At 40.9% G+C, this 125,649-nt stretch overlaps 1 protein-coding gene, 1 long non-coding RNA gene and 1 other non-coding gene across 9 annotated transcripts; all 3 read left to right on the top strand.

Annotated features, from left to right (window-relative positions):
- Window positions 1–37,993: 37,993 nt before the first annotated feature.
- LOC111180292 (uncharacterized) lies at window positions 37,994–47,572 on the top strand. The gene is made up of 3 exons (XR_002646173.2): window positions 37,994–38,580; window positions 38,852–38,953; window positions 46,633–47,572. It is a non-coding gene; the product is annotated as an uncharacterized LOC111180292 (long non-coding RNA).
- An 18,489-nt stretch (window positions 47,573–66,061) lies between these two features.
- NDUFAF6 (NADH:ubiquinone oxidoreductase complex assembly factor 6) lies at window positions 66,062–102,364 on the top strand. Of its 7 annotated transcripts, none has more exons than XM_089898889.1 (9): window positions 66,062–66,114; window positions 71,491–71,590; window positions 83,817–83,939; window positions 88,719–88,775; window positions 91,791–91,893; window positions 93,789–93,922; window positions 94,976–95,077; window positions 97,580–97,636; window positions 102,221–102,364. In XM_089898889.1, exons 3-9 carry the CDS (start codon window positions 83,853–83,855, stop codon window positions 102,347–102,349), a joined length of 669 nt encoding a protein of 222 aa, XP_089755015.1. In that variant the 5' UTR covers window positions 66,062–66,114; window positions 71,491–71,590; window positions 83,817–83,852; the 3' UTR covers window positions 102,350–102,364. The 7 variants fall into 7 exon arrangements, with proteins under 7 accessions (XP_089755015.1, XP_089755013.1, XP_022440469.1 ...); XM_022584760.3 differs by lacking the exon at window positions 66,062–66,114 and adding an exon at window positions 66,174–66,412; XM_022584765.3 differs by lacking the exon at window positions 66,062–66,114 and adding an exon at window positions 66,181–66,491.
- On the top strand, window positions 95,682–95,822 carry LOC115801948 (small nucleolar RNA SNORA14). Its single transcript, XR_004022326.1, has one exon. It is a non-coding gene; the product is annotated as a small nucleolar RNA SNORA14 (small nucleolar RNA).
- Window positions 102,365–125,649: the final 23,285 nt, after the last annotated feature.

The following is a 125,649-nucleotide window of genomic DNA, read 5'->3' as shown; positions in this document are numbered from 1 at the left end:
GACTTACAGCTCTCAAGATGTTTTCATCTACGATATTTAAACTGGTCCTTACAACAACTCAGTGATCAGAAAACCAACATTTCCTGGCTGGCCAGTAGCAAAATTTATAGTAAAAAATGGGTGATTTGAATTCTAGTCTAGGATTTTTCCCTGTGAGAACACTGGCCACCATATATGACTATGGTTCTCCAACTTCAGCTGAATCAGAATTGTTTAGGGGGCTTGATACAACACAGACTGTGAGCTCCACCCCCAACATTTCTGCTTCAGTAGGTCTGGGCTGGGGCCCAAGAATGTGCTCATTCACACCCAGGCTCCTCCACTTTCTCCTTCGCCTTCCCCTTCTCAGCTTCCCTTGCAGCTACGGGTGGTCATGTGACATATTATGGCCAGTGAGATGTGAGCAGAAATCTGGGAAAACCTGTGCTTTCCTGATGAAAAGGGACATAGTTGGCTCTTCACCCTTCCCACTCCTTCTTGTTTAGAACTTATATGTAATGCTTGGAGGTACAACAGCATCTATGACCAACATATTGAAACTAGCAGGATAGGAAGATAGGAAGAGGCTGGGTCTCTGACAGCCCTAGGTTGCTTACCTCCAGACTTCTTTTCGAGTGAGAAAAGTAAATCTTTATTTAAGCCAGTGTAGTTGGGTTCTCTGTTACTTGCAGCCAAATACATGCCTACCTGATACAGAGAAAAAAGGAGGATAGAAAGGTGCATGAGAAATGGCACTTAACAAGCATTTGTGAGACCCTATTCTGTAGCTGACATTGTGCCGGGTGAATGAGACATGGTTCCCGCCCCTAGGGTGTTCATAGTCAAGGTGAAAAGGCCACCATGTAGATACACAAATAATAATACATGTGACAAGGACAAAGGTAGAAGCAAAATACTGTGGAAACCCAGAGAAGGAAATGCTACCTAGGGAGGTCAGGGAAGGTTCCCAGGAGGTGACATTTTAGCAAAGTCCTGAAGAATGAATAAAGTTGCCAGATAGAGAAGAGGAAAAAAGAAGCTTTCTTCACTGTGTCCCTTCTCACTCCTACCCTTGGAGGGCCAGAGGCTGGGCTGGCTGGGGGCATGTTGGGACAAGCAGCCAGCAGAGTCAACAGCTATGCAGGAAACTCTAAGTCCAAAGAACCAGGAGGGAAGTTGTGAGGATTGGCAAGAACTCCCTGTAGCGGTCCAGGGAGCCAGAAATCTGGGGCTGAAAGACAAGAGCAAGAGATCAGAGGGCACATGGGAAGGAGCAGGGCAGGAGCCCAAGAAGATGGGTGGAGACTTGTTTCTCAAGCAGGTAAGGAACTCAGGGCGCTATATACCCCATTTCATGATTTCTTGTTATTCAACTTCATTTTCACTCTCAGCCCCCATTCTGTTAGGCTTGCAGGAAATTCAGTCTTAGTCCTTCCTGGGGCTTCCGGCTGCCCCCAAGGCCGTGCTAATATCCTGGTGTGTTAGCCTGCAGGGCCTTGCAGTCCCCTGTGCTGCTTTCTCTGACACAGGAACCCTGGCTGGAGGATCCCATCACCCTGACGTATCATGGCTATTTCCACCAACTGCCTGATATATCTTCTGGTGCTTCTAGAAAGCAGGGCTCAAGTCCCTGCTTCTGGTGGGCCCCAGAGGCCTCTCTTTCCTCTCCCCAGACCCAGACATCTCTTCTTGGTTTGGGGGAAATATCTCTCTCTGGTCCTGTTTCCACCAGAGATATACTCCCTCACCTCAATCCCTAGTCAGCTCAACGAGCTTAGGGCTGGGGAAATACAAGCCAGGGAGGGAAGTGTCTCCAATCCAACGCTGCTGTCCACCTCCCCTGAGATTAGGAACAGATCCTTTTAGAATGGGTGAAGGCAAAAGGGGAAATGCAGGGAGAAAAGTTTAAACTACTGGGCCACGTATTGATGATGATGGTATGGTCTAAGGGACGGGGGGCAGCACACACACATCCCGAGAGGTGTGAAGTGAGAGTCAGGGAAGGCCTGATATGTTTGGAGAATGGTGAGTACCTGGGGAGGGAGGAGCAAGGCGTTGGAGGGGACAGCCTGGATGATCATCTGTAGAATTTGGATTTTATTCTGTAGGCAACAGAATTCAGGAAAGTTTGATATGATATGTTTAGACAAGATCCTGTTTTTTTTTTTTAAAGGGGCAACTCTGATAGAGGGTAAGTTGTGAAGAGCCTGGGGTTGACCATAGGAATAAGCTGGACAAGGGCTAGTAAGAGTTAAACCAGGGGGCTTCCCTGGTGGCGCAGTGGTTGAGTCCTCCTGCCGATCCAGGTGACGTGGGTTCGTGCCCCAGCCTGGGAAGATCCCACATGCCGCGGAGCGGCTGGGCCCGTGAGCCATGGCCGCTGAGCCTGCGCGTCCGGAGACTGTGCTCCGCAACGGGAGAGGCCACAGAAGTGAGAAAAGAGTTTAAACCAGGAAGTAATAATGGAGATAGATAGAAAAGCACAGTCACAGTTCTGGGATAAAAGCAACAGAATTTGGTCATTGATTGGCTATGAGGGAATAATGGGGAACGACAGAGAGAGAAGCTGAGAGTCCAAGATTGCTAGCTTGAGAGATGTGGTAGTTGGTAAAGCCATTTACCTGAAGGTGAGAGAACAAAAGGCAGAGGAGAGGGTGGAGGGGGTGATGGGAGGAGAGAACTAAACATATTTAGCACTGGTTATATGCCAGGCACTCTTTCACATATATTTTTGTCATAAAAACCCTATGAAGCACAAGAGGGAAGGGATATGGGGATATATGTATACATATAGCTGATTCACTTTGCTATACAGTAGAAACTAACACAACATTGTAAAGCAATTATACTCCAATAAAGATGATGAAAAAAAGATAAATTACAAAAAGAGAAAATAAATCTCTAAAAAAAATCCCTATGAAGTATTATTATTATTATTATTATTATTATTTTTTTACTATACGCGGGCCTCTCACTGTTGTGGCCTCTCCCATTGCAGAGCACAGGCTCCGGATGTGCAGGCTCAGCGGCCATGGCTCACGGGCCCAGCCGCTCTGCAGCATGTGGGGTCTTCCCAGACCGGGGCACGAACCCATGTCACCTGTATCGGCAGGCGGACTCTCAACCACTGTGCCACCAGGGAAGGCCTATGAAGTAGTATTATTATGTTCATTTCACAGATAAGGCTCAGAGGTGCTGTTGCTCACCCCAGGTTTCTTGGAGGGTAACAGAGTCAGGGTTGGAAACTATATCTACCTGACTCCACAGTCCATGCTGTCCCCTAACGTGCTTTTAAGTGCCACCCAGTGGGGATATCTAGGAGTCACTTTGGGAGCTTGGGAGACAGGCAGGAGGTGCAGGCATCTGTCTGGGCGTCTTTATTATGTAGATGGTTCCTGAAGTTGTGGGAGCAGATGAGATCAGCCGGGAGAAGTGCGTGGCATGAAAAGAGAAGACAAGGACAGACTCTGGGTTTAAGGGTTACATCAGTTACACTACAGGTAACAGAAAAAACAAGGAATAAGCTTAGGACTTGTCATTCTCTCATCACAGAAGTTTTGAGGTAGGGTTCTCAGGGTTAGTATGTTGGCTTCATTAGAGAGCCAGGCTCTTTTCCTCACCATATTTAGTGTATGTATTTCCTCCTCAAATTTACTTCAATCACAGAATGGTCACTTTAGGTCCCACCATCCCATTTCAGGCAGAGGGAAAACGGAAGAGGCCAAGAGAAAAGTGTATCTGCCCGCCAAGTGAGCCTGCTTTGAAGGAAGTCTTTCCAGAAGACCCACTCCATAGTTTCTGCTTACATTGGCCAGAATTTAGTCACATGACTGACCTTCAAGGGTGGCTGGGAGATGTAGTTCTTTAGCTAGGCTCCTTACTGCTCCAACTAAATCGTGGTTCTTCTGATAGAGAATAAGGGAGAATGGAACCTGGTTGACAGCTGTAATCTCTGCCATAACAGGGTAGGCAGAGGAAAGAAAAAGGTAAAGCAGAACATATGGGGGCAGGGGAGAAAAAGATGCCATAAAAAATGTAATAGTTAGTATGCTTTTAGTTTCAAGTTATTGAAAATTCAGCCCAAGCTAGCTTAAACTTTGCTCAGATGACCAAAAAACTTTGCAGGTAGGGCAGGTGTGTTAGTTGGGGCTCCGGTTTTGCAACTTTGCTATTTTCCTGGCTCTGCCCCCTCTGTGTTGGCCTTGCCTTCAGGTTGGCTTCACAAATGGTAGTAAAATGGCTGAAGTAGTTCTGGGACTCATATATGCAAGCCACATTGTCCAGAGCAAGCAATTTCAGGACTTAGCACAAGTCCTGAAATTCATTCATTCATTCATTCACTCACTCACTCAGAAACATCGCTGGGTAATACTATGTGCACTTTTCTAGATTTTGGGGATAATGTGAATAAAACAAACAGGGATTCTTCCCCATTGGGCCTTGTTTTAGTCATCTATTGCTGTGTAACATATTACTCCAAAACTGAGCAGCTTAAGGCAACTAACCTTTATTATTTCCCAGTTTCTGTGGGTCAGGAATTTGGAAATGGCCTGACTTGGGGACTCTCCTGAGGCTGTAATTAAGATATCAACTGGGGCTGCCATCATCCCAAGGCCTTCTGGGGAGGATCTGTGTCCCGCTCACTCAGGTGGCTGTTAGCCTCAGGTCCTCACTGGCTGTTGGCCGGAGACATCAATTCATGGCCATGTGGGCCTTACCGTTTGGCTGGAGGTTACGGGGAGGTAGGATAGAAATTAGTCTTTCTGTAACCTAATCTTGGAAGTGGCATTCGATCACCTTTTCCAGGTTGCATTTGTTTTGAAGTAAGCTGCCAGGTCAAGCTCACACCCAAGGGGAGGCCATTACATCAGGGCATGTATACCAGGAGGCGGGGGCCATGGGGAACCACTTTGAGGCGCTCTACCCCAGAGCTATATTCTAGTCAGTGGAAACAGACGACAGACATATCATATGTTAAGGGACAATAAGTGCTATGAAGAAAGATAAAGCAGAGTGAGGGAAGGTGTCTCTCATGAGAGGACATTTGAGTAGCATCTGAGGCAGTAAGCCATGGGTATGTGTGGAGGAGCATTTTAGGTGGCGCGAAGAGCAGGTGCAAACTCCCTGAGGCAGGAGCTCGCTTGATGTCTTTAAGGAAACACTCAACCAAAATGGCTGGAGCAGAGTAAGCAAGGGAGGAGATAGGGAGGTGGGGTGGGAATCAGATATGTACAGACTTATAGGACACAGTAAAGTCTTTATTGGAAGGTTCTGAGCCACGGTGTGACATGACCTACCTTACTCTTATTTTTATTTATTTATTTTTTATTTATTTATTTTTTTTGTGGTACGCGGGCCTCTCACTGTTGTGGCCTCTCCCATTGCGGAGCACAGGCTCCAGATGCGCAGGCTCAGCGGCCATGGCTCATGGGCCCAGCCACTCTGCGGCATGTGGGATCTTCCCGGACCGGGGCACGAACCCGTGTCCCCTGCATCGGCAGGCGGACTCCAAACCACTGTGCCACCAGGGAAGCCCCGACCTACCTTACTTTTAAAAGGCTGTGGTGTGGGAAACGGATGATACAAGGGCCAAGAGTGAAAGCAGGAAGACCAGTTGGGATTCTACAGCAGTAGCCCAGGTGAGAGATGATGGAGTCTTGGATTGGGTGGAAGTGAAGGGATTGGATTCCAGACATATTTAATAAAACTTGCTGATAGACTGGATTTAGGGTATGACAGAGAGGAGTCAAAGACGACTCAGGCTTCTAGTGTGAGCACCTGAGAGGCTGAGGTCGCCATTTGTTGGGATGTGGAGGACAAATCTGGGAGAGTAAATCAAGGATTTGACTCTGGTCTTGTGGCCACATTAAGTTTGAGATGCCTGTAAGATATCCAAGTGGAGATGTTGCAGAGGAAGCTGGAGTCTGGAGTTCAGGGGCAAGGTTCAGGTTAGCAACAGAAATTTGGGAGTCATCAGCGTCAAGTTGACATTTAAAGCCAAAGGACTAGATGAGATTACTCACCTGGGGAATATGTCTTAATGGACAAGAGAAGACATCTCTCAGAACTTTTGGAAATGGGAGGATGAGGAAGATCTGGTGAAGGGGACTGAGAAGGAACAGCCAACAAGAAACAGTGGATGGTGCCGGCGAGGCAGGCAACAGGCTCTACCTTTGAGGCCGTGGGGAGAGGTGCTCTCCACATCCCAGATGCCTCCAGAGGGTCCAGTGGGGCTATGGGACTTGAAAGGTGGTAGAAGGTCATTGGTGACGCTAGAAAGGGCAGTTTGCAAAGCGTCCTGGAGTCAAGAGCTGGATGATGGTGAATTTTGGAGAGAATGAAGTTTAGAAAGAGACCTAGTGGGTATGGGCCTCTCTTTTAAGAATTTCAATGTTAGAAACAATAAAAGCATGAGGGAAAACACTTATTAAGTTATAAAAAAATTGGTAAATGTCTGTATCAATAAACAAACACTCTAACATTAAAACCCTTACTACAGAAAGAGGGAAACTGTTCTTAGTAAATATAGCACGAGTTAGAATCTTCATAATGGAAAAAAAACTCATGCAAATTGATAAGAAAAATACGAAGACCCGAATAGCAAAGGACAAAGGACATGAGCAGGCAATTCACAAAGGAGGAAGTACAACTAGTAAACAAAGATAAAGAAAAATGTTTGGTGCCATTATCCAGGAAAGAAATACAGATTAAAACAGCAAGATGACATGTTTTAAACTATCAATTTAGCAAAAAGCTGTTCGTACCCTTTAACCCAGTAATTCCAGTTCAGGGAATCCTAAGAAACTAAGCCAAAATGCAGATGAAAGAGCTGGCCATAGATTTATTTATAATAGTTAATAAGAGGAAATAATCCAAATGCTGAACACCAAAAGAATGGCTTAGAAAATTTTGGTTTGAAAATTTTTGGTTTGAAAATTCCATTCATAAATGGAATATTAATCAACCACATATAAATACGAAAAATGAGAAGAATTTACGGTAACAGTGTCTTAGTCCATTTGGGCTGTTAACACAAAATACTGGAGACTAAGTAGTTATTTAAATCTTACATTTCTGGAGGCTGGAAGCTTGAGATCAGGGTGCCAGCATGGTTGGGTGAGGGCCCTCTATGGTCGCAGACTTCTCATAGTATCCTCACATGGTGAAGGGGGCAAGAGAGCTCTTCAGGGCCTCTTTTATAAGAGCACTAAGCCTTTTCATGAAGGCTTTACCCTCAGGGCCTAATCACCTCCCAAAGGACCCACCTCCTAATGCCATCATTTTGGGCATAGGTTTTCAACATATGGATTTTGGGGAGAGGGGACACAAACATTCAGACTGTAGCACACATGAAAATGCCTATCATATTAACTGAAAAAAAAAGTAGGATTGTAAATGGTGTCTTATATTCTCACCTAAGGGAAAAATATTTATAGTCAAAAGGAAACCCATCACAGTGTTCCCTGCAGGTCACAGAGGAAGACTGGCTACCTTCTTTCCTGCAGCACACCTTTGTTGAGTTCCGTGCTGATCTCTCTGTGCCAAATCCTGGGACTACAAAGATAATTCCAAAAATTCTGCCCTTGAAGAATTTGCATCTAACTAAAATTTGAAAAACTGTTTTAAAAATCTCAAAAGATATAAAAATAATTGAGTGAATTCCCTGGCGGTCCAGTGGTTAGGACTCTGTGCTTCTGCTGACAAGGGCCTGGGTTTGATCCCTGGCCTGGTCAGGGAACTAAGATCTCACAAGATGCGTGGCTTAGCCAAAAAAAAAAAAAAAAATCACAGCAAAACTGAGCCCAGCCACAAATTGAACCTCAGCCACACAGCTGGGCCTTTGATGGCCCTGTCCACACCTGCAGTCCCAGGGTCAAAGGTGACAGGGCATTGGGTGGTCAGTTGATGGAGACCCCAGTGCTGGAGTTGATGTGGCCTTGACCCCAAAGGAACGAAAGTCAAGGAATAGCTAATGGAATTGGAAAATGAAGCTGGTGTTTCTTAACAGGACTTGTGATCTAACTTCCTGCTGTAAGAGGTTTGGTGCCCAGGAGCACCTGAAACCAAAGGTGAGTCATTCTTCTTCTTCTCTCTGGGGTTGCTTCTCCATCCCACCTATTTGGCAAAGATTGGCTTGGAGGTTCCTGCTGTGTTGTCAAGGTCATTCCTGCTGGGAATGCTTCTGTTTTCAAGTTTCTCATGAATGGAGAAGACAGAGAACCATACCTTCTATTTCTAGAGTCCTTTACATATATTTCAAAGAAATTCTAACTCACCAGCAAATTGAAGAATGGTGTCATTGGCTGTGAAACCAACCGTGTTATTTATTTTCTGGCAGGGCCACCTCAACCTTGAGTCCTTCACCTATCAAATTGCAACTATTTGACAAATGCTAAAGAAGAAAAATAATGGCTCTGATAGCATCAGGGAGAAAACTCTCCTGGAAAGCTGTTTTCTGAAAAGGTGAAAGAGGTTATTTTCAAATGGTTAGGTGTTTTGGTCAATGGCATAGCAAGACTGATTTAGAGAGCAAAGGCATGATCTTTAAAAGAGATCCTAAAGGTCAACCTAAAGGAAAATGAGTTTTTGATTGTAAAAATAAGTTACAGTTAAAACATTCAATTCTCAAAAGGAACTCTCAGTAATTACCATGTAAGTAGGACTGCAATCTCTAAAGACAAACTGCCTGGGTTCAAATCCTGGCTCTTCCACTTACTAGCTGTGTGACCTTGAGCAAGTTACTTAATTTCTCTGTGTCTCAGTTTTTTCCTGTAAAATGGGGACAATGATAGGACCTACCTCGTAAGGTTGTAATGAGAATCAGATGAGTTCGTATTTTGTAAACAGCTCTCAGCAGTACCTGGTATGTGACACCCGCTAAGTGCTTGTTAAATAAAACCATTAATAAACTAAAAGTAAATGCTATTTTTTCTTGCTATCACTTGTTAAAAAAAAGCAGTCACCACCAGTAAAAACAAGCGCATGAAATAGTTCGATAGTGACAATGTATTGAAGTATTCATCTAGGTTTCTTCTTCCTCTAGTTGTCCTGTTTTCCCCCTTTCAAGCAGGTAGCCATGCTGTCTTGTGTCAGTGTCTTGAGGGATTCCTTTGGAGCAGGAAGCCCATGGGAGGAGCAGGTGCCTGAAGCCAGGGGCTCTTCTAGTCTTTAAGGAAAGCCTAAGCCCGTTGAAGTGATGCTGAGTGTCCCAGGAGAGGTGGAGGTGGGTGAGGCCCACGAGTATAAGAAGAGAGGAGAGACGGGGAGCGTTCCTGAGAAAGGCTTAGGGCTGGGAGCCCGTGCAGGGCCCCAAGTGGTGGCAGCCCCTCAGAGGGATGGCTGTGCTGTGTGCTAAGGAAGGTAGCACCCATCTTCCCATTGCCTTGTGGCCCAGAAGCAAGGAGCTCCAGATGGACTAAGACACGGTCAGCCTTGACTATGAGAATGCAATGGATAGAGCAGCACTGACCAATAGAAGTACAATTTGAGGGCTTCCCTGGTGGCGCAGTGGTTGAGAGTCCACCTGCCGATGCAGGGGACACGGGTTCGTGCCCCGGTCCGGGAAGATCCCACATGCCGCAGAGCGGCTGGGCCCGTGAGCCATGGCCGCTGGGCCTGCACGTCCGGAGCCTGTTGCTCTGCAACAGGAAAGGCCACAACAGTGAGAGGCCTGCGTACTGCAAAAAAAAAAAAAAAAAAAGAAGTATAATTTGAGCCATATTTGGAATTCCAAAATTTCTAGCTGCTATACTCTAGTAGCCACAAAAAAAAACCATAAAAGGACACAGGTGAAATTAATTTTAATAATATATTTTGTCTAACATATTATCCTTTCAACAAGTAATCAATATAAGAACTTACTGAGGTATTTTACTTTTTTTCTGTATCAAGTCTATGAAAGCTTGTATGTAGTTCACACTTAACAGTGTATCTCCATTCGGACTGGCCCCATTTCCAAGAGCTCAATAGCCACACGTGGCCGGTGGCTACCATATTGGACAGGCCAGGCTAGAGGCTCTTCTCTTGTTTTCCTGGTTGTACATAGCCTTCCTGGATTCTAGTGTGACTCTGACTGGGAAAGGGGACTCCAAATTTTTTACCCAACAAATATTTATGGAACGCCTACCATGTGCTAGGGCTGTCATTCTCAAAATATGTGTCAAGGCATCCTAGCAAGATGCAGTGAACTCACAGAGGCTTCAAGGAGTGTTCTACATTTTTGAGGGAAGCATGTGTTGAACACCAGGCACTGCTAACTCAAGGAGGATCAATTTCAATATTAGGCCAAGCTACATTCCTCTTTAGATGCTGTTCATCTTTGCACAGCTGGGTTTCCAGCAGCTGCTATGATAAAAGCTCAAGTACTACAGGAAAATCAATGTGGAACGGAAAGGAGGGTGGCAACATCCTATCTACCTCCGAAGTTGGAGGAGTTTGCAGTGCCTGGTTGGTACGCATGTCCTATTGGTAAGTAATGGTGGTTATAAAAAGAATGAAATAATGCCATTTGTAGCAACGTGGATGGACCTAGAGAATATTATACTTAGTGAAGTAAGTCAGACAGAGAAATATTAATAGTGTATGATATCACTTATATGTGGAATCTAAAAAAATGATACAAATGAACTTATTTACAAAACAGAAACAGATGCACAGACTTAGAGAATGAATTTGTGGTTACCAGGGGGAAAGTGTGGGTGGGAAGGATAGATTGGGAGTTTGGGATTGACATGTGTACCTTGCAGTATTTAAAATAGATAGCCAACAGGGACCTACTGTATAGCACAGGGAACTCTGCTCAATATTCTGTAATAATCTAAATGGGAAAAGAACCTGAAAAAGAATAGATACATGTATATGTATAACTGAATCACTTTGCTGTACACCTGAAATAACACAACATTGTAAATCAACTATTTTCCAATACAAATTTTAAAAAGAATGAATTAAAAATATTTTTCATTTAGTTTGTGTGATGGTTTCTTTCAAACAACTGCTGAGTTTTTAGAATACAATACTTATAGTTTGGACCTAACTACTTAATAAAACAGAACTTTTAGGTATTTCTTTTGGCCTAGGAACTCCATGAAAAATCTGCTGAAACACCAGGGGTGCTGAGAAGGTCAGGAAACACTGTACCAGGTGCTCATGTCGACTCCCGGGATGCCTGGTGCACAAAACCAAAGATCCTCCTTTGTGGAGCTTACGTGGTGGGTGCGCTGGCAGGACAGACAGTAAAAAACTCGATGACAAGCAAAGCTTGAGTTGGGATTTCCTCTCAACCCAGCAGGACAGGGTTTGAGAATCAGATTTAGATTGATTTAAAGGGGATGTAGAAGGTGATATTTCTTATACACTAGACTTTGTAGACGTTGATTTATTTCTTATACACCTGGGCTGGGCTGTGTGCAGTTATTTTTTTAATATTTATTTATTTTTTGGCCGCATCCTGTCTTAGTTGCGGTGCATGGGCTTCTCTCTAGTTGTGGCGTGCGGGTTCCAGAGCTCGTGGGCTTTGTAGTTGTGGCACTCAGGCTCTCTAGTTGTGGCACGTGGACCTATTTGCCCCACAGCATATGAGATCTTAGTTTCCTGACCAGGGATCGAACTGACATCTCCTGCACTGCAAGACAAATTCTTAACCACTGGACCACCAGGGAAGTCCTATGTGTGCAGTTATTTTAATAGAAGATTTATTTTAAGGGTGTTCATTGAAGTGAGGAAAGCAAATATCTTCATGGGAACTCTGGAAAGCCCTTCCATCAGTCCTCAGGGTTAGAACAGGAACACTGGTGGCTCTGTACCCCGTGGAGGCTGGTCATTGGTCAGGAACTGGAAGGTCACTTGGGACAATGCTCAGCTCTCTTGACTGGGTCACCTCCTCACCCCTTTGCACCAGGAGTTGTTGGTGCCCACCTGGAGCCAAATGCATTTCTTTTCTGCATGTCCTTTGGGTTCTGTTCCCAAGACCAACTGCTCTTTCCTATGTGTGCCTCCTAGCTTCTGTTTTCTTTCTTTGTGTGTTTCTTCACTTCTGCTTCTACTATAGCCTGGTAACTCTTTCCACGTATCTCCGGTTTAACTTTCAGAGAGAAATCTAAAAGGTTCTAAAGGTTCATTTAGTAACTTGTCCCTACTGGGCAAGGCTCTCATTGGTGCCGACCTCATCAGCCATTGGTTGCCTGGGGATCAGTAGTTCTCGTGCCTTCCTTGGCCCAGTCCTCTGTGGTCACAATTGTAAGCAACGTGTGAGGAACCATCTAAGGATTCTTCTCAATAGAACTGTGGATAGAACATTGCAGACATGCTGAGCCTTACATTCTCAGAACAGTAAGATCTTACCCTCTTCTGGTTTTATTTCTTTTTTAAGGATTACTCAAATTATTCACCAAAATTAAAAATACAATATATCATTTACAAATGCTCAAGAAAAAAAGAGAGAAATACTTAGAAATAAACTAACAAAACACGTGTAGGACTTATATCTTGAAAACTACACAATGCTGATGGAAGAACTCAAAGATCTAAATAAATGGAGACACGTCATGGTCATAGATTGGATGACTCAACCTAGTAAAGATGTCAATTCTTCCCAAGTTGACATACAGGTTTAATGCAACTCCTGTCAAAATACCAGCAAGATGTTTTATAGATATAAATAAGATTATTCAAACATTTATATGTGAAGGCAAAAGGAACTAGAATAACTACAACAATTTTGAAAAAGAAGAGTCATGTAGGAGGACTCAGTCTAACCAACTTCAAGGCTTATATATGGGTACAGTAATCAAAATTGTATGGTACAGGTGGAGGGACAGACACAGAGATCAGTGAAACAGAACAGAGAATGCAGAAACAGATCGAGACAAGTTGGTCTAGCTGATTTTTGTGACGAAGATGAGAAAGCAATTCAATTGCTGAAAGATAACCTTTTCAACAAAGGATGCTGGAACAATTGGACATCATGAGAAAAAAACAAAACACCTGGGTCTATGCCTCGTACCTTGTACAGAAATTAACTCAAAATAGATTATGGGCTTAAATGTAAAACGACAAAACTTTTAGAAAAGAACATAGGAGAAAAATCTCAGACTCTAGGGTTAGACAAAAAGTTCTTAGACTTAACACCAAAAGTAAGATCCATAAAGGGAAAAATAGATAAATCAGACTTCATCAAAATTACAAACTTGCTCTGAGAAAGACTGTGTTAAAACAATGAAAAGGGCTTCCCTGGTGGCACAGTGGTTGAGAGTCTGCCTGCCGATGCAGGGGACACAGGTTCGTGCCCCGGTCCGGGAAGATCCCACATGCCGTGGAGTGGCTGGGCCCGTGAGCCATGGCCACTGAGCCTGCGCGTCCAGGGCCTGTGCTCCGCAATGGGAGAGGCCACAACAGTGAGAGGCCCGCGTACCGCAAAAAAAAAAAAAAAAAAAAAAAAACAATGAAAAGAGAAGCTACAAAATCAAAGCAAGTATTTGCAAACTGCATATTGTATAAAGGACTAGTATCTAGAACATAAAAAGAACTCTCAAAACTCAACAGTAAAAAAAAAAATCTAATTAAAAAATGAGAAAAACACATGAAGATATACCAAAGAGGATATACAGATGGCAAATAAACACATGAAAAGATGTTCAACCTCATTAGTTATTAGGGAAATGCAAATTAAAACCACAGTGAGATATTACTTACTGCACACCTTTCAGAATAGCTAAAATAAAAAATAGTGACAATACCAAATTCTGGTGAGAATGCAGAGAAACTGGGTCACTCATACATTGCTGGTGAGAACGTAAAATGGTACAACCACTCTGGAAAACAGTTTGGCTATTTCTTTTAAAATTAAACATACAGCTGGGACTTCCCTGGTGGCACAGTGGTTAAGAATTCGCCTGCCAATACAGGGGACACAGGTCCGGGAAGATCCCACATGCCACGGAGCAACTAAGCCCGTGCACCACAACAACTGAGCCTGCGTGCTACAACTACTGAAGCTTGCGCGCCTAGAGCCCATGCTCTGCAACAAGAGAAGCCACCACGATGAGAAGCCTGTGCACCGGAGAGTAGCCCCCACTCGCCGCAACTAGAGAAAAGCCCGCGCACAGCAACGAAGACCCAATGCAGCCAAAAATTTAAAAAAAAACAAAAAAACAAAAACCATACAACTACCATATGACACAGCAATTGCACTCCCGGGCATTTATCCCAGAGAAAGGGAGACTTATGTTCACACAAAAACTTGGACACGATCCTTTATAGCAGCTTTTTTCTTAATAGCGCAGAACTGGAAACTATGAATATGTCTTTCGATGAGTGAACTGTTAAACAAACTGTGGTGCATTCATACCATGGATACTACTTAGCAGTAAAAGGGAATAAACTATTGAAACAGGCAATGACCTGGATGACTCTCCAGAGAATTATGCTGAGTAAAAAAAGCCAACCCCAGAAGATTACATATGGTATCCCTCCATTTATATAACATTCCTTTTTAAAAATGGAAGTATAGTTGATTTACAATATTGTGTTAGTTTCAGGTGTACAGCAAAGTGATTCAATTATATATCAATATATTTCAGAGTCTTTTCCATTATAGGTTATTACAAGATATTGAATATAATTCCCTGTGCTATACAATAAATCCTTGTTGCTTATCTATTTTCTGCCTAGTAGTTTGTATCTAATAATCCCATACTCCTAATTTGTCCCTCCTTCCCAACTTTGGTGACCATAAATTTGTTTCTGTTTTGTATATTGACTCATTTGCATTATTTTTTAGATTCCAAATATAAGTGATATCATATACTATTAATATTTCTCTTACTTCACTAAGTATAATATTCTCTAGGTCCATCCATGTTGCTGCAAATGGCAATATTTCATTCTTTTTTATGGCTGAGTGATATTCCATTGTGTATATGTATATATACACACACCTATATATATATACTACATATACTACATGTTCTTAAGCCAGTTGTCTGTTGATGGGCACTGGGGTTGATTCCATGTCTCAGCTATTGTAAATAGTGCTGCTATGAACATTGTGGTACATGTATCTTTTCAAATTAGAGTTTTCATCTTTTTTGGATATATGCCCAGAAGTGGGATCGCTGTATTATATGGTAACTCTTAGTTTTTTAAGGAACCTCCATACTGTTTTCCATAATGGTTATACCAATTTACATTCCCACCAACAGTGTAGGAGAGTTCTCTTTTCTCAACACCCTCTCTAGCATTTATTATTTGTAATTTTTTGATGATGTTTGTAAAACATTCCTGAAATGATGAGAATGAAATTATAGATATGGAGAACCGATAAGTGGTTGCCAGGGGTTAAGGAGGGGATGGAGGTGGGTATGGATTTAAAAGGACAACAAGAGGGACCCTTACTTATGGTGATGGAAATGTTCTGTATTTGACTGTCTCAATGTCACTATCCCAGTTCTGATATAGTACTATAGTTTTGTAAGATGTAACCATTGGGGGAAACTGGTAAAGGGTACCTGAGATCTCTCTGTATTATTCCTTAAAGCTGTCTGTGATCTCAAAATTTAAAAGTTTAAGTAAAAAAAATTATTGCGAGGAATGTCTGCTATGCTTTCAGATAGAAGTCTCATGCAGCTCAATAGGTTATCAGTGAGGTCCCGGCCCAGGATCCCCCAGATGCAAGTTTACTGGTGGATGGAACTATCTTTTTCAGAAGGTCTCGGTAGATTGAAAGTGCTAATGGCCTTCCAAAACTAAATTTACTCCTTTTATCATTGGCAAAATTAAATCCAAAAATATCTGGAGAAAGTTGAATAAATCCAGATGATTTTACAGCCCTAAAAGTGGGTATCAACAAGGTAGTGTAAATATGCAAAGTATATGTATGTAGCAAGAGTGCATGTTTATAAAATAGCTTGGAGAATATATCACCTGTGAGTTTCAGCTCTCAGTTCCTAGAGAGAGAAAGAGCAGCTTCCGGTTAGTAACTGAGACTTGGTTTTAGTGGCTGGTTCCTTTAGGAGGGCAGATTGAGTGACCGACCATCTGTCGAGCACCTCCCCTGCACTAGGGGCTTTACATTATCCAGTTTAATCTTTAGCCCTATACTAGGAGGTGGGCAATATTACCCTGCCTGGCCTACCAAGATCACCACTTGTGGTGTTTGCCAGCCCCAGCTGTGTCATCCAAATGCTGAATTGCCCCTAGGAGAGGGCAAGTCTTTCTCTGTCCTCCCATAGCTGCTGGGGTCAGGCAGAGACAGGAAGCTGGGTGGGATGGAGGGCCCCTTTCATTCACACTCTGCAGGTGGCTTTCTTGAGTCTACTTTTCCTTTGAAAGCTGTCCGAATTGATCGTTTCAGCCAGATTTTACCTCCCTAGGGGGGAGTTGGGGAAGGAAAAGAGAGAAGAAGAAGGCACAGTGAGATGTCTACTGAACTATTCCTTCTTCCAAGGTCTCCCTCTCCAGGTGTACCCTCATAGAAAGTTCCAGGTGTGCCTCCCAGGCCCTGAGTTCAAACCTTGCCAAGGCTCAGGCAGAGATGAGCCAGGGCAGTCAGAAAGAGGACATTCACAGAACTCCCGTGACCTGCAACTGCTGGTCTCCTGGAAAGTTTCTTTGTTGATCTTTTCTGTAGACTTTTGTACGGTGCTCTTTGACTACATTTACAGGTGATAGGGCTGGGAATAGAGAAAGTGAGGGAGAGAGGGCATGTGGGAGGAAAGAAGCTGAATGAATTCTGGGAAGTGACACATCTGAAGAGACTGCCTTCAAGGTCATGTCCAGTCTGATATTCAGGCCATTATCAATTTTTTTCTGTCAACAATGATTTATATTTTATTTTCATCATCTTTAGCTGATTCTTTCTTATGATCATGTATTGTGTTATATCCTCTTGTTTTCATTTCATGGAAATGATTCCCGACTGAAGAGCTGAAATCAATCTTGGCTGCACACTGAAATCACCTGGGAACATTAAAAATACCGATGCTTGGATCCTATCCCAAGAAATTCTGACTTAACTGGGGCTAGCGAAACCTGGGGAGTAGTCTGTTCTGGGGATCAGAGGGCACCTGACTTGTGAAAGCTCCTTGGTGATTCCAGCATGCAGCTAGGACTGAGAACCATTGCCTATGAGGATCTGAAATCCCTAATTTTCAAGTTCTCATTGATCTGGTAAATGTTTTCTCAGGTGCAAATTCCTCCTTGTGTTGGCCTTTTTCAGAGGCTGAGTGAGCTCACCTTCTGCCACCTGGGCTACACCTCTACCTACACCCCGGGCTTTTCCTGTAGCCTGGTTGCACTTACTCCCATGTGGATGTTATGAGACGGGTGTCTCGGCTTACCACGTGGTTTCCATCTCCAGCCATTATGGAGAGTGCCCCCTTTCTCACTTTCAAGAGTGACTATATTATCTTTCAGTTTTCTCCCTTCTCTTCCCTCCCTCCCTTCCTTCCTTACCTCCTTCTTTCCTTCCTTTTCATATCTTTAAAAATCTCTTCTCAGGGTCTTATGAGGAAGTGGATTTCAGCATGAGTTTAGTCCACATTCTTAAAATCTGGTGATTTTACTTTTTAAACGTATACACTTCTGTGTTATTTGAATTATTTCCCCACATAGGTATTACTTTTGTAATATCTTTTAAAATATTTTTATGGGGCTTCCCTGGTGGCGCAGTGGTTAAGAATCCTCCTGCCAATGCAGGGGACATGGGTTCGAGCCCTGGTCTGGGAAGATTCTGCATGCCGCAGAGCAACTAAGCTCATGTGCCACAACTGCTGAGCCTGTGCTCTACAGCCCGTGCGCCACAACTACTGAAGCCCATGTGCCTAGAGCCCGTGCTCCACAACAAGAGAAGCCACCGAAATGAGAAGCCTGCACACCACAGTGAAGAGTAGCCCCCCACTCGCCGCAACTAGAGAAAGTCTGCATGCAATAACGAAAACCCAATGCAGCCAAAAATAAATAAATAAAATAAATAAATTTTTAAAAAATTATGAAAATTTATTATATTCATAAAGTCTAGGTAATAATCTGGAAAAAAGTTTATGATAAAATGCTAAGGAAAAAAGTAGAAATATGGGCAGGAGGACGACAACAGTGTAAAATAAGACAATGACAAAAACCAAACTTTATTCGTGGAAGAGAGACTGGGATGAAATACATAAAAATAGTGGTTTTATTTACATGGTGAGACTGTATAATTACTTTTTTGTTCTTCATATATTTATATAGTATATATATATATATATTAAAGAGCATACTTTTTTCATAATGGGTGGGAAAATTGAACCACTCATGTTAAAGGACTTTAGTCAACTGCAGAAGATGCCCACATTAAGAAATTGTTTGTGGGAGACACCCAGGCTCAAAGAAGCTGACTGGGGTGTGCCTAGAAGAAGAAGAAGGAAGAAGAAGATGCGCCTGGAATGTGGTTATTGTTAGAAGAAAACGAACACTGTCAACAGTACTGTAATATATCAGGCATGAAGCCCTGGTTTAGATATTTGTTTACCTCTATTCCCTGTTTTTCCAGCAAGAGTGACTTTTATTTGTTTGGGCATCCAACCCCTCAGCAACCCATGAAGTGTCTGGGCTACAACTTTGCCTCAAGAGCCACAGCATATGATCTAGGCCTACAGCAGTCAGCACGTTACATTCCTTTTGCCTCATGATTGGCCAAAAGTGAGCAAGTAATTAAGACAGTTAAATTGAAGCCACTACAAAGAGGCTCTTTTTTTTTCATGCGGTACTTGAACTTGCACCTTGTTGCCTGATGTGGCTGTAGCCGTCTTGCTTTCATGTGGAGCCTGAGAATTCAGCAACATATGGAGAGGAGCAGATGATCTGAACCCCAGTCTGGCCTTGGTGAGGCCAGGTCTTCTGCCATTAGATTTTTCATTTATGTGAGCCAACACACTTCCTAAGTCAGGCTGAGTTGGGCTATTAGACACTTATAACCAAAATAGTTCTACAAACTGTGCTTATGGACATTCACTTTTTAAAAAATAATTTATTATTTTGTTTTATGTTTTTGGCTGCGTTGGGTCTTCGTTTCAGGCTTTCTCTAGTTGTGGAGAGCGGGTGCTACTCCTCCTTGCAGTGCGCAGACTTCTCATTGCAGTGGCTTCTCTTGTTGCGGAGCACAGGCTCTAGAGCGCAGGCTCAGTAGTTGTGGCGCACGGACTTAGTTGCTCCACGGCATGTGGGATCTTCCTGGACCAGGGCTCGAACCCGTGTCCCCTGCTTTGGCAGGTAGACTCTTAACCACTGTGCCACCAGAGAAGTCCCTTGAGATTCACTTTAAAAGGAGGGCTAGAGAATAAGAATGTGTTGCCTTTTATCCACTGCTTTCTTTTTTTTTTTTTTTTTGTGGTACGTGGGCCTCTCACCGTTGTGGCCTCTCCCGTTGCAGAGCACAGGCTCCGGATGTGCAGGCTCAGTGGCCTAGCCGCTCCACGGCATGTGGGATCTTCACGGACCGGGGCACGAACCCGCATCCCCTGCATCAGCAGGCAGACTCTCAACCACTGCGCCACCAGGGAAGCCCCTATCCACTGCTTTCTTAACAGAGCTGATGCTCTGATTCCTGGCCTCCACTCCTATTCGTTGGGCAGATGCATTAATATCTCTCCCATGGAGAAACAGTCATACATTCGGTTAGTCTAGCTTGATGAAAATGTATCACCATGGCACTCAACTCCTATTTCTGATTCCAGATTTACTAAACTGTCCTCTGACCTGTCCTTTAGCCCCTTGACTGGGTTGATGACTAGGTAGGCACCCTCCCATTGTCCATGAACACACTGGCGTGACGTGTGCTTGGTCAGCCTCCCGTGAGTTTGGTTAAGCAATTAGTTGTTTAACCTTGAGATTCTGACTACAAGGCTGAGAACAGTCCCAGGTCCATGGTGTCCCACCATGACACAGAGAAGCCAATCAACTTAAGTCTCCTTGTATCTACTGTATGGCACGGGGAACTATATTTAACATCCTGGGATAAACCATAATGGAAAAGAATATAAAAAAGAATGTATATATGTGTATATAACTGAGTCACTTTGTTGTACAGTAGAAATCAACACAACATTGTAAATCAACTATACTTCAATAAAAAATAAATTTAAAAAAAGTCTTTTTATATTTCTTTTTAACTTTGACAAGGTCATTCACATAAAAAGAGGGTTAATAAGGGCAGACTGTGCATATCCAGTATGTGGTCCTGACAATACCAGTGAGCTCTGGGACATGGTAAACCTGGGTTTGATTGCCCCTGTTTTTGGTATAGTCTTGGGCAGGACACCGTCCCCCTAAACCTCTGTTTTGATTCCTCTACTCTAAAGTGGAGACAATAATACTTTTCTCAAAGGGTCATTGCAAAAACTAAATCGAGCGATATACACAAAGCCTGAGCACAATAAAAGAATAGGTACTTAGCAACCGATTTTCTAGGAAGCTAATAAAACTTCAGGGCCCTGGGAGGGACTCTGGTAATGTGTTCACATGGTCATATGTTTTCGTAACATTTGCAAATTTAAGATATGTTTGTAATTATTTATCTTAAATCAGGTCCCCCAAATCTTGTACTGGTATTATCCCATTTAAACCTCACCCCAATGCTATGAGATAGGTACTGCTGTTATTATCATTTTACAAATGAGAAAACTGAGGCTTATGGCTATTAAGTAACTTTTCTAAGACCACACTGTGAGTGGTGGAGCCAGGATTCAAACCAGGCAGTCTGCGTCCAAGGGTGTCTATGGTCCATGGCTTAATGGTTTTACCTGGTTTCCCAAACTTGCCTGGGTTGAAGAATCACCAGGAAACCCTATTAAAGTGCAGATTCAGGGCTCACCACGGAGCTACCAAAATAGGATCAATCTCTAGGGGAAGGACTTGGGAATCTTTTTTAATTTTTGAATTTTATTTAACTTATTTTTTTATACCTCAGGTCCTTATTAGTCATCAATTTTATACACATCAGTGTATACATGTCAATCCCAATTGGGAATCTATTTTTAATATTCCTCCCAAATGAATTTGGTGAGTAAGCAGATAATTGCTTTTCAACCTGTTGCCTCCATATAATAAGGGTTCAATACAGGTTGGCTAAGATTGTAATAAAAATAGTTTTTATTATAACAGCAACCTCAATCTTGAAGGTTTCACAAAGGAGGCAGAATTTAAACTAAGCCATGGAGAACAGACAGAACTTTTCAAAGAGGAAACAAGGGAGGAAGCTCCATTGTGTATATCTTGTACAAAAGAATGTGATAAAATGCAACCTCTGCAGTCCCCTGTTTATGAACTGAAAATGCATTTTACTGAGGTCACTTGAGCAGTTATCTCACTAAAACAATTTTGCTTAATTTCGTTCCTGGTTAACTACTGTTGGCAAATTTTGGTGTCAGCTGAGTCAAAGTTATTATTAGTTTTTAAAATGAATGCTCTGTGGCTTATTTGAGCAAATGTGGAACCCGCCTGACAAAGACCCAAATAACCAAGCAAGTATTGAATATCTAATCAAAAGAAAATAAGTGCATATCAGAAATGAACTTTACCATCACTGATGAGCTGTGATAAGTTCCCACAATACATTAGCACTCTTTTGTCCAAAGTAAATGGAAGACTGAAGCTTCATTGAGTCTGGGGAGGCAAAGAAGAAAACCCTACCAAAGGGCCTGCAGATTTTGTGTCTAGATTGAATGGAAATTAATTTCCCATGTGTAACATCCCATTTGAATGTTTACTGTGCTTTCTCCTAAATTCATAGCGTTGGCTTCAAAGTTTCTGAACATGGACAACCATTCTTTTTTTTTTTTTTAATTTTTTAAAAATTTATTTATTTATTTATTTATGGCTGTGTTGGGTCTTCGTTTCTGTGCGAGGGCTTTCTCTAGTTGTGGCAAGCGGGGGTCACTCTTCATCGCAGTACGCGGGCCTCTCACTAACGCGGCCTCTCTTGTTGCGGAGCACAGGCTCCGGACGCGCAGGCTCAGTAATTGTGGCTCATGGGTCCAGCCGCTCCACGGCATGTGGGATCTTCCCAGACCAGGGCTCAAACCCGTGTCCCCAGCATCGGCAGGCAGACTCTGAACCACTGCGCCACCAGGGAAGCCCGAGAACCATTCATTTTTAATTTTATTTATAGAAGTTCTAAACATAGACAAAAATAGAATAGTGTAATGAATTCCCATGTACCTTTCATCCAGCTTCAACAATTATTAACATTTTACTTTTTTTTTTTTTTTGTGGTACGTGGGCCTCTCACTGTTGTGGCCTCTCCCGTTGCAGAGCACGGACTCTGGACGCGCAGGCTCCGGACACGCAGGCTCAGCGGCCATGGCTCACGGACCCAGCCGCTCCGTGGCATGTGGGATCTTCTGGGACCGGGGCACGAACCTGTGCCCCCTGCCTCAGCAGGCAGACTCTTAACCACTGTGCCACCAGGGAAGCCCCAACATTTTACTAATTTTGGGAAGCAGTTTAAAAATCCATAAAGATCAGTGCTTAGAAGTTAAAGAATTTGGAAGGGTTAAAACAGTCGTTCAAATAATTGGGGAGAGGAAAAATAATGTTTTTTAGGTAAATTTCTTACATGATTTGGGTAAGAAATCTTTTTTATAGTTAAAACACAGTGTAAAACAGAATAAAGATAACATTAACCTTGAGGACAGCTCTTTTGTAGAATATCACTTTGTTCAAATCCCCCCAAGTGAAGAGAAACGTTTTCTATTACACTTCCTTCTGCAGCCCAAAGGACAAAATGGTTCAGTTCAATTCACCAGACTTGAGGCTTTGCAGACCCTGTGGTAGACCCTGTGAGGAGTTTCCTAGCTATAGGAGACTGAAGGAAGAGTTGGGAAGTTTGACAAGTTATCGGGAGGCTCTATTGAGACAGTGGTGTTTGAATGGCATCTTCAAGAGTAGACTCTACGTCTAAATGCAGATGTGGAAGGAGACAGAATTCCAGGCTAAGTGAACTGTGTGTACAAAGATGGGAGGTAGGAAGGTTCAGGGTGAGTTTGAGGGTGTGGTTATACTATAGTGTTTGCGATGGAAGGCAGTTTAAGAGCTGGAAGAATCTTAAAGTTGACATCATGGGACAGAGGTTAAAGGCACAAGTTCTGTCTGCAGACAGACCTATTTGGTTACCTTCTGCCTTGCTTGACAGTGCTGGTTGCCAACCCAAGAGTCATTCGCAATGTGTTTTCCTTGCTAGTAGAACCGCTTCCCTTTCTAAAGGCTGAAAATGCCAGATATTCATTACCAGACTCTCTTGCAGCTAGGGCGTGGTCATGTGATTCAACTCTGGCCAAAAGAGCCCAAAGGGAAATCTGCAGGGGGACTTCTGGAAAGAGTTTCCCTCTTAGTAAAAAATGACTCTAAAGCAAAAACTTTTTTTTTGCCTTTGAACACAGTTGTATGACAGTGTGAGCTTTGGAGCTGTGGCAGCCATCCTGTGACCAGGAGGGCACAAGCTGCGGATGAAAGCCAAGGTACTGAGGATGGCAGAGGAGGAAGATGAAAAGTGATTCAGTCCTTGAAGACATCATTATGTCACTCTAGCTATGCCACCCTATGTTTGGAACTTTATGTTGTATGAAATGAACACATTTTCCTTATTGCTTAAGCTGTTTTGATTTGCTTACTCCCTGGGTTAACATCAGCCCAGAAATCAGGAAGGAAAATACAGTTGTCCTTCATATCTGTGTGGGATTGGTTCAGGACCCTGCCACTCCCCCACCTCCCCAATCACAGATAACAAAATCTGAGGATGCTCAGATTGTGTATAACCTACACACATCTTCCTGTGCACTTTAAATCATCTCTAGATTCCTTATATTACCTAATACAATGTAAATGCTGGTGCATGGCAAATTCAATTTCTGCATTTTGAAATTTTCTGGAATTTTTTTTCAAATATTTTTGCTCCACAGTTGGTTGAATCTGTGCCTTCAGAACTGTGGATATGGAAGGCTGACTGTAAATAACTCCCCAACTTAGATTATTTCTCCTTTGCAGCCTTAATTTTTTAAATTAAATATTTAGAACATACAAGTATGTATAGAGAGTAATAACAATTCTTTTATATTCTTTTTTTTTTTTTTTTCTTTTGCGGTACGCGGACCTCTCACTGTTGTGGCCTCTCCCGCTGCAGAGCACAGGCTCCGGACGCGCAGGCTCAGCGGCCATGGCTCACGGGCCTAGCCGCTCCGCGGCATGTGGGATCCTCCTGGACCAGTACACGAACCTGTGTCCGCTGCATTGGCAAGCGGACCCTCAACCACTGTGCCACCAGGGAAGCCCATTCTTTTATATTCTTGAAAAATGTCTAGCCAAATCGTGCATAAGAAGTAAAATGGCTTATGGGAAAAATAGAGTTAGGAACAGGCCACTCAAAATCTTAAGAGGTTTGTAAGCCTAGCCCTGATAAAAATGATAATCATTCAGATAAATATCCTGGCACCATTCACTCTCCATTAGCATTTGCAGCCAACCACATGGCTAGGCCTTTCTTTGTAGCCTTATAGCCTGTTTCCTCCTTAGAGACGAGGGTCCTTAAAGACATTTGCTTCCAAAGGGACTAGTTTCCCCAAAATGAAAAATACAATCTAGAGGTAGCTTTCTTAAGTTACTCTAAACCTAAGGAAAAGAGTTTTCATAATTTCTCATCTGTACTCTGAACTTCCCTAGATAAATATAGTGAAAAATGTAGAGGATCTTGAAGCTACTAAATCAGGCATTAAGGAAGGCATGTCTGTGGGATTTTCAGCTTCCCCCTATGATCCTCAAATATGATGAAGGCTTTCTCTTTGTGAGAAAACTTGCCTCGATGACTTCAAAATATCAACATACTGGAATAATTGCACATAAACCAACTTGGTTTCTGTGTTATGTTGACACCCTTCCCTATGCATCTATCACATGTGAGCCAGTGGTGTTAAAAGAACCCTAATGTGGTTAAAATGATAAATTTTATGTCATATATATTTTACCACAATTAAAAAAAAAAGACTAACCTGGCACATGAAACAAACAAATTGGGGACCGGAAAGAGCTCTTGTTTATTATGTGGGTTATATCTATTAATGTTTACTTTACTAGTCATTAAAACCAAGAAATTTAAAAAAACAGACACTGTTGTGAACAGATGGTGCCCCTAACACTGGTGTACCCACCACTTGGTTTCAGAGATAAAACTCCTAATATTGTTGAATTCCCTTGTGTGTCTTTCCCTGAATGCATTGCTTCTGTCACCAAGAAGCAACAACTATTCAGGATTTGATGTTCATCATTCTTTATGTTTTTTTTTTTAATTTATGTATATCTCGGTGGACATATAAACATTTTTAAGCCAATGCAGTAACTTTTATTGGTTATTCTTGGTTCGTTCACCCTTACAGGTGCCCTTGGTCATTCATCCCTCCCAAAACAGAGGTGCAGTTCTTACAAGTACTTAATTAGCATACCTTGATGTCTTGCTTCTAGTTCCTTTCAGAAATTACAGTGGAACACTGTGAGATAATGGAAAATATACAGTGGTCTCTCCTGGCTCCTGACACAGAGCTCCTGAAATATTTATAGTTTCCTGGGTGAAAGGAGTGTCTTTTGCTATGATGAGGTAACTCTGGATAGGCTCCTGGATGGCTCCTGGTTGAGGGCTCGTCACCAGAAAGATCAAGCCATGATTAGAAGCCTGGAAGTTTCAGCCCGGCCCACCTCCCACCCCCATTCTCTTGAGAAGGAAGAAGGGTTGAAAATGGAGTTAATGATCCATCATGCCTACATGATGAAACCTCCATAAAATTCCAATAGGATAGGGTTCAGAGAGGGTGACATACTCCAACTCCACAGGGACAGAAACTCCTGTGCTCAGGGTCCTCCCAGACCTTTTCCTAGGTGTCTCTTCATTTGGCTGTTCATCTGTATCTTTAATAAACTGGTTAACATAAGTGTTTCTGAGTTCTGTGAGTCACTCCAGCAAATTAATTGAACCCAAGGAGAGGGTCATTGAAACTTCCAGTCTACAGCCAGTTGGTCAGAAGCACAGAAAGCACCTGGGCTTTCAACTGGCTTTCAACTGGAGTGTGGTATAGGTATGTGTGTGTATGTGTGTGTGTGTGTTTGCGTAGGGTGGGGAAGGGGGGGCAGTCTTGTAAGACTGAGCCCTTAACCTGTGGGATCTGATGCTCTCTCTGGGTAGATCAGAGTTGAGTTAAATTGTAGGGCACCCAGCTTGCGTCGGAGACCTTCTCATTGTTGTGGAGAAAACCACACACACATTTGGTGACCAGAAGTGTCAGAGTGAAGTGTTTTGTGTGAGCAGTAAGAGAAATACACAGGAGACAGACTGAACTGGGATTTTTCCTTAAAACAGGAGGAAAAGACTGGGTTTTTCATTTTAGACAGGCCAACCTCCCCATAACCCCTGACCCATACACACCGTTCTCTCCTCTCCCTTGGAGTTTCCCTCCTGAAGGAGGTCCACTGTCCAGAGGTGCTTATCTGTGGGATGCAGGGGGTCCCTAGCCATGCCAGGACAGAGCATTACATTAGGAGATGCACTAGAATCAGAATAGGTGTAGAATTAGATCTTAGTACACACATTTTCATAAAAGGAGCAGTGGCCACTGTTAACTGGAACAGTCCTGGCCGGTGGATCTGCCTAGTTTTAGGCTGGTTAGCTAACTGGGGTCCTCGAAGAGGAAGCCCCAACCTATCCGATGAAGAGAGGAAAGCTGGAAGCAAAAGAAGAAGTGAGAGATGAACTGCAAAGAACTCAATGAGGATGAAACCTCAAACTGGTATTCTGCATAATAAGGTCTGACGATGTTTTCTTGTTTATCAGTCCCCTTCTCTTAGCCTGGCTTACTAGGTTGGTATTTAATTCTGAATCTTCTGTGTTAATTTATTCACCTTTATTATCCTTAGTATATGGTATAGACTGACTGTTTGTGTCTCCCCAAATTCATATGTTAAATTCTAATCCCCAATGTGATGACATTTGGAAGTGGGGCCTTTGGGAGGTGATTAGGTCATGAAGGTGGAGCCCTCATGAATGGTCCCTTATAAAAGAGACCCCAGAGAGTTCCCTTGCCCTCTTCCGCCATCTGAGGGCACAATGAGAAGATGGCCATCTATGAACCAGATGCTGGATCCTCATCAGGCACTGAATCTGCCAACGCCTTGATCTTGGATTTCCTAGACTCCAGAACTGTGAGAAATAAATTTCTGATATTTATAAGCCACAGGAAATAAATTTCTGTTATTTATACCATAGGTCTATGGTATTCTGTTACAGCAGCCTGAACATATCTTCATGGTGCTGTGGTCAATGCATCCAGATTGTTTTCTTAGTATTTCCAGGTTAGAGCCTGTTTCATTTATATATAGATTGGTTTCCATAACATACAACACTGGTTAACTGTTTACAGAAGACTCATCACCGGGCTAAACACTGCTGCGTGTTACAATAAAGCTGTCTGGAGAGAACACAAAAATGATTTTGGCATACCATTAGGGAAACCATTTGTAAAACTCGAATGACCACATAAAGCTTATCAAGGACTCTAGGTGGGTTTTGTTTTATACCATATGGGATGAAGAAAAAGAAATGTCAGTAGAGCTCATTGTGTGCTCTTGACAGCTGCTGAAAACTAGGAGTTGACTGCTCTTGGAATTTGGTTTAAAGATGGATTTGCTTTGTTTAAAGTCATTTTCTTTTAAAATTGAAAAAAAAATCTCTATACAGAAAAAAATGATTATATTATAGTAGCCTCCATTAGGATATCCCCCTGTTAAGGGCCTTATCTAAGTGTGTAAAACTATTAGAGAGGCAAAAGTAATCAGAATGAGTTTCATAATATTTGCATATGGCCTGTGGACTCTGGAGCCTGTGTGTTAGCAACCGAAGCTGAGTGGTGATGGTTGTCAACTTCTGGTGTACTCCTTTTTAATGAGGACCTTACTCTTCCTCTCTCAGCTCCCACAAGCCTGTACTAATGACCTATGACTTGTACACAGACAACAGAGAAGAGAGACATAGAATCAGAGGAAGGGACAGGGGCATCGGCTGGGGTTAGGTTCTACAAAGAACCATTTTTTATTGACTTCTTTTTCACTCTCAAAATTCTTTTTTTCCCTGTAAAGTGGGAAAAGCCTTTAAATAGCAATAGCAAATAACGAGGAGACTTCATAGATTTCCTAGGAGGCAGTCCTAGAAGCTATGTTTCATTTTTTAGGTTCATTCCCTGTTTTAGAATTTCTTAGGTAAGTGTATTTTGAAAATAGAAATGAACATGTACTTTTTAGTTATGGGACCCAGTGGATTTAATAAAATGAGCACTGGATCAGAAGCCAGGAGACCTGGCTTTGAATGGTCTAAACTCAGCCACTTTTTTGCCTTAGTTTCTTCAAATATAAAATGAAATACAGCATCTAAAGATGAATGGATAAATAAAATGTGAAATATCCACATAATAGAATTTTTTTTTTTTTTGGTGGTACATGGGCCTCTCGCTGTTGTGGCCTCTCCCGTTGCGGAGCACAGGCTCCGGACGCGCAGGCTCAGCGGCCATGGCTCACGGGCCCAGCCGCTCCGCGGCATGTGGGATCTTCCCGGACCAGGGCACAAACCCGTGTCCCCTGCATCGGCAGGCAGACTCTCAACCACTGCGCCACCAGGGAAGCCCCATATAACGGAATATTATTCAGCCATAAAAAGGAATGAGGTACTGACACATTCTACAACATGGATGAGCCATAAAAACATTATGTTAGGTGAAAGAAGCCCGACACAAAAGATCATGTATTATGTGATTCCATTTATGTGAAATGTACAGAATAGCTAAATCTATAAGGACAGAAAGCAGTTAGTACGTTAGCTAATGGTTACGGGGTTTCTTTCTGAGGTGATGAAAATGTTTGAAAATGGATTGTGGTGATGTTTGCTTTCACAACTCTGAATATACTAAAAACCACTGAATTGTACACTCTAAATGGTAAGCTGTATGGTATGTGAATATTTCAATAAAGCTGTTATTAAAAGAAGCAAAACAAAAGAACCAATAATTTCTACCCAACTCAGATAGGTTGTGAGGCTCAAATGATTTGTTTTATAAATAAGAAAAGTATGTCAAACTATACAATGATAATTAATTTTAGACTTCATTATTTCCTTAAGTTAAGAGCTGATATACTAAAAGAGTTCTCCAGTGATAACTGGCATTTATAGAGACCAGAGAGGCAGAGCTGCTTACAGCTCTGTGCATGAAGGTCAAATAAAAGGGAGCAGTTTACAGTTCATGAGAGTGATAAGGGGAGGGAACAATTGCTGGACTGTATGCTCCTTGAGGTCAGGCATCGTTTCTTGTTCTCTGTTGTAATTCCAGTGTCTAATACAATGGCTGGCTCAATAAGTGTGAATAAACAAATAAATTAATAATGAAGAATAAATGATGAAACTAATGAACTGAGGGTCACTGAATGAAAATGATAAGACACCTTCACTCAGCCAATAAACCATTTTACCAGCCAGCACATTCAGCTTCTTGCTTTGATACTGACAATGACTGGGGATTTGGGTATTGTATTTATTCCATTGCCAAAGGAGTGTTAATTCTCTTTCAAGTGTTACAAATCACAATAGTTCTTGTTTCTCTTCAAGACTTCAGAGAGGGAAAGTTTTACTCTATAAAGATTTTATCAGTGTCATGGCTAACATTCACTTTATCTTCTATTAGTTGTGATGAGCCAAGGAGAGGGTTGGTCTCCAGAACAGAAGCATCATGAGGTCTGGTCTATTATGCTGGGAGCATTGAGGCTTATGGGGCAAGTTGGGAGGCCTGCTTTGCTGCAAGACGAGGGTAAGGCATTTGCAAGGTGGTTTGGAGTTAGGACAACAATTTTGGGTGGTCCTGGCATTGTGAGTCACTGTGATGGGGACAAAAGTCACCAGCCTTGGGGAGAAGCTACTATTCTATTTTTCCATTTTTACCAGTTGAGAAAGGACTTGTGAGTTCGGCCCAAGTTGGCCTCATGGCAAACCAGTGTCCCTTGCAGCTGAAATCAAGGAGGAAAGTAATCCAAGGAAAGAACTCTCCATTTCCTGCTATGTTTTCTCGAGACTCCCCTCTCTCTTTCTAATTAGAACTCCCAAAGTTCTAATTAGAACCTCTCTGAAGGACCACTCAGGTCTTACACAAAAATAACAACCATGAACATGTAACTGAAGGACTTTAGGATCTGGACTGCTCAGAGCAAGAGCTACAACATTCAAGGCCTGGACATTTCCATTTAGAAAATAAATCTAGCTTAAGAGAATTTCCTTATAACAGGGCAAAAAAGATACAATTAGTTAAGAAAAGATCTAGAACACACAGTGTAACTTAACTGGGTGCCAGAGCCTTCTCACAGATAGATGAACTCCAGATTTTTCCCTTTAAACTCAGACAGATCCAGGAGACTTGGCAGCAGTGATAGCAGAAGTCTTATCCAGGAAGGACCTTCCTTCATATTTTATTTCCTTTCCTATACCCCTAGTCACTTTCTTGGACAATATGTCCAGGAACTAAACAGCATAAACCCTGAACTTCAAAAGCCTCAACAAAAAATTACTTGCCTAAGGAAACTGTAGGTACCTCATAAAGTAGATCATCTTCCCATCCTCTCCTTCACTTATTTATTCCAAAATAGACATCTGAGAATCCAAGAAGCCAACAAAGGAACAAATAAACACAAACTGCCTGGAAAACCATTCCACTTAATAAAAAATCTCTCCCCATCTCTAGCCCCTTATATTTGTATAAACACCTTAAAATATGTTTGGCTATGACTTTTGATTATCCTGCCTTAGATGTCATTCATTTTAGATCATAAATCTGAAGATGGGGGGCCCATGTTTATTCAGGGTACAGTCTGAATGGTGTTATAGCATGGACTTTGGAGTTAGGCAGAGCTATGCTGGAATCAGGCTCCATGTTTACCAGCTGTGTAAGTTGGTAACTGGGCAAGTAAGTGACTTAGTCTTTCTAATCTTCATCTGTAAAATTGGGATAATAAGACTTGCCTCAGATCTAAGGACACTGTGTATAAAAATGATAAAATAATCTAGAATAATCCCACCTCTGTTCCTGTCTACACCCTTCTCTCCAGATAACCAATTCTGTTTGTTTCTTATCCCTCCAGAGTTCTTTTATGCAAACATATGCAAATTTAAAATATATGTATAAGTGTATTCTTTTTTTGCCTCCTTGCTTACATAAAAGGAGTATACAACTTCTCTGTACCATTTTTTTTTTCACTTAATCTCTCTTGGAAATCTTTCCATATCACAACAAGGAGATGTTCCTCATTCTGTTTCGTTTTGTTTTCTAAACTGCAGCATGGAGATTCCATTGCGTGACTATAGCACAGTTTATTTAACCACCCTTTATTGGAAGATGTTTGGATTATTTCCAGACTTTTCCCATAACAAATAAAGCTACAGTGAATATCTTTGTGCACAGTGTCATTTTGCATGTGTGTGAGTATATCTGGAGGGTTTACGCATTTGTAACTTTTTAAAAGAACTTTACTCAGGTACAATTATTATTATTTTTTTGCTAAATTGCCCTCCCAGGGACTGTGCCAATGTGCACTAAGCTCCTAGAAATGAGTACTTGCAGAAAGTAGGGGTGGAAGGTCCAGAGAGGATTTTGACTTTCTTTCTTTAAAAATTTCTACACGTCAAAGTTTTCTTTCACATAGGATATATCCTCATGGTAAAATATTTTAAGAAGTAGAAATATACAGTAAGAATGTAAAGTTCTCCTTGGCCAACACTCTTTTCTTCCCTGCAACCAATGGCCATTTCTCAGTCCCCATCCTCCTTGAGATTTCCAAAGATCTCTTCCTAAGATTCTCTCCTCCTTTGGCTTCTGTGACACAAACATTCTTCTGGTTTTCTCATATTTCTCTGATCTTTCAACACCTTGTCTGGCTTTTCTTTCTTCTCTTGCTTTGAAAAACAGCCTAAAAATAGGGAATATTTATTGAATGTTGATGATGCACAAGAACAACAGAATCCCAAGCAAGAGGGAGCTTAAGGTCTTGGGGCTGTGGCAGATTGTCAGAAAAGGTAGCTGCTGCAATTCCTCCTGTCTCTGTAAGTGTGTGCATCTGCTAAAGCTGCCATAACAAAATGCCACAGACTGAGTGGCTTAAAACACAGAAGTTTAATTTCTCACAATTCTGGAAGCTGGAAGTCTGAGATCAAGGTGTCAGCAAGCCTGGTTTCTTCTGAGGCCTCTCTCCTTGGCTTGCAGATGGCTGTCTTCATGTTCACATGACATTCTCCCTCTGTGTCTCTATGTACGTCTGGGTCCTAATCCCTTCTTCTTGCAAGGCCACCAGTTATACTGGGTAGAGCTTACCTGGATGGGAAGGACATCAAAGTCACATTGTAAACGAGCACGCTTACTGTTATGGGCTGAATTGTGCCCCCATGATTTATATGTTGAAGTCCTAACCCTCAGTACCTCAGAATGTAACTGTATTTGGAGATAGTCTTTAAAGAGATAATTCAGTTAAAATGAGGTGTTTGGGCTGGGGGCTCTAATCCAATGTGACTGGCTTCCTGTAAGAAGAGGAGATTATCACACAGACACACGCAGAAAGAAGATCATGTGAAGGCATGGAGAAGGTGGTTCTCTACAAGTCGAGGAGAGAGACCTCAGAAGAAAACAACTGTGCCTAGACCTTGATCTTGGACTTCTTGCCTCCAGAATTGTGAGGAAATAAGTGTTTGAGTTTAAGCCATCTACTCTGTGGTAGTTGTTATGGCAGCCCTAGCAAACTAATACAAAGAATTATGCCATTTGCTTTACAATAAATCAAGAAAAGAACTTATTTTAGAAAAGAACTTATGTTCAGAAACATGGACCAGGGCTTCCCTGGTGGCGCAGTGGTTGAGAGTCCGCCTGCCGATGCAGGGGACACGGGTTCGTGCCCCGGTCCGGGAAGATCCCACATGCCGCGGAGCAGCTGGGCCCGTGAGCCATGGCCGCTGCGCCTGCGCATCCGGAACCTGTGCTCCGCAACGGGAGAGGCCACAGCAGTGAGAGGCCCGCATACCACAAAAAAAAAAAAACAAAAAAAAAACATGGACCAAAAAGGGCCCATCTCAGGGACCCTGTTTGAAGTTGAACTCTGTTTAGAGTTCATCCTCCGTTCTGAGAAGAGGAACATGGCAGATGCAGCAGAAGGGAGTAAGTTCCCCTGTGTTTTCACACACTGCCGCAGGGCAGGCCCCAACCTGGGGCCAAGATTACCCTTGCCAGGATTTCAGGGAGCACTTCAGCAAAAAAAAAAAAAAAAGAAAGAAAGAAAGGAAGGAAGAAAGACAAAAAGGGAGAGAGAAAATGCAAGAGACAGATTTTGAACATACAATGTAAAAGGGAAAATGATCTTTTCTTTCACTAACAGATATACTTGGAACATATATTTTGACTTAGAATCATTTCAGTGACTTTAACAGAGGACATTTTGCTGGGTTTTAAAAAGTTTGCAGATCTCCATAGCCATTTTTGTTACAACATGTAGGGTACCTGGCTTTCAATTAGTTGTCTTATTAAAAGGATTCACAGGGCTACCTATTATTAGTGTATATTATTTTTCTCAATGCTTCAGACACTTTGGCATTTATTTTACTGTTGCCATAGAAACCCAAGTCTGTTATAAGCAGCTTTTTAAATTCTGACAGTTAGGCTTATATAAAAGAATATTTTAATGAGATGAAGAATTTGGAGAGCCCAGCCAGAGGACTGGCGGAAGAACCTTGTTCTCCAAAAGGTTACAAAATTAGTTTAGATTATCCTTTGTTACAATTGCCTTCTTTGACAACTGCTGAGTGTTTATGAGTCAGGGCTTCCTAAGATCTGCATATTCCATAAAGATTGGAGGCTTGCTTATTTCACGGAAACTCTAAATCCATCTGCCCTAGGTTCCCTCTTACACCCGGGCTGCTCCCCTGGTTAGGGGAAATGCCAATTCTCCTTTTCGCTGTAAATCAGAAGATGTCTAGGTTTATTCAGCTTCACAGGAGAATAAACGCTTTTTTAAAGAATCAGTTAAGAAAAAACAATTATGCCTTTCTAAGTTATGAAATATTTGGAAGCCATAAATCTTGTCTTTCTCATATTCATTGCTTATAAAAAATTTTTGGAGTAATATTTATTAATTAATTTTAGTGCTCGGTAACCCATGCACATAGCGCAAAAAACAAGAGGCAGACAGTGAAGTATGTCTCCTTTCTATGCCTGTCCCGAGGTGGCAACAATTGTTACCACTTTCCTTTGTATTCTTCCAAAGCCATTCTCTGTGATCACACACACACACACACACACACACACACGGACAGTATATTATGCATACTGTATTACACCTTGGTTTTTTTCACTTACTTACTTTCACTTCACTTACTTACTACTGAAAATCTGGATGCTATTCTGTTTCATTAAATGAAGAGCTGCCTGGTTCCTCACAAAGGCCTTTCCCTGTAATTATTTTACAGTCATGCACTGAGTGTTACAGGCATCGTGTAGGGCCCTGTATCGAGGGGAAGACCACGAAGTCCATGCTTTCAGGAGCCCACACTAGTAGAAGGGGCGGCCACCTGTGGAAGTGATCACTGCCCAGTGCACAGCACTGAGTTGTGTCAGGTGGAAAGGGAGGTGGAAGAACGCAGGAGGGAGTCTGGCTTGGCTCAGAAGGGGGACAGAGGGTTCATAGGCAAGATACTTGAGCAGCATCTTGAAAAATAAGCCAGGGGCCCCAGGTAGACAAGGAGGGCAAGTCCATTTCAGGTAGAGGGAAAACTAAGTGCCAAGTCCTCTAGAGTAGAAAATGGCCTGGTGTTTTGGGGAACTGACCGTGCTTTGTTATTGCTGGACAGCAGGGTGTGTGTGTGTGTGTGTGTGTGTGTGTGTGTGAGAGAGAGAGAGAGAGAGAGTGTGTTAAACTAGATCAGTGGCTCTCAAACTTTTTGACCACAACCCCAAGTTAAGAAACATGTTTTACATCATCACACAGTGTGTGTAAAATGGAAACAAAATTTCATGAAACAATACCCTTATTATATGTACTCTGTTTTTTCTACTGGATTCCATTCTACTTTGTTTATAATGCCAGTCATGACTCACTACACTGATTTCACAAACTGCTAATAGGCATTATCCGCAAGTTGGGAAATTATGGAGTATTTAGTGTCCAAAGACTCTGATAGTCTATAAAGCAGTCAGCCTTTCCCTGATTTACGTGACTGTGACCACTTTTTTTTTTTTTTTTTTTTGCGTTACGCGGGCGTCTCACTGTTGTGGCCTCTCCCGTTGCGGAGCAGAGGCTCCGGACGCGCAGGCTCAGCGGCCATGGCTCACGGGCCCAGCCGCTCCGCGGCATGTGGGATCTTCCCGGACTGGGGCACGGACCCATGTCCCCTGCATCGGCAGGCGGACTCTCAACCACTGCGCCACCAGGGAAGCCCTGTGACCACTTTTTAAATAAGACTAGACTGATAAGAGTCAAGAAGCTTATTTGGATATTTATTCATCACCTACAATGTCTTAGACGTTGCGTTACATGCTGGAGGCACAGAGGCAAGGCAAAACAAAGCATGGTCCCTACCCTCACAGAACTAAAAAGTGGTCTCACAGATGAATTATTTGCTGCAATAATTAAAAAATGCATATTTTAGTATAAAAGTAAAGCATACCTATTGTAAAAAAGTTCAAAGTATGTAAAAGCATATAAAATACAAATCCCCTATTCTTTATCTTTTATGAATCCCCTATTCTGATAAGCAAAAAAAAAAGAAAGAAAAAGAAAAAAAAACACCTTACTTTTTCATGCATAAAATTTCTGTATTTATTTCATTAGGAAAGAAGGACTGAATTTCAGGCTGGTTGAATCTCTGACCCTTTGGGAAATGTTTTGGGGAGTACAACTCCATCCCCCAGAGCTTGACTACCCCTACTAGGATGGTTAATTTTATGTATCAACTTCACTGGGCTAAGGGATGCCCAGGTAGCTGGTAAAACATGGTTTCTAAGTGTATCTGTGAGGATGTCTCTGAAAGAGATTAGCATTTGACTCAGCAGACTGAGTAAAGAAGATCACCCTCACCAGTGTGGTGGTCCTGAACAGAACAAAAAAGCAAAGGAAGGGTGAATTTGCTCTCTCAACTGGAGCTGAGACATTCATCTTTTCTTGCCCTCAGGTATTGCGTATATTGGTTCCTGAGCTTTCTGATGCACATGGGGACTTAGCCATCAGCCCCTCTACAATATTCTCAGGCTTTTGGACTCAGACAGAATTATACCACAAGCCTTCCTGGTTCTCCGGCTTGCATTGCGGAACTTCTCAGCCTCCATAGCCAAGCCAGCCAATTCCTATACTAAATCTCCTCTTACATATTTCTGTATATCCTGTGGGTTCTGTTTCTCTGGATAACCCTGAGTAATACACCTATCTTGAAAGAGTAGGTCTAATCAAGTTTTTGATCCAGAAAAGTTGAGGTCCTGAGCCTTTGGTGCCTCAGCTTGGTAATGTCACTTTGTGATGACATCCTACTAGGCCGCCAGCCAGCTGGTCGCTCCGCATCTTAACTGCAACCAGAAAGCTTTCAGGCGAACCAGGACACTGAACAACACTATTACTACTGACATGACATAATCACTTTGGGTGTATTTGCCCAGATGCCTTCTGCTTGATTTCCCCAAGGCTCTCTAGGGATTAGACTAAGTAAGAGTCCTGGATTCTTGCATAAACTTTTGCTTCCATTTGGCTGTCCAGGGCTGGCCTCTTAAACCTCTAAAGGGGGCAGAAGAGGAAACAGTGTGAGGAAGTTGGATACGATCCCACCTCGGGGGAGAAGATTTGGTTTGAGTCATTCACAATTCATTCAACACACATTGCCAGAGCATCTGCAGATTGCAAGTCTCTGTTTGGGGAGCCAAGGGGGCCTCCAAGTTGAACAAACTTGTGGCACCATATTTAACGTAGAGCTGGAATAGTTGGAACAATGTCAGCTTCATCAAGTGTTCCCTGAAGAAGCAGAGCATTTTATAGCCATTGTGTTTACACAGGGTTAGACATACACAGAGGATCAGATTAACCTACCCTTATTTAGCTGGAAAGAAATTTGGAGATGGTGGAAAGAGGATTTAGTGACTTCCACACTTGCTATATTATGTTCAGGGAAATGTTGCGTTTGACTTTATTTATGAGTGGTTTTATATTTCCAGTATATTTGGTCCCTGATCTATTTATAAATGTTTCCGTGCTTGTTCCTCATTGTTTTGACACTTCCTGATAAAAATATCTTTTGCTCTCAGCCTAGAGCTTTGTTTCTCCATAAGGGATATATGTTACTTCCTTTCTTCTCTATTCATTTTCTATTCAGGCCAAGGCAATTCATAACATTATTTGTTGAACATGTGCTGTAAGCTCCTCAGAGCATAAACTGAGTATCACCTTTCTTTTTTCCTCTGCACAACAGCTGGCACATAGGAGTTCAATTTTGAACAGTTAACTGTTACTGAGTTACTTCACAGACTTAAGTCCTGCACCCAACTCACTTGTTATCTGGTAGGGAGAGATGTCCAAGAACACAACTAAAATTTGAAGCAGAATCTATAAAGTACCAGCAGGAGTCAACAGGAAATAGCTTTAGGGTCATGAGAGTGATCAGAATTGATTTGGGGGTTCAGTAAATTTTTTATAGAAGTAAATGAAATTTAAATTGGACCTGGAATGATTGTTAGGATTTCAACATTTATTTCACATTATTGAGCACTCTTTAAGCCAGGTGCTGGGATACAGTCTCTGCATCTAGTTGACAGCCTATGGTCTAGCACAGGAGATAACATGTATTCATCGACGTTGGGGGCAAGTAAACAAAACCAGCTCATACCAACTTAAACAAAAGAGGCACTTGAATAGCTTCTACAACTGCGAGGCCCAGGAGGGCATCAGGCATAAGTGGGTCTCAGAAGTTAAACAATGTAATCCCTGTTCAGGTCTCCTCTTTTTTCCCCATTACAATTGGGCTTCCTCTATGTGGTAATGGTTAGAAGTTATGGTGTGGAAATTGGCCATAGATAACTTTGGGCTTATGTCATCTCAGCTAGTAGACCTGAAGAAAGAGAGATCTTTTCACTTTCCACGGATACGATCCTGAGAAGAGATGCTGATTGGCCCGGTTGGGTCAAGTGCCTATAATTATAGCCAGACAGTCCTGGAGCCACATTTGGGAGCCACGCTAGATCCACAATGCGTGAAGGAGGGTCAGTTCTTTAACTGCAGGGTGAACTTGCTGCCAAAGGAAGGGAGGGGTCAAGGAGGAAGGGATGTTGGGCAGATGAGCACAACAGATAAACTCTGCAAATGTAAACAAAAAACTACAAATGTGACATGGGCTGTAATAGAGATGTGCATTTACTACCATAAGAGCACTGATAAAGGAGTGACTTATGTCATGGAGAGGGCATTCCTGAAGGAGCAAAATACATAAGCAAAGGCACAGAGGTGAGAAAGCAATGGAGATACTTATGGTCCGATATGGTTCAGCACCAGGTAGGTATACCAAGAAGAATAGAAGGGGTAGAAGGTGATGGAGGAGGTTTTGGAGATATGTCTAAAGTGGTGACTTTAAGCCCTTCCAGGGAAGGGCTTTAAAGCAAGCTCAGTCAAGCTCCGTCTAGACTTAACCTGGTGTGTTCAAAGGGAGGGATGTGATTGGAATCATAATTTAAAAATGCTCCCCTGACAAGTGTGTGTGGCACACAGCAATGCTCTGTGCTTCCCAGCCTCTGACCTCTGCCTGCCACTTCTCCCCCACCTCCAGAACGCTGGACCCCCCAGGAACCTCCCTGAGGTCTCTGCCTCTTCAGCCTTAAACTCTCCTGCACCTCCAATTCCATACCACTTGGGAAAACCCTAACCCAAGGTGAGCCCTTCCTTCTGTGCTTTCCCCATATCTGACTCTAGTAGCTGGGCAGTGCTCCGGGGCAAACCTGTACAAGATAAAGTGAAGATGGCCAAGTTTCAATGAGCCCTCTGCCTGGCAAGACAACCCACCCTCGCTCTTCTGTTCATTTTCTCACATAATGATTGCAGATCTCTTCCACTCTTTTGAACCTCTATCCTCCTTTCTCACCCTGCTGCTACCTCCAGCTGGTGGATCTCACCTTCCACTCCAGAGAACTGAATCCTCTCAACTTCCCACTGCCCTCATCTCCCCTTCTCTTCATCTGGCTTTAGTAGTGGATTCCTCTTGCGGTCCCAGGCCAATCCCTGCTCCCAGGCTTTGGACTCTGTACCCCACCTCAAGCGCCTTACCTTTAGCTGATCCCTTCATTCTTATGTAACTACTCTTTTAAAACTCTTTTCCATCAACATCAAACATACTCAACTCTTTTCATCTTACAAAGGAAAAGTCCCAACTCCTCAGCCCCCTCCAGCCACTACCCCATCTTATTTCTCTTAACCACCAAGCTCTTTGAAGGACTTACCTACAAACATCCTCTTTCTTTCACTTATTCCTCAACCCACGGCATCTGACTTCTGCTGCCATCTTTCCATTGAATAGCTCTTACTAAGTGAATTAGTTCTGTTATTCACCTTTCTTAACACTCTTAGCTGCTTTCTCCTTCTGCAAACTTGCTTTTCCTTGCCTCCACAATGCCACACTCTCTTCCTTTCTTCCAACCTCTCTAGCTATTATTTTTTTATTATGGTGAAACATATATAACATATAATTTGTGTTTTTAACCATTTTTAAGTGTACAATTCAGTGGTATTAATTACATTCATGATGCCGTACAACAATCACCACTAACACTTTCTATAACTTTTTTTTTAATGGAAACTCTGTACCCATTAAGCAATGACTCCCATCTCTCCCTCCCTCAGCCCCTGGTAACTTCTAATCTACTTTCTGTCTCAATGAACTGGCCTATTCTAGACACCCCATATAAGTGGAATGGTACAATATTTGTCCTTTGTGTCTGGCTTATTTCACTTATCATGATGTTTTCAAGGATCATCCATGTTGTAGCATGTAGTAGAAACTCATTTCTTTTTATGGCTCAATAATATTTCATTGTATGGATATATCACATCTGTTGATGACCACTAGGGTTGTCTCCACCTTTTGGCTATTGTGAATAACACTGCAAGGACTGCCGGCATGCTAGTAGCTGTTTGAGTTCTTCTTTGCCATTCTTTTTTTTTTTTTTTTTTTGCGGTACGCGGGCCCCTCACTGCCGTGGTGTCTCCCGTTGCGGAGCACAGGCTCTGGACGCGCAGGCTCAGCGGCCATGGCTCACGGGCCCAGCAACTCCGCGGCATGTGGGATCTTCCCGGACCCGGGCACGAACCCGTGTCCCCTGCATCGGCAGGCGGACTCTCAACCACTGCGCCACCAGGGAAGCCCTTCTTTGCCATTCTTTTGGATATATACCTAGGAGTGGAAATTCCGGGCCATATGGTAATTATATTTTTAGCTTTTTGAGGAAGCCCCATAATGCATTCCACAGTGGCTGCACCATTTAACAATCCCTCCTGCAATGTATGAGGGTTCCAATTTCTCCACATCCTCACCAACACTTATTATTTTCCATTCTTTAAATTACAGTCATTGTATTAGTTTGCTTGGGCTGCGATAACAGAATGCCACAGACTGGGTGGCTTAAACAACAGAAATTTATCACAGTTGTGGAGCCTGGAAGTCCAAGATCAAGATGCCAGCAGGGTTGGTTTCTGATCAGGCCTCTCTTCCTGGCTTGCAGACAGCACCTTCTTGCCATGTCCTCACATGGCCTGAAAGGCCTCTGTGTAGGTAGAGAAAGAGATCTCTGTTGTCTCTTTCTCTTCTTATAAGAAGATCAGTTCTACCGGATTAGGGCTGTATCCTTATTACTTCATTTAACTTTAATTACCTCTTTAAAGGCCCTATCTCCAAATATAGTTGCATTGGGGGTTAGGGCTTCAGCATATGAATTCTGGGGGACACAAGTCAGTCCCTAATAGCCATCCCAGTAGGTGTGAGATGGTGTCTCACTGTGGTTTTCTTTAGCCATTTTTCTATCTCTTTTGATGATTCAACCACCTCTACTCAGCCATTAAATGTTGGAGATGTCAGGACTTGGCCAGAAGCCCTCTCTGTTTCTCAATCCCACACACTCTCTCTAGCCCATTGTGTTCTCCCTTACAATTTCAGTTACATGCCAGTGACTCCCAATCTTAAGGTTTTTTTGTTTTTTTTTTTTTTCGGTACGCGGGCCTCTCCCTGTTGTGGCCTCTCCCGTTGCGGAGCACAGGCTCCGGACGCGCAGGCTCAGTGGCCATGGCTCACGGGCCCAGCCGCTCAGCGGCATGTGGGATCTTCCCGGACCGGGGCACGAACCCGTGTCCCCTGCATCGGCAGGCGGACTCTCAACCACTGCACCACCAGGGAAGCCCCAACTCCCAATTTTAAAATGCAGAACTCTCTTCTGAATTCCAGGCTCCTATAACCAACTCTATTCAATATGTGGATGCCTTATGTATTTATAGTCTACATTTAAATAAACTCCTCTATAGTGCTTACTTGTGCCGGGCACTGTTTTAAGTGCTTAACAATCAGCTCATTTGCTCCTCAAAACAACTCTATGAGAAAGGTAATATTATTCCTAGTTATGGATGAAGAGACTGAGGCTAAAAGGTTTACGTTAACTTGTGCATGCTCCCACAGCTGGTAGATATCAGAGAGAGGTTCACACTCAAGTAGATGGCTGCGTAGTCCATGCTTTCAAACATTTTGCTCTACTGCTTCTCAAATAACCCCTTAAACTCTGTTTGTACAGGGTCAAATTTCTGATTTCATCCTTGTATTAGTTTGCTAGGGCTGCTATAACAAAGTCCCACAAACTGGGTGGCTTAAACAATAGAAATTTATTATTTCATAGTCTGGAGGCTATAAGTCCAAAATCAAAGTGCTGGCAGGGTTGGTCCCTTCTGACGACGATGAGGAATAATCTGTCCCATGCCTCTCTCCTAGCTTCTGGTAGCCTCAGGCTTTTCTTGGTTTATAGTTGGTGTTCTCCCTGTGTTTTCACATGATCTTCCTTCTGCACATGTCTGTGTCCAAATTTCCCCTTTTTAAGAGGACACCAGTTATTTTGGATTAAGGCCCACCCTAATGACTTCATTTTAACTTGGTTATCTCTGTAAAGTTCCTATTTCCAAACAAAGTCACATTCTGAGATACTGGGGTTAGGACGTTAATATTTATTTATTTATTTATTTATTGGCTGCATCAGGTCTTAGTTGCGGCACGCAGGATCTTTTGTTGCAGCACGCGGGCTTCTCTCTAGTGGTGCATGGGCTCCAGAGCACGTGGGCTCTGTAGTTGCGGCATGTGGGCTCTCTAGTTGTGGCCCTTTGGCTCAGAAATTGCAGCATTCAGGCTTAGTTGCCCTGTGGCATATGGGATCTCAGTTCCCCAACCAGGGATTGAACCCACATCCCCTGCATTGGAAGGCAGATTCTTAATCACTGGACCACCAGGGAAGTCCCCAGAACTTTAACATATCTTTTTTGAGGGGACACAATTCAACTGATAACAATTCCCAAACCTGGCCTACCGTGTTTTCCTAGCTCAGTGAATACTTTAGTCATTTGTTCAAGTGAGAAACCTAGGAGTCATCCTGGCACTTCACTTCCCCCACTCCCATGCCCAATGCACTGCCAAGTCCTGTTATAGCTCCTGAATCACTCCTAACATCTTCACTGCCCTCCATCTCCATTGCCACCATCATAGGTCATGACCTCATTCTCTCTCACTTGGACTTCCACAATAGGCTAGTGCTGGTCTCTACCTCCCTCCAATTCAGGCTCCATATTGTACTGAGAGTAATCTTCCCAAACAGTTCTGACATCTGACTGCGTCCACTCCCATCCTCATTCCTTCCCTGAATGAAAACTCTGTTGGTTTCCCACTTGCTGTTAAGATATAAACCAAAATCCTTAACCTGGTCCACAAAGCTTCCCCTGATTTGCCCTGGCCCCCCTCCTGGCTTCACTAAGGTCCCTGTCCTTCCAGCATTCCTGTCCTCCACACTACACTTCTCTTGGTTCCTTTGATGAGCCTTGCTCCCTCCCACCATGGGTGGGCACTTTGCCCTATGGTGCCCTCTGCTTAGATGTGCTCTCCAGTTCCTTCTCTCCTTTCTAATCTCCTCCTTCATTTCTCAGCTGCTATCCCTTTCTCAAGGAAGCCTTCCTGGCTTTCAAAGTTGATTCAGTTTCCTTCACTATACTCTCTTATTGAACGGGGTTCCTTTTCTTCACAGCTCTACTTCCATTTGAATTAGGCTCATTTGTGTTTTATTTGATTTTTCTCAGTGTCTTTCACCAAACTATAAGCCCCACGGAGGAGGAAAAGATCCATTGGAGGAAAGATCCATTCTGCTCACTATTGTAGCCACATTCTTCTTTTTTATATTCTTTTCCATTATGGTTTATCACAGGGTATTGAATATAGTTCTCTGTGCTATACAGTAGGACCTTGTTGTTTATCCATCCCATATATAATAGTTTACATCTGCTAACCCCAAGTTCCCAGTCCTTCCCTCCCCACATCCCTCCCCTCTGGCAACCACAAGTCTGTTCTCTATGTCTGTGAGTCTGTTTCTGTTTTGTAGATAGGTTCATTTGTGCCAAATTTTAGATTCCACACGTAAGTGATATCGTATGTTATTTGTCTTTCTTTCGGACTTAACTTCACTTAGTATGATAATCTCTAGTTGCATCCATGTTGCTGCAAATGGCATTATTTCATTCTTTTTTATGGTTGAATAGTATTCTATTGTATCTATGTACCACATCTTCTTTATCCGTTCATCTGTCAATGGACATTTAGGTTGTTTCCATGTTTTGGCCAGTGTGAATAGTGCTGCTATGAACATAGGGGTGCATGTAACTTTTTGAATTATGGTTTTGTCTGGGTATATGCCCAGGAGTGGGATTGTTGGATCATGTGGTAATTCTATTTTTAGTTTTCTGAGGAACCTTCACACTGTTTTCCATAGTGGCTGTACCAACTTAACATTCCCACCAACAGTATAGAAGGATTCCCTTTTCCCCATACCCTCTTCAACATTTGTTATTTGTAGACATTTTAATGATGGCCATTCTAACTTATGTGAGGTGGTACCTCACTGTAGTTTTGATTTGCATGCCTGTAATAATTAGTGATGTCGAGCAGCTTTTCATGTGCTTACTGGCCAGCTGTATGTCTTCTTCGGAGAAATGTCTATTAAGGTCTTCTGTCCATTTTTCGATTGGGTTGTTTGTTTTTTTGTTATTGAGTTGTATGAGCTGTTTGTGTATTTTGGAGATTGAGCCCTGTCTGTTGGATCATTTGCATATATTTTTTCCCATTCTGTAGGTTGTCTTTTCATTTTTTCTATGGTTTCCTTTGCTGTGCAAAAGCTTGTGAGTTTGATTAGATCCTACTTGTTTATTTTTGTTTTTATTTCTGTTGCCTTGGGAGACTGACCTAAGAAAACATTGGTACAATTTATGTCAGAGAATGTTTTGCCTATGCTCTCTTCTAGGAGTTTTATGGTGTCATGCCTTATGTTTAAGTCTTTAAGCCCTTGTGAGTTCCCCATTACTTTAAAAAGTTCTTCACTATGCTCACAACTCTGTAAGTAGTTCTCCTGTGACCCTATAGCTAATAACAGATAGAGACCATTTATAAGACTATTGTCCAAGCAGCAGGGAGTGGGGGCCTGAGCAGGGGAGACACTCAGAAAAGAAAGATGGGAATAGATGTACGGTAAATGAACTCTGCAAGGCTTAGTGACTGATTCAGTGTATGAACTGCATACTTTCTGAGAGCAGGCATTATATTTCATTCATTCTTTATCCCAACGGCTAGCTTGGAGTAGGTACCCAATAAATAATTGATTGAAAGGGTCAAAGGTGATTCCAAGTTTCAAGTCTGGGTGATTCCCCTTAAAGAAAGGAGCAGTCAGGTTAATTTGCAAGCAGTAAAGTAACAGTAAGAATGACACAGAATGTTACTGAAGAAATAGCATCATTTTTAGGGTCAGAAGAATCTAAAGCCCAACTTTCCCACTCGATCTTGAGTAAATGACTTGACATCCCTCTTTGAGATCATTTCGTTATCTATAAAATGGGAATAAAAACCGCCAACTCATAGTGCTGCTATGAGGAATACTTGAGATCACATATGTAGAGCATATACCCACGCTGAGAGAGACCTTCACCAAGCTAGACATATTGAGATGTGACACGGAGACCCAAAGACATCAGGGACCATTCACAGAGTTTTCCTTTGAAGTATCTTTCTTGTCACCATAAAACAAGCCATTAGTTACCTGTGTCTGCTACATTCTTTCCTGGACTCTCACTGTGGATTTTTCCACCTGCCTTTTGTGGAATTCTAGAAAGTTACAACTTGGGCCGTCATTACTCAATAGATTCTATTTTAGCATTTAGAACTCTGGACTCCTCAGGGTGTGGCTAATGATATGAGCCTTCCTCCTTTTATTGTGTTTTTAATTTAAGCACTTGATTTAAGACCATTAGGAATACATTAACCCTATAGCAGAGATGGAATTCAGACTCAAACCCTCCTTTCACCCTTGTGCCCTTTGTATCTTTTTTTTCCTCTGTTCTTCTCTAAGTGTCCTTAGACCAACTCCTATTGGTCTCAAAGATATAATTTCCCCACCCCAGCTAGGCAGCTGGCTTCATATTTCAGTCCCCAAATGGTTGTCTCCAGTACTCTGGATTTCAGCTGTCCCCAACCTTTTTGGCACCAGGGACCAGTTTCATGGAAGATAATTTTTCCACGGACAGGGAGTGGGGGGGTGGGGGTGGAGGGGGGCGGGTGATGGTTCAGGCCGTAATGTGAGCGATGGGCAGTGACGCGGAGCGGCAGAGGAAGCTTCGCTCGCTGCCCACCGCTCGCTCCTTCTGTGGGCCCGGTTCCTAACAGGCCAAGGACCGGTACCGGTATGTGGGCCGGGGGCTGGGGACCCTTGCTGTACTGGATTTGCTGAAATAACTATGAATGCTTCCCCAGGAAACAATGCAGTTGTGGGAACTGGGTAGTTGAGAGGAAGAAGTTCCCTTTCAAGATATTTATAATTCAAATAATGACCTCTGTTGACCTGCTACCCAGAATTAACCTTCCCTTCTAACTCATGAGAGTTGACTTTCCTACTGTTTTAGTTGTCACCCCTTTCTCCTTTAATGCATCTCTGTAAGACTTGTGTTTCAAAGAATCTTACATATCAGGTTTTATTTTAGCACTCCAGGCTTCAGTGTTCAAGAACACTTTTCATCATGCAGTTTACTCTGGTTGAACATTCACAACTTCACACACGTGCCATTTCTGTAAGATTACCAAGGCTAGTTGTGACTTCAAAATGAGAAAGCATGCTTTAAAGGTGTAAATATTGTATATATTTTTAATATGCATTAATAGGTGGCATAGTAAGACTTCTTGAAGTCCGTAAAATTCAGCATAGAGGAAAAACAAAAAGGTATGCATTGAGTTTTCATTTGATACATATAACTCATTCTTTCCTACAATTTCTTTGTTTCCAGATTTCTTCATCACAGTTCCTTAGGCTTATATGAAAATGCTCCTGCTACCTCATGGAAATATTTGCATTCTAACCAAATAATTTCAAGGCTTCTCAAAGGCTGAGGGAGATCCAGGCTGCCTCCATTATTTTTGAGGTTCCCAGTATATTAAACTTTTTAAAAATACTAAAATAAAGTTTTAAAAATCGGTGGTGTTTTGAACGCTTAAATTTTAACAATTGATTACCTTTAACACAAAAAATTTACAACACAAGACAGCTGTGCTAGTCAGAAGATAATTAAAAGATTTAACTTAAAAGTCTGTAGTACACTAAAGGTGATGTGGTTTAGTTAGGGAATCTCAGTTTTGAATTTGGATGGGGGTATCTTCTTTCAATACCATCAGAATATTTTTGTGTTACCTCCTTTGGAGGTGAATCAAAGGCCTAAATTCCAGGCCCTTTATAAATGTGGGACCTAAGCCAGATAGACTTCCAGCTCTGCGCTCTCTCCTCTTCCTCTCCCTCACATTATTATTTAGTAATACATCATGAATTAAAGATGATCACCGTTGAGTCTTATCCATTCCAGTGGTGTAAAGAAAAACTTTGAATAACCCTAGCTTGGGTAAACTCAATAAAGGGCAGATTCTAAGGCCAGTTTCTCCCCCAAATGCGGAAGCCTAGGTTTTTCTAAGCTCATTTTTATAGGTATTGGTTTGCTATGTCTTATTTAGATCACAAGCTCCTTACAGAGAAACTCTATCTTACTAAAAATGGCAATTAATACTATTGGGTAATTCCCATTTAAACTGTTTAAGATTTAAACAGAAAAGCAATTGTCTGTTTATTATATGGGCGACACTAAGATTTACACACATATATTTATAGTTGTGGGAATATCCTGAACCCCATGCTTCTGAACACAGACAGCATCACTGTTAGCCAACATATAATACACATATACATACATACGTACATATATAAGTAAATATCATTCACTCAAGTGATTGCCTTTGATTTAAAAAATTCTGTCTCAATTTTAGTAGCACAGAAAAGATACTTGACCATCTGCATGTAATTTGTAGCTGAAACCACCCTTTTGTGTAGACAAGTTGGCTGTTCCATGGGGTCAATAGAAACCAGATATGGTTGGACTTAGATCATCAGCCATTTTGCCCTGGGAACTACTAGGTCAGTGGGTCATAGAAGAGAGAGGGCGGATGGTGCAGCAGGATCCTCAAAGCAGCAACTGAAAGGTCTAGGGATTTTGGTCTTCCTAAGACGCTGAGAAATCTCACCATAACCTCATAAGCTCCGGGCCAGCACAGGTAGAAAGCCGATTAATGAAGGTTAAGCAGCCTGGGTCTGCAGGTGAGCTTCTCCTTTTTGTAAAGGAGAAAAAGCCAAGTGGAGATGTAATTTCAGCAGAGATGGCGAAAGAGGGCAGAGAAAGGAGTGTTTAGAGAATAAACGGAATTGACAAATATATTCCCTTAATAAACACTCAGCAAAACCATTTTGAATGTCAGCTTCCTCCTTGATATATTTAAAAGTTTATTAACCAAGTAATAACTATTTGTTTCTTTTAAAAGTTACAGATTTTTAAGCTGTTTTGCTCTTCTTAACAAAACACAGAATGCCCCTCCCCCAATAAATACACTGCACTGAATTCATATGATTGCAATTTCCCCAGCACATAGACCAGAAATGCCAAGTGGCCTCACGTGTTGTTTTTCTGAAAAAGAAAATGGAATTGTCCCTTTAACAAATACAATCGGTAAGTTGAAAACAATGAAAAGAAAAATATATCCAATTGAAAAAAACATTAGATCCTAAACACTGAGCTTTATCTACTTTAATAACATAAATGCTAGTTTATCTAGATGGGTGTTACCACCTAGTATTACAGTAATTCTGAATAATGCAAACCCAAGTTATAATTACCTGGAATGCTAACTGTTTTTACTAAGACAGTCGCAAAGTTTTTTTGTTGTTTACTTGTTTACTTTTGTAACTGGAGATCTAGATTACAATTTTCAAGGGCTCTGTGGACCAACCCTCTGATGCAAAGCTAGGGTCTTTAATTAGGATAAACTGGGTGGTCCTTTTTTATCCTAAAGTTAGGACTCCACTGCTCATCAAAGTTAGAAGTTTTTGTATCAGCATTTGCAGGTTTTCTCCCCCCAGAATTTCTTTCATTTCTCTTTAACAACAAAAAAAGAAAAGGAATGTATTCCTGAGGGAATTTGCGATTGTTCCCCCAGACAAAGCCAGTCATCGTCTTAAGTGAAGCAGTGACTGTGACAAACTGGCAATTACTTGGTTTTAATTCCTGAACTTGAAATTAAAATGAGAAATATTTCCTTTCAGGGTCTTTTAAAAGAACACTCACTGGTGTGAAACTTGGGCAGCGGCCAATGAGGGGTCTCTGGCTGTGCCAGCCAGGCTCTCCAGGGGAGCAGGTACTGACAGAGGGAAGGGGTGGGAAAGGGGAGGGAAGCCGGCTGGGCAGGGGAGTCATCCGACCCAGGCGGACTTGACAAAGGCTTTGTCAGGACCAGGGGCGCTCAGGCCACCGCCTGTACGGTTAAGTAGACCTCTATCTGGTGGAAACATCTGGGCTCTGAGCACCGCCCGCCTCACTCCCTGCTGGAGCGGCTGGGGAAGGGCTATCAGCCCCCGCGCTGCTCCGTGCAGGGCGCATGGCAGCACCGCCGCGGCCTCCGGTGTCCCGCTAGCCGAGGGGAGCCTTTGTTTTCCCTCCCAAACCCCTCAAACGTCTCTTGTTTCCCCGGTCCTCACCTCCTCCCTATCCCTGGGAAAAGTCTAGATTTTTCTCACTTTGTTAGGCAGAGCACTTCAGTATGATAAAAACAACTTTTCCTTTTTAGTGGGAGGAGTCATCTCTTCTATTCAAAGAGGCCTACCTGGTATCTTCCCTGGATATAAATATAAAATATTAAGCTACTCCCTTAGTATGAGAAAATAGTTGTGTCAATTCTTGTTCTAAGTAGCACCTTCCCCTTTTTATTATACACGCAAACAACTAGGGATGCTGGGAGCGGAGTGACATTTGGAAGCAAAAGCAGAGACTTTTACTGCCTTACATGCATGCCCATTTGACTTCTCACCTTCTAAGCTCGCCTTTGGGGCTTAATGGTTCATGTACATCAGAGACTGGTTTAGGGTGGTTTAGACTGGTAGAAGCTGAGGAGTTACTTTCTTAAATATTCATGACTAAACAGAATGCTAGGGAATCAAACAACACCCTTTGCCTACAACAACACCCTACAAACAACACCCTTTGCCTACAGTTGACATTTGATAAATGTTGCTTTTGCTATTTAATTGGTGATCCTTTAATTCTGTTGAGAGCAGGAACTTTACTACATAAACTCAGAAGTACAAAAATATCATATTCTTGATTTGTTTAAAACCAAATGGTAGGACTTTCCTGGTGGTGCAGTGGTTGAGAGTCCGCCTGCCGATGCAGGGGACGCGGGTTCGTGCCCCGGTCCGGGAAGATCCCACATGCCGCGGAGCGGCTGGGCCCGTGAGCCACGGCCGCTGAGCCTGCGCGTCCGGAACCTGTGCTCCGCAACGGGAGAGGCCACAACAGTGAGAGCCCGTGTACCGCAACAACAACAACAAAAACAAATGGGATCCCTATGTCTTTCCCATGTTGAAATTCTGGAGCTTTATTGATATGTATGATCTTGAAGCTTGCCTTTTTTGTAGGATAGATTCCTAAAAGTGGGATTTTTAGGTCAAAAGGTCAGTGTATTTTGAATTTGAACATATAGTTCTGTGTACTATCTCACAACCAGAAGTATGAGAATGACTGATTATCCACACCCTCACCAGCCTGGAAGTTATCAATCTTTTCAACTTTTGCCAAGCAGATGGGCAAAAATTCAATTTTGCTATTATTTTAATTTGCATTTCCCTGCCTACTGGCAACTGCACTTCCTTTGATCCACTGGCTCATCTGTCTTCTTATTGATTTCTAAAAAGCCTTATGTAAGTAAGGGCTCTTAACTCTTTTTGTGTATGTGTATGCTGCAAATACATATATACTTAATTTATCACTTGTCTTTTGGCTGCCTGTGGGCTAACAAAGACACAGACCCCTACCCCTCAGCTCATATTCCAATGGGGGCATCAGATGAAAGACAGATAATGATAACACAACTTGATAAGGTTGTACACAGATAGTACATCTCAATAAATGCCTGAGGGGGGCACTTCTAATATCTGTAGCAGGCAAAATTTGTTTTCACATTAATATTACTTTTCAATTGGTAATGGAAACAATGTAACTCTATTGAAGGCCACTGGCTTACATTTATCATGAAGTCAGGCAAAAAGGTTGCTACTGTTAATTTTGCCAGGGCTTGACCACTTTTAACCTTATTCAACTTCTAACACTTCTCACATGTCCTCTCTCAACCTATTACTCCCAAATTCCATTCTTCCTCAGAGTGTTTCTATCCACCCTTCTATTTTCATAGGAATGGTATTTGCTAGTTTGTGATTTTTTTTATACATCTCCAGTGAGTGTTAGGCTCTTAATATACACATTAAAGCCATCTAAGAAGCATTAATTTCTTCAAATAGCTGACTATCCAAAAAGAAGTTTCAGACTTTATATTTTAAAATAGGAGAGCCCATTTTCCTGTATAGTATTAACTTATTTAACAAAGTTTGATTGCTTACCTCCTGTATACTAGGCACTGTTTTAAAAACTGTGGTTATAATATTACATCTACATGTTCATGGGACTTATGCTGAGGGAGAGAGAGACATTAAATCAGTATAAACATAAGTTTATAATGTCAGATACATACTATAAAGAAAAAATAAGATAGCATAAGAGAGTGTTATGGGTTGAATTGTGTCCCGCCAAAAGATGTTGAAGTCGTAGTACCTGTGAATGTGACCTTATTTGGAAATGGGATCTTTGCAGGTGATCAAGTCAAGATGAGGTCGTTGGAGTAGGTCTTAACCCAATATGACTGGTGTCCTTATAAAAAGGGGAAATTAGGATACAGTCAGTGACAGACACTCACACAGGGAGAATGTCATGTGAAGATGAAGGCCAAGATCTGAACGATGCTTCTATAAACCAAGGAACACCAGTGATTGCCAGCAAACCACCAGAATCTAGGAACAAGGCATGGAACAGATTCTCCCTCACAGCCTTCAGAACAAACCAACTCTGCCAACACCTTAATTTCAGACTTCCAGCCTCCAGAACTGTGAAACAATAAATTTCTGTTGAATCAGCCACCCAGTTTGTGGTACTTTGTTGTGGAACCCCTAGGAACCTAGGACAGAGAGGGAAAGTAAGATTTTTAGATGGGGTGATGAGGGAAGTTCACATATGAACAGAGAACTGGGAGAAGCATGTACCAGGCAGAGGGAACCTCAAGTGCAAATACCCTCTGCTGGGAGCATGCTTGGCAGGTATAAGGATCACCAAGGTCAGGATTCTTTTTTTTTTTTTTTTTGCGGTACGCGGGCGTCTCACTGCCGGGGCCCCTCCCGCTGCGGAGCACAGGCTCCGGATGCGCAGGCTCAGCGGCCATGGCTCACGGGCCCAGCCGCTCCGCGGCATGTGGGATCCTCCCGGACCGAGGCACAATCCCGTGCCCCCTGCATCGCCAGGCGGACTCTCAACCACTGCACCACCAGGGAAGCCCAAGGTCAGGATTCTTGATGCACAGTGAGCAAAGCGGGAGAAAGTGGGGAGGAGATAAGGTCAGACCATGTAGGGACCGACTGGCCACGTGTGGACTGTTGGCTTTTTCTCTGAGTAAGATGAGAAGCCATTGGAGGACTGTAGGCAGAGAAATGACATCATTGCTGTCACAAGTAGCATATTTAGTTTCTGTTAAGTAGAAAACAAGGTCCAAGTTCCTAATTTATGGTTTCAGTTACGTATCTGTATTAGCCAGTACTCTTGGAGTTGTAAGTAACAGAGGTTCAACTCATACTCAACTAAGCAAGGGAGGGAACTTATTAGATCATATAACCAAAAAGCCCATGAGTAGTTTAGGCAGAGCTGGGGATCAACCCCTATCATCAAAAATCTCTTTCATTTTCTCCTTCTTTCAGTTCTGCCTTCCTCTATGTTGATTTCACTTGCAGATAGGTTTTTGTTATGTGACAAAAGAACCCCTAGCAGCTCTAGACTTTCATGCTTCTTAGTATTGGAAAACCCAATTTATATATAGTCCTACAGTAAGCAATCGTGATTTCTAGAGAGAGCTTTTTTTTTTTTTGCGTTACGCGGGCCTCTCACTGTTGTGGCCTTTCCCGTTGCGGACGCGCAGGCTCAGTGGCCATGGCTCACAGGCCCAGCCGCTCCGCGGCATGTGGGTTCTTCCCAGACCGGGGCACGAACCCGTGTCCCCTGCATCAGCAGGCGGACTCTCAACCACTGCGCCACCAGGGAAGCCCCTAGAGAGAGCTTTTTGATTGACTGGATTGGATCACATGTCCACCTCTTTGGCAAGGGAGCTGACCCACAGGTTGAATGATATGGTGGTTGAGGAGAGTTTACCAACAGAAAGAGTTATGTCAGAGCCACCATTCTGCACAGCTTCAGAACTCTAATTCATCTTATAGTGTATGTGAACGGGACCTCTTGGAGTTGGGGAGTGCACAACCCAGGAGAGGCCACAGATGGTGGTCCTTGGTTCTGTAACTTAAAGAAGGGAGAAAGGAAGCTGTGTGGGCAAAACCAGCAGGTATACCCTAGTACATCTAATTATAACTTTAATAAAGGACTTATGTTTTTTTAAAGACTATTTATGGCAAGGTCTTGGCTGGGCTTTTCCCTTCCTGGAACAAAATATGACTCATAAAATGCAAATCTACAGTAGATATCTAAATACATTTATTTTAACTTATCTAGGGACATACTCTTGAACTTAAGGAATGCCAATAATCCACCTTTGATAACAGCAGTATAAATCGAGTTATAATTCATAAATTCAATGGCTCTTCCTTTCTAAGAACTTTGTGCATTCATTTATTACATGACTATTGGTTGGGCCCCTAATATGGCTAGGCACTGTGTTAGGAATTGCAAATATAGTGCGGGAACCAAACAAACCTGGTTTCTGTGCTCATGGGTGAGATGGACATTGGACAATGAACACATATATAAATATATACTTTATATTGTGATAAGTATGAAAAAGGAAAAGAACTGGGTTCTATCAGAGAGACCTGACAGGAGGTGGGAGGTTAATTTAGATTAGGATCAGGGATTTATCTGAGGTTGTGACATTGAAGCAGAATGCTGAAGGGTAAATAGGAATTAGCCAGATGAAGAGTGGGAGAGGCAGGGAGAGTATTCCAGGCAGAGAGAATGGCATGTGTGAAGGCCTTAAAGAGGTTGGGTATCGCCAGACATCCCTGGCCAGCCTCAGGGACATTAACCCAGACACTTATAATTCCATTGTTTGCTGCTTTCCATAAATTTCTTTTCTTTTTTTTAAAGTCTTTATTGAATTTGTCACAATATTGCTTCTGTGTTATGTTTTGGTTTTATGACTGTGAGGCATGTGGGATCTTAGTTCCCCGACCAGGGATTGAACCCTCACCCTGGAAGGCGAAGGCGAAGTCTTAACCACTGCACCACCAGGGAAGTCCCCGTTATATTTCAAGTTAAATAAATCACACACATTTCCTTTTCATCATTATATAGTAGAATGAATATTTAGATTTCCCCCTCTGATTATTATTTGCATATATTAGTGTATTAAAATATGAAGATCACAAAGTGACAAAAAGTGATCAGAAGGTAGAATTTATTAAAGGATGATTGTAATTATATCATGCTGACAATATGTTTTCAAGTGTTTCATAGTAATTTAACATTTTGGCTTCTATAACTTTGTGGTAGGAAAGAAGATGATAAGATTTAGAAAGGAGACTTACCTGGTGGCTCAGTGGTTGAGAATCCACCTGCCAATGCTGGGGGACATGGGTTTGAGCCCTGGTCCAGGAGGGTCCCACATGCCGTGGAGCAACTAAGCCCGTGCGCCACAACTACTGAGCCTGTGCTCTAGAGCCTGCGCGCCTAGAGCCCATGCTCCGCAACAAGAGAAGCCACTGCAATGAGAAGCCCACGCACCCCGATGAAGAGTAGCCCCTGCGCACAGCAACTAGAGAAAGCTTGCACACAGCAACGAAGGCCCAGTGCAGCCAAAAAAAAAAAAAAAGGTTTAGAAAGAGCTGAGGACACCACGTATATACAGGAGTTTAGTATTTAAAGGTAATTCTCTGAAGTTCTCTCCTGGCACCTGCTAAGTGAAGGACAGAAACCTAGGTACTAACCACTGGTGAAGAGGTAAAACTTGGACGTGTGGTCTAGGCCCTTGATTAATCAGACTCCCAACGGAAAACAGATGGCACACTCAGAAGAGGCTAATTTGGGATGTTTTATATACAAAGGGACTGTTTTCAAAGGTGTGTGTGTGTGCAGGCATCTGGCTCTTCTTTTTTTTTTTTTTTTTTTTTGCGGTACGCGGGCTTCTCAATGTTGTGGCCTCTCCCATTGCGGAGCACAGGCTCCGGACGCGCAGGCTCAGCGGCCATGGCTCACGGGCCCAGCCGCTCCGCGGCATGTGGGATCTTCCCGGACTGAGGCACGAACCCATGTCCCCTGCATCGGCAGGCGGACTCTCAACCACTGCGCCACCAGGGAAGCCCCTGGCGCTCCTTAATGAGCCTTTAATACCCAGGCCCAAAGAGGTGAGGAGAAGAGATGTTTCCTGGACCCAAGAGACAGACACAGAGAGAGAGACAGAGACAGAGACAGAGACACAGAGTCATGTAGCGCTGCCACTCTATATGAGAGGAGCAGTGACCTTTATTCGAGGAACACAGCCAGCTGGAGGCAACTTTATAGGAAGGAAACAAGGGAATTAAGCAACCTGACCTCCTTCTCCTTCCCTTCCTTTGACTTCTAGCTGAACCCAACCGGAAAGCAGAGTCATGAGCAGCCACTAATGTGGTCCATACAGGGTCAATATTCCAGGCAGAGAGTAGGATGGAGAAGAGGAAGAGTAGATCTGTTTGGCATGAAGGAGCAAACAGAGATATTTTTCCATAGTTCTCAACAGGCTTTCTACCACCTCCCAGGTATATAGCTAGCCAATACCATGCTGCCTAGATCCATCCAGTTCTTATTAACTATATTTCATAGTTCATAGAGGCTGGATATGTATTAAAAAATACCAGAAGTGCTTATCTGCTGATTCCTAGGATACGCTGCAAACTGGACAAGTAGTGTCAACTCCTGCTTTTCTAGGTTGAGAGTTATTTGCTGCTTTTTTTTAATAGCTAGACAGTCAACTCCTAAAAATTCACAGTCCAATAGACTTCTGCAATCATGTGCTCTTGGAACAATTCCCTAATTAAGTGACGAGATCTTTGAAGAAAGGCATTTTTAGCCTACTGCTACCACCTTCATTACTCATCCTGGTTTTTAAATATTACAGAAAATTTCAAATATGAAAAATATTATGGAGAATAAGATGATGTATACTCATGTCTACCACCCTAATTTAGAAAATGTTAATATTTTGATGTTTGTTTCGGAATTTTTAAATAAACCATCACAGAGTGGAAGGCTTCTTGTCACTCATTACCTCCATTCATTCGTTAATGCCTTCATTCATTAACTTTCATTTAAAAAAGACGTATTGAGCAACTACTTACTCTACTATAAATCCAGGGAGTAAAAATAAATAAGATCGAGACTTGTTTCCTTTCCTGAAGGTGCTCCCAATCTAGTAGTGTGGGAGCAGATAAGAAAACACCTGGGAAGAATGTGTGTAGAAATGGGAAAGAAGGAATATAGATCCCAGACACCGGGATAAAAACAAATGTGTAAAGATGCTCTTTAAATACAAATTGTATTGAACTGATCTTGGAACAGTGGTGGGTGGCAACCCAATGTGGGTGCCAAAAGAGAAAAGAAGAAGAGAAGAAACAGGAAGAGATGAAGAAAGAAGACAAGAAGAAAAATAAATGACATCATAAGCTCTTGGGGTACTAACTATTTCCCCCTACCTACCCATGGCATTGTTCACAAATACGCCATTCCCACCAGGGCGCTTGATTTAGGGGCTGTGGCTTAGGAAGGTATTTGCAATTTCTGGTACAAAACTGAAACTCCATTCTTTTCTCTCCTATATTGGAATGACATTATCATAGGGATAACCTGGAACCATCGCTAATATATATGAAAAGCAAACTATTTTCAAACTTTGATTTTTTAATTCTGATTCAAAACAATTTGTGCGGAGGCAACTCACCATAACCACATGACAACCATGACAGGTCATGTCTGCGTCTTGTGCAGGGGCCACCATCTATCTTCCTTCTTCACAGACATAATTTTGTGGAGTATTTAGCAGTGTTATCCCCAGAATGGTTGACCGTATATTTGTGGTAGGTGGGTGAGAACACAGAGAGAAACAAACAAACAAACTAAAGAATCAGCAGCTTCTGTGTTGAAAAATTGGCAATATAAGGCCACAGTGGAAACTGAAGAGTAAAATGGATAAAACTGCAATTGCACTAACACAGTGACCATTTTGCCTCTTATTTCTCCTTTGTTTTTTGTTTGACTTTGGCCAATTTTAAGTGTTTGACTTTGGCCAATTTTATGACAATTTCTAGTGCCTAGTCCATAGTAAGCATACAGCCAGCATTAAAATGCTCAGAAAAAAAATAAGTAGATAGCTTTCTTTCAGGACTAAAACTGTATAGTTGTGTATTTAAAAAAATAGTAATTGAGGATAAATACACTACACTGAAAAGCATCATGCGTTCAAGTTCTTCTTACTCGTAATTGACAATAAGTTCTCCAAAATCAGGTTACTGGTTGACTATTAAATGAGTAGTGGAAACTTTTCACAAGGGGAACTATTCCTTTCAAGCTTGAATTTCTTCACATTCTGCCATTCTTAAAGTGGCTGGTTTGCTCTTCCAATAAGGAAGAGTGCAAGCCTATACAGCATCTTGGTGCAAATTAGGAGATGCCCCCCTCGGGGCTCATGCAGCCCTGCCAAATTGTGCCTGTGTGAGAGGAAGTCTTCCTCACTCTTGGCAGCCCCAGACCACCATACACCAGCCCCACTCACCCCCCACTCCCAGGCATGTTTGTGCAGTGCACAAACTGCACAACCAGGTGCCTTGATGCCAGTGCCAAAAAAACATGGCACTGGCATCAGAACAATACACTGAACACCTCCCAATGCTGGGCACTCAGCCAGGTACTGGAAAGAAAAAGAGGAATAAAACAGAGTCTACTTTTGGAGACTGGGAAGAGGGCCATGTAAACAGATTACCACAATAAGACCTAGTAAAGTGATCAAAGAGAAACACACAGAGATTGCTGTTGAATCACAAATGAAAGAACCACTCATTTCTCTTGGATGTGGCTGCAGTCAGGGAAAATTCAGAAAGGAAGAGGCATTTGAATTGGGGTTCAATGTGTGATGAGTGGACGTTTATGAGGTGGGAAAGGGTGTTGAGACTTTTGGTGATAAGGATGGGCTCGAGAGTTTTTTCTGGTACCCACAAACTCAATTAAGCTTCAGTTGCAGCTTTATCGCTTTGATCTAGGTCTTGGGTCCCACCATTTTTGTTGGATTTGTCTATGTCTCTTTTTGCCTTTGAAGTGATCCAGACAAGCTCAGCAGTGGGGCTTGTATAAACAGAGTAATAAACAGTGTTCATTTGCCAGGACTGTCCCCCTGCAGAGCTCTCTCTCGGGCACCTGAGGAGGCAGCAGGTGACTGGTCAAAGGCTGGGGATTTGGGAGCGTGGCCAAATGGCCTCCTTGAAGATACAGCACACAAGGACATTCCAGGAAGAGGGAGCAGCATAATCCCACAGTATTTTGTTTGCCAGATGGAAATATCCTTAGTGACAAACATTTAATTTGCCTGCAGGTGTGACCTTTGGTTATGCAATAGAATTGTGGATTAGCTAGAATGTAATTTTTGAAAGCCCTAGACTGCTGTTTCCCTAGAAGGATCAGTAAGTTTTGCCCAGAAAAGCTGTTCCAAGACCACAGATGACATTTCGAACTCTAGTAAACCTTTTCCCTTGTTAGCACATGCTACTGGTTGCTAGAAAACACAGCTCCACGCAAGCCACTGTCACTCTGAGAGAAGCAGCTCTCTGTGTGTCCTTTTGGCAGGAAGTCAGGGATGTCTTTTCTGGGTCATTAAGGGAGAGCAGTCATACACAGGCATCAGACTGATTGTATTGGGGCGCAAGAGTCAGAGGCAATGAACTTTCTTTCTTCCCCTAGAACTTTATTTCTTCCTCTGACATTGCCATCATGTTCTGAAATGACGGTGTTCTCTGAACCTGTTTGTGGAGTTCAAGGCAGACTAGAAGCTTCACTGGGCACTGTTCTGTACAATAGCAACACCAACAATAAACCCGCTGACGCCGTTTTTACTGATTAGTTCCAGACTAGCTATTCCAGGCCACACACTCATAAACCAAGTTCTCCTTTGATGACCCTAATGTTGTAATAAAAGATGGCGGTGAGTCATACAGCACCAGCTCTCAGGAACTGCCCGAGGGCCCTCACTGCAAGAGGACAGCCACAGAGAGTTGAGGGGTGTGTCAGTCCATATTTAAGGATGTTGCTAAAGGGGATCACATGTTGACGAATATCGTTGGGAAAGTATCATATACCAAAATACTCTTAATCACTCCATAAAGACTTCACATTCTTTAGCTCAGGAATGTGAAAAAAATACCCCCATTCCACCAGTTGCTTATGCCAAAAATCTAGGCCATTTATTTCTCTCTTTTCTTCATTACCTTCCCCGATTGATCAGTCTGTAAGTCAGCCTCCAAATTATTTCTCTCTTTTCTTCATGTATTTATTTCTCTCTTTTCTTCATTACCTCCCCCGATTGATCAGTCTGTAAGTCAACCTCCAAATTACATATTGATCTGTCCACCTCTTTTTATCTCTGTGCCACAACCCCAGTCCAAGCCACAATAATCTCATCCCCAGACAACCTCAGGAGCCCACCTACTGGTTTCTCCACAGTCGCTCTGCCTCCCCTCCACCTCTGACTTCTGTATGTAAATTTCTTTCTAAGTATAAACAAATGGTTCTGTATTATTTAATTTATTCAGTGAATATATGCAACTTTTTTTTTTTTTTTGGCTGTGCTACGTGGCATGTGGGATCTTAGTTCCCCGACCAGGGATCGACCCCACACCCCCTGCATTGGAAGCGTGGAGTCTTAACCACTGCAGCACCAGGGAAGTCCTATACAACTTTTAAAACAAAAAAATTACATACAATAAAACATGCTGTAAACAACTAAAAGTAAACAAACTGGAAAAGTATTTGATAAAAATATGATAAACACTTAAAATAGATTTGATAGACATAATATATATAAGCTTATACGCTCGAAAAGAAAAACATTAAGACCATCAGCCTTAAAATGCATAAGGAAAGTTGTACTTTGAAATAAACTTTGATTTTTAACCAAAAAATGGGTAATGATGTTAATATCAAATCACTGAAAATTAAATACAAATAGGTAGCAAACAAAAAATTTTCTATCTCACTAATAATCAGATAAGTGAAAATTAAAAGTGAGATATCACTTTTTGCCTATGAGAGTAGCAAGACTTTTTAAAAAATTTAATAAATCTATCATTTTCATCCACAGTTTGTAGGAGTATATAATTTCTTTGGTAAGAATTTTGGCAATGACAGATATCTCAAAAGCTCACATTTTACTTCTAGGAATTTATCATAAGGCAATAATCACAGCTATGGGAAAAGATTCAACTAAATATAATGGCTTATCTAAGAATGATTTATAAAAACAAAATTCGGAGAAAATATAAGTTAGCTACAAATTTAACATAATTCCAATAAATATACCTTCCGAATTTTTTTAGTAGAAAAAACTGATCCAAAAAGTCAAATGAAAAAATAAACAAGAATGGCCAGGAAAACTCTGGGAGGGGATAAGAGCAATGAGGACTAATAGTACCAGATATATATGGGAACATATTTTAAGCCATCAATGGTTAAAAGAGTGTGGCACTAGAATGTTAATAGAGAGACAAATGGAAGAGTATAGACAAAAAACACATACATGACTTTGTGAAAAAGGAAGCATCTCAAATCAAAGGAGGAAAAGGTGGGCTACTGAATAAATGATGGTAAGACAACTAGATAGGTATAAAGAAAAAAGTTGGATCCATGCCTTTGTAACATTACTCCCTCCAAAATAAATACATATACATACACACACACACACACACACACACACACACACACACATATAAATTGGACCTGTAGAAGCCCTATAGAAGGAATCAAAGTACTAGAAGAAAACAAGGGAGAAAAATCAGGAAGGCCTTTCTAATGATGACATAAAAGAAGCCATAAAAGTAAATATTGACAAGTTTGACTATATAAAAATATATTACAAAATTTCTACATGGCAAGATTCCACAAGAAAAACCAAAACCAAAAACAAACTGGGAAAAAGCTGTGATCTACCATCTTAACCATTTTTAAGCATACGGTTCTGTAGCGTTAAGTATATTCACATTTTTGTGCAACCTTTGCCACCATCCATCTCCAGAATTCTTCTCATTTTGCAAAACAAACTCTGTACCCATTAAACAGTAATGCCCCATTCCTCTCTCTGCATTCTACTTCCTATCTCTGTGAATTTGACTACTGGTACCTTGTATAAGAGGAATCATGTAGTATGTGTCCTTTTGTGACTGACTTATTTTGCTTAACATAATGCCCTCAGGATTCATCCATGTTGTAGCATGTGTCAGAATTTCCTTCTTTCCTTTCTGAGGCTGAATAACATTCCATCGTATGTGTACACCACGTTTTTAATCCATTCATCAGTCAGTGAACATGTGGGTTGCTTGGCAATTTTGAAAAATGCTGCTCTGACTATGGGTGTACAAATATCTCTTCAAGCCCTTACTTGTATATATATATTTTTTATAGGAATGCAGATGTTGGTCCTCAAGAGAGAAGTAATTTGTCTCTTTTTTTTTTGAAATTTATTTTAGTTTTGGCTGCGTTGGGTCCTTGCTGCTGTGCGCAGGCTTTCTCTAGTTGCGGCTAGCAGGGGCTACTCTTCCTTGTGGTGCGTGGGCTTTTCATCGCTGTGTCTTCTCTTGTTGCGGAGTATGGGGTCTAGGCATGAGGGCTTCAGTAGTTGTGGCTCAGCTTTAGAGCGCAGGCTCAGTAGTTGTGGCGCACGGGCTCAGTTGCTCCGCAGCATGTGGGATCTTCTCAGACCAGGGCTCAAACCTGTGTCGCCCACATTGGCAGACGGATTCTTAACCACTGCGCCACCAGGGAAGCCCCCTATTTTTATATTTAAAATATTTTGCACCATGGAAATTGCATTAGGACTCAACTGCGGTATAACAAACCACCCCAAAACTGGATGACTTATAACAACAGCGATTTATTAATTCCCCTGGTTCTGTGGGTTGGCTGGGTTGTCCTTCTGCTTGTTTACCTGGCCTCAGTCATGTGGTGGAATTCGACTGGGAGATCTGGTGGGCACAAAGGTCCAAATGGGCTTCATTCATATGTCTGGCAGTTGGTCTTGGCTCTTGCCTGGTTTTCTTCCACGTGACCTCTTTTCCTCTAGTAGGTTAAATCAGTTTCCTTAATGGCAGACTCAGAGAAGTGTTCAAGAGGGGAATTCACAGGGGTCTGTGACCTTGAATAGGAAAAAAAAAAAACTACATCTGTTTTTACTAACTGCTAACTAAAATTTAGAATTGGCTTCAGTTATGAATATAGGCAACAAAGCACAAAAGTATTGGGAGTAACTGTGATCTTGTCACCAAATGAAATCACAAATAGTTTTTCAATATTGTTTATGTTCATCACCACTATGAAACTTGAAATTAGACTCACTGCTAAATCTTATTATTTAACGCTTAAAGAAGCACATATATGCCATGGCACAAAAATGATTAAGGAACTCCTGTCTGAAAGGGAAGGGCATCTTGCCCCTTCCCCTTTCACTCTTGCTGCTGGCTGGCATGTGGAACTAGCAATGGGCCATCTTAGACACGCAGGTGAGAATTACACCTCTTCAGATGATAGAACAGCCAGATTGGAAGAGCCTATGTCTCTGGGACCCTGGAATCTCCATGCAACCTCGGATTGCTTACACCCAAATTGCTACTTCAAAGAAGAATAATGTCTACTTTGTTTACAGCAGTGTTATTTTGTGTCTTTATTTGAGCAGCTGAACCTATTTCCTTATTAATACAACAGCAGTTATCATATTTTGTAATTATATATTGATTTGTGATTATTTTTGTTTGTTTAAATGTCTTTACCAGTAAAGAATAAGTTCTTTGAGGACATGGTAGGTATTTGTTCACTCTGGAATCCTAGCAACTGGTACAGTGTAGGCACAGAGTAGATTCTTAATAAATGTTTCAAAATGAATGAAATAATAGCATAAGAAAATGTGTATGAGCATATTAGGCTAATCAAATAACATTGTACAGGCAGTATGTAAAAACAAGCAAAAAGCCTCTGCATAGAAAAAAGGTTGGAAGAAAATACAAAATGTGAATAGTAACTGTTTGAATTATAGGTTTTAGCATGATGTTTTCCTACTTTTGCCTATATTTTCCAAATTTCCTTTAATGAGATTTAAGAAAAAGAAAACAGATATATAATAAAAAACATATAACAAAACAAAATGGACCGAGGAGAAGTTAGCTGATCCCTGAGGGCCATGGAGAAGTTGGAGGAGGTGTGTGGAGTATTCTTGTCTGGGGAGATTTAACCAGCTGTGGTCTGGTGCAGACCTCTCAGACCCTTTAGATACTCAAGGTGTCATATAAAAGCCAACAGGCCAGCTTGACTCTTAACATAAAGAATGAAACTCACTTCTTAACAGAGGCCATGGAAAAAGTAAGAGGTGGAGCAATATTCTGGAACAATAATGCATAGCTCTTTACAACGTAGTAACAACCATAGGACAATCTTTATTGGGCTAAAGCTTGGAAATAAATTTTATTATATTTCATTCACAATTACACAGATGAATCAGTTATAGTCACCATGAAGAGAGTCATAAACTCAAAGATGACAGAGTAAGCAACTGCCACAGCTAAAAGCCAAGTTAACAAATTGTGCTTCTGTGGGCATTAATTTCTTAATGTTAATTTTTTGTTAAGCACTGAGCTTCTGCCTTGATTATAACCTTGATTGAAGAAAAGTGTACGCATATTTCAAATACACTGATTTTAATACCAAGAAATTACACTAAGGACATATTTTCATGTATTCATAATTCTAAAAAAAATTAACTTCAAGATTGGCAAATAATAGATGCTTAATAAGTGTTAATTGGTGACAGTGTGTTATCCACAGAATAATTTTAAAGGTTCTTAATTTTTCCTCTATTGACATTAATTGAAATTCTGCCTTCAAGTTTAAATATCTAAAGGCTCATAACATCTTTAGTATGCATTTATGATTATGTGAATTATTAGAAACGGCTATATTTTTTGATATAGATTGACTGGCCTGGAGACAAGAAAACAAATGAAAGAGGTCCATCAGAAAGATGTGAAATTGGGTACGGGAAATAAAACAAGAGAAGTTAATAATAGCCAATGATAACTGTTAAGAAATAATTTTTAACAAGACTGTATAGTCATGATCTCATACAGATATAAAGTCCACACATGTTAAAAATTTCATTTAACTCATTAATTAGTGGGGGAACCAGTAAGATTTTGCAACCAATTCAAAGAAGTATTTTAAAAAAATGTATTCAAACTACTAGACATCTATAGGCAGTCAGGAATGCTTAAGTAAATCTGCTTAATAGATATGAAACTGGCAAAAACAGATAATATCCATAGAACAATAACCAACTGAATCTCCTATGGATATAATTTGCATAAGTTATGGACAAGAATTATTTGCATTATTGTCAATATTCTGCAACTTACAGAATTGTAAAATAGTTCAAAGACAATGAAAGGCACAAAAACCCCATAAAATCAGATAAACTGGAGAATGTCTAACTTTCCCTTAAGACACCCAACAATCCTTTTGGTCCCTTTAAACAGCCTTTCTTCACGGTTTCCCTACACAGATGACTTGAGTGCTATTTATGGGCCAGGCATTGCCCTAGATGCCTTGAAGATATTAACTCATTTAATTCTCACAAGAACTTTATGAGGCAGGTTCTATTACTATTACCATTTCACAGGGGAGGGATCTAAAGCACAAGAAAAGGTAAGTCTGTCACCCAAGGTCACAGTGATAGTAGGAGGTAGAACCAGGATCTGAATCCAGGTGGTTTTGCACAAGTTATGCTGCCATGGATGTGAGTATATGAAGATAAAAGAATTGACAGGACCTGACAAGTTAGATAACATTAGATATAGAAGCAGGAAGAGGTAATGGTGACTCCAAAGTGTTTCCCCTGGTTGTGAGAAGGGGGACGCTGTCCAGATAAAAAGACTAAGAAGAGGAGTCAGTTTAACTTGGTTTTTAGACATATACTTTGAAGTAATGGCAAGATGTGGAGATGGAAAAGTCCAGCTAGGCAGGAGACCAGAACTAGAGATGTAGATGTGATTTTTTTAAATTGAGCAGGTTTATTAGACTTTGGTATCAGAAACACTAGTGTGTGTCTGTCAGAACTAAAGGACAGAAGCCCAGAGAGAAAAGAGAATATTATGCAGGAGGACTAAGGTCCTGCATAGGCTGAAGAGAGCCAGTGTCAGGGAGTAAAACCAAAGCAGGGTGAATTGACTGGAGTTCTTAGGTCCAGACAACAGAGTACTCTCCCATGGGTTTAAGGAGAAACATTAAAATGGAGTCACAAATGCAGAGAGCTAGGGTTGAGGCTGAAAGGTAAAAAGAGGCTACTATCGTGGAGGAGCTTTATCCAACACGCCGTAAAACTGGTCAAGCAGGGAGGGGTCATGATCAGAGGCACCCTTTAGAAAGAACAAGTGTGGCTGCAGCGCGAAAAATCTGGTCAAATCTGGAGGCAGGAGGTGTTACTGGGAAACAGATGTAGGCAGCTGCTGGCTTGGACCAAGTCAGGTCGTGGCAACTAGACCCAACGATAATATTTGAGGGGCCTGATGGTAAGAGTGCCAAAAGAGGCTCATATACCATGTGAATAAGGGTTTAAAAGTTATAAATCAAGGTAGTAAACTGTCAAATTATTCTCTTTCCTACTGCCTCGATGAATATCAATACATCTTCAGAAGAACCTGGAAGGAAGGGGGAGAGCCCGGGCGAGATCCGTCGAATTTAGGCGGGGCTTTCCTGGAACCTATAAGGCCGAGGAGCGCGGCGGCGGCGGCGCAGACGCAGGGGACCACAGCGACACCTGTCTCATCTCCGACGGGCGCCCAGCTGTCTCCTCCCCGCGGCTAAGAGGTGCGCAGACAGAGCTGCCGGGGGCGTGGCGTGGCGTGGCGAGGAGAGGCGTGTCCGGGCGCTAACAGCGCGAGGTCGAAGGGCACGGCGGCGTCCCTGTCATGGCGGCCTCCACGCTGGTGTCGGTGTGGGGCCCGCTACGGCCCGGCGTCCCCGGCCTGTGCCGCTGCCGGCAGCCCAGGGGCCTGTGGGCGCACGCATGGCGGCTCCCGGAGCCCGCGGGGTCCGGGCGGAGCGTGGCCGCGGTCAGCGGACCTGGCGCCTCGGGCACTGACCGCTACTGCTTGGAGCTGCTGCGGTGAGCGAGCCGGAGTGCCCCCGGCCGGGAGGTCGGGGAGCAGGCCGAAAGGGACCCTGGTGGGCGCGGCGGGCCTCGGGTAGGACCTGCACCTTCCCTGTGTCCCTCAGCGTGTGAGCTCGGGTGGATGGGGGAGTGAGGCAACAGGAGCTTTCACACTGGTCACGAATTTGTGGCAAAATGCCTTCGTCTGTCACCTTGCCCGAGCCTTAACTCTACCTAATTAAACGCTTTGCATGAATAGCTTTTTAAAATTCGAAAGATGGCTAGTAACTAATTTCGATTAAGCAGTAGTTAACTTTGAGTTCTTCCTATGTGTCAGGCACTATGCAAAGTAGTTTACAAGTAAATTATCTAATTTTCGTTACAAAGTGTGAGGGAACACCTACCATTTACAGTTATGTGGATTAGAGCATTTAGAACAATGCCTGGCACAAAGCAGGGGTACAGTGAGTACGATATAAACTTTATTATCTCATCTAGCAGACATGGAAATGAAGGTTTAGAGAAATTATGGAATTTACCTGAGTTCAGTGGAATCTAAGCCTCATAAAGTCAGTTATTCTGGTAACACGCGAAAGGTATAGCACATAGCAGTCGCTGTTAATCATTTACGGGATAAATTGGATGAATCAGGTTACCTGGTACATGTGGGCAGGGGCCTGCCTTGGAATCCAGGCCTGACTTCAGGAGTGAATGGCTTACCACCACCACCCCCGGTCCCGCCCCCGCTGCCCTTTTGCTGCCCTTAATTCGTAACAGTGGCAAAAAGTCTCAAAGTACCTGGTCTCAAGGACTTCTGAGAAGTGCTAGAATAGTTAAACTATCTTGAATTTGATTGGGCTAGTATATCCAATTTTTTTGAATTCCATTGTAGCAAAATGTAGCATAACGACAACATTCCCATGCATTTCAGTATTTTGTTTTGTTTTTAATCACTTTTTAAAATAGTGTTCCTACCCCACCTTATTTACTTGTTGATTGCTTGTAGGAGAAACAAGGTAGCATTAGTGGAAATCAGGTCATTAAGAATTGTAATAGCCAAAAAGATTATATTCATCTATATAATTTTTAAGTTATCATTTTTTGATGATAAGACATTTAAGTTACCAAAATGTATACCATCCATATCCACTCGTTCAGTGCAATTTTTCTTTGACACCAGTAGTATCCTAACTTTCCTATCCAGGGTTGAATCACTCTTACTAATTTCTTATATATTCTTTTAGAAATTGTCTGTGGATATCACATAACAGCTTTTCTCAAATATATATTTATAAATGGCCAGATACTTAATCTGTCCATATTGGTATTTAAGTGGAATGGAGGCTGTTGACTCTAGCGATTTATCGAAAAGCAGGCAGCAGGCAGACCTTATCTGAGTTTATTAATCCTAGCTCTGTCACTTGGGAAAGTTAATTACTTTAAGAGTCAGCTATTTCCTCATATGTAGATTTCTACTTCTACTTTATAACATGGTTGTGAGGATTAAGTTACATGATGTATATAAAAATGCTGGTACATAACAAATGCTCAATAAATAGTTTAAAATAAAAACAAAATGAACTTGAAAGGAAGATTAGAACTTTTAGCTTCTAATTGTCCATTAATCTTTGCAAGATTTGGCCTCCGAAATTGTGTGTGCAGGGTTGTTTTGGACATGTATCTTATGCAAGGCCTCCAAATATCAGACAAGATACTAGACTATAACTTCAGATTAGCCAGCCGAGGATCTTCTAGGAATCAAGGTTCCTGGGAAAATCTCAAGCCTAATTTACATAGGCTTCTCGGGGTTTGGTTTGAGGAACACCACCTCAGGCCTTGGGATTAGTGTTATAATAAGATGAGGAGGTGGCAGTGGTGATATCTGGAAGTGCAGTTCTCCAGCCTCACTGAGGAACCACTTCTTCTTTTGTGCTTCAGTGGCACAGGTCCGTGGAATTAGCATAGCAGTCCTAGCACTAGATATGCTTACTTCTCATATGTCTGTCTCTCCCTGCTAGATTGAAGTCTATACCTATCTTCAGTGTCTAGCGCAGTGCCTGGCACGTGCTAGGCACTGAATAAATGTTTGAATGAATGAATGAATGAAAGGTTATTGACGCTGCTGCTGTATAAAGCCATCATAGCATAGCATTTCTCATTGTCTGGAACAGTTCTTAGGTAACTGGACCTTGGTTAGCTATTTATAGGTTATCCTTGTATACCAGTAATCAACGTTGATAACAATGATCCTGATTGATGAAGAAATGGTTAAATAGTGTATCCTATTTAAAGAAGAGGGTAATATTGTTTAGAAAAATTTCCAAAGTATTTTAAAAATTGTTAACAGGGCAAACCATTAGCTGTGTAGAATATCTTATTTCCCAGAGACTGTTACAGTTCTGTTATGTCTTCATTTCATTTTCCATTTTCATGTAAGAAACTTGAAGTACTTCACATGTTGGTTATTTTTAAGGAGATACGAAACAGGTAGAATATCAATCCTCATTTTTCAAGTTAGGAAATAGACATGACTGGTATCATTTCTGTCAATAACTAGTTGAATGATGGAAATTAAGATTGCAGTTTGATTCCTATTCAGTGTTTTCTTACTGTCTCATATTAACTTTCACGTGTTTTAAACACCTTTGAAGTTTAGAGACTGTTTATAATAAAATAAAATTTAGAAATGTTTACATCTATATATATTTACAAGTATAAGCTATAAAGTTTTGTCTGAACTCTCCATATTGTAGCTGAAACCGCATATGGTGAGATTTTTTAGTAGAGCTGTCTTGTGATAACAAGGTTACTGCTATCTATTCATGATCTCTCCCTTTTGTTTATGTGGAAGTTGGGGGAATTGTGAAGGTTTAAGTTCTCTGTTAGCTGCAGGACAAAGTGTGAACCAATTGAAAAGTGGGAGTAGTCTGAATTTCAAACCTAAACTCCGTGGAATGAGGTTGGACCCATTTTATACTGAGTACTGTTTTATAGGAAATACTGTTATATTAAGGTTCCAGTGTATTACAGTGAAAGTAGCCTTGTCAATAGGCAGTCTGGTAAGCACTTTATTTATGTATGTATGTATGTATGTATGTATGTATGTATGGCTGCGCTGGGTCTTCGTTGCTGTGTGCAGGCTTTTCTCTAGTTGTGGTCAGTGGGTGCTACTCTTCGTTGTGGTGCGTGGGCATCTCATTGCAGTGGCCTCTCTTGTTGCGGAGCACCGGCTCTAGGCACGCGGGCTTCAGTAGTTGTGGCACATGGACTTCAGTAGCTGTGGCTCATGGGCTCTAGAGCGCAGGCTCAGTAGTGGTGGCGCACGGGCTTAGTTGCTCCGCGGCATGTGGGATCTTCCTGGACCAGGGCTCGAACCCGTGTCCCCTGCATTGGCAGGCAGATTCTTAACCACTGTGCCACCAGGGAAACCCTGGTAAGCACTTTATACTTAAGTCATCCTAGAATGAATATAGTTAAGGATTATATATTTTTAACTTTTCATTTTAAAGTAATTTCAAATTCACATAAAAGTTACAGAAATAGTACACAGAGCTCCAATGTACTCTTCACCCAAATTCCCTCACTGTTAACGTTTTGAACCACTTGAGAGTAAGATGTAGATGCCCCATTACCCCCCTTATTATTTTGGTTAAAATTGATCCAGTATTACCATCTAATCCACAGACTCCATTGACATTTTGCTAATTAGTCTGTTATGTCTTCTGTGTATCCAGGATCACGTGCTACATTTAGTTGTCACGTGTCTTTAGTCTTCTCCAATCTGGAACAGTTTCTCAGTCCTTATCTTTCATGAACTTGACTTTTTTTTTTTTTAATTAAGAGAACAGGACAGGCTACTTTGTAGACTTTCAGTTTGGGTTTATTTAATGTTTACTCATGATTTACACAACTTTTGCAGGAATATTACAGAAGTTATGCTGTTCTTTTCTCAGTATCATGTCAGAAAGCACATGGTGTTGATTTATCCTATTACTGTGGAGTGAACTTTTTGTTACTTGGTTCTCAAGTGTCTTTCAGGTTTCTCCCTTGTAAATTAATAAGAATGTTAGCAAATAATATTTATTTTGTGAGAAGATACTTTAATACTATGTAAATATTCTTTTTCTATCAAACTTTCACCTGTTTAACATTTTCAGACATTTAGTGATATTTGCTTGAATCAGTTTTTACTTTGATAGTTATCAAGTGGTGATTTTAAAAATTCAACCATGTCTTCTAGGTTTATCAGTTGGCATTGTACTGGTTGTCAAATTTTTCCTTCTCTTTGCATTTATTCATTCATTTATGTTGGTATGAGCTCATGGGGTCCTGTTACAATCTTTTACTGTCATTATTTTTTTGATGCTCAAATTGTCCCAGACTTGGCCAGTAGAACTTCATCAAGCCAATTTCTTTGTCCTTTTAACAAGTCACTCCATTCTTTGAACATTTGTTTACTTTCTGCTCAAGAAGATGTTTCAGGCTTATTTGGTATTTTCCTTCCACCAGCCCTGGAGACAGTCATTCCTTCAAGGAGCCTTAGTTTCTTTTCAGTGGAGAAATCAAGGTGTGTTCACTGATACTGCGGGTATGGGGGCGGATATCATTGTTTCTAGGCTTTGTCAGCAGATGCTGTAGGGAAATAGAAGTAAGTGTGAGTGTGTGTGCATACACACAGGCGCACCCTCCCACACACACCCCATATTGTTCTCTGTCTTTGTCTTATGTATATATTTATCTATGCATTCAAAACCGTGAGTTCATACCAATACTTGCTGGCACTGTTGTCTTGACTTCTACATCTGTAACTCATTTGAATTCTTACTAAAACCAAAGTGATTCTGAAACAGTTAAAATTATATATATATATTATATAAGTCAAAATAAATTAATAGAGATTGATTATTCATTTTAACTGGTCTGGGATTGGAAGCAGATAAATTTTTTATAATTGTAGAGAAACATATAAAATATAGGAAACTTGGGGGCTATTTTGAGTTGAAGCCTTGTTTTCGGTTCATTTTGGTCAGTATTTTTTTGTGTGCAGTTTGGAAAGTGAAAAGTAATTATCTTTTTTTGCTTATTTATTATAGGAAACGAGATTATGAAGGCTATTTATGCTCCCTGCTACTCCCTGCAGAATCCAGAAGCTCTGCTTTTGCACTGAGAGCTTTCAATGTGGAACTGGCTCAGGCTGGTATTAAAATACCTTAAAAATTATTTGTAAAAATAGTGATGTAATATGTTTAATGCTGAACAATAAAGAAATATAGTAGTAATTTATATGTTAGATGTGTTTAAGGTTTCTGCTGGTGATTTCTTTCTCCTGCTTAACAGTTCAATTCCAAAAATAAAACTAGCTAATGAACTTAATGTTTTTGGAAAGACCATCCTGGAATTTCTTTTTTTAAGGATATTATAAAACTATGCAGTTAATATTGCACATTTGTCTGTTAATTGAATAGGTTAATCAGAGTATTACTGCTTATTCTTTACACATTTGCATAATTTACTTGTATATAGCAGTTCTTCAAAGCACTTTTTAAATTGAGTTTTTAGCTTTAACGTGAAATGGAAATTGAAGCAATTATAGCAAACCCAGACCTTATATCATACTAACTTTTCTAAAGAATTACAGACAAAGGAGCGACTCTTCTTTTTCTTAGACTGGAAAGAATGTGTGCTGATATAAGATAAATTGAAATGGAGAATGTAAATGAGGGAGTTGAGATAGAATTGCATTGATCTTCTCAGTAAATGAAATGGAGAGGTTGGTTATTGAGAGTGAGGGAGCACGGGAGGGTTTGGAGTCTTCAAGAGTATGACAAGTTTTGACACAGCCTCTCTGGTGAATATGATAGGACGTGAAGTAGGAGCACATGAAAGGATGTGAGTATAGTACTGAGGCATAATTGTGGTTAAACACTATAAATCTGCAGAGAGTAATAGAGTCTGGCTGTTTGTCCTCGGTGTGTTTCTAGAAGTCATGGGTCTATATTTTTTTACTTCATCCTTTTTCAGGTATAAACTATACTTCAGCATCTTAAGTCAGCCACAATTTAACGATAAATAGTACCCAATGTGATCTTCCATTATAACTGTAAAATAATTAAAATTCCATTTTTAATAAATAAATCTTCCATATTTTCCCTGATTCTCTGTCACCTTATAGGAATGTCTTGCTTTTTTTTTTTTAATTTAAATAAATTCAGCTGCAGGTAGCCTTGCACCTGTGTGCCACTCCAGGCAGTGTCCACCTGGCTGCCCCTTGGTCCCACTGCCCTGCACAAGATGCCACTTCCGTCTCCTGATGGCTGTCTGTCTTACTGCTTTTTTGTACACACAGTCTTGTTCATTCATTCATTCAACAAGTATTGTCCAAAATATGCTAGGCACTACTTTAGGTACTGGGTTATAGCATTGAATAAAACATACAAAGTCCCTGTATTCAAGGAACAAGTAAATACTGTACAGAAAAATTAAGGAGGATAGGGAAGGCTAGGTATAGCAGGGGTTCCTGTTTTAAGTAGGGTGATCAGGAAAAACCTCACTGAGACGGTGGCATTTTAGCAAAGATTTGAAGGAGGCAAGGGAGTGAGATATGTGGCTGAAGAGTCTTCTAGACAGAAGGAGCAGCAAGTGCAAAGGCCCTGAGATGTAAGTGTGCCTGACATATTCAAAGACAAGAAGGCCAGTGTGGCACAACAAGGAAAGGAGGGAGAGTGTGGGAGGAGATTAGGTTAGAGGTATCTGGGACAGAAAAGTAAGGTCTTGGAGACCACTTCAGTCACTTTGGCATTTACTCTGAGTGAGATGGAAAACCATTGGAAGGTTCTGAGCAGAGAAAGACATCACATCTTTGTCATGTTTCTAAAGGATTACCCTTTAAAAAAATTTTTTTTATTAAAGTATAGTTGATTTATAATATTAGTTTCATGTGTACAACCATGGTTCAATATTTTTGATAGATTATACTCCATTTAAAATTATTACAAAGTATTGGTTGTATTCCCTGTGCTGTACAGTATATCCTTGTATCTTACTTATTTTATACATAGTAGTTTGTACTTCTTAATCCCTTATCCCTATCTTGTCTCTCCCCTCATCCCTCTTCCCACTGGTAGCCACTACTTTGTTCTCTATATCTGTGAGTCTGCTTCTCTTTTTTTGTTGTTTTATGTTTATTCATTTGTGTTATTTTTTAGATTCTACATGCAAGTGATAATGTACATTATTTTTGATTAATTTGGATTAATTCCAGGATTGGAGTTGCTGAATCACATGGTAGTTCAGTTTTTAGTTTTTTGAGGAACCTCCATACTGCTTTCACAGTGGGTACACCAATTTACATTCCCACCAACAGTGTACTAGAGCTCCCTTTTCTCTACATCCATGCCAACATTTCTTAATTTGTGGTCTTTTCCATGACAACTATTCTGACAGATGTGAGGTGGTATCTCATTGTGGTTTTGATGTGCATTTCCCTGATGCTTAGTGATGTTCAGCATTTTTGCATATACCTCTTGGCCATCTGTATATCTTCTTTGGAAAAGTGTCTATTCAGGTCATCTGCCCATTTTTTAATTGAATTGTTTGTTTTTTTGATACCGAGTTGTATGAACTGTTTATATATTTTGGATATTAACCCCTCAACAGACATACCATTTGCAAATTTTTGCAAATGTTTTCTCCCATTCAGTAGGTGGTCTTTCCACTTTGTTAATGGTTTCTTTTGCTGTGCAAAAGCTTTTAAGTTTAATTAGGCCCCATTTGTTTATTTTTGCCTTTGTTTTCTTTGCCTGAAGAGAAAGATCCAAAAAAATATTGCTATGACATAGGTCAGAGGGTGATCTGCCTATTTTCTAGGAGTTTTATGGTGTCCAGTCTTACATTTAGGTCTTTAATCCATTTTGAGTTTATTTTCATATATAGTATGAGAAAATGTTCTAATTTCATTCTTTTGCATGTAGCTGTCCAGTTTTCTCAGCACCACTTATTGAAGAGACTGTCTTTCCCCATTGTATATTTTTGCCTCTTTTGTCAAAGATTAATTGACCATAAATACATGGGTTTATTTCTGGGCTCTCTATTCTGTTCCGTTGATCTATGTATCTGTTTTAATGCCAGTACCATACTGTTTTGATCACTGTACCTTTGTAGTATAGTCTGAAATCAAGGAGTGTGGTATCTCCAGCTTTATGCTTTTTTATCAAGATTGCTTCAGCTGTTCAGGGTCTTTGTGGTTCCATATAAATTTTAGGATTTTATGTTCTAGTTCTGTGAAAAATGTCATGGGTATTTTTATAGGGATTACATTGAATCTGTACTTTGCTTTGGGTAGTGTTGACATTTTAACAATATTAATTCTTCCAATCCATGGACATGGGATATCTTTCCATTTCTTTGTATTATCTTCAGTTTTCTTCATCAGTAATTTTTAGTTTTCAGAGTATAGGTCTCTCACCTCCTTGGTTAAATTTATTCCTATGATTTTATTCTTTCTGATGTGATTTTAAATGGGATTTTTTTTTTGCTTTTTCTTTCCTATAGTTCATTATTGGTGTATTAGAAAGACAAAAAAATTTCTGTAGATTAATTTTAGATCCTGTAACTTTACTGACTTCATTTCTTAGTTCTAATAGCTTTTTGGTGGAGACTTTAGGGTTTCTTTCTTTAGTATCATGTCATCTGCAAATAGTGACAGTTTTACTTCTTACCTTCCAATTTGGATGCCTTTTATTTCTTTTTCTTGTCTAATTGCTGTGACTAGGACTTTCAATAACATATTAAATAGAAGTGGTGAGAGTGGGTATCCTTGTCTTGTTCCTGATTTTAGAGAAGAAACTTCTCACCATTGAGTATGATGTTAGCTATGGGGTTGTCATAATTGGCCTTTATTATGTTGAGATGTTTCCTCTATACCAACTTTGATGAGTGTTTTTATCATGAATGCATGAATGTTGAATTTTGTCAGATGTTTTTTTCTGAGTCTATTGAGATAATCATGTGATTTTTATCCTTTGTTTTATTAATATTGTGTATCACATTAATTGATTTGTGGATATTGAACCATCCTTTCATCATTTTAGTAAATCCCACTTGGCCATGGTGTATGATCCTTTTTACATATTGTTGAATTTGGTTTGCTAATATTTTGTTGAAGATTTTTACATCTACATTCATTAGATATATTGGCCTATAATTTTCTTTTTCTGTAGTGTCTTTGTCTAGTTTTGGTATCAGGGTACTGGCGGCCTCATAATTGGGAATCTTCCCTCCTCTTCAGTACTTTGGAGTAGCTTGAGAAGGATAGGTATTAGTTCCTCTTTGTGTATTTGGCTTAATTCCCCTGTGAAGCTCTCCAGTCCTGGACTTTGGTTTGCTGGGAGTTTTTTGGTTACTGATTCAATTTCATTACTAGTGATCTGTCTGTTCAGATTATCTATTTCTTTTGGTCTTGTTTCAGAAGATTGTAGTTTCTAGGAATTTATCCATTTCTTCTAGATTGTCCAATTTATTGGCATATAACTGTTCATAGTTTTCCCTTCTGATTTTTTTTGTGTCTGTGATATCAGTTGTAATTTCTTCCCTTTTATTTCTTACTTTGTTTATTTGGGTTCTCTCTCTTTTTCTTAATGAGCTTGACTAAGGGCTTTTCAATTTTGTTTATCTTTTCAAAAAGCCAGCTCTTGGTTTCATTGAACTTTTTTCTTTTTTTTTCCTGGTCTCTATTTTATTTGTTTCTGCTCTGATCTTTATTATTTCTTTCCTTCTGCTGACTTTGGGCTTTGTTTGTTCTTCTTTTTCTAATTCCTTTAGGTGGTAGGTTAGGTTGTTTATTTGAGATTTTTCTTGTTTCTTGAGATGGGCCTGTATCACTATAAACTTTCCTCTTAGAACTTCTTTGCTGTGTGTCCTATAGATTTTGGAAAGTTGTGCTTTTATTTTCATTTGTCCTGAGGTATTTTCTGATTTCCTCTTTGATTTCTTCATTGACCCATTGGTTTTTTAGTCTCCATGTGTTAGTGTTTTTCCCATTTTTCTTCCTGTGATAGATCTCTAGTTTCATACTATTGTGGTCAGAAAAGATGCTTGATATAATTTCTATCCTCTTAATTTTTTCAGACTTGTTTTGTGGCCGAGCATGTGATCTGTCCTAGAGAATGTTCCATGTGCACTTGAAAAGAATTTGTATTCTGTTTTTGTATGGAATGTCTTATAGATATCTATTAATTCTAACTGGTCTAATGTGTCATTTAAGACCATTGTTTACTCATTGATTTTCTTTCTGGATTGTCTGTCCTTTGATGTAAATGGGGTGTTAAAGTCTTCTACTATTACTGTGTTTTTGTCAGTTTCTCACTTTATGTCTGTTGATAATTTGCTTTATGTATTTAGATGTTCCTATATTACGTGCATATATGATAATGAATGTTATATCCTCTTGCTGTATTGGTTCCTTTATCATTATACAATGCTCTTCTTTTTCTTTTGTTATAGCCTTTGTTTTAAAGTCTATTTTGTCTGATATGCGTATTGCTACTCCTGATTTCTTGTCGTTTCTGTTTGCATGAAATATCTTTTTCCATTCCCTCACTTTCACTCTGTGTGTGTCTTTATCCCTGAAGTGAGTCTGTTGTAGGCAGCATGTTGAAGGGTCTTGTTTTTTTAATCCAAACAGCCACCCTGTGTCTTTTGACATTTAAAGTAATTGTAGTCCACTGACATTTAAAGTAATTAGTGATAGGTATGTACTTATGGCCATTTTATTACTTGTTTTCCAATTGTTTTTGTAGTTCCTCTCTGTTAATTTCTTCTTCATTTTGTTTCTTCCATTGTGGTTATATGATTTTCTTTTGTAGTATGCTTGGGTTCGTTTCTTACTGGTTTTCGTGTATCTATTGTAGGGGTTTTTTTTGTGTGTGTGTGGTACGTGGGCCTCTCACTGTTGTGGCCTCTCCCGTTGTGGAGCACAGGCTCCGGACGCGCAGGCTCAGTGGCCATGGCTCACGGGCCCAGCCGCTCTGCGGCACGTGGGATCTTCCCGGACTGGGGCATGAACCTGTGCCCCCTGCATCGGCAGGCGGACTCTCAACCACTGAGCCACCAGGGAAGCCCTGTTATAGGTTTTTGATTTGTGGTTACCATGGGGTTCATATATGTTGACCAATAATTATATCTACGTGACTTAAACTGATAGTCTTTTAAGTTAAAACGCATTCTAAAAGATCTACGTTTTTTACTCCCCTGCCTCATATTTTGTGTTTTTTATGTCATATTTTACATCTTCATGTCTGTCCCTTTACTGTTTATTATAGTTATGGTTGCTTTTACAGTTTCTTTTTGTTTTATAATCTGCATACTGGCTTTAATATTTAAGTGGTTGATCCACAGCCTTTACTATATGATTTGTCTTTATTAGTGGGATTTTTTTTCGCCTATAAATTCTTACTTCTTGTAGCCTTTTCTTTTCCACTTAAAGAAGACCATTTAATACTTCTTGTAAGGTTGGCTTAGTACTGATAATCTTTTAGTTTTTTCCTTATCCAAGAAGTTCTTTATCTCTCTTTCAGTTCTGAAAGATAACCTTCCTGGGTAGAGTATCCTAGGTTGTAGGTTTTTTCCTTTCAGCTGTTTAAGTATATCATGCCACTCACTCCCTTATGGCCTGCAAAGCGTCTGCAGAAACATCAGCTGATAGCCTTAGGGGGATTCCCTTGTATGTTTTTCTGCTTTTCTCTCTCTCTTTTTTTTTTTTCTCTTGCTGCCTCTAAGATTCTCTTTAACTTTTGCCATTTTAATTATGATGTGTCCTGGTGTGGGTCTCTTTGTATTCATCTTGCTTGGGACTCTGTGCTTCCTGTACCTGGAAATCTGTTTCCTTCTTCAGCTTCAAGAAGTTTTCAGCCATAATTTCATCAAATACATTTTCTACCCCTTTCTCACTCTCTTCTTCTGGAATCCTTATAATGTGAATCTTAGTACACTTGATGTTGGCTCAGAGGTGCCTTACACTATCGTCATTTTTTAAAATTTGTTTTTCTTTTTGCTGTTCTGATTGGGTGATTTCCATTATTCTTTCTTCCAGATCACTTATGTGTTCTTCTCTATCACCTAGTCTGCTGTTCATTCCTTCTAGTGCATTTTTCATTTCATTTATTGTATTTTTCATCTCTGACTGGTTCTTTTTAATATTTTCTAGTTCCTTGTTAAAATTCTCAGTGTGTTCATTCATTCTTTTCCCAAATTTAGTTAGCATTCTTTTTACTATTGCTTTGAATACTTTATGTGGTAAATTATTTATGTCTGTTTCATTAGGGTTTTTTTCAGGGTTTTTTCTTGTTCTTCCATTTGAAACATATTCCTTTGTTTTCTCATATTGTTTAACTTTCTCTGTCTCTATGAGTTAGGTGATAAGATTGGTTACCTGTCCCAATCTTGAAGGGGTGTCCTTGGGTGGGATTGCCCCTATGCAGTCTGCTTGCCCAGTCACTTTGGTGGGAGAGCTGGATCTGAAGTGAGCATAGGTCATGTCTTCTCCTGGGGTGTGCTGGCAGCTACCACTTTGGTGGGAGGTAGGGCTATAGATGAAGGGGCTATAGCCAGAGCCAGGTGTGAGCTGGGGCTTTTCCTTTGCTCTTCCAGTGGCAGTCACCTTCCTGTCTGGGTGGGGTCTGGCGCCCAAGGTGCTGGAGCACAAGCCCTGAGGGTTGGTCTGAGCCGGCTCCCATCCTTCTAAGTGTGTGCACTCCTCTAGCAATGGCACCTCAGCCCTAGTCGAGAGCAAGAGGGGCTGGAGCAGGCACGTGGTGTGGGCTGGGGTGCATGCTGGAATGGTCTGGGAAGCCAGTCAGAGCCCCAGGCAGTTTTCAGCCTGCAGCCTGCAGCCTGATGTGCATGCTGTTAATGGCTGCCTTCACGCTATTCAGAGGCAGTCAAGTCCAGGCTGGCTTCCTTTTCTTTAAGTGTGTGCACTCCCCTTAGCAATGACAGCCTTCGCCCTAGTGGAGAGCAGTGCTGGAGCAGGAGAGGCTGGAGCAGGCAGCTGGTCAGAGCCTCAGGCAGTTTTCAGTCTGCAGCCTCCATGCTATTCCCGGGAATAAGTAAGTGTGTGCATACTCTTCACAAGCAGAGTCCTGGTTTCTTACAGCCCTCCAGTAAGTCCCACTGGTTTTCAAACCAGCTAAGGGTAATTGTGTTACCGGTGTCAGACCCTTGGGCTGGGGTGCCTGGTGTGTGGCTCAAACCCCTTGCTTCCCAGGGTGGTTCCCTGAGCCTGTGTGTGATATCCCCCTCCTTTTCTGTGTCCCCTGCTAAGGGCCTGGGTCCCAACCTAACTGGTTCTCCTCCCTTCCTCCCCGACTCCATGTGCATCTTTCTTCACAGCCTTGGTTGTAGAAGAGCCTTTTTGCCAGTTTCCAGGTTGTTTACAGTGATGTAGATGTATTTTTGATGTGTTCATGGGGGCGGGTGGGCTCAGTGTCCTCCTACTCTGCGTTCTTGATCTCCCTCCTAAAAGGATTAACTCTTTTTAAAAAATGTATTTATTTATTTTTTCTGTTATGGTTTATTACAAGCTACTGAATATAGTTCCCTGTGCTATACAGTAGAACCTTGTTGTTTATCCATTCTGTATATAATAATTTCATCTGCTAGTCCCAAACTCCCAATCCATCCCTCCCTCTTGGCATCCACAAGTCTGTTCTCTATGTCTGTGAGTTTGTTTCTGTTTCATAGATAAGTTCATTTGTGTCATACTTTAGATTCCACAAATAAATGATATCACTTTGGTAAGTAGTAGTTGTCTTTTTTCTGACTTACTCTATTTAGTATGATAATCTCTAGGTTCATCCTTATAGCTGCAAATGGCATTGTTTCATTCTTTTTTATGGCTGAGTAATATTCCATTGTGTGTGTGTGTGTGTGTGTGTGTGTGTGTGTATATACATATATATATGTATATATATATACACATACACGCCACATCTTCTTTAAAGGATTACTCTTGATGCTGTATTGAGAATAGACCATATGCCATGGGATCTGAACACTAAGCATTGCTAAGAGACCCACCCAGCACCAAGACCATAAAAAAAAAAAAACAAAAAAACCCCCAACTTTTTATTTGGAAATAATTTCACACACACCAAAGTAAGAATAGTACAAATACCCATATACCCTTTTGTTAATATTTTGCCCTATTTGCTTTATCATATTGTGCCCCTCTCCCCTTCTCCCTCTCTCTCTCCCTCTCTCTCTGTGTATACACACACACACACACACACACAAATATGCACACACATACATGCACTGGTTTTCTTATGAATCATTTTACAGTAACTTGACTACACCATGGCCCTTATCCCTGTAAACTTGAACTGTATTTCATTACCATAAGAATATTCTCTTACATAACAGTTATCAGTTTGAGTAAATTTGAGATTGATACAGTACATTTATTTAATCTACCTTCTGGTTTCCACTTTTGTCAGATGATTTCAATGATGTCCTTTATGGCATTTTTTAACCCTTCTGTACAGGATCCAATCTAGGATAATGTATTGCATTTAGTTTTCATGTCTCTTTGGCCTCCTTTAATCTGGAACATTTCCACAGCCTTTCTTTGTCTTCTCTCGTTACATTGACATTTTAAAAACAGTATTGTTCCTTTTCAAAAATTGAGTATTTCTCATTTGGAGTTTATTTTTTGTCATGATTATATTTATATATATCTAGTCTAATGCTTAACTACCTAAATGGTATATGTCCTTCTCAGGGAATCACAAGGAGGCATTACATGTCTGTATGCCTCTTATTGGCAATACCAATTTTGGTCACTAGTCAAGATGTTAACATTTTTCTCCTTGTTAAATATAAGGAAACATTTTAAGACCATGGTCCTCATCAAAATTCACCTCACATATGGCAAATAGGTATATGAAAATGTGCTCAGCATCACTAATATCAGAGAAGTGCAAATCAGAACCACAATGACATATCCCCTCACACCTATTAGGATAGCTGTTATCAAAGAGACGAGAAATAACAAGTGTTGTAGAGGGTGTGGAGAAAAGGGAGCCCTTGTGCACTGTTGGTGGGAGTATAAATAGGTGCAGCCACTGTGGAGAACAGCGTGGAGGTGCCTCAAAAAACCAAAACTAGAACTACCGTATAATCCAGTAATTTCATTTCTGGGTATTTATCCAAAGGAAATGAAAATATTAACTTGAAAAGATACATGCACCCCCTTGTTCATTGCAACATTATTTACGATAGCCAAGACACGGAAGCCACCTAAGTGTCCATTGGTGGATGACTGGATAAAGATGTGGTATATCTACACAATGGAATATTACTTAGACATAAAAAAGAAGGAAATCTTGCCATTTGTGACAACACAGATGGACCTTGAGGGCTTTATGCTAAGTGAAATAAGTTAGAGAAAGGCAAATACCATATCATCTCACATATACGTGGAATCTAAAACAAAAACAAAAGCAAAACAAAAAAAAACCCCCAAACTTATAGATACAGAGAACAGATTGCTGGTTGTCAGAGGCAGTGGGTGGGAGATGGGTGAAATGGGTGAGGGTGGTCAAAAGGTAGAAACTTCCTGTTATAAGTAAATAAGTCATGGGAATGTAATGTACAGCTAATACTGTATTATGTGTTTGAAAGTTGCTAATAGAGTAGATCTTCAAAGTTCTCAACATACACAAATTCCTAATTATGTGTGGTGATAGATAGTAACTAGACCTATGGTGATCATTTCACAATATATACATGCATATACAAATCATGTTGTACACTTGAAACTAAGATACTGTTATATGTCAATTATAGCTCAATTAAAAATAAAAAATTTACCTCCTAGATTTAGCATGCATTGGTGATTCTTGCTTGACCCAGCGCCATTCTTAATCAGTAGTAAGTGAGGGAGAGAGTCTAATAATCTTCTTTTAAAAAGTTACTTAGTGAATAAATAAATGAGTTTATTTAAATGTACCACAGTAAAGTTCACTTTTTGTGATGTACAGTCCTATAGGTTTTGAGAACTGCTTCGAGTCACGTATTTACCACTAGAGTCGTGATACAGAGTAATTCCATCAACCCTTATGTGTCCCTTTGTAGTCAACCCCTCCCCTCTCCCACAATCTTTTACATATCCTTCTGGTTCCATTATAAGAGCTGTGAGTATGCAGAGCATGGGATAAACTTCTACCTTTTTGAGCCATAATTTCTGTGTTTGTAAAATGGGTATATTCGTAAGGACCCTGTGAGTTTGTTGTGAGGATTGTGATCAGATAACCTCTGGTACAGTACCTGGTACTTGTTGACATTTTTTTTTTTTTTTTTTTTTTTTTTGCGGTACGCGGGCCTCTCACTGTTGTGGCCTCTCCCGTTGCGGAGTACAGGCTCCAGATGCGCAGGCTAAGCGGCCATGGCGCACGGGCCCAGCCGCTCCGCGGCACGTGGGATCTTCCCGGACCTGGGCACGAACCTGTGTCCCCTGCATCGGCAGGCGGACTCTCAACCACTGTGCCACCAGGGAAGCCCTACTTGTTGACATTTGATAAATAAATATTAGTTCCTTCTCTGCTTCCTCTAAAAAGCCTCTGGTTCTATTTCCTAGGTTTATCTTCAGACTCAAAAATATTTTTACTGTCACTAACCCAGTGAGAATTGTTTTTCTTCTCTTCCACTTATTATTGAAAAACTTTGTTTTGGAAAACTTCAGTCATATACGACATGAAGTATATTCATATGTAGAGAGAGAAGCATAATGAACCCCCATATACCTCATTACCCACCTCCAACTGTTACTAACTCATGGCCAATCTTGTTTTCTCATCTTTACTCCCCACCCCCCTCATCCCCACCTCCAGGTTATTTTGAAGTAAGTCTCAAATTTTTCCATCTGCAGATATTTCAGTTTGCATCTCTAAAAGAACTCACTTAAAAAAATAGCCACAATACCATTATTATATATTAAAAATTTAACAGTAATTTCTTAATATCATTAAACGCCTGGTGTTCAGATTTTCCTAGTTGTTTCTGTCTCTTTAAATTAGGATTCAAATAGGTCTACATGGCACTGGTTGATCTCTTTCTTAAATTTCTTTTAAACGAAATGATCCCCCTCCCTCTCTTTGTTTTTTCTTGCAATTTTTTTCTAGAAGAATTGCTCCTATTTTTGAATGCAGACCTTGAAAATATTTTTGAATAAGCACCAAATAATTTGTAGCTTTTACTTAGGAAACTCATAATGATGATAATTTAAATGATACATAACTTCAAGGAAAAAATTAAATGTAGAGAAACTTAATTTTTGGCTGAATTATATGATTATGCAGTTACAAATGCTGGTTTTTGAGACTGTGAACAGTGCATTTATTAAAGTTTTAAACACTATTTACAGGTTAAGGACTCTGTCTCTGAGAAGACAATTGGACTGATGAGAATGCAGTTTTGGAAAAAAACTGTGGATGATATATACTGTGACAGTCCACCACATCAGCCTGTGGCCATTGAACTATGGAAGGTAAAAAAAAAAACAACCCCCCAAAAAGACCCCTACTTTTCATTTGTAAGAATGTTATTTGAGCATACTTTTTGTTACATACAATTTGGATAGTGTCAATGGGGAATCTATCCTGAAAATAATTTTAGGCTCATGTAATGTTCAGATATACGTTAGATTTGACAGAATTTAAAATCATCCACGAATAATTTGCACACATCTTCAGTGTATTTCTTTATAAAAGGAAGAAGGAGAAATCTGATCTCTATATGTTATAAGTTATTTTCCACATATTTGATTGCAGAATGTAAGCCCTACAAATTTTGAAGCAGTGGCAGGTACATTTTCTGTCTGCCCAGCAGCTCCTTATTCCAGTGCTTTAATCCGTACTCTGGGCAGTAGAAAATCACGCACTGATCTCTTGTGACAGGAGACGTGCTCTCATCATTGTCCAGACACAAATCTAAAACTGCCTTGTCTAGTTTGATAGAATTGCATATTTGTTGATGAATTTTAGGTGTCCGAGAATGGAAACCTATGGACTAGGGTATTATTTGTAAACTAGATGTATTTAGTAATTAGTTTTACATTAAAGCTGTATGGATTCTTCATTCACAAACAGCCATGCACAGTTTAGAAATACGCTGAACTGTGAACAGAGAAAGGGAATTAGGTACCTTTCATCACTGATCTGTGTCCCTATTGTAATATGATGAATGCCAAAAGATAGTTTCCATCACAGGAGCCACTGACAGACCTGACAGTGGTACGCCTCTTCTCAGGTCTGAGCCCCAGCAGAGGCAGGCCCCATTTGTGGGCCCCAGATTGACAGAGCCTCAGTAAGGATGGAGAGCCAGGCCCCTCCACTGGGGACTGAGAAGAAAGAGTGGATGGGAAGCTTGTGAGTATTAGATTAGTTGTTTAGCTTTATTCATCCCACTTCAAGAATCTCATCCTAGGTGACTCAGTTTAGAAAAAAGTTTCTCTAAAAATCCAGAAACTCTTATTTATTTTATATACAAACCTGACTGCATTAGAGGTTTATGCTAAGATGTGCACTGAAGATTCTGACCTTTGTCAGGAAATAATGTGAAAGGTCAGAGATTTCTTTAACACAAATTTATCTTGCCTTCGCTTCTCTTAAAAAAATTCTGGAAAACATATCTAAATTACACAATGTTTACGTATATGCCAATTTGTCCAGTTTTAATAGCTGCTTAAGTTTTGTTGATTAACGTTGACCAGCTTTCTTTTTTTTTTTAATTTATTAAGTAATTTATTTTTGGCTGCATTGGGTCTCTGTTGTTGTGCACAGGCTTCCTCTAGTTGTGGTGAGTGGGGGCTACTTTTCGTTGCGGTGCGTGGGCTTTTCATTGCAGTGGCTTCTCTTGTTTTGGAGCACAGGCTCTAGGTGCATGGGCTCAATAGTTGTGGCTTGCGGGCTCTAGAGCGCAGGCTCAGTAGTTGTGGCACATGGGCTTAGTTGCTCTGCAGTATGTGGGATTTTCCCGGACCAGGGATTGAACCCATATCCCTTGCATTGGTAGGCCAGTTCTTAACCACTGTGCCACTGTCTGGAAGTCCCTGGCCAGCTTTCTGATATGACAGGTATTGAAGGTTAATATGAGTATTTGAAAGAAGCAGGTAGTGTTCAGACCAGTTGTCCTGATTGCATATTCCCTACCCCTCCCCGTTCTGTTGGAACATACCCTATTGCGCCACTGTCCAGTCAAACTTTCAGTTGATTCTTTGAAGAGTTTCAGGTTCTTTAGAAGATTAAATAGGGAAACAGTGACATGTTGTCCAAAGAGTACATTCTTGCCACACTGTTTCATTGGTGCCTTTAGGGTACAAAATAGTTGAATATCTATAATTTCTAATATTTATAGCCAAGGTTTTTGTTCTATTTGGCTTCTATTTCCAAAGTTTTGATAGTTTTGTTCAGCAGGTTTTCAGCTTCTTATAAATATTTATTTTTTATCTTGATCTCCGATTTCCTTCAGAATCAGACAAGAGAGCTATATTTTGTGGTCAAGGAACTGCAGCTGTTATAGTGTCAGTCTTGAGTAAATAGGAGTCTGACTTTTCAGTGGTTAAGTATTTATTGAGTACTTTTCTGTGCCAGGAATGGTGCTTGATGATGTGGTTACAAAGATCAAACAAGTCCTGCCCTACTCAGACATGTGCAAAATAAAACAAGAGCAGAACTCTAATGACTGAGGTATCCCAGGCTGATTCCTGGGACTGGGGAGACAGGCCTGTAGAGAGTCCTGCTATGTAATTGTAACAATGCTGAGAGCACTTGGAAACCAACTCCATGTAGCCCTTTTAGCTTCTGTTAAGTTCCTGTAGGGCAAAGTGGGCTCCATTCTCCACAGATCCACCCTTTGTCACATAAATGTGTATAGATGATCATGTCAGCCTTTACATTTTAGTATCAGTGACATCTTAGAGTCTCAGTTGAAGTATAGGATATATTCCTAAGACTTCGTTTCACTACTATATTTATTTATTGTGAAAATATATTATACTTAGTGTTGACTTGGTAAGAAAACAATGTTTTAAAAACTTATTTGGAAAAAACTTCAACATTTCAGAAAGGTTACAAAATTAAAAATAGTATAAGAACATTTCTATATCCTTTACCTAGATTTACCTGTTGTTAACATTTTATCCCATTTGTTAATCATTTTGCGTGCTCACTCAAGTGTGTGTGTGCTAGCATGCTCTCTCTGTATATATTTTCACATTCATAGGTTTTTAAATCATTTGAGTATAACTTACATACATCATGTCCCTTTGTCCCTAAATACTTTAGTATTTCCTAATAGAGACATTCTCTTATATAACCAGAATAGTTATTGACTTTAGTAAATTTAACTTTGATATAACACTTTTCATCTATAAATTTCATCTAATTTTCCATTCATATTCCAATTTTTTTTTTTTGGTGGTACGCGGGCCTCTCACTGTTGTGGCCTCTCCCGTTGTGGAGCACAGGCTCCGGACATTCAGGCTCAGCAGCCATAGCTCACGGGCCCAGCCGCTCCGCGGCATGTGGGATCTTCCCGGACCGGGGCACGAACCCGTGTCCCCTGCATCAGCAGGCGGTCTCTCAACCACTGTGTCACCAGGGAAGCCCTCATATTCCAATTTTGTCACTTGACCCAATAATATCCACTAATGTATTTTTCCCCTCCAGTGTAGGATCCAGTCAGGTATTTTTTTTTGTTATGTCATTTTAGCTTTAATCTGGAACATTTCCATAGCTTTTCTTTGTTTTCTATGACATTGATAATTTTGAAGAATGTAACCCTTTCTTTTTTTCTTTCTTTCTTTTTTTTTTTTTGGTAGTAGAACATTCCTCATTTTGGATTTGTCTGATGTGTTCTCATGATTAAATGATTCAGGTTATGCATTCTTGGCCAGAATACTGCATAGGTGATGTATTCTCAGGGTATCACATCCGGAGACACATTTTGTCCATCTTTCCTTTATTGGCATTGTTCATTTTCGTTAACAGTCAAGATGTTGCCTGGTTTTCCCAATGTGTAATCTACTGTATAATTATAGTTCCCCTTGTAACTAATCAACTTTAAGACAATGCAAATACGCTATTCCTCATCAACTTCTTGTGAAATTTCCTGCATTCATTGATGGTTCTTGTCTTATCCAGTCTTTACTATTATGATTGCAGAATGATAATTTCGCAACTCTGATGCTCTGTTCACATTTACCACTTGGCACTCTACTATAGGCAAATGCTCTCGTTCTCCTATATTATTTATTTGTTTATTAATTATTGGTATAAACTCTACTGTTTTTTTCAGTAGTTTATAACTTATTACTATACTTAATTATTTTGGTGTTCCAATAGTCCCAGATTTGGACAGTGGGAGTCCCTTCAAACTGGCTTCTGTGTCCTGACATGCCTTCCATTGTTCTTTTGAGCACTTTCTATTTTCTGGCGCAATAAAATAGAATCATGTTGAGTCTCCCTTGCTCAAGCTCTGGAATCACCCATTTTCTAGACTCTTGTTTCCTTTGCGGGGAGTGGTATTAGAGGCCAAGATCTGAGCACTAGGTGTTCTCTTTCCTACTAGAGTGTCTTTACTTGTAAGATAACACTGTACCCTGCAGATTGTTTTCTTTGGAGCTTTATTACTGTTTTCTTTTTGGAAAGTGTTTATTTTCATTAAATAGAGTCTTCATTTTTATGGAAAAAAGTTTGTGTGTAATAAGTAAGCATAGAAGTTGGGGCATATCACATAGCAGAGAAGCTCCGCTCTGCTTAATTCTTGTTTCGTTTTTGTTTTGAAAGTGGAATCACTAAATTACCAATAATATAAGAAAAAAAAGACAAATTAGTGGAAAAGTTTTGGATATATTATCCTTACTTGGAAATGTTTTCTAGGGACATTCTCTTTTTTTCCCTAGTTCTTTAACATAGCTATCTATCTGGTGATGCGTTATTACGAATGCTCCCTTACCTAGTTTTTTTTTTTTTTTTTTGCGGTACGCGGGCCTCTCACTGTTGTGGCCTCTCCCATTGCAGAGCACAGGCTCCGGACGCGCAGGCCCAGTGGCCATGGCTCACGGGCCTAGCCGCTCCGCGGCATGGGGGATCTTCCCGGACCGGGGCACGAACCCATGTCCCCTGCATCGGCAGGCGGACTCTCAACCACTGTGCCACCAGGGAAGCCCCCTTACCTAGTTTTGTATTTGGTTTGTTTATGTTATTCAGGTCTACAGAAGTCATTTCCAGTACTTTCTAAAACTTACAACTCTTGTTTTTTTTAGGCTGTCAAAAGACATAATCTGACTAAAAGATGGCTTATGAAAATCATTGATGAAAGAGTAAGTTGAAATTGCTCAAGTCTTAAGTTTTTTCTTCCTTTTTAATCCTTAAGCTAATCTTCAGGGAGGAAATGTTTTAGTATGTGTATTAATATTTGGAGAAAGGAAACTTTTAGAGAACTGTACCATTTTATCCATTCTCCATCACTGCATGCCACCCACCTCAGCCGCCCAACCCCGTACCTAGAGACAGACAAGCAAAGACAGGCACCCAGGCAGAGGCATGCGTGTGCACACCACACTCTACTAGTTTGTTTTTTTAAAACAGAAAGTTTTTAAACAGAAATTTTCAGGCTTATATAAAAGTAGAGAGAATAGTGTAATATACTTCCATGTGTATGTCACCCAGCTTTAATAGTTATGAATACATGTCCAATGTTATTTCATCTATATTCTACCAACTTCCCTCCCTAAACCCTATTAGATTATTTTAAAGTAAACCCCAGACATGTTATTATTTGATCTGTACATATACATGTATCTTGAAAAGATAAAAACTTGTATAAAACAGATAATCAACAAGAACCTGCTGTATAGCACAGGAAACTCTACTCAATATTCTGTAATAACCTAAAATGGGAAAAGTGTCTGAAAATAGATGTATGTATATGTATAACTGAATCACTTTGCTGTATGCCTGAAACTAAACACAACATTGTAAATCAACTATACTCCAGTATAAAATAAAAATTTAAAAAAAGAGAAAAAAACTTGTATAAAACATAACTATTATATGATTACCAGACCTTTAAAAAGTATGGATAATTCCTTAATGTCATCAAAACTTGAGTAGTTGTACACATATCATTATGCATACCCAGTGCTTGGATCTCTGTCCAAATAGAGGGAATAAGGAAAGTTCAACAGTTCTAGCAAATGGAATCTTATACTGAGTTCTTAGAACTAAGTTCTAGTTCTAACCAAGCATGCAAATTGCTTGATGATCTGGGCTGATTTGTGTAATCTTTCTGACACATTGTTGGCTAAGTGTCCTTGTTGGCCTGATATTTATCACATGTTGTTGTCCTGAAAATGTAAGTTTACTTAGTTTATTTGGATACAATCTATTAATAACCATAGGCTATAGTAGTAATAATATAAGCAAAAATGAGATAATGACTTTAACATTTAAAAAATTGCTCAGTTGGCCTATAGAATTAATTAGTACTAAGAAAATGTATTTTTCAGGTGTCTTCAGTTTTCATGAGGTAAAGAAAATTTGAGAACTCAAGACAGAGATAATGGAAAATCTCTCTTTTTTTCTTAATGAAAAAATAGCAGTTTTTCCATTGTTTAATGGAAAATAACATTTGGCTTTTGTATGGAGGGATAATTAAAAGTAAAGCACTGGGATCAATCTCCCTGCATTGATCTGAAGATTCAGTATAATCCTTATAAAAATTCCAGCTGTATAAAAATTCCATACTTATACAGATAAGTAATAAGCACCTTAAAAGATGCTCAACATCTTTTCATGAGGGACATGAAAATCCAAACCACAATGAGATACCACTTCATACCAATTAGGATGGCTATAATAAAAAGAATGAACAATAATGGGTGTTGGTGAGGATGTGGAGAAATTGGAACCCTTCATACGGTGCTGATGGAAATGTAAAGTGGTGCAGCTGCTTTGGAAAAACTGTTTGGCAGCTCTTCAGAAAGTTAAACATAGAGTTATCATAGACCTAGCAATTTCACTCCTAGGTTGGTATGAGAAATGAAAACGTATCCACACAAAACTTGTGCACAAATGTTCACTCATAATAGTCCAAAAGTGGGAACAACTCATAGTTGAATGAACAAACAAAATGTGTGTATCCATACAGTGGAATATTATTCAGATTTTCTTCAATTAAAAGGAATGAGATACTAAAAGATGTGCCAACGTGGATGAACCTTGAAAACATGCTAATTGAAGGAAGCCAGATACAAAAAGCCACATATTGTATCATCGCATTTTTATAAAATGTTCACAACAGACAAATCCATGGAGACAAAGTAGGTTAGAGGTTTGTCAGGAGATAAGGAAAGGGAGAACTGGGAAGTGACTGCTTAATAGTTACAGGATTCTTTCTGAGGTGATGAAGAGAAAACATTCTGGAATTGGTGGTGATAGTTGCACAATTTTGTGAATATACTACAGCCACTGAATTGTATACTTCAAAAGGGTAAATCTTATGGTATATGAATTATGTTCCAATTTGTTTTTAAATGTAATGGAGCTGGAACATATTTTTTCCCCTGGGATTCATTGTTGGTGCCAGTTTCTCCTCATTGTAAAAAAGGAGGAAGGGGTGGAGGAATAATATTACCTTGGCCATCAAGTCTTTGTAAATGTATTATTATAAAAGTTGCTAGATGTTCTAAGATCTACATTTTTCTGTTTCTTGAATATAGTGTGTTCTGGTAATCAACCGTTGGTTTATTGAGCATAGTTTCTTTTATCGGGAATGGGGTGCAGGGCCTGATTGTGATCTCCTTTCTTTTTCTAGGCACCTTTTCCTTATTAAGAGCACGGGCTTAATGGTCAAAATATGTGGGTTTGAATCTTTTCCCCACCACTAATTCGCTGTGCGACCTTGGGCGTATTCCTTAACTTGTTGGTAACTCAGTTTCTTCATCTGCGAAATGAAAAAAGTATTAATTCCTTTTGAGGGAGTTGTTAGGATTAAGGAGATAATGTCTGAAGTGCTTAAGTAAGAGCTCAGTTGTCAATTTCTCATGATACCTCAGGCTTTTAGAAGGAAGTAAAAATTAAGCCAACCCCATGTCCATGGTGATTTGTGCATTGAGCTTATTCCTGAGGTATTATTTTGAGGGGTGATTTGTAAGTATTGAACATGTAGGACTTTAATATTTTAATTTTATTTTAATCTTACTTTATTGTGTAGTAAACAACTTATACTAAAAGTTTTTATTCTTTATTACTCAATTCTTTAGGGCCAAAAAATTGTGCCTTTTAAAAATAAAATATTGACAATTCGTCAAGCAAATAAAGCATTTTGTTTGTAGGAAAAAAATTTGGATGACAAAGCGTATCGTAACATCCAGGAACTGGAAAATTATGCTGAAAACACACAGAGCTCTCTTCTTTATCTAACACTAGAAACATTGGGTAAGTGTTTCTTTTTATACTTCTCTTTTTTAAAGAAAACACCTTTTTTTTTTTAAATTGAAGTGTAGTTGGTTTACAATATTGTGTTAATTTCAGGTGTACAGGAAAGTGATTCAGTTATACATATATATATGTATTTCAGATTCTTTTCCATTATAGTTATTAGAATTGTGTTAATTTCAGGTGTACAAGAAAGTGTTAATTTGTGTTAATTTCAGGTGTACGGGAAAGTGACTCAGTTATACATATATATATATATATATATATATATATATATATATATATGTATTTCAGATTCTTTTCCATTATAGTTATTAGAAGATAATATGGTTCCCTGTGCTACACAGTAAATCCTTGTTGTTTATCTATTTTATGTGTAGTGGTGTGTTATCTGTTAATCCCGTACTCCTAATTTATCCCCCTCCCCTTCTTTCCTCTTTGGTAACCATAAGTTTGTTTTCTAAGTCTGTGAGTATGTTTCTGTTTTGTAAATAAGTTCATTTGTATTATTTTTTAGATTCTACATATAAGTGATATTATATAATATTTGTCTTTATCTGATTTACTTCACTCAGTATGATAATCTCTAGGTCCATCTGTGTTGCTGCAGATGGTAATATTTCATTCTTTTTTATGGCTGAGTCATATTCCATTGTGTGTGTGTGTATACACACACACACACACACACGCACACCCCACATCTTCTTTATTGACTCTTCTGTTGATGGACACTTAGGTTGCTTCCATGTCTTGGCTATTGTAAATAGCACTACTATGAACATTGGAGTGCATGTATCTTTTCGAATTAGTTTTCATCTTTTCCAGATATATATGCCCAGGAGTGGGATTGCTGGATCATGTGGTAACTCTATTTTTGGTTTTTTAAGGAACCTGCATACTGTTAAGAAAACACCTTTTAGACTTCACTCTTTTATAATTTGACAATCTAACCAGTTTAACACTGAAGTTTTTCTTTGCACCAACTAGAAAGGAATAGCTTTTTTTTTTTTTTGAGTTAGAAGGGGAATATAATATATACCTTTCTTTGGAATGGAATGTAGACTAATCACAACACCCAGGCTCTCATAAAAGGACTTTAGCTACGTCATGAGAATGCTGTAATTAATAATCTGGTAATTGCAGATGATCCTCTTTTTTTATGCATCTCCTACAATTTGGAAGGCCTGTAGCCTGACTCCTTCCTTCTCTGGCAATAATACTTGCCCATGTTTAAAAACAAAAGGTAGAAGAAATAAAACTGTCTATCTAAAAGTTTTATGAGATTTGTCTTAAAAAGAAAACAACTATGCCACTTAGATGGTATTTTTCCTACTTTGATTTTGTTCTAAGTTGGTGAGGTCTTATTGTAATGAGGAAATTATTTGGGACAAGGACAGTATCATCCATTTGAAGAAGGTAATATGTCTTTATGTCACCCTAAAAGAATAACCCAAGTCCCTACCAAATTTCCCGGGCCTGTTCTGCCTGCACATTCAGTGACATGTTTGCCAACACAATGAAAGGAGGGAGCGAAGAGCAGAATGTTTGTTAAGCATATACTTAAAATGAGGTCATATGGAAATTGCACTGAGGAGAAGAAATGCAAGACTTGCAGTGTTTTTCCACAATAGCTAATTAAAATTCCAAATGTGCTCTTGGTGTGCTGTACTCTGAGGAAAACTCTTTTATTTAAAAGCTGAAGTTCAGAAACCTGTTTATGGTAAATGGTCAGCTTGTCTTTGTGCCCAGTTTTGCTCTCATACATCCTGTTTTTCAGATATAAAACATGGGAGAAACACCTTTTACATGTTTAGGTCATTTCTCTATGCTGCTTCTGTTGACTTGTTATGCATTTAAAGAGAAAAGAGCAGCCCAGTTGATTTCTAAAATCATAGGTATAAAGGATCTTCATGCAGATCATGCCGCAAGTCACATTGGAAAAGCACAAGGCATTGTAACTTGCTTGAGAGCAACGCCGTATCATGGTAGTAGAAGAAGAGTATTCCTTCCCATGGATATTTGTATGCTGGTAAGGCCGTTGTTTGTACCCTTTAATTATTTACCTCAAGAATATGGGGAGGGACTTCCTGTCTTGGTTCTCTGCTTAGTCTATTCAAGTGACCGTTTTGAAACACATGCTTATTGCTTTTTTGCTCCAGAGTTATCAAGTCAGAATTTTATCAGTCAGGCATTTTAGGTCTGTGGTGGAGCTATGAGTAACAAGGTTCAGAGAACCTCACTTGGTGTACTTACATGTTGATGCCTTACTCCCTTTCAAGCAATTACAGTAATTATTCCTAGTGGTCACCTTAGCCTGTTCTTTATTTTATTTTAAAGGAGGAAATAATCCATTAAAAAAGAATACTGTTTATGAGAATTTTTGTTTTCTGGAGGAGGTTCATTATTGTCTGTTCTATTAAACTTCTTATCTGTCTGTTTCTTGCTTTATTTTGTTTCACCTACAACTGTCATTAGTTAGCATCTTGTTGCATATTCTTCCAGGAGTGAGAGCGTCTGTGTGTGTGTCTATATATGCACTCACATACATATAGATATATTTTAAAAAACAAAATAGGGGACTTCCCTCGTGGTCCAGTGGTTAAGAATCCGCCTTCTAATGCAGGGGACGTGGGTTCGATCCCTCGTTGGAGAACTAAGATCCCACATGCCATGGGGTAACTAAGCCTGCATGCTCTAGAGCCCGAGCGCTGTACCTACTGAGCCTGTGCGCTCTGGAGCCCCTGCGCCGCAACTAGAAAGCTCTTGCGCTGCAGCTGCTGAGCCTGCGCACCACAACTAGAGAGAAGCCCGCACACTGCAATGAAAGAGCCTGCATGCCACGTGTGCCACGACTAAGACCCGGTGCAGCCAAACAAAGAAACAAATAAATAAATAAATATTTAAAAAAAAAGAAAAAAAAGAAAACTGACATCATGCAAGCTGCACGGCGTGGCCAAAAAAACCAAAAACCAAGGAAACAAAATAGGCATTATACTGTATATACTGTTCTATCACCAGTTTTCTTGAGCTAGTTTTAATTGTGCTTTTTGAATCCTGATGTAATGTACATTTTCCCACACAGCATGGTGTTTCACAAGAGGATTTTCTACGGAAGAGCCAAGATAAAAATGTAAGAGATGTGGTATATGACATGGCCAGCCAGGCACACTTGCACCTAAAGCATGTAAGTAGCCTCTTTTTGCCAAATCATTTAGGAAACTATCATTTCTAGCTGTGGCTACTCCTAGAGCATGGTTGTAGTGTTCTCTCTTTGGCAGTCCATATCCATCGCTCACTGAAATCCCAATAGATTTATCTCTGGGATTTTTATAAACTTTTTCTACTTTAAAAAAATCTCCTTCTCCCTCTCAGCTTCCTCAGTTAGGCTCCTCTCTGATCCATCCGCTCACTATTTCTCTCTCAGGGGACAGTGTGTCTTTCTGCCTTGTTAAGGCTGATGCCTCTTCTACTCTTCCAGGACCTTGCATCGTCAGCAGTTCCCAGCTGGTATTTTCAGTTGGCCTTTCTGATAACTTGCCCCTTTTATCTTCTGGTTTGTTGCTACTGCCTTCTGAAGTTACAGGCAGCCCATTGGACCCTTCTGTTTCTTACTTTCCCTTCCCAATTAACCTTTTTTGCATAAGTGTTCTACATTCATTTTACCTCAAGGCCCTCACCACCATGGTACCATTCACCATACTATAATTTGGCTTTCATCCTGCTTACTCAAATAATAATCTCTAGTATATAATCTCCTTACTGCCACATTTAAAGGAGTGTCTGATTTGTTGCATTCTTAAACCTTCTTGGTAGCTTTACTCTTCTTGGTAGCTTTACTCTAAACGCTTCCAAGATATGAGCGAATGTAACTTATCTAGGTTGCTCAGTCAAAATAGTTTCTGAAACTAAAATTTACATGTAAGTTATTAGAGCCCAGAAAGTACAAACAAGTGATTGCCATATTTAATATAACTTAAATATATTAAAGCTATAATATTAAAACTTACCAACTAATTAAGCTATAATAAGTCATTAAAAAATAAAGAGTGATTTAGAGAGGGTAGATGTTTTATATGTATATGTATGTATGTGAATGTGTGTGTGTGTGTATATATATATATACACACACACACACACACACATACATACATACACACATATAACAGAGGAAGAATCAGCTAGACTTGATAACTGATGGGATTGTAGCAGAATCAGGAAGGAGGAAAGTCGAAGGCTGCATGGAGTTCGAATATAGATGGTGATGATGCCAGTCAGAGACTACAATAAAAAAGCAGTGGTGTGCTGGGTGCTGACCAGTAGCTGCTGGACATCATTGAATGTAAGGGGATTAGAGGGCATTTAGGGAGGTGGGCTAAAATGCAGATTGTAGGATTGTGACTTTAAGAGGAGGTCAGAACTGGAGGTACAGACTGGGGAGTCATCCAGGTGGAAGGCTTATGTTTAAAGCTCTAAGTGTGGCTATGCTGTTGTCCAAGGAGAATATACATTTAAACCGTAAGACCAAAGGCAGAACCTTGAGCCCACCTCCATTTCTCAGGTAGGAGGAGGAAGGGCTATTTAATAGGAATAAGCAGAAGGAAAGAATGATCAAAGGAAGTGGGAGAACTCAGAGTCAGTGTCTTGGAAACCTAGGGAGGAGCAAGTTCCAAGAATGGGGAATACTGAAATTTTGCATTTCTTGGAGAGATTGAGAGAAAAGATAGGTATGATGATTAGTAGATTGTGGATGGTCTTGAAGAGAGCAATCGTAGTAGGTGGGGTAAGTGAGTCAGGAATAAGAAGCAGTATCTGACAGTATAAGCAAAGACCTTTAGACAGAAGTGGGCTTGGTGAGGGCTGGATGATGGGCATCAGCCTGAGTGGATCAGGGCTCTGTAGTCCAGAGTAGTAGGGTGTTAGGTTGGATAGATGAGGTTAGATTCAAGATGTGTAGGCCTTTGAATTCCAAGATGAATATTTGGGACATGATCTATCAGGGAGTTAAGTTAAAGAAAGAAAAAGTAAAACAGTGACTTTAGGACATGAATTTGGCTGGCTCTGGCCCTGGGGCATGAATTAAAGGTTGGGGAACACAGAGGCAGGAAGATCAGCTAGAAGGATCTTATATTCATCTAGACAGGAGGGAGTGACATCCAAGCTGGGAAGGTGCTGGGACTTGTATGTAAGTACAGTTGACCCTTGAACAATCACGGGGGTTAAGGGCTCCAACCTTCCGTGCAGTTGGAAATCCACGTATAATTTATAGGTGGTCTTCTGTATCCAAGGTGGATTCAACCAACCAAGGATCATGTAGTGCTGTAGTATTTACTGTTGGAAAAAATCTGCGTGTAAGTGAACCCATGTTATTCTAGGGTCACCTGTATGTCTTCATTTACCCCTTACCACAGAGCTGGGGGGGTCAAAGTTATAAGGCAGTTGGAAATGTCAAAACTAAATGTAAGAAAGAAGAGAATTCTTAATATAGTACCTTTTCCTGATTCCTTTAGGTTTGGCAAATTAATCTCAACCGGCAGGAGATGAGAACTATTTTCTTGCTTTCGAGAGCGTCCCTAGCAGTGCTGATTTAAACTGCTAGTGTTGCTTTGTGTTCACTTTCAGAGGGAGAGTGTTTATTTCCAGAAATATTTGTATTTCAAACCAGTTTCCCTTTGTCTTCCTTTTTTAGGCTAGGTCCTTCCACAAAAGTGTTCCTGTGAAAGCATTTCCTGCTTTCCTTCAGACGGTAAGTAGATTAACAGAGAAGGTTGTTTAATTAATGAAGCAGATGTGTATAATTTTTTTTTTTCTATTTTATAAGGTTCCTAGTGCAGTTCTTTAGTTTGGAGTCTTTGTTTTGTTTTCCTCCCTGTGGTATGTTTTGTTAGTTACATTCTGCTTTTGGTGAAGGTCATGCCTCTGTTCCCCAGAGGCAGGTGAGTGGAATTGTCATTAGCACTGGCTGCAGCCATACTGCATCGTTTTGAATCTGTTTTGCCACTTACTAGATGTGGAACAAGTTCCTTAATCACTATGTACCTCAGTTTATTCATAGGTAAGATGGGAATCATAGGAGAAACCACCTCATAGGAGTGTTAGGCTACTTATAGCCATATAAGTATGACCTAATAGTCTATTATATTTTTTCTCCTTAGTGACCATATTGTAGCACTGGCTCCCGAAAGTGGTTCACAGACCAGTGCTGAGCTGGCTGCATCAGAATAATCTGGAAGGCTTCTTCAAAAATACAGATTCCTGGGGTCTTCTTACTAAATAAGACTCTTGAGGTTGGGGAGGGGAGCATTTCTAAGAGGATCTGTGATTTTTAAAAATTCCCCAGGTGATTCTGATGTGTAGCCTAGTTCAGGAACCATTGTGGTAAAATACATAAAGAAATGAGAATAGCTTCCGGTTAGTAGCACCTACTGTGGAACAGGTTCTGAGCTAGGTCATTGCATACGTTATTCCTAGGTGTGGTTTACTTCATTTTATAGATAGAAACCAAGGTTCAAAGATCTGTGATGTTTGAAAATGGAAAATTCATGCATTTTCTACAGTACCAAACATACCTTCTACATTTTTCCCTAAAATATATTTAAAGATTCATTTCTATCCTTTCACATCTTCTATCCTGGGTCTCAGATCTGAGTGTTTGAAATCATTTTCTTTCTTTTCTGGGTTCACTTATTATAAAAGTAATATGTTAATGTTTTAGATGTTCACATAAGAGGAGGCAAAATAAATTAGAATGCTCTCACAATTCTATCCTTTCCAGAGATAATGTCTGTTCATCTTTCTGGGCTTCTTATGTTCATGTAATTATATATGTATTTTTTGTATAAATGAGGTGTCAAGTATCTCTTTCTGTGTCAACACATTGTTCTGTATCACCATTTTTAATTGTTATTTAGTGATGTACTATCATCTCTTTTGTCTCTCTTTTTTTTTTGGCTGCACCACACAGCATGCAGGATCCTAGTTCCCCAACCAGGGATCAAATCCACACCCCATGCAGTGGAAGTGTGGAGTCCCAACCACTGGGCCTCTGGGGAAGTACCCCATCACCTGTCTTGACTTATAAGCTCTAAGAAAGTTCAAGACTTTGTCTGTTTTGTTCACTTTTGTGAAATAGGTTGTTCTCAGCTCTGCTTGTCCATTAGAATCACTTGGGGAACTTTTAAAGCAAAACAAAGCAGTATTGGGCCTGTCCCCAAACCAGTTAAATCATATCAAAGAGGTTGGATCTAGGCACTGATACTTCTTAAAAGTTCCCCCAGTAATAATGAAGTGCAGCTAGGCCTAAGAACCAGTATCTTAGGCTAGTGGTGTGGTCCCCAGTCCAGCAATATATGCCTCGGATATTGTTAGAAATGTAGATCTTGGGATCCACCACAGACCTAATGGATCAGAAACTCTAGGGGCTGGAGCCTAGCTCTGTTTCCGTCCTGTGCCAGGAGAAAGTGGAGGGACTACATGGTAATTTCCGAGGAGCTGCTTCTATCCTACACCCTCATTCCAGCTGGGGCACATCTCTTCTCATTTGTTTTATATATGGAGCATCTGTTAATTACTTTGTTCAAAGAAAAGGTTTTGCTGTTTAAAAATGGTTTGAAAATGACTAGTCTAGGGTAGAGTATGTTGTGCTCTATAGATGAGGTTTTAAGAAGCTATGTTCAGAAATTGTAACATCTTTTTTTTTTTTAAATGTCGGTTTATTGGTTTATTTATTTATTTTTGGCTGTGTTGGGTCTTAGTTTCTGTGCAAGGGCTTTCTCCAGTTGCAGCAAGTGGGGGCCGCTCTTCATCGCAGTGCGCGGGCCTCTCACTATCGTGGCCTCTCTTGTTGCAGAGCACAGGCTCCAGACGCACAGGCTCAGTAGTTGTGGCTCACGGGCCCAGTCGCCCCGTGGCATGTGGGATCCTCCCAGACCAGGGCTCGAACCCGTGTTCCCTGCATCGGCAGGCAGATTCTCAACCACTGCGCCAGGGAAGCCCAGAAATTGTAACGTCTTTGAGAATTTCGCAATGAATTTGTTACTTTGAACAATTTATTTACCATTAACCATGAACCAAATCCTAATTTGTGAATGCCCAGTTGAGCTCTAATTTTGAGGTCATGTTTCATCTGTATTTTAATGGAATTTTCTCCTAATTATAAAAGCATTACGTTCTCATAATAGAGATTTGGAAAATATAAAAAGAATATTAGAAGAAAATAACAATCACCTACAATTCCCAGACCCAGAGGTATATGCTGTTTACACTGTTCTTTCTTTTAAATGAATTTCTGTGTATATTTAAAGTCACACTTTATATGGCAGTGTCCTATTTATCAAACATTTAACCACATCATTAGAAATATTAATACAATATTTGATGGCTGTATAATACTCTCTCATGTGCTTGTATCTTAATTTCATTAACTATTATTTATAATTGGATATTATAAAACTATTAAAATGAACATAATAAAGTTCTTAGAGATGGAAAGTTAATAACAGTATCTGAATTAATTTTTTAAAAAAGTAGGTTACAGAACATTATGAATAGCATGAGCTCTTTTTTCCAAAAATAACAGAGAACATGTGAAAGTACACTAAAATATCTTCAAAGTTTTTTCTCTTAATGTGTTTTTTATTTAATATCTACAAATGAATATATATGTATGCATGTATTATAAAGGATAACATAATGAACACCCATGAACTCACCACTTAATCCAGGAACTAGAATGTCACCATTAAATTGCACTCATGTGTTTTCCCACTTTCATCCCCTTGACTCTGCCTTCCTCCTCCAAGTAGCTATCCTGAATTTTGTATTTATTGTTATCTTGCTTTTATTCTAGAAAAGCTTTTCCCTATTTTATGTATTCCTAACCAAAATGTTGCTTTTTTTTGGCTGCATTGGGTCTTCGTTGCTGCGCGTGGGCTTTCCCTAGTTGCATAGAGCGGGGGCTACTCTGTTGTGGTGCGCAGGCTTCTCATTGCGGTGGCTTCTCTTGTTGTGGAGCACGGGCTCTAGGCATGCGAGCTTCAGTAGGTGTGGCATGTGGGCTCAGTAGTTGTGGCTTGTGGGCTCTAGAGCACAGGCTCAGTAGTGGCACATGGGCTTAGTTGCCCTGCGGCGTGTGGGATCTTCCTGGACCAGGGATCGAACCCATGTCCCCTGCATTGGCAGGCGGATTCTTAACCACTGCACCACAAGGGAAGTCCCTTAGGTTTTTTGTTTTTTTTTTGAGCTGTATAAAAATGGATCATTTTCTGTTTATGTCTTCTGGGTTACACACACACACACACACACAGAGTGTTTCTAAGATCTGTCCGTATTATTGCATCTAGCTACATTTATTTCATGGCAGCTTAATATTTCATTGTGCGAACATTTATTTTTTTGTCAAAGAACTTCTGGATTGTTTCCAGGTTTTTTGCATTTGTGCACATTAATGCACGTTTCTTGCCGTACATATATATAAGTGCAGGGTTTCAAAAGTAGAGAGTGAATTTGTTTGTATGTACACTCATCCGTTTATAGTGTATAGAAGTCTGGGAGAACACACAGTCCTTTGGACAAGCATATGCTCTCTGTGGGTCACACAGGTTGTGCTGCAGAACTCTTAAGGGGAGCTGTACACGTGGGCTGAGAAGGCGGTGGGGCTGCTTCACATCGTGCAGTGCAAACGTAGGTGGCTTCTCTGTTTAATAAAAATTTACAAATTAATAAGATTGAAAAGCATAAAGAGCACTGCCCATCGTCAGTGTTTTCCATCCTGGCCCCCGGTCTCAGAGAAAGGTTTGTCAAGTTTTGTGTGATGCGGGGAGCATGGTGTGACGTTTATAGGGACCTGTGATTGTTCTCCCTGGCTGCAAATTGTTTTCCAGCAAGAACATGGACACCCTTTAAACTTTTTCACAAAATAATTTTTTAAAGAAACAACTTGAGCTCCCCCTCATGGCACTGTGTGTTTCTGTGTGTGGGGGGGGAGTGTTCATTTTCCTCAAATGAAACACCCCTTTTGTATTCTACAGAATCTGGTAATAAGACCTGGCATATAATTTCTCTGTCACATTTTGACCAGAACACTAAATTATGATCAGAATTGGCTTGATGTTTCTAGTACTAGATCTGTGACATAGTTTTACTGGCTTCATAGAAAACTTAGAAGATGTCTTTATTCTCTCTCTCTTTTAAAATTTTCATTTACATTCTTAGTATGTAGAAGGCCATCTCAGGAAAACTAAAATAGCCTTAATACCTGCTGGGTTTGTTTTTGTTTCTTTTAAAGACTTAATCATTCTTTAATCTAGTGACCATTATTCTCTTTTTTCAGGTTGCTCTGGAGGACTATTTAAAGAAAATTCAACAAGTGGATTTTGATATATTCCACCCATCTTTACAGCAGAAGAATACTTTACTTCCATTATCTTTGTATATTCAGTCATGGAGAAAAAGATATTAAAATAATTTCGTGGCACTGATATTTACTTTTATTAGTTTTACAAAAGTGTACTAGTTTAGGGTTCTTGTTTACAAACAACAGGAACTGTTTACATAAGGAGAAAATTCACTTATTGGATGAGTGTGTAGGTCACAGAATTAATGAGAAGTTGCTGTGGGGCCGTGATGCCCAGATTCTGCTGCAGGCACCACCCTTGTCACCAGCAGCCCAGACAGTGTCTGCTGTGCCATCCCTGCAGAGTCCGAGCCCCAGGAGGGAGTATCGTTTTAGCTGTGTTTAGGCTGCAGGCCATGCTTCAGCCACCAGAGGGCAGGGGGAAGCACGTCTCCTCCCGTCCTCACCCTTAGAGAAGAATGGGGAAGGGGCTCAAGAAGTACTAGGTTTGCATGCTGAGCAGCCAAAACCCAGGTGTCCAGGACAGCTGGGAAATGCATTTATTTAGGGATCATGAAGAGTGAAGTTAATATTTGAGGAGTGTCAGTCGCTGTGTTGAGGGCCTTGTATCTCTAACATTTAATCTTTACCACCCTGTGAAAATTTGTCCATGATGATAAAATAACTTATTTCAAGAGCTCGAACCCTAATTTGACTTTAGATCTGGCCGATTTTGAAGGCTTTTACTTTTTTGTTTACCCTTTTGCTTCACTCTCTATTACTGAGCATTATCATCATGAACAAAACTGTATTAACAAAATGTGTATTAATGTAGGGCTTCCCTGGTGGCGCAGTGGTTGGGAGTCCGCCTGCCGATGTAGGGGATGCGGGTTCGTGCCCCGGTCTGGGAAGATCCCACGTGCCGCGGAGCGTCTGGGCCCATGAGCCATGGCCGCTGAGCCTGCGCGTCCGGAGCCTGTGCTCCGCAACGGGAGAGGCCACAACAGTGAGAGGCCTGCGTACCACAAAAAAAAAAAAAAAAAGTGTATTAATGTAAATTAAATTAACAAAATTGTATTGAACATTCATTAAGGGGATACTACATTTTTAAAAACTACTATACTAGTTGAGCTTCCCACTAAAAAGCTCTGTGCTGTATACTTTACAGTGTTCTCATCTGATCTTCAAAACTGTGAAACAAGGAACATTTTTGGTTATTAAAAATTTTTAATTATAACATACGTACTAATTGCAAAAGCCAAAATTGTTTACATTGCTGGTAGTTGGCAGATCTGGACTCTGAATGAGTCTCTGACTCCTAAAACCAGAATTATGCCCTAGTTTCCTTTTCCTTTCTTTTTAGTGGTCATGTTTCCTGCCCACTCCCACCTCTGTTGTACCATTTCTCTATGCCATCTCAAGCCTTTGATTTCAGCTATGAATTAGTGCCTACTTCAATTGTGAATTAATGATGGCTTAAAGTATTACACTTTTGCAAATAAAATTCAAATGGAGAGCTGCTTGAGGGCAAGAATACATAGTTTTATTCATCTCGGGATTCCCCCAGCACCTCGTATGGCTTCTGATTTAGAGCAAGTGGAGATTAATAAATGTATAAATGAATGAACATACAGTACTGTTGTTTATGTTAGTGTACTTTTGGTTTATACTGATGCTGAAAGAATATCCTCTTATTTAATCCTGTGGCTTTAGAGCGCTTAAAGCTTATCTAAAAGAGGAAAATCCAGGGAAGTGGGACACATTTCCTCTTGGGATTCTGAATGGTCCGGAGTTGAAAATTCATTAGAGATAGTCTTTATTAGTAAGAATTGTCTGTGGCTCTTACCAGGTTAAATCTGGCAGCAATCAATCGCTAAGCATCTTAGTTCCTATCTAAGAAGGGTTAAAAAGAGGGGTTTAAACACTCAACTGGATTACTGGATTTTTTACTGGCTCAGAAGCCAATTTACCTTAAGTAAATAATTTCAAAATACTTTCTAAGCCATTTGAAATTTGATGCTTAGAGAGTTGGATGAACTGACGTTTCCAGTCTCCTAGAGATTAAGATAGGGTCTTATTCGGTGACATTTACTGTACTATTAATTTCCTGGCATAAAAGATACTCCCGTAGATTGTGCCAACATTGTTTTTCATTTTTCAGATCTCTTTTTTAGAGCATTTAAAGGAGTCAGATACATTTTCAAACCATTTAAGATGTATTTTGATATTGAATAGGTAGAGAGCAACAGATAACAAATGTTAAGTACTAATCTCAATGTAGGTAAAGTTGCTTATCATAAAATGCATTTGAGCAGTTCCAAATCAGCTGGCATTATTTTTTCTCTTGGTTAAATCTCTCCTTTTGATGAAATTAAATTACTCTTGAGAAATACAACAGCAGTTAACCCGTAGCACGAACTTGGACAGGTGATGTGCTCTTGCGCTCCTAAGCTTTGATATTCACAGAGCAGTAGGTCTTTATTTTCCAAAGGATAAAACTGCCTCAGTGCAAGGTCACACAGCCATTAGAACTAGAGCTGGATGCCAAACCCACATTAGTTCAATGCCAAAGCCCACAACCCATATATTTTTACTATTCTTGAGATTGTAAAATAAACAGCCAAGTTTAAAAGCTCAAGGGCACAACTTTTTTCCAGAAATAAGTGTTACTGCATAAATTTCAGGTACAAATTAGGTTAAGAAGTATAATTACTACATAAATTCCAACTACAGGGCTTCCCTGGTGGCGCAGTGGTTGAGAGTCCGCCTGCCGATACAGGGGACACGGGTTCGTGCCCCTGTCCGGGAAGATCCCACGTGCCGCGGAGCGGCTGGGCCCGTGAGCCATGGCCGCTGAGCCTGCGCGTCCGGAGCCTGTGCTCCGCAATGGGAGAGGCCACAACAGTGAGAGGCCCGCGTACCGCAAAAAAAAAAAAAAAAAAAAAAAATTCCAACTACAAATTAGAGAAATAAGTAAACAACTGAAATAGATATTAAGTGCTGGTCACTGGGTATATATAGGAAGGACACGTAACCACTTTGGAGGTCAAAGTTTTCTCAGAGGAGGGGGCGTGTGAGGAGTTTCAGGAAGGTCGGGTAGGAAGCAGGGTTTGGGAAGGGGGTGCAGATGTTGTGGGGAGGTCCTGGCCGAGGAAGCAGTCGCAACAAAGGCCAGGAGGCCAAACCAATAGCCTCTCTAAGATTTCATGTTTTGGCTTCAACTTACTTAAGTAAAAAGAATGTAATGTAACGTCCAGAGTTCTTAGGAAAGTTTGTGAATAAAAAGTGTCTACATCTCCTGGTCTAGTGAAACATTTTGACTTAAGATCACAGACTTGGGAGTTTATATTTTGCCTGTTTCACCAAATGCCTAGGTGTCCTTGGATTTGTTTTAGCTCATATAAATAGGACTTCCCTGAAGACATGGCCTGATTGATTGCCTTGTCCAGAAAGATCCACAGAGTTGTAAACATTATGCTGACAATTATTGAAAACAAAACAAAACATTGTCCTACTGTTTGGAGGACTAATAATCCACATACACCCAGAATTGGGAAGGATGTCGGAGGTAGACTGGAGGGAACGGAGAGGAGATGGGGAGTCATTGTGAAAATACCTTAAATAACACTTAACTCTACCTGCTTTCTCCTATAATGAATATGTATTTCTTGGAGTATAACTGCAAAGTTCTTTCTAAAGAATTAAGATCTTCAAATGAGAAAGATGGTGGTAAGCAAGGACTGTAATGAAATTTATGGAGAGGTGAACAGATAGATGGTCAAATTTTTACATCATGTCTGTTTATACCAATTAAAAAAGTTTGATCAAAAAAAAGGAATAGGGCTTCCCTGGTGGCGCAGTGGTTGAGAGTCCGCCTGCCGATGCAGGGGACGCGGGTTCGTGCCCCGGTCCGGGAGGATCCCACATGCCGCAGAGCGGCTGGGCCCGTGAGCCATGGCCGCTGAGCCTGCGCGTCCGGAGCCTGTGCTCTGCAACGGGAGAGGCCACAACAGTGAGAGGCCCGTGTACCGCAAAAAAAAAAAAAAAAAAAAGGAATAATGTTTGGCACATTTTAAAATATGTAATTCATTATGTAGTTTAAGCTGAATAAAGGAATTTTGAAAGTTTAGATACAGAGCAGTATAGTGCTATGAAGTACTTCTTTTAAGAGTGTGGGCTGTGAAGGAGCCTGACTGGGTTCAGTTCCCAGTTTCACCACCCTAATAGAAGTGTGACCTCAGCAAGTTATGAGAACCCTCCTGTCCCTAAGTTGTGCCTTTGTAAAATGGGCAAAATCATAATATCCACCTACACAGTTGCTGTGAGGAGTAAGTTAATACTTGCAAAGTGCCTAGAAGAGGGACCTACATGTAGTAAACATTAAACGACGTTGTTAATCTTAGTATACAGAAGTCGCAAACCGGCAGCCTGAACCAAGCCAGGCCTTCAGGCATATTCTGTTATTCGGGCATGGCATTTGAAAAAGAGTGAGAGATTGAATGCCTTTAGACAGGACAGGTACTCTCCATTTGGCTACAGGTCTCAGCATGAGCTACTATCTCACACCCAACGTGATTCATAAATTCGTGTTACCTGCTTACTCTGTAAGCACTCGAGTTTGCAAGCAGTGGTTTAGGAGAATTTGTGGATGATGGATTAATAAGTGATCACCAACCGGAGGCTGGTTTCTCTAAGCATAGCCATGCTTTCTCCCTGCAAGCCAGCTGTATTTTAACTATTGTTTACACATCTATCCCTCACTCAGCCAAAGTTCTTTTGAGTGCAAGACAATGTTCTATTCATCTTTGTGTCCCCAGAACCTATCATAGATCCTGATGCTACTCCATAAACCTTTATGGTCTGAATGAACATACCAGAGTATAAGGTGGGATAGTGGGATCCGAGGAAATGGGTTGGGGCTGATATGTACAGGACAAACTGGAAGTTCATGTCAAAGATGTGGTGGGCAGGGCTTCCCTGGTGGCACAGTGGTTAAGAATCCACCTGCCAATGCAGGGGACAAGGGTTTGAGCCCTCGTCCGGGAAGATCGCACATGCCATGGAGCAACTAAGCCCGTGTGCCACAACTACTGAGCCTGCGTGCCACAACTACTGAAGCCTGTGCCCCTAGAGCCCATGCTCTGCAACAAAGAGAAGCCACTGCAATGAGAAGCACATGCACCGCAACGAAGAGTAGCCCCCATTTGTCGCAACTACAGAAAGCCTGTGAGCAGCAGCGAAGACCCAATGCAGCCAAAAAAAAAAAAAAAATGTGAGTAGACAGTGTATATGGTGTTCAAGCAACTATTATCAGGTACAGTTGGAAAGCAGGGTGTGAGGAAAGAAAAGTAAGGCTGGAAAGGTAAATCATAGACATATTAAGGTGTTTGGATTTGAAGAATGGCATGAGATTTGGAAATAAATCACAAATGGTCCATAATACATTTTGTGTATATGCTTATGAATATTGTTTGCGTTATTTCTAGTGTAATCGTATATTTGATAAGCGTACCTTTTGAATCAGATATGAGATAGAATATTTTTATTCTTATTTGATAAGTCTGTGGGTTGACTTTTTATTACCCTGTACAAATACTGTTTTCCTTTGAGTTACCCTTCTCTCATTAAACAAGTCCTGCCTTGGTGTTCTGTGTGTTTTCCTTTTAATTTTTAATCACGATTAATCTTCCCAGCTGCTTAGTTATATAATAATAACCTGTGTGTTTAAACACAGGCCTACAGATTGAATTTCTCGGAGAGCAAGTTTTAGAGCTTTTTAAAACCACAAGATCTCTTTTATGGGTGCTACAAAGATTCTTTAGGACTCAACATTAATGATTTGAGAAGCTATTTTACTATATCTTACATTTGTTTCTTGCTGCAGTGGTTTTATCCTATGTTAATCTTCTAAGTGGACTAATAACCTGAGAAAGTTCTCAGGCAATATAAAGACACCTCCTCCACTCCTTTCTTATAAGCTATTCCATGTGGTCGTTAGAATTAGATCTGTTTGAGTCTTGGTTAGGGAGAGTGTGTAATTCTCTCTTTACTGAGAGATCATTTTCTAAAATTAATGTATTTATTTTCTTTTTACACAAGTTACTTACATGTGCTCATTGCAGAAATCTTGGGGGAAAAATAAACACAAAAGCATAAAGGAAAACCTTTTTAAAATCAACTATAGTTTTACCAGGTAAGAAATAACCACCATTAACGTTTTAGTCTCTGTCCTTCCAATATTTTCCTTGGCATACATATAATATACAAAATTGGTATATTTTGTGTAGTTTTTTTTAGTCTGCATTTTAGCTTAATAATACAATTTGAAAAAGATCATATTGGAAAAATATTCTTAATTTTTATTCTAAGAACATTAATTTAGTAGGAATATGTTATCTTTCTTATTTTGCAATTGTAATCCAAATACAGCTAAGGCCTCCAGCCTTCTGAAGTCAAACCTTCCTTTAATAACTGAAGTCATTTAAGCCATCATTCCATGTAGTGTTCTGTGAAAAGCCAGCATAATAGCCTTTGTCAATATTTATAAGGATTTCCTGGGTAGAATGGAACACAGGATTTATGTACTTACATCACTTCTCAGAATAGTTTACTTTGTCTTTGCCTTATTATGGATGAATTTGAACACCTTTTCATATATGTAAAAGCCATTTGATTATCCTTTGATTTAATTCTTTATATTCTTTGCCTACTTGAAGATTATAAGAAAATCTTTTCTCCCATGATTTCTTTTAGTATTTTTTGTGTTTTGATTTCTTACGTGGAATGAATTTGAAGCAAGATGTGAGGTATAGATCCACGTGAACCAATACCATCAGCCATCTTAGGCATATATTCAATTTCCATCTGTATTTGACTCAAGTGTATTTAAATACATTAGAGGAGGTCACTTCTTGAAGAAATGTTCTCATAACCCCCTTTTATTAAAAATAAAAGACTCTTTGAGAAGTGAGTGGTCACAATTGATCATTCTTCATAAATCTTTTTTTTTTAAATTACTGTTTCTCCAAAATGGCATATTCTGGAGCATCAATCAAACTTTAGTCCACCCCATCAGCTTTCTCTTTCACCATCTTGGTTTCCTTTTTTTTCCCCTCCTCAAACAGTGAAGAGGCAACAGAAGAGAGGAGGAGAATAAACTAGAAGCCTGTAAACCACACTGCAAGTTACCATGCCTCTGAGCAAAAACTTGAAATAGTTCTAAATCATCTTGACACTCTTTTTAAATTTTTTTTTCTCTTGGCTTTGGACAGATACAAAGTAAAACAAGATTTCCATTTTGTTTTCTGATTGGTTAGCTCAGATATGAACCATAATAAACAAGAGAAGTGGACACTTGTACTCGACCAAGGAATATGAGGCAGACTAATAATTTAGCCCATCCAAACATATTCATTTAAATAAAATTTCAAGATTAATTTAGTGTGGATGGAGCTGATGCTGGTGAGGACTATTTTCCCCACACTTTCTGTGGACGTGGGACCAATTCACATCTACTGGTTATGTGAGGAATTGCTTGTGGCACCTGAGTTAATAGAAACGCATTTCTGAGTTATTCTAGTGATGTCCTGTATGCACTGATGCCCCGCACAGCTGCTCAGCTCGCCTTGTAAACTTGCTGTGGGGAGCTAGTTCTTATTCTCTCTGACTTTTTTCATGTCTGTGCCTGTAAGTGAGAGTGAGAGAGGATGGATGAGCAATAGAGGAATTTATGCTGTGTTGCCTGAACATCAGAGGGAAAATTAAGCCACTGTGTGCCTTGGAGTATGGGCTCTGACGGACCAATCCAGCTAGGTCCTGGTGAAAAACTGGAGGTCAGAGATACCTATTTTGCTCCCACCAGAAAAGATTTAATATTGCAACTAATCCGCCCCCCCCAGTCAGCTGCACTGGTCCAGGTTCATAGAATGTTCCTAGAAAATGCATCGAGCAGGATGGAGAAACAGGAGGGAAAAGGAAGTTGGGGCAGGCGTGGCTCTGAGGGATGGCTGCTCTGCTGAAAGGCCACTCTCCTGTCTTATCCACAGAGCAGTCCATAGGCCACTGGGAGGTCTGAGCTTGGTTCTGCAGTTGCCCAGAGCTCCTAGATGTGGAGAACTTATTATCTGGGGCAAAGGGCATCTCTCATCCGTGGTAAATTTTCTCCCACTATTAAAGAAAAAAAAAATCACTTGGCTCTTCCTTCATCTTTTTCCCTCTTTGTTCAAGGGGGAAAGGGGAAGGGTCCTTTTTGCGCTGTGTGTGTGTGTGTGTCTTGAGTTTTAAATTTCTTAATCTTGATGCAGACTCCCTAGATGGGAATTTTTTTCAATGACCTTTCTGGGATGTAACTGCTTAGATATTTAGCAGTGATTTAAATCACTATTGAGGTTGACATGACACTTTCTGTTTGGAGTTTTATCTCTCCTGAACCAAGGGAACCACACTAGGGAGTAGAGAAGGCAAATTAAATGCTAAGTGTGACCCTAGCCTGGGGCAGGCCTTTTCATTCTTCCTGGGTGAACATCAGCGATTTCTTCTGCTACTGTAGTCATTACTTCATGCACATTAGTGAGCACATTGATGGTTCCAACTACTCATTGTCTACACCTGGAATGAGTTGTGCAATGGGTTTTGTTTAAAAAAAAAAAATCGTCAGCAGTCATTCAGCAAACTAGCTGCCCTGTGAGGGTGGGAAAGCAAAGATGTCTATGATGCCAGGGTCCAGTAGAAAGAGACCTGTAAACAAATAAGCAAAATAAAGCATCACTGGATCCATGATAGAGGTAAATACATAGAAGGTATAGTAGGGATCCAAAGAACAGTGTTAAACTATATTGTAAGAAGACACTAGAAAAGAATTTCTTAGAGGAAATAATGCTTAAATGGAACCTTTAAAGTAAACTAGGTATTCATCATGGGGATGAGGGTTTGAAGAGGTGTTTGTGGCGGATGGAACCGTGAGACTATAGCATATATCTACCACCTGCTGTCTTATGAACCAACATCTCTCTCATTTCCCGAAATTATTTGAGCTGGAGCTGGGGAAACAGACACATAGATGGCAAGAGATGTGAGTCTCAAGAACCACTGGTGGCCATGTTTTCAGCCACATGGAAATCTGAAAATGAAATTCCTATTTAGAAAGAAGTAGAAATAAAGGAAAGAGAGTGGAAGAGAAAGTCCTAAAAACATCTAATTCATGCTTCCATTGTACCTGATTTCCACTGACACCCCTTGTCCTGCCAGCAGTTGGGTTTTATGGGCCTTCCAGGAAGTTCCTCCCTTTCGCTTAAGCAAGTTTGATTTGAATTTCTGTCACTCATAACCAGAGCAGTCTGGTCAGTTGAGGGGCTGAGAGCTTGAAGAAATGAAATGTATGTGCATATATCCTTTGCTGAATAACAGGTTCAAATTTCATCTTGCTGCTGTGTGACAATAGTGATCAAATGTGTGCTTATGAGTTTATGTTTGTGTGCCCAGAGAAGGTAAGTGACAAACTTTCATCAGAGCCACTGTACACGTGCCTTAATGTAGGAAACTGCCTATAGAAGTGGAATGTAAACAGTACTATTCAGTTAGGAGAGAGAATTTGGGCTAAAATTGGGGAGCTTCCAATAAAACAATATTTTGGCCAAGCTTTTGCGAAAACATCTGGGAATAGGAAAGTATCTTCTCTGTAAATCCTGATTTTCATAACTTTTGTTTATTTAAATTGTGTGCCTCCCTTGCCTTAATTTGCTGTGCCCCCTCTGGGCAAGAAAGAAAGAAGTTATCGGTGATGGCAGATGCAGTCAACATCATTCCCAATGAACGTGAAATAAATTTCATTTGAAATCTTTGCTTTTGATAAAATAACTCCAAAAAACCCCAGTATTTATATCTAGATATTTAAAGTATCAATAGATCTGATTAGTGGATTTTTTTAAATGTGAAATTTGGATATAATCCTATCTTTGCATATGTTCTATGAGCACTTGAAAAGAATATGTATTCTGCTCTTGTTGGGTGAAGTGTTTTATAAATGTCAGTTAAATTCTGTTGCTTGATGATCTATATTCTTGCTGACTCTATGTCTAGTTCTATCAATAGTCGAGAGAGGGATGTTGAATTCTCCAACTATAATTGTGTATTTGTCTATTTCTTCTTTTAATTCTATCTTTTGCTTCATGTAGTTTGTAGCTCTTATCGTTTGGTGCTTCCATCATATTTAATATTGATATGTCTCCTTGGTGGATTAATCCTTCTGTCATTATGTCATGTCCCTCTGAATCTCTGGTAAATTTCTTTGCTCTAAAGTGTTCTTTATTGATATTATTATAGCCACTCTGGCTTTCTTTTGATTAATATTTGGATGATATGTCTTTTTCTATCCTTTTACTTTCAACCTACATATATAGTCATATTTAAGTGAGTTTCTTGTAGACAACATTCGATTGGGTCATATTTTCTAATCCATTTTGCCAATTTCTGTCTTTTAGTTGGTATATTTATTTTTTAATTTATTTTTTTAAATGTTTATTTATTTGGTTGTGCTGGGTCTTAGTTGTGGCAGGAGGGCTCCTTAGTTGTGGCTTGAGGGCTCCTTAGTTGTGGCTCAATGGCTCCTTAGTTGTGGCATGCAAACTCTTAGTTGTGGCATGCATGTGGGATCTAGTTCCCTGACCAGAGATTGAACCCAGGCCCCCTGCATTGGGAGCATGGAGTCATAATCACTGTGCCACCAGGGAAGTCCCTCAGTTGGTATATTTGGATCATTTATGTTTAATGTAATTATTGATGTTAGAATTTAAATCTGCCATTTTATTTCCTGTTTGTTCTATTTCTTATTTTTCTGTTTTATTTTCTTTGCTTTTTTATGGATTACTTGAACTTTTTCTTGAATTATGTTTTATTTATCTATACTGTTTTAATTTTAATTTCATAATTACGTTAATCTGTACATTTTCCTATGGCTATAGTGTTTTTGAGTGTATCTCTTTGTAGCTTTTTTAGTAGTTGCTCCAGGTATTACTTTACATATGCATAATTTATTACAACCTAATGGTGTCAATATGTTATCAGTTCAAGTCAAGTGTAGAAACCTTATCTCCCTTTACATTTCTTTGCCTTCCCCTGCTCCTAATTGTCTTAAATATTTCCTCTACACAGAAGAACATCATACAGTGTTATAATTTTTGTTTCAATGTTCAAAAGTAATTCAGAAAACCTAGGAGGAGGAGGAAATGTATTTACTCATATTTTTTACTCTTTTTGTGCTATCTTCCTTTTTTATATTCCAAGATTTCTTCCTTTTCCATTTCCTTTCTGTTTAGAGAACTTCCTTTAGCCATTTTCTTAAGATAAGTCTGCTGCTGATGAACTTTCTTAGTTTTTCTTCAGCTGAGGTCTTGATTTCCCCTTCATTCTTGAAGGATAGTTTCACTAGATATAGAATTCTGGGTTGACAGTTCTTTTATTTCAGCACTTCAAAAATGTTATGCCGGGCTTCCCTGGTGGCGCAGTGGTTGAGAGTCCGCCTGCCGATGCAGGGGACATGAAAGATCCCACATGCCGCGGAGCGGCTGGGCCCGTGAGCCATGGCCGCTGGGCCTGCGCGTCCGGAGCCTGTGCTCTGCAACGGGAGAGGCCACAACAGTGAGAGGCCCGCGTACTGGGAAAAAAAAAAAAAATGTTATGCCATTTCCTTCTGGCTTCCATGGTTTCAGATGAGAAATCTACTATTATTCAAGTTGTTTTTCTTCTTTAAGTAAGGTATTGTTTCTCTTAGCTTTCAAGATTTTTTGTCTTTAGGGGTTTTTGTTGTTGTTGTTGAAATTTTATTATTATATTCAATGGCATAAAATTACATTGAAATAAATATAAGAAGAAATACTGTGTTTAGTTTTGAGAAGTTTAGCTTGGTATGGGGTTTCTTTGGGTTTATCCTGTTCGTGATTTACTTACATCTTGAAACTGTAGGTTTATGAATTTTGCCAAATTTGGAAAGTTTTCAGCCATTATTTCTTCAAGTGATTTTTCAGCCTTGCTCTCTTTCTTCTCTCCTATTGGGATTTGGACAACATCACTGTTAGAGTTTTGTTATGGGCCCATAGGTCCCTGAGCCTCTGTTCTTTTTTTTTTTTCCCAATCTATTTTCTCTGTATTGTTCAAACTGGGCAGTTACTATTGCTCTATATTCCAGTTCACAGATTTTTTCCCCCTCTGACCCCTCCATTCTGTTGTTGAGCCCATTCACTGACTTTTTAACTTTAGCTGTATTTTTCAGTTCTTAAATTTCCACTTTGTTCTTCTTTACATTTTCTATTTCTGTGCTGAGACGTTACATTTCTTTGCTCAGACTTTCTATTTTTTCATGTTTTAAGCATGTTCATAATTGCTTGTTAAAGCATTGTTGAGATGGCTGCTCTAGAATCTTTGTCAGATAATTGTAATATCTCTGTCATTTTAGTGTTGACACCTATTGATGATCTTTTCTCTTTCAAGATTAAATTTTCATGATTCTTGGTGTGATGAGTAATTTTCAGTTGAAAACTGGACATTTTGGATATTATGTTATGAGACTCTGGATCTTACTTAAACTTTCTGTTTTAACTGGCTCTTCTGGATTCCTGGCAGAGGAAGGGAGGGGCACTGCCTTGTTGCTTCCAGGTTGGGGTAGAAGTCCAGATTCACAACTTGATCTCTGTTGACACTGGAGAGGAAAGGGGCTCCTAGTTACTGCTGGGCAGGGGTGGGAGGTTTGGATCCCATGAGGCATCCACCAATATATATTACCCTGGCTGGGAGAGGTAGGACTGCCTTGTTATTGTTCCCCATGTGGCCACTACTGACACCATAGAAAGGTGGCCTCATTATCTCTGGGCAGCAGTGAAAGTCCTGACTCTCCACCCAGCTGCCTTTGACACCACCCCAGCAGGGATGGAGAGGGTTGCCTTGTTACTGCTGCTGTGGGTGGAATTCAGATGCCCCATGTGGTCTCTACTGACATCATAGGGGCACAACCCATTACTGTCAGGTGGGGATGAAAGTCTGGCTCCCTATGGGCTTCTCTTATACCATTTCAATGTGTGTGTGTGGCGGAGAGGTTGCAGTTGGGGTCCTTTGATATACCCTGCTGGGCAGGAAGTCTAGGCTTCCACTCCCCCTTTGCTGGTGTGGGTGGGAGTGGAGCCACCATTTTTTCTGTGGCTTTTGGCTGGGGTAAGTGGTTACAGTTTAAAAGTTTTTACTCTTGTTAAGTTGCCCCTTTCCTGGTCTTTTGACTTTTGTTGGGGACTTTTTGTTTGTTTGCTCCTTTTGGCATTTCTAGGGGATGCCAGCTTCTTCAGCTCCAGATCTGAGAACCACGAGGCTAAAAGAAAACCCAGGGGACTCATCACCAGGTTGTGCCTCAGATCCCAAAGTCCCTAGCCTGTCTGTCTTTTTCTCTCCACCTTTCAGAGTCTTCTCATGTCTTATATACAATGTCCAGGGTTTTAAGTTTTACTTAGCAACAGGGAAAAGTATATCTACTCCATCTTCCCGGAAACAGAAGTCAAGATATAATTTTAAAATATTAGTTAGCTTCATGTCTTTGGAATAGTACCGAGATCTATTTATCGCTGGTGTGTTAACTCCCTCACTAGAATTGTGTCTGGCACATGGTAGGAACTTAATAATATTCAGTGACTGAATCTCTACTTTACCAATGAGAAAACTTAGGGACTTAAGTCATTTCTTCTTCTTCAACTGGTAATAGGAAGAACTAGGATCTGAACCTGGACAGTCTGATTCCAAAGCCTGAGCTCTCAGAAGCATCATTGGGGCACTCGTGAAATTCAAGGCCCCTTTTGTTCTTTTAGGACAAAGGACAAGTGAGAGGGAGCCCCCACTTGAGACAGTGACAAAGTGGCAACATGACACTTTTCTACTGAATTAACAATGTCCTTGCATTCTGCAAGCAAATGCCCAGTGCTGTCAACTCTCTTTCCTTCTATTCACTGCCAAGCTTCCTGCCTAGTGTCCTAATTATTCCTTAATTCCTGTGCAAATGGGGTTCCACTCCAATTTCTCTTCTGCAGCTGCCTTTTTTTCAGCCCCAAAGACCAAATGCAACAGTGTCTTCCCTTTATCACCCTTTAAATTTTTTCTGCAGTGTTTCCTAATGCTATTCACCACTTCCCAAACTTCTCCCTACTCTTGACTTTCATGATCCTTCACTTTCTTGCTTTGCTCTCCATCCCACTGATTACTTTCTGACTCCAGTTTTTACTCCCATCCTCTGAATGGCAGAATTCCTTGAGATTCTTCCTTTCTTTTCATTGTCCACAGACTCACAGAGTTTATCCAAGCTCACAGCCTCAACAAGGCTGGTAAATACACTCATTCATTCATACATTCAATATTCATTTATTGAGCACCTGCTATGTACCAGGCATTGTTCTATAGCAGGGAACAAGGTAAACAAGGTCTTTATTCTCATGGAGTTTATACTCTAGTGGAAGACACAGAAAGCAACAAACAACAACAACAAATCAGTTAGTTATGGAGCCATATGACATTTTTCAACAATGTTAATCAAACTTGTAAACTTTCATGTACATTATCTCAATTATCTATTAATTCTAAAATTACTGAGGGTAAAAACTGTGTTACTTCCATAAAACTAATGCTACCACCTTATTTTGATGTATGAGGTTTACTTTAAAGATGTGCTTTAACATAGTTGGTGATTTAAAAAAATCTGTTGATTTTAAAATATTGCTGATTGTTACATATTAATTTTTTCTAAGGATTTTACAAATATCTAAAAGCAGTTTAATATGTTCTTGATGTTACACAACGACTCTGAAACCTGTGCAGCCACGTACCACCCACACAGGCTGGGGCAAGTTACTCAGCATCTCTGCACCTTCATTATTCTTGCCTCCAGGAGCCCGTCAACTCATAAACCTCATATCCAGACAAGGACTCAGCTCGAGTTCAAGGCAGCTCCCCTGAGGGACCACTGTGTCCTAAGGGAAGCTCTTTTTAGTTTTGCAAGTCATAGCATATGGGACAAGAATGTGGCTCTGACACCAGGCAGCTTGAATTTATGTGCTGGCTCCTCTGCTTCCTAGAGTGTGACCCTTAGCAAGTTATCTAACCTCTCTGTGCCTCAATTTTTTCACCCTTAATATGGAGTAATGATAGTGCCTAGTCTGTAGAACCTTTACGATGATGAAATGAGTCAATACCTATGAAGTGCCTAGAACAGTGCCTAGTACTTAATAAGTGCTACATGAGCGTTTGCTATTTTAATCTATTTATATACAAACTTCTGTCACTTTAAGAGAAAACCAGGTCACTGGACTTCATCTGTTGGGATCTCACTGCCATTAAAGTTTGAATCTTGGACTTTTACGTTTTGGATGCTTTAATAAATTGAGGTTATCAAACAAATAAACTTAAGAGAAGAAACACATTTTTATCTCTTCAACTTTAGAGAATGAGCTTCTAAAAATGAATGCTGGGTTTCTTTCCACTTTGAATTTTGAGAAAAAAAAAAGATTTATATAAACAAAACAAAAGGCACATAAAACTCCATTAATTCAGAGGTATGTTTAAAAGAAATAGGCCAGATGGCAGGTAATTAATATACACTAAAACTGTTCATGTCACACATAAGAATTAAAATGTATCAACACCCAGAAGCTGGGCAGAGAATTTCTGGCGTCGTAATTCACTTCTATAGCGCTATGCTGTGCAGTTCAACCGCAATTAAAAACAGAAAAACCCTCTCTCCCTCACTTCCCCTTTTCCTCAGGTTTGTGGTTTTGAAGCATATCTTCCAGGATTCCCCCCCCCTTTTTTTCCCCTCCAATCACCTTCCCTATGCTATTTGTCTAAGTCAGAGGGAGAAAATAACTTCAGAAAAGCAACAAGCAGTAAAAAGTAACTTCTATAACAGGGAAACAACATTGATGATAATTCAGATCACTTAGAAGTTAAACATACCCTCCTTGCCCAGTCAAACCAACTAGCTTTGCATCTGTTAGTACCATATGGCTGTTTATCTGAAAGCCTAAGGCTGACGTCATCAGCACAGGGCCCCTAGCCAGCCAGGCTTGCAGGCTAGCATAGCATTCAGGCCTGTCCTGGGGGCTCCTGGGCCTACAGAGGGTTTAAGACATTGGCCATTTACCAGGCCTGACCCAGTGACCTTTGCAGCTTCTTTGTGAGGGCTTCAGGGAACCTGCATCCTGTCCAGTGGGCACGGGGAGAATGGTTCATGTGCTGGAAATACCTAGCTTGGCTCCGTTTGCCGGTAAGTAGTTCCTGCAGAGAGATGAGTTTGGATGTGAGACACGTCCTTCCTTCTTTAAGAGGTGGGGACTGAGGGGCCTGCGGGAATCTCGAGAGCATGGGGCTGAAGTCATTCCTGAGCCACGGCTCAGCTCCAGCAGCGCCCCAGGGCACCTCCGAAGCAGCTGCGTCAACAGTGCCAGCCCTACGCCCTGTGCCTTGTTTGAGGCTGAGATCCTATTAAGGGGCTTTTGCTGAGGAAATGAGCTGTGTTGGCAGGGGGTTCAGTGCCAGGCAGAGGGGTCTCCTGCTGCTGGCATCCACTTTCTTTCAAGACCTCTTTCACTCGGCACAGATTGGCTTTATTTTATCGGGAGAGGAGTAACAAAAAGTGCCCGTTTCCACCTCCATAGTTTTTAACGCTCTCCTTCCCAGAAGTTAGTCTTTGCATGTATCTCAGCACCAACATAATGCCTGTCTCGATGTTCAGTAAAATGACAGTTTCCTTTCCTTCCACATCTCCTGCCTCCCCCCATCCTGGCCGTTTACGAAGAGCCAGGGCCTTCATGTTAGGGTACCCCCATCTGCAGACACACCCAGATCTGTGCAGGGCTGCTCCCCATGCCAGAACCCTACCTGCCCCCATCCTTTATTCCATTTCCTGAAAGTCTAGATATTCATGGTTAAGGCAATCAAATCTTTATACTAATCTACATTGGGGGTTAACGAGTGCTATCCGGCATCTGTTGGTATCGAGTTAACCTCGTCACAGAGGCCTTAGATGCCAAGCAAAGCAGCGACTGACGCTGAGATTTGGGGTTGCCTGGGTAGTTAGAGAAGGGAAACTGATTGACAGTGCTGGTCAGCTCACAGGCTTCCTACTAGGGCTCAGTAGCCCTGTGTAGCATTTTCCTCTGAAGAGAGACCTTTGTGGCAGGCCCAGCCTCTTTCCAGGACTTTCCAAAGCAGAGAAGGACATGTTGCTCCTGGCTCTCCAGCGAGGCTGGCCCAGCCAAATGGGCATTGCTGGGGCACAGGTGGCCAAGTTGGTCTGATCCACTGACCCGAGGCCAGGTGTCTGTGTGGCGGTACAACCCACTGATTTTGTAAGAGTCCAAAAGTTTTATCATTGAAAGCCTAGCACAAAGGTGACTATAAATACTGCCATAGGCAGCAAGAAAGTGGTACACGGCAGTGAGGATACTGCGTAGTGGACACCTTGAAAAAGAGCAGGGTCCCTGAGTAGTGAGGGAAGGCAGGCCAATCGCTAGGATCTCTCTAGCACCTGAAGGAGAAGCAGCTGGAGAAGCAGGAGCCCTCTGCAGGGAGCCGCCAGGCCGGCCAGTGGGCGAGGGTGTAATTGCAAAGGCAGATGCAGGGACTGTTGCAAGAGATGGCCACACTGAGGGCCAGGAGGACACCGCCTGGCCTCGTCATATGGCGGGGCATCCGGCAGCGAGCCTCCTCCCCTCCCCTCCCTCCCCCCGGGTGCCGGATCAAAGCCAGGAGCTGTGCGTGTTTGCTTCTTAGCCCTGTCCCCGAGGCTCGTGTTGCCCATGCATCCGGCAGTGTTCCTGCCTGTTTTCTCTCTGGGGCCACCAGAAGGCCCTGCAGAAGAAAGGTTACTTTCTACTGCAGGTAAAGAGGGGTCAGCAGCTCTGCCACTGCCCGGGTCTGGGGTGAAGACACCTGCACGCTCTGCCACCCGGTCTGAGCCTCAAGGTCCTACCTCAGCCTTGGCCCGGCTGCGCCTCTGCCCCTCCTTACCAGAAGTGTCCTCCTCTGCCTGCCCCTTAAATGTCACCCTCCCTAAGGGGCCTCAGGCGTTCTCAGAACCCTTCTGCTTTACACTGTTTCCTGCTGATCCTATCCGCTGCCGTGGCTCCCTCCAACACCTTCACTGGGCATCTTTTTGCATAACATTTGAAATTAAAGTGGGTCTGAATCTGATCAAGGCTTCCAACATATAGACATAGCGAGCCAGAGGAGCATGCCAACATACGCCAAGGGAATGCAACCAGCAAAGTCCAGACTGTGGGAAATTCTATGGGCAAACAAATTCATTTCTTCACAAATAAATTGGAAGGGGGGTAAGGAGTGGGGATGGGGTGAGGAATGAGGATGGGGGGAGAGAGAGAATCCATAGAGTAAAAGAGACTTAAGAGCCTATCAACCAATCCCAATCTGTAGAGTAATTTGAATCCCAATTGAAATAAACTGTTTTTTAAAAAATGAAAATTTTAACCTGACTTGGTATTTGGTAATATAAGAAATCGTTGCTAATTTTTAAGGCATGATAATGGTATTGTGCTTATGTTTTTTGTTTTTTTATTTTAAAGAGTCCTTATCTTTTGAAATTCATACTGAAATATTTATTGTGAAAGCTATGATGTCTGGAACTTGCTTCAAAATAATAATGCAGGGAGAAGTGGGTGAGGGTTGGGATGAAAAAGATTAACCACAATCTGATCATTATGGAGGCTGGGTGATAGAGACATGGCAGTTCATTATATTATTCTTACTTTTGTTTATTTTAAAAGTGTTCCATAATAAGAAGTTAAAAAAATAAAAGAAAGAGAAAAGGAGAGAAAAAATAGACCTATTCCCACTGATTAATCTCAACATTTCCAGGGCCACGTACAAGTATGTGAAGATCACCTGGGAATCCTTTCTGTCACTGACTTGTGTGGCCCCTCTGGTGCCCTCTGACCCCTAACTGGGTTGGTCTTTGACCTGGCGCTGGGGTTTCCAGCTCTCTGCACTTCCCCTCCTGAATGTTAACTACAAGTGATGCTGGGTTTCCAACCACCTGAGATGGTTTTCTGTCTCGTCCGATTTCAGCATGTCTAAAACTGTACAGTCCCGTGCTCACCAGCTTCTCCATGTCTATTAAAGGCTGAGCATTTCCTTTGCCTCTACCACAGATTAAAGCCGTTTAGCAGTCTCTGACTCTCCCTTCCTCTTCTCTCTGGAAGTCCACTTAGTCACCAAGTTCTACGGATTCTTCTTTCACAGTGTTTCTCAGGCTTGTCTCTTCCTTTCCACTCTCACACCTATTGTCTAATGCCAGGTGTGGTTTTCCCCCGTGTGCATTAACTTCCTTGCCCATTTCCTGCCCTTACTGTCCTCCTTCCAGCCATTCCTCCCTGCCACCAACCATTAGAGATGCCATTAGATCAAGAGCTTTGTATTTAGTTGCAGCCTAAGAGGGGATATCATGATTTGGACTCTGCAAACCCCAAATCCCTGCCCTCACAATCTCAAGAGAGTCTCGTTCAAAGAAGTTTGGAATGATGATTATCAGTCAGCCAGCAAAAAAAGCCTCACACACCAAATAGAGTCTAATGTGGAAAACATTATTTCTCAATTGCTTAGCAAACATATCTTTCACCGATTGTTTGTAGGTCAACAACACCTAGACCTGGACGATCAACAGAATCTAAGGTCATGAGGATCCCATTCAAGTGGGTCAACAGACAGATGAAGAGATCAAATGACAGAAGTAAAGAAGAAAGATCATGGGCTTCCCTGGTGGCACAGTGGTTGAGAGTCTGCCTGCCGATGCAGGGGACACGGGTTCGTGCCCCGGTCCGGGAAGATCCCACATGCCGCGGAGCGGCTGGGCCCGTGAACCATGGCCGCTGAGCCTGCACGTCCGGAGCCTGTGCTCCGCAACGGGAGAGGCCACAACAGTGAGAGGCCCGCGTACCGCGAAAAAAAAAAAAAAAAAGAAGAACGATCATGAGATTCTTGCTAATTTTGCCAGTGTGCTCAACAGTAGAGCAACCCACCCAGTTTTCTGAAACCAAGGGCACAAGGTTTGACAAATGACTTTCAGATTTAGTCACTCACTCATTCGTATGAAATTGTACAAAGGTGTACACAAATCATATTTAGTTATACACTTTATTGAGAAGAAAATTACATTAAATGAAGTTGAGACTGTCTTGGAAAATTTAACCTATCAGGTCACCAGGACCAAACATGTAACCTCAAAATGCTTGAAAATAAAAATAATTTCTTTGAGGCCCCAAAACAGACATTTATTATTTTATCAGTCTGGGTTAGCACCCCCCTTTTTTGAGGAGGGATTTTCTCCTCCCCAGGTCAACCATAAGCATCTTTTTGGGCAGGAGTGGGTACATGACCTAATCAGGGTTTCTCTGGAATTTTCCAGTTGGTTCTGGTGAAGAAGGGTCCTCTTTAATCTTGTTTCACCCAACCCTCACCCACTTCTCCCTGCATTATTATTTAGGAGCAAATGCCCAACATCGTAGCTTTCACAATAAACATTTCAGTATGAATTTCAAAAGATAAGGACTCTTTCAAAAAAATAAGTGCAATACTATCACCCTGCCTTAAAAATTAACAACGATTTCGTACATTATCAAATACCAAGTCAGGTGCAAATTTTCATTTTTTAAAACAGTTTATTTGAACTGGGATTCAAATTAGACCAGAGGTTGGGGTTGGTTGATAGACTCTTAAATTTTCCTCTGGTGAGGAAGGGAAGGAAGTTAATGATGTAACCATTGAGGCTGTGAGTCCTGTACAGCCAGGCAGCCTGAGAGAATGAAGCCAGCACAAGAGAGGTTTGAAGGACCAAAGTTCCTGGTTGCAGGCATGCCTGAGGCCAGCTGCACCCCTATCTCACCAGTTACTTAAGCCTAGAAATCTTTCTGCCTTACTAGCTCCAGGGTTTTTTTGGTTAATTACCACGAGAGAATCTTTGTCAAACACAGATCAGTGGTCTTGTGAGCAGGGCGAGGTAACCATATAAAATCAAACCAATAAAAGAAGACAGAGCCACTTGCTGGGATCTCCCAGAGGGCCAGTGGAATGAACCCTTTGAAAGCTCTAAACAAGGGTGGTGACCCACCCCTCTAGAAATTGACCTGGTTATATCATAAAAAAGATCAATTTTTAAATGAGGTCTTAATGGTCCTGTTACCTAATGCTTTATTATTAGAAAAGTCAACCTTTGACCAGAAAGAGGCAGGGTTTGGTTTTGTTTTTTCCTTGCACTATTCACAATTTTCTGGAATTCTTAATAAAAATTGCATGTCTCTAGGCAGAAGCTCTCCAATGCCAGATTTTCCACTAACATTCAAAGTTCTTCCTCCGCTCATGACCTCTCAGGGCAGCTCTGTTGCTCGCAGTGTAAACTCCAAGTGCCTCATCTGGGCACTCAGGACTTCAAGTATTGGGCCTAACCTTCAGTTTCATTTCCCACAGCTCAACAAAATGAACATTTGTCTTGGTCATGCCGTTCTCTGTATTGCTTCACACTGGCCGTCTCACTTTTTTCCACGCCTTGGGTTAAGCTGCCAACTCTGAACCATCCCTCCCACATGTGCTCTTTCTCTTTATCTTAGTCTCTTTTCCTGCCTTTAGAAAAATTGAGTGCACACTGTGGGTCAGGTAGTCCTGAGGGCTGGGTATAACATGACTTACAGCATAAGGTTTTGTCCTTGAGAGATATTTTGGGCTGAGTCACATCCGCCACAAATTCACATGCTGAAGTCCTAACCCCGAGTACCTCAGGATGGGTCTGTATTTGGAGACAGAGCCTCCAGTGAGCTCCTATGGGTGGGCCTTAATCCGACATGACTGGTATCCTTATAAGAAGGGGAGGTTAGGACACAGACACTGCACAGAGAGAAGATCACGTGAGGATACCTGAGGATGACAGCCACGTATAAGCCAAGGAGAGAGGCCTCAGAGGAGATGCTTCCTACCCATGCTTTGATCTTGGACTTCTAGCCTCCAAAACTGTGGGAAAATAAATGTGTGTTGTTTAAGTCACCCAGTCTGTGGTACTTTGTTATGGCCACCCTATCAAACTAACACGCTCCAGGGAGGGAGACAAATGAGAAAAGAAGCAAATATAATACAGCCTTGTGAGTGCCATGACCCCGATTGTGGGAGGTGAAGGGGAGTTACTTTTGGGTTGTGAAACTCTTGAGAAGTGCGTGCCTCGCCAAAGGAGCAAGGGTGGCCAGAGGCAGGCCCTCAGACGCAAGAGGTCTTGACGCCTGTCTCACTTTTCCTGCTCCCACCGACCTAAATGCAGCAGCTCCAGCCAGGCCATGGGTGCAGACGTGCACCCATGGGAGGGCGCTTATGGACATTGACCAGCTGAGCCAAGTGCATCTCCGTCAACAGGTGGGGGAGCCAACAGGGCAGAAGCAGCTGAGAGCCTCAGAAAGGTGGCAGCAAACAGCAGCCAGCAGCCAGCAGAGGCCACTCATAAAGCAAAGCCACGTGGCACAGCAGAGATCAGAGCAAGCAGTCAACAGGGCAGAAGCAGCCGCAGAGAGATTGAGAGGTGGAAGTGCAGCCGCAGGCACCCTGGGGCTGCTGGAGCCCAGGGCAGGGCTGTGAGGGCTCCTGCTGGGACCAGTGCCCACCTCTAAGGCTGGCTCTGCTGCTGAGAAGCCTGTTTGGAGTCTTTGCTTCTTTTCCTCAGTGGTAGGGAGAGGACTTCAAGTGTGGCTAGTTAAGTTTGAGACACTTGTCCCTTTCTGTGTCCTTCTTCCCAGACTCAGCGCATTGGACGAACTGGCTAGATGACCGGAGCGGTGAAGGGGAGGCAGAGGCCAGGGCATTTGCTCACCAGGCTCCCTGAGCTCTGCCTGGCAGGGCTTTCCATCCCGTCTCGTCCCTTGGATCTCTCCAGAGCCTCACTTCCCCCAGGGCAGCACATCCTCTCCCTTGTACCTTGGTAGTGTGTATTGAAATTGTGATCATTTTGCTTTTGCTTATAACTTGATTAATTATTAGTAATATTAATTATCGTGGACCATAAACTCCATGGGGGACAGAGACCATTTTGCACTTGTCTGTCTTCCCATGACTTAGCACAGTGCCTGGTACACAGTGGGTTCTCAGTACATATTCACTGAGTGAAGGACTAGATTCCCATCATGCATATAAGGGAAAGTTAGGTAATTTGCTCAAAGTCACATAACTAACAAGGGACCTGAAGGGAAAGTCAGACGAATGCTACTTAACCAGCACTTAGGCAAACACACGGGCACACACACACACACCCCCAAACCAAAACCCTCCAATGGGCCTTTTCTCAAGAGAATGGAATATATCATGATTAAAGTAATTAGCTGACGGAGGTGAAGGGGCCCATTTGTGGCAAAAGCAGTACT

The sequence above is a fragment of the Delphinapterus leucas genome, chromosome 17 (assembly GCF_059928025.1).
Source record: "Delphinapterus leucas isolate spDelLeu-1000000601 "Yukka" chromosome 17, BTC_Dleu_Yukka2, whole genome shotgun sequence".
Classification (NCBI taxonomy): Eukaryota; Metazoa; Chordata; class Mammalia; order Artiodactyla; family Monodontidae; genus Delphinapterus; species Delphinapterus leucas.
This window is presented reverse-complemented; position numbering and strand designations above follow the sequence as displayed.

What these genes read in the sequence shown, in the direction of transcription:
- NDUFAF6 (XM_022584760.3), top strand. Translation starts at nt 66,216, where the DNA reads ATGGCGGCCTCCACGCTGGTGTCGGTGTGGGGCCCGCTACGGCCCGGC. An exon ending in TCAATGTGGAACTGGCTCAG is followed by an intron (nt 71,591 to 83,816) that starts GCTGGTATTAAA and finishes CACTATTTACAG; the next exon opens with GTTAAGGACTCTGTCTCTGA. An exon ending in TGGCCATTGAACTATGGAAG is followed by an intron (nt 83,940 to 88,718) that starts GTAAAAAAAAAA and finishes TGTTTTTTTTAG; the next exon opens with GCTGTCAAAAGACATAATCT.